General features: G+C 39.8%; 4 protein-coding genes and 1 long non-coding RNA gene across 7 annotated transcripts; 4 read left to right on the top strand and 1 right to left on the bottom strand.

The window, feature by feature from the left end:
- Positions 1-31672: 31672 nt before the first annotated feature.
- On the bottom strand, positions 31673-41536 carry LOC106098328 (uncharacterized). 3 transcript variants are annotated; one of them, XR_002062007.2, is made up of 4 exons: positions 41481-41536; positions 34636-34730; positions 33449-33851; positions 31673-33339 (listed from the first exon to the last, which is right to left on the bottom strand). It is a non-coding gene; the product is annotated as an uncharacterized LOC106098328 (long non-coding RNA). The 3 variants fall into 3 exon arrangements; XR_002062006.2 differs by having other exon boundaries at positions 31673-33851; XR_002062008.1 differs by lacking the exon at positions 41481-41536 and adding an exon at positions 41389-41422 and having other exon boundaries at positions 31673-33851.
- A 2884-nt stretch (positions 41537-44420) lies between these two features.
- LOC102080878 (deleted in malignant brain tumors 1 protein-like) lies at positions 44421-53541 on the top strand. The gene is made up of 10 exons (XM_019358308.2): positions 44421-45192; positions 45358-45396; positions 45497-45808; positions 46094-46408; positions 46513-46815; positions 48451-48738; positions 48868-49155; positions 50910-51227; positions 51936-52070; positions 52155-53541. Exons 1-10 carry the CDS (start codon positions 45150-45152, stop codon positions 52466-52468), a joined length of 2355 nt encoding a protein of 784 aa, XP_019213853.1. The 5' UTR covers positions 44421-45149; the 3' UTR covers positions 52469-53541.
- An 8832-nt stretch (positions 53542-62373) lies between these two features.
- Positions 62374-63977, top strand: hspb9 (heat shock protein, alpha-crystallin-related, 9). Its single transcript, XM_003446445.5, has 2 exons — positions 62374-62726; positions 63269-63977. Exons 1-2 carry the CDS (start codon positions 62506-62508, stop codon positions 63729-63731), a joined length of 684 nt encoding a protein of 227 aa, XP_003446493.1. The 5' UTR covers positions 62374-62505; the 3' UTR covers positions 63732-63977.
- A 19586-nt stretch (positions 63978-83563) lies between these two features.
- pyya (peptide YYa) lies at positions 83564-93175 on the top strand. The gene is made up of 4 exons (XM_003446396.5): positions 83564-83717; positions 86267-86454; positions 92570-92650; positions 92755-93175. Exons 2-4 carry the CDS (start codon positions 86267-86269, stop codon positions 92777-92779), a joined length of 294 nt encoding a protein of 97 aa, XP_003446444.1. The 5' UTR covers positions 83564-83717; the 3' UTR covers positions 92780-93175.
- A 2240-nt stretch (positions 93176-95415) lies between these two features.
- mpp2a (MAGUK p55 scaffold protein 2a) lies at positions 95416-124204 on the top strand. The gene is made up of 14 exons (XM_005468597.4): positions 95416-95524; positions 110246-110294; positions 111560-111660; positions 111799-111954; positions 112101-112268; positions 112445-112552; positions 114741-114860; positions 116811-116942; positions 117042-117144; positions 118495-118563; positions 118656-118817; positions 119567-119769; positions 122845-122973; positions 123105-124204. The coding sequence occupies exons 2-14, from the start codon at positions 110264-110266 to the stop codon at positions 123279-123281; spliced, it is 1659 nt and encodes a 552-aa protein (XP_005468654.1). The 5' UTR covers positions 95416-95524; positions 110246-110263; the 3' UTR covers positions 123282-124204.
- The last annotated feature ends 627 nt before the right edge of the window (positions 124205-124831 follow it).

Below are 124831 nucleotides of genomic sequence, written 5' to 3'. Positions count from 1 at the left end.
CCCTCACGTTTTTGCAAATATTTTGTTATGTCTTTTCATGGGACAGCATTGAAGATGACACAGTGTACAGCTTGTATAACTGTAAATTTGGTGTCCCCTCTAAATAACTTAACACACAGCCATTATTGCCTAAAATGCTGGCAACAAAAGTGAGTATACCTCTAAGTGAAAATGTCCAAATTGTGCCCAATTAGCCATTTTCCCTCCCTGGTGTCATGTGACTCAGTAGTGTTACAAGGTCTCAGGTGCAAATGGGGAACACTTGTGTTGAATTTGGTGTTATTGCTCTCACACTCTCTCACAATGTTCACTGGAAGTCTAACATGGCACATCATGGCAAAGTATTCTCTGAGGATCTGAAAAAAACAATTATTGCTCTACATAAAGAAGGCCTAGGTCAGGGGTCTGCAACCTTTAACACCCAGAGAGCCATTTGGACCCGGTTTCCACGCAAAAGAAAACACTGGGAGCTGCAAATACTTTTTGAAATCTAAAATGAAGATAACACTGTATATATTGTTTTTTTTTTTTTTTTTTTTTTACCTTTATGCTTTGTGTGAACAACTAAAGTAAGTAAGTAAAGTTTATTTATTAAGCACTTTTCACAGACAGGCAGTCACAAAGCGCTGTACACAAATATTAAAATAAACAATACAATCAATAGACATTATACACAATGTAAAAGATCAAATGTAAATAGTGTAAAGAATATAAAATACGTAGATCAACAAAAGGCTTGTTTGAACAGAAAAGTTTTTAACTGCTTTTTAAAAGAATCCACAGAGCAACTAAGGTGTGTTCCTTATGAAATCCATGAAGTGCTACGGAGAAAATTACATTTTATTTATGCAATTAACGCATTTTGATCTCTTAAAGAAATATAACAAAAGGAAAGACACCCAGCTGAACTAAAATGATCCATGTAGCAAACAAAAACTGTTGTGAGCCGCCACCCTTATATCGCCTTTGGGCTTTTGGAGCCTTGACCTGAGTTTTAAAAAATAATTGGAAAAAAAGCACTATGCTGCTGAAAGATGAAAAATAGATATTTGCAAAATTCTGCCTAAATATATATATTTTACCACGTTAATGTGTGTGGCGGGGCGTGGTCTGCAGTGCCGCTGCAGGGGAGGCGGACGCACCTGAGCGGCACCTGCAATCACGCCTCGCCGCCTTAAAGTCTGTGCTCTCTCTGCTGTTGTGTTGTCGGGCTGTGAGCTGAAAAGTTACAGCCGGCTGTATGCGTACAGCAACCGTGTGTGAAAAGCGGTCAATAAAGAGATGCTGAAAAGCATGTTCATGCAAACATCGTCGGGTCTGCCGTGATATGTTTACAATAAGACTTCTGGTCCCGAACTTTTCCACACAGCGTCTGCAAATCGGGGCTTTCATCTTCATGCAGGACTGTAAGCTGTCATCTGTGAGGCGTGAGCGGTGTTTGTTTTTAACATAGTTCACGGTGGAGAACAGCTGCCGACATAATGTGGATCTGAAGATCCATAATTGGCCTACCTGGGGTTGAAAGTCTCGATAAATGCATCGCGTTTCGGCGGGTACACCGGCTTCCCCGAGTGTGACGCTTATTGTGAGCGATGAAAAAAATAATAGAATAGGGGAGACCGGGGATAGTTGTAACATTTTTGACATTTCTGTCTGTACCTTGGAGCTCTTTTAAGGTAGTGGATTCAAAATGTAATGCAAAGTATTTACATGTCTCTGCTATTAAATAGTGCAGCTATTTTCTCTGCAGCACAATTACCCATTGGATGGTATGGTCTCTGTCAGGAGAATTATTCTAAAACACTTCTTCAGTTGAGAATCACAGAGGGGAAACACACACTGCAGTTAGTTACTTGCAAGCAAGGTCAGCTACAGCACTCGCACAGAAGTGCGGGCTCTGAGACTCGCGCCGTGCCACTGCCCTGGTCTTTATTTATACATCAGTGGGTGTTTGTTCCTTACATTGGAGTGTGTGTGTGTGTGTGTGTGGGGTCAAAGCATGACCCCATATATGACTTCCCTAAACCTGCTGGCCTGGAAGTCCAGCAGTTCATCTAAACAAAAGGCACTTAGCCTAAAACAGATATAGATACGTTTATCCTATCATAAAACAATAAAAGAAGGTACGACCTCTCCCATGCTCCCAGAGTGTGGGTGTGAAAACCAGAACACCCTGGAAATGCACACAAAGCTCCTAGGATGAGACATTCTTTCAATATACTTCTAAACACAAATGATTACATGCAGCATTCTACCATAAGTAAACCTATATAATTAAAAGATTATACTGACATTATATTGACATTCTCAAACACAAAGAGTGAAATGTTACAATTAACCCCATAGTCTGGGTTAGTTGTAACATATCCTGGGGTGAAATGTAACACAATGAAATAAGGGTACTGACAAAACATTAACATGTAATCTTTTTTATTCAACACATGAATGCACATAGAGCCATTTATGTTGCTATGTGTGTGTGTGTGACAGAATGCAGAAATCTAGCTTTTGAACATATTCCAACCCCCCAAAAATACAAATTATGGAATTTTCTGCAACTGAATATTTCATTAATTTTGGTTGGTCTTCCTTGAGTTTGGCCTCATTGGCTCAGTGGGCATTATAACCTACAACTCTTGCACCAACTTTTGAACATAACAATGAAGCTGAAAAAATGTAGTTGTGCACCAGCATTGCAATTCCATTACTTTTTATCATGGCTTACCTTGGTGTGGTTTGCAAAGTGCTTCAGAAAGATGAGGAAATCTGTTTCTTGCACCCATCCTGATTTATTTCCACTACCAATACTTCCTACTGGTCCATCTTTGACACAGTGGTCTGCATAATGTATGTGTGGGAACACAAACAGTGGAGGAATTGTGTTGCCAATGGCATTAACCACATATACAAAGGCGACCAGTGAACCTCTCTCTGCTGATGTTGTTGTCCCAACTTATTTAATATAAGTTAAAGTAAATGTGTGGTAAGTTGTAACATCTGCATTATTGTTACAACTAACCCAGACTGTTGCTGTTACAACTGACCCAGACTCCTATAGCCATGAACTAGCTAAGATTACAGCCAACGGCTAAAACATTAGCACTAAAGACCTACACAGAATATATCCCCATAAATTATGTTATTTGTATGTCTAAGTTTGATGAGTTTAACTGCAAAGCAGATAATGCTATTAGAAATTGAAATAAAGTAGAAAAACTTACTTTTTGACATACAAATTTGGGCATGCACAGGATGAATCACATCATTTGAAACTTAGCCCTGATTGGAGAAATTGGAAGTGTTACAAATGACCCACGTTACAACTATCCGCGGTCTCCCCAATAATTTTATTTTTATATTTCAAAATCACAATAATCTTCCAATTTAGAAGTACAAGTTAAAAAAAGAACTAAACACAAATAAAATACACTTCAGCTAAATACTTCTAATTTATTTTCCCAAACCACCCGGAGCCGCAAAATAAGGACTAAAGAGCCGCATGCGGCTCCGGAGCCGCGGGTTGCCGACCCCTGGCCTAGGCTATAAGAAGGGTGCCAACACCCTGAAACTGAGCTGCAGCACATTGGAAAAGACTATACAGCAGTTTAACAGGGCAGATTTAACTCAGAACAAAAAATAATCTTTGCCACACAAAATATTGACACCTTGGGCACAGCTTGGACATTTTCACCTACGGGTGTACTCACTTTTGTTGCCAGCAGTTTAGACGTTAATGGCTGTATGTTGAGCTATTTTGAGGTGACAGCAAATTTACAATGTTATACAAGCTGTACACTGACTACTTTACATTCTATCAAAGTGTCATATCTTCAATGTTGTCCCATGAAAAGATACAACATTTTTTCAATAATGTGCAGGGTGTACTCACTTATGTGAGATACTGTACATTTTCTCCAACATTAAAACCAGATCAGAATTTAAATTAGTCAAATATTATCTATGTACTGTAAAAATATTAGCTGGCTAACCTAAGTTTGTTGTAAGAAGCCTTTTAGATATGGTAGTCAACAGTGAAGAGCTCAACTTCAACAAACTGTTTGCAAACTGTTTTCTAATCTATGATGTCACTGAAGCATCAGCGAGGGTATTCACATTAATTATTAATAATATTTCCAGGATATGTGTTTAAAAGAGTGCATCAGTAATGAAGGCAAATGTTCTTTGAAACAAACTTCCCTTATAACTTTTAGATTTTTGATGCTTTATATTTTAATGCTTATTCTTGATGTTGGACTTGGGTCTGGGATGGCTCTATTTTGAATTGATATTGCAATTAATTTTAGATGCATAAATCATATTTTATATTTTCTAGTATTATGACTTTTTCCATATAAAAAACATACTGTAAATATACTGTATACATGCAAACTATTATACGCTGTCCCTTGATACTCAAATACGTTTCAAAAGCAAACTATAAATTTCATATTGTTATTTATGTAAAACTATAGATAGCGAGTAAACACTTTTTCTAATAAATTTCCTACAGAATATGTAATTTCACCTGGATGTTATTGCACATTCTCACACATTTAAAACCCTGGGCAATCTTAATATGGATGTTTTGATAAACTTGTGAATAATAACCTGGTTGAGCTTGATGGTGTAATCATATCTTAGTCATTTAGAGATGCAGACACAGCAGCTATCTGGAGTCTCTGTTTCCTGGCATCCTCTGCTTAACTGACACACTTCTTTATTTATGCAGCAGTGCTGATGACTCAGAGCTGACTTAGGTTATTTCATATGTGTTGCTGTTCCTTGTAAACTTTTTTTCTTTAGTCCTGATTTGGTGGCTTCACCATGAATCACCAGTGCAGTCCAGTTCATCCAAACCATAATGCTTAAAGTAAAACCAGTCAGCTGAATGGAAATAATATTTATTTGCTGAGACGTTGAGGTGCATTAAACTTTTCACAGCAATAATAGACATCAAGATAAGCTTCTGGTGTTTTGTATCAGCTAACTGTTCCAAGAGGATGTGGGAAATACCACAATGAGCCAGCTGTTTTCAACCAATCACATTCATTCTTGTTTCCTGTTTGAGCCAATCACATGAAGGCATTACAGTCCTAAAAAGCCACAATTACATATGACACACGCTCTTTGTTGTGTTCACAAACAGCGCTCACATACACACAGAGTGGAAATGTTAGAGTGTGTCTTGTCTCGGGTTACAGGGCCTCATCACTCCCTAAAGGATGATCTCAGATTGCTGTTTGAAATATGTGCTTGGTCCAGAGTCGCTGCTGAGATCAATTCTTGGTAGTCAGTCTGACAAATGAAAATTCACAGAGCATACAGATGCATAAATAATAAGAAAAAAGCCATTCCATGCCAAAACTGTACTTGCTTCAGAAATGAAGGTAATGTTAATGCTAAGAACACAATGGCATGTGCCACCATTTTGGGGGTACCTTGGCTGTTCATGCACCTCTTGAGTTTTGTAACTTGGCACAATTGTCACTATGGACGAATTCGAGGGAAAACTGCACCGGACCATGGTCCGTCTGTACAGGCATCTGTATGACACAAAAATGCGAGAGCACAAGGACTCCCAAATGTCAGTGAATTCACAGAGAGATTTCAGCGACACTGGAAAAGAAAAAATCAGTGGTCACAGACTGTGGAAGAATCTCCGTGATCACTTTGTAAACACACAGAGATTGATAATTTACTAATTGATATTTTTTTTTTAAGTCTTTTGTGTTAATGTACTTTTGCAGAATTGACTCTTTGGTGGTTGGAATTTTTTTTTTCTTCAGCCATGACTCACTTGTGTCCGTACAACCGTGGATACATTTTGTTCAGCAAAATGCTTGTATCTAGACACATACGTAATTTTTTGTTGTTTAAGACAGTCGTTACTTGCAACTATACCATACAGCACATGTTTGCTTCCAAAATGAATTCTAATCTACTGTTTCTACTGTCAGGACTTCTAGAGACACATTAATAGTTTTGTACTATTACAGTAATACAAAGGTTTAATGAAAAAGTTATTAGAAGCAAAAGAGAACTGTGGTTAATAAAGGATTAGAAATCGGTCAGATGAAGAAGTAAGACAGTTATAAATTTAAAATAGCTGTCCTGACTACACACTATTCTATTAACAGCCATTATAATCAGAGTATTCCACAGTTTTGTTTCTACAGGAGCATGTATGTCTGGTTAACTGTGTCTCTTAAGTCTTGAGTTTTTCATTCTGCAAGTATCCTTTTTTTCCCCACGACAACCTGTAAATAAAATGTATGAATAAAATTTAATTAAATTGCATTGAATTAATGGTGGGTGTGTGTGTGTGTGTGTGTGTGTATTAATATCAAAAAAATGGGAAGTTTACTGTACTCGTGGGGACCAACAGCCCTCATGGGGACCAAAATCCAGGTCCCCATAAGTTTGAAGGCATTTTTGAGACTCAAAATGTGGTTTTAGTGTCAGGGTTACAGTTAGGTTAGGTTATGGTTAGGTTTAGGCTGAGGGTTAGGTTTAGGCTTTTATGTTTGATGGTTAGGGTTAGGGTGAGCGGCTAGGGAAAGCATTATGTCAATGAGATGTCCCCAAAAGGATATGAATACACACACACGTGTGTGTGTGTGTGTGCGTGTGTGTGTGTGTATGATAATCATAAATGCCAACCCTCCCGATTTTTCCAGGAGAATCACAAATTTCAGTCCCCGTCCCGAAAATCTCCGGGAGCCACCATTCTACCGAATTTCTCATGATTTTCCACCCAGACAACAAAATTGAAAAACCATAATCCAGATCGGCCCAACTAAATCCAGTTTTCAACAATGGCTACTACTACTGCAGCTACTTAGTTTTAATATTACTCTTATTACTCTTTCTGGGTCGCAAAATAAATTTTTAACATATTTTCAGGCGAGAATGTAGCTGTGTAAACTGTGCTGAGCAAACTCCTGGCACATCATTTTCAAACCACCCCAGTCTTTCGCTACTCAGGTTAAACATGATATATAAGTCACTTAGATAACTTAAAAATGTTATTGTTTGGCTTTTTTCAGAGTTTTATTTGTTCGTGAGTAAATTGGTTTGGCTGAGATTAAAATATTATATTAGATTATATTAAATAAAACTTTATTAATCCCTCAGGAGGGTTCCTCATCATCCTCTTCATCTGCATTCATATAATTATTCCTGACTCTGACAGACACTGAAACACAAGTAAGGGAAAACAATGCAAATTTGTAATATGTATGAACATGTAAACAATGTGATGAATAATTATTTATAATTGTGTGTCCTGTGAGCACACACTTTGACTTTGGATGAGGACTACAGGCTGCTTGGTCGCTCGTGATCTTCTGCACAGCAGCCACACCAGTAACGGCAGTAGCAGGATTCCAACAGATACCGAAGACACCAGCATCATCAAAGACACTAGGAAGAGAAAATTTGAACAGTTTATCCATCAAAACTACTTCTCCTTTATGTTTCAGTCTAGTGCATGTAGTTTTCACCCACATCTTATGTCATTCACACCAGTCTAGTTTCAAGAGGCTACAGAACACTGTGCCCACTGTGAAAGGGCACTGTGCTCAGCAGAAACAGATACACAGTCAACAGTTCTCATGACGGTATCTAAATGTTGGACATAACCAATGTGACGCCACACAGCGGTTAGTGAAGTCCTGTGGTGAAGTCTTGAGGTCAGTGTTTTTGGCCTCTTTATCAAACTTCCCCAACTTGGGGAACTTTTCAAAAGAGAAGTGACAAACAAGGCGGGGATTTGACAGACAGAAGGAACACTACACGTCTAACTTAAAAACCTACTTACTTACTAAAAGTAGTTGTAAAAATATGACAGCATCCCCAGCACCAAAAGAAAGAAAGGCTATATTAATTCAATTAGATGAAGCTAGTAAAAAACATTTTCATCAATTTAATGTAAGCAGTTATTTACAGTTTAAACAATCTTAACAGAGTGGCTCAAAACTTTATTGTGAATCACTACTGATTGCTGAGAATTCTGCTGATGACAGACAGTACAGGGAGTGCAGAATTATTAGGCAAATGAGTATTTTGTCCACATCATCCTCTTCATGCATGTTGTCTTACTCCAAGCTGTATAGGCTCGAAAGCCTACTACCAATTAAGCATATTAGGTGATGTGCATCTCTGTAATGAGAAGGGGTGTGGTCTAATGACATCAACACCCTATATCAGGTGTGCATAATTATTAGGCAACTTCCTTTCCTTTGGCAAAATGGGTCAAAAGAAGGACTTGACAGGCTCAGAAAAGTCAAAAATAGTGAGATATCTTGCAGAGGGATGCAGCAGTCTTAAAATTGCAAAGCTTCTGAAGCGTGATCATCGAACAATCAAGCGTTTCATTCAAAATAGTCAACAGGGTCGCAAGAAGCGTGTGGAAAAACCAAGGCGCAAAATAACTGCCCATGAACTGAGAAAAGTCAAGCGTGCAGCTGCCAAGATGCCACTTGCCACCAGTTTGGCCATATTTCAGAGCTGCAACATCACTGGAGTGTCCAAAAGCACAAGGTGTGCAATACTCAGAGACATGGCCAAGGTAAGAAAGGCTGAAAGACGACCACCACTGAACAAGACACACAAGCTGAAACGTCAAGACTGGGCCAAGAAATATCTCAAGACTGATTTTTCTAAGGTTTTATGGACTGATGAAATGAGAGTGAGTCTTGATGGGCCAGATGGATGGGCCCGTGGCTGGATTGGTAAAGGGCAGAGAGCTCCAGTCCGACTCAGACGCCAGCAAGGTGGAGGTGGAGTACTGGTTTGGGCTGGTATCATCAAAGATGAGCTTGTGGGGCCTTTTCGGGTTGAGGATGGGGTCAAGCTCAACTCCCAGTCCTACTGCCAGTTTCTGGAAGACACCTTCTTCAAGCAGTGGTACAGGAAGAAGTCTGCATCCTTCAAGAAAAACACGATTTTCATGCAGGACAATGCTCCATCACACGCGTCCAAGTACTCCACAGCGTGGCTGGCAAGAAAGGGTATAAAAGAAGAAAAACTAATGACATGGCCTCCTTGTTCACCTGATCTGAACCCCATTGAGAACCTGTGGTCCATCATCAAATGTGAGATTTACAAGGAGGGAAAACAGTACACCTCTCTGAACAGTGTCTGGGAGGCTGTGGTTGCTGCTGCACGCAATGTTGATGGTGAACAGATCAAAACACTGACAGAATCCATGGATGGCAGGCTTTTGAGTGTCCTTGCAAAGAAAGGTGGCTATATTGGTCGCTGATTTCTTTTTGTTTTGTTTTTGAATGTCAGAAATGTATATTTGTGAATGTGGAGATGTTATATTGGTTTCACTGGTAAAAATAAATAATTGAAATGGGTATATATTTGTTTTTTGTTAAGTTGCCTAATAATTATGCACAGTAATAGTCACCTGCACACACAGATATCCCCCTAAAATAGCTAAAACTAAAAACAAACTAAAAACTACTTCCAAAAACATTCAGCTTTGATATTAATGAGTTTTTTGGGTTCATTGAGAACATGGTTGTTGTTCAATAATAAAATTATTCCTCAAAAATACAACTTGCCTAATAATTCTGCACTCCCTGTATAATGTATAATGAGTTAAAAGAAGAAATAAAGGTCAGTAGTGATATAAACCAGTTTAAAATAAAACTCAAAAAAGAAATTTTAAATAAGTATAAGAATGAAGAAAATGCAATTAACCCAAGACAGCAGTCAAACTGATGTTTATTTTCTTGATTTTCTTGTTGAACATGACAATTTTTTTTTTTTATTTTATTTTTTTGTTTTTTTTGTGATGTTATTATGTTCTAAGTTGAAGGCATTGTAAACGTTTTGTTGTTCAAATTTAGATGATGAGGATGTAAACCTGAGGGGGTAGGGCTAAATAAGTATATACTTCAGCCTACTCCTTTTCAAACAACTGCATGGAATGATTTTATGAAATGTTGGTGAATGTATATGTTTGAAATAAAAATGAACTGAACTGAACTGAATGTCCAGACTGAGCGAAAGCAAAAACAGGAAAGTTAAGAAATTATGTTTATTCTATTTTTAATCTATTGTATTATTGCTCACAGAATTGCTCTGAAAAGACTGATTACTGCATTTATTTTGTTTTTTTGAAACTTCAGACTCATATCTTCCTGTTTCTGTTCACGTTTGTTTCTATACTGGAACAGTCTCCTCCCTTACGTCTGCTTCTTCTCTTTCTGGTTTTAAATGTAAACATTTAGAAATGAACAGAATGAACAGAGAAGCTTGAGAAAAGTTACGAAATGCAGATACACAGTGTGCACAGAAGATTTGTCACAGTCACATTTCTTATTATTTGTTTGTAATTAAAACATAAACTGTGTAATTTATTTATGTGTAAATGCTTAATGATGACAGTAATCGGTGCAGTTTCAGCAGATCTGAATGTCTGTGTGGACACTGTGACCTCATACACACAGCTGTAATTGCCCTGATGTTCATACTCAGCTACAGGGAAACTAAAGGAGGCTGAGTTGTTGACTGCTGGCTCTGTGAGGTTGGAGCCAGAGAAGCTCACAATAAAATGTCCACTGGAAAATGTGGAGTTAATGGAACAGGTCAAGACAAAGCTGTAACCCCTGGTGATCTGTGCACCTTCAGGACCCCAGACAAGTCCTGCATTAGGAGATGTCAAGGAAATGCTGGGCCTCTGCAGTCTCACTGTGTGAAAGTGACATTAGGATAAAGAATGAACGTCCAGTATTCACTGTTTTAGGCCTCAACTTAACATTTAGTTCTTTAGCTGCTAAATGCTCCACAATGTGTAATAGTTTGTTTCCAGTAGTCTGTTTAGTCCTCAGTACTGTGGGTTTTGAGAGCATTTTGTCAGCCACCCAGACATTTTATGAAAAAGGAGCTGCTGTTATCAATACAAGAAAGAACTGCTGCAGTATCTTCTTATACATTGCTATTGATTATTAATGATCATACTTGTATTTGTTTTCTTACCTGTAACAGAGAGCCTAACGGAGTCACTTAGTGGGGATTAAAATTCATGACTTGGGCCGCTTTCCTGATACTGACACGGCACGATCCCTCATCAAAGTCTACTTCAGGAATATTAAAGGTAGCAGAGTTTGTGTTTGAGTTTTGGGTATTTTTACATGAATCTGATGTTTTCATCAGAATGAACGTTCCACCTAAAGTCTGAGTTGAGATTGAACAAGTGATTCCAATGTTCTGACCCCAGGTCACCTCACCAGCAGGATTCATAGAGATATGGGGTTTTGGAAAGATTACTGAAAAAAAGACCAAAAAAAGCAGCACAATAATGCATTTACAGGGAGTGCAGAATTATTAGGCAAGTTGTATTTTTGAGGAATAATTTTATTATTGAACAACAACCATGTTCTCAATGAACCCAAAAAACTCATTAATATCAAAGCTGAATGTTTTTGGAAGTAGTTTTTAGTTTGTTTCTAGTTTTAGCTATTTTAGGGGGATATCTGTGTGTGCAGGTGACTATTACTGTGCATAATTATTAGGCAACTTAACAAAAAACAAATATATACCCATTTCAATTATTTATTTTTACCAGTGAAACCAATATAACATCTCCACATTCACAAATATACATTTCTGACATTCAAAAACAAAACAAAAACAAATCAGTGACCAATATAGCCACCTTTCTTTGCAAGGACACTCAAAAGCCTGCCATCCATGGATCCTGTCAGTGTTTTGATCTGTTCACCATCAACATTGCGTGCAGCAGCAACCACAGCCTCCCAGACACTGTTCAGAGAGGTGTACTGTTTTCCCTCCTTGTAAATCTCACATTTGATGATGGACCACAGGTTCTCAATGGGGTTCAGATCAGGTGAACAAGGAGGCCATGTCATTAGTTTTTCTTCTTTTATACCCTTTCTTGCCAGCCACGCTGTGGAGTACTTGGACGCGTGTGATGGAGCATTGTCCTGCATGAAAATCATGTTTTTCTTGAAGGATGCAGACTTCTTCCTGTACCACTGCTTGAAGAAGGTGTCTTCCAGAAACTGGCAGTAGGACTGGGAGTTGAGCTTGACCCCATCCTCAACCCGAAAAGGCCCCACAAGCTCATCTTTGATGATACCAGCCCAAACCAGTACTCCACCTCCACCTTGCTGGCGTCTGAGTCGGACTGGAGCTCTCTGCCCTTTACCAATCCAGCCACGGGCCCATCCATCTGGCCCATCAAGACTCACTCTCATTTCATCAGTCCATAAAACCTTAGAAAAATCAGTCTTGAGATATTTCTTGGCCCAGTCTTGACGTTTCAGCTTGTGTGTCTTGTTCAGTGGTGGTCGTCTTTCAGCCTTTCTTACCTTGGCCATGTCTCTGAGTATTGCACACCTTGTGCTTTTGGGCACTCCAGTGATGCTGCAGCTCTGAAATATGGCCAAACTGGTGGCAAGTGGCATCTTGGCAGCTGCACGCTTGACTTTTCTCAGTTCATGGGCAGTTATTTTGCGCCTTGGTTTTTCCACACGCTTCTTGCGACCCCGTTGACTATTTTGAATGAAACGCTTGATTGTTCGATGATCACGCTTCAGAAGCTTTGCAATTTTAAGACTGCTGCATCCCTCTGCAAGATATCTCACTATTTTTGACTTTTCTGAGCCTGTCAAGTCCTTCTTTTGACCCATTTTGCCAAAGGAAAGGAAGTTGCCTAATAATTATGCACACCTGATATAGGGTGTTGATGTCATTAGACCACACCCCTTCTCATTACAGAGATGCACATCACCTAATATGCTTAATTGGTAGTAGGCTTTCGAGCCTATACAGCTTGGAGTAAGACAACATGCATGAAGAGGATGATGTAGACAAAATACTCATTTGCCTAATAATTCTGCACTCCCTGTATTGTAGCTCACTGATCACCCTAGTTATATAAAACAAATGAAACATGATGTTCAGGAAAGTGTATTTCTTCTTACCAGTAACAGAGATTCTGACAGAGTCACTGAGGGGGGAGCTGAATGTGTTACTTGAAATGTGTTTCTCATACTGACACTGGTACAGTCCATCATGACTGAAATCCACTCTGTGGATATTGAAGGTAGCAGATCTGGATCCTGTTTCAGTCTGACTGAAACTGCTTGAGGTTTTCTTGAGGGTGAAAGTTCTATCTAAGAACTTCGATAAGATGGAACAAGTGATGCTGATGTTCTGACCCCAGCTAACCTGACCTTCATTTACAGAGATGCTGGGTTTTGGGAGACTCAGTAAAAAAAACAACAAAAAACCCCAAAAAGCATAGTGTTAGTTTTAACAGATCACAAAGTCAAGATACACCGATGTCCTTTCCAAACTGGATTTCATTGCCAGAAGACATGGTATAGATTCATGTACAGCTTGAGAAGGGAAAGTGGAGGTGATAGTGGCTTGCAAAGTGGCTTGCAGTGAGAATGTCACTAAAGAGAATTGCCAGTTGGATACGTAATCAGTTGAGCCATGGGGTGATATGGATTGTTAATGGGATTAGCTGAGGACATCGGTGTATCTTGTCCTCAGCTAATCAGATACCTCAAGTACAGATACCAATTTTCAGGTATCTCTACTTCAGTACTTTTTTTCTGACTACTTTTTACTTTTACTCCCTACACACAAATATCTGTACTTTCTACTAACATTTTCAAAACTTGCTCTTTGGGGGGGGACATTTGTTACTGCTAGCCTTCATGAAACCAATTTAAACCTAGACAGTAACACTTGAAAGGATGTCCTGTTCATTTATTAATCACCGGCGATGGCAAGAGAGGTAAAGAGAGAGAAAGAGAGATGGCATGGCCCAAGGTTTACGGGTTAAAAGTGGGACGGTGGGATGGTGGTTTATTTTTTGTGTATTTTTTGGGGGTTTTTTGCACAACACTTGAACGACTGCAGGTGTCTGTAAGTTGCAGTTGCAGTATCTAGCTAGCCCTACTGAAGATAAATAAAAGTAAGGGGTTGACTTTTAAGTGTGAGGTGATTTCAAATGCAACATTTTTATCAACTCAACAAACATCAGCAACACACAAACTGTTTGTGTGCAGTTTGTCTCACAGTGTTTTGCTAGCTAAAGGTCCAGCTGCTGTATTTCACAGGGAGAGAAATAAATCTCACCCAGAGATGGAGAAAGATCAGAAAGACAGGACAAGACGAAGAGAGGTTAGATTTAATGGTAAGGACTGCTCAGTGGGATTTGATAAACTGGAAATGTAAAGCTTACATGTAAGTCCTCATGTTTTTAAAACAGATATTGAGCCTGTACATATGACATTGTATTTTGCAGGAAAAACAGATTAATTTGCTGTAACGTGGTGGATTTAAAGTAAAGAACAGTGTATGACTGGTGCTGTGGTTTCATGGTCAGAGTTAGATTACATCTGCGGTTTAATTGCATTTCACAGCAGGATGTTAACCAGGGGTCCCCAACTCCAGGCCTCGAGGGCTGGTGTCCTGCAGGTTTTAGATCTCACCCTGGGTCTATATACCTGAATCAAATGATTAGTTCATTAACAGGCCTCTGGAGAACTGCAAGACATGTTGAAGAGGTCATTTAGCCATTTGAATCAGCTGTGTTGAATCACGGACACATCTAAAAACTGAAGGACACCGGCCCTCGAGGCCTGGAGTTGGGGACCCCTGATGTTAACAGAACCAATCAGTGTAATTAGTTGGGATGGCAACTAGGGGGCGAGACCGGTGGTGCCGGCGGGGCCGGGCACGACATTCAGCATCCAGCCACTGGAGTCCTTTGACTTTTCAAAGCCGCAAGAATAGTCTAAATGGATACCGAGTTTCAAAAGATTTCGTCTTGCAAGTAATTTGAACGTGATGAGATGATACGCTCAGGCTTATTGTCGCTCTCATGGACGAACGGCTGTCAGAATGCATGCAGCTTGACCCAGATTTGACCCTGCAGAAAGCTATCAACATATTAGCATAAAGCCAGTTAAAAAGCACAGCTGGACCATCAGGCATACTGGGCATTTGCCCGGTGGGCCGTTGGTGATTTTTCGTTTTCATGTGCCGATGTTTTGGGCTTTTTTGTTTTGTTTTGTTTTTTTGTAACAGTATAAACAATGAAAGGTGGTGGATTGGCCAAAGTGTCATGATCGACTCTGGGCTGGACCATTTACAGCCGAGGAGGTTGAATACACCCACACCCTTGCTTGGGCAGCGGCTGTGAAACCAATCTTATCACAGACAAAGAGAAGAAAATGGTTTTGCGGTACACATATTGAGGTGAAAAAGAACATGATTTGTTCCGTTCTTCAGCTAGAATGAAAAAAAGACACAAAGTTGGAGTTATTCTGTGTCTTTGCTGCACAACTACCTCTTCTTCTCTCTTTCTCTCCCCCTCCTGTTGCTACTTTAATCATGAAACTGATCAATGATCAGCTGACCGGCTTTTCTGTTGCAAGTCCTGTCTCTCTTGTTTGTTTATCGTGCAGTTTGCGCCAGAAAGAGGAAACCAGCGGATGTCACGCTAAACAACAGCAGCACATTTAAGCTTGATAAGCTGTTTTTAGAATTTATTTAATATTACTTTCTAGTGTCAGCTGATGTTTGCTGGAGCCGCAGCCATAAAAGCTGCTGGTCATGATATCGGTTTGGATATGTGGTGAGAGGGAAACATGCAGATGAAACCAGGAGATGTCCTTACTGAATCATCAGAGCTGAACAGGTGATGGAGAAACAGGTTTACCGTTTAGTTGACATGAATGAGTTGAAGGGAAGTTATGAACTGTTTCAGAGAAACAAATAACGCCAGGATCCTTTTCTATGTAGTTGACAGCTGGTAACTGTGCAGGGGCGGGTCTAGCAAAGTTATGCCAGGGGGCCAGGTAGGGCATTACCACGGAAAGGGGGGCACAAAGAAATACTTTTATTTCTTATTGTCATTTAAATTCTCTAGTTTTTAATAAATAATTATCAGAATCTTACAACCAAAGTGGTCATCTGATGTAAAATGTATAGAAATTGTCGTGGTTTATGGGGTAAGCCGTGTGGAATTTTATTAAGGACCCAAGATGCAGACACTGCTGTGAAGTGAGTGAGCTTTATTGATGGAGGATGACAACAAACGAAAGGCGGTGATGGCACGAACAGAACCAAGCAAACCTATACTGGGAAAAGCTAAGACCCAACCTACAACCCAGAAACATGAGGTAATGGAAAGCTGAGGTGACATGACAAGCAGGGAGAACTGTACGGAGAAAACACAGGCGTACAATTAACCCGCACAAGAGGACACACATTATAAATACACACAGGAAAATGCAAAGTGTCATAAATGTAGTGGCACTTCATCCTGTTCAAAGCAAGATTGTCCAGCAAATGAAGTAAAATGCCAAGCATGTGGGAAAAAGGGACATTACAAGCATGTATGCAGGGCACGTAAAACCGTGCATGAAGTCGAAGATGGCAAACATGCTTTGTTCCTAGGCAGTGTTATGTGTGATGGATCGTGGACTTGAGCATAAATAACAAAAAGTTGTCATTTAAAATTGACACTGGTGCTGATGTTACAGTCCTACCCATTAAAGTGTTTAATGAACCGCTCCCAGTCTACACAAAACAACCAAGGCTCTGCTGGAACACGGGAGGAATTGTTTGGACATTGTTGGTGTTAGCGAGCTTGCACTGAGGAAGAAAGAAAAAGAAATACTGGAGGATGCAAAGCATTGCTGAGGAGACCTGCCATTAGCATGATGGAACTTGTGGCCCGGCTGCAGAGCATAACTATAGAGATGCTCAAAACTTGCTATCCAAAGCTATGCAGCGATCTCAGAGAAGTATGTCAGCCGTACGACATCAAACGGTAACCTGGAGCTCAACCTTTTTCCTTTAAGACTCCACATACTCCCATTACCTCTGAAGGACAAAGTAGCTGGTCCGTAAGGAACAACTGGGGGTGATCAGCAGAATCGAGGAGCAAACTGATTGGTGCTCAGGGATGGTGGTGGTACCAAAGAAGACAGGAGCCGTGCACGTATGTGTTGACTTTACACACCTAAATGAGTCTGAGTGTTGAGAGAAGTACATACTGCTATCGGTGGAGGAAATTTTGGGCAAATTGGCTGGTGCCAGCATATTCAGCAAGCTGGAGGTTAACATGGGGTTTCTGACAGAAGATTCAGTCAAATTTACCACTTTCATCAAACTGTTTGGGCATTACTACTTCAAGACACTGCCCTTTGTGGTTGGTTCAGCACCAGAACATTTCCAGAACATGATGGTCACAGAGGTCACAGGTCAGAGGTCGCAAGGAAGGTGTGGTTTGCCACATGGACGACGTGCTGGTCTGGGGCAGAGCACAAGAGGAGCATGACTCTCGCCTACACTCTGTGCTAGGCAGGATCTAAAAAGCTGGCATCACCTTGAACATTGACAAGTGTGACATCGCAAAACAGCAGGTGACATTTTTAGGTCATGTTCAGCCAGCAGTATCAGCTCTGACCCAAGCAAAACCCAGGCAGTGCAGGAGATGAAGAAGCCACAAAGCATGAGTTAAGAAGCTTTTTGGGAATGATTAACTAGCTTGGGAAATTTGTCCCACAGCTGGCTAAGAGAGACAAACTAACATAGACTTGCTGTCTAAGAGAAACTGCTGGAGTTGGGACATTGACAAAGTTAGAGTGTTTCTTGACCTGGAACACAAGCTGACATCACCAGTGTTAGCCATGTATAACCCAAGCCATGAATGCAAGGTGTCAGCGGATGCATGATGCATGCAGGTCTGCTGTGTCAAAGATATTAAAAAACGCTGTAGATCCATACTTGGCTTCACTCGCTTACAGAGCCACCTCGCTAGAGAATGGCTACAATCCAGCCCAATTGTTGATGGGTAGACGACTTCGCACCACAGTGCCAACACTGCCATCCCTGCTTGATCCAGCACTTCTTGATAGTATGGTTGTGGTCCAGAGGGAGAAGGAGAGGCGGACTAAAGATGCACAGACATACAACCGTGGCCTTCGCGTACAACTCCTCGACAGGCTCACTCCAGGACAAGAAGCGTGGATCACAGATCAGAGAGCCAGTGGAGCAGTTATCGGTAGCCATACCACACCTTGATCATACATCATAGAAGGATCTCATGGAACAGCAACTGGTTCCCATGAAATGTCCTCCAGAGCAGACAGAGTGATGCTGTGGAGTCGAAACTTGCTGGAGCCGGGAAGCAGTGCACTATGGACATTCCAGAGACAATTTCCCCAGAACTTCCATCTACACCCAGAACCAGATCTGGGAGAGCAGTCACATTAAAGCACATGTCCTGATAAGAGCATCCCTCTTTCACAGTATTCTTTGCATAGTAAGGGATAATGTTAAAAGCGAAAGTTTGTTATATTCAAATATATATTCAGAAATTTAGAAACACAAGATATGGGACAAGGTGAACTGTAATAAATTTGTTTTACTTAACAGGTTAATTAGAGTTAAGGCTCTTGTTATATAATATTTCTTACAGGTAAGAGTAGGAATGGACCTTCCAGCCAAGGTCTGTTGAGTCAATGATGGTTTACCCACTGATTCTAGAAAGGGGAGGTGTGGTGTAATTGCATTTAACAACAGGATGTTACTGGAACTCAGAGGCGGAGCCAGACATTTGAAACACCCGGGGCTTAGCCCTAAAGGGTAGTACGCATGTGGGATTTTTTTTTTGGGGGGGGGGGGGGTTAGAAATGACTGAAACATTAATTGGCTCGGTTTTGAGTTTTGTTCAAAAAAGAATGACTTCATATAGGGAAAAATATATATCACATATGCAGGACACCTTAAACTATTTTTTTAATTAAGCAGCAAGGCAGAACAAAATCAGGGCTGTATCAAGACACAGGGACTAAACCCCAATTCAACCAGACCCAGAACTGATCCGGAATTAAAACAGGACTACAACAGTTCAAAATCAGGACTACTTAGAACTTAACCAAGACAGAACCAGAATCAGAAATAGATGATAGTAGCACTAAAAATCATCACAGACCTGCACTACACTTATTTTTTAATTCTACCAAAGTACACTATTTAGAAAAGTTTATATAATTATTTAGCCTTGTTGTGCAAACAAGCCTGCATAACTTATGTTACGTTCTTAGTCTAGGCGAGTATTGAACGCAACAAGAAGTTGGCCCACACACACACCACCCAAGCAAGTACACAAACAACAATATCTTTTCAAAGTGCTAAGCAGCCATTTATTTGCTTCAGCAGTGAGCAGTGCAAAAAATAACAAACAAAACTCCCTAATGGTCCCTATGCTTTCCTACACAAAATAAAACCAACCAAAAGACAATTCACTTACGTAACTTTCTAACGAAAAACAGGAGAAAACTTAATCAACAAAAATGGCTTCTCACGCCTACTAGGCTGCTGCAGTGAAAAATATGAACAAGGTGAACAAAATACACGATTGCTACTTGACAAAACTATTTACAAAATTGAGGTACTAACGCCAGACACACACACGAGGTTATACTTGCAAATCAATTTGGCAAAGACACTCTACACAGCAACGAATCACAAACACAGGTTCTTTGTTGGATGGTGGAGGTTAGGAGAGAGAGGGGGCCAGGTGGCTGTCATCTGGTGGTTAAATACTGGAGGTGATCAACCAATTATCCAATCCGAGGATAGGCAGAGACTCCACCCAACTACTCAGAAGGCACGCCCAGGTGTCCAACTCCTAAAAGAGAAAGGGGAAAAAACCCACAGCCATCCTCTGGTGGGAGGAGTCACGCATAAAACAAAACACTGACAACATTGGATCATAACACTTAATAAATATATAACTTGAAAAATAACAAACCTAAAGAGAAACACTAGCTATGAGATACATGAGTACCTATGATACGGTGATACTTTTGGTGAACAACCATTTGACTAACATGTGTCTCACCTGCTTTTGTTCCATCTCTGTAATAATGTAATAATGTAATAATCTTTGTGCTGACAATCATCAAATATACAGTTGAAACCAGATATTTACGTACTCTTCAGATCAAAACACAAACACTTTTTTAATTGTAACATCAAATCAGACTAAATGTTTATTTTTTTAGATTGATAAATATAAAAAACATATTTGTTAACTTTAAGAGTAAAGAGAGAAACTATCTGTATTTCTTAATTGCAAATGGCACCAAATTGTATTCAAAATTGAGCCACACTTATGGAGGTCCACAATTCTTTTCCTGGTGTTTTGGTTGACATCTCTTGATTTTCCCATTTCAAAGAAACAGGCTCTGTGTTTTGCCTTATATGCATCCACAGGTGTGCCACCAATTTACTCACATGGACTCTACTAACCTATCAGAAGCTTCTTCAGCTCAGAATCGTCTGGAGTTTTCTTATTAATTAACAATAAACTTAGTGTATATGTACTCCTACATTTGATGAAAGTGATAAAAAAATAGACAGTTCTCTCTTTTTATTCTGACATTTAACTAATTCAAAAGATATTTCAATATTTATTTATCCAAAACAAAACAAGTTTACTCTAAATTGATGTTGTACAGTAAAAAATGTTCTTGTGTTTTCCATAAAGTGTATGTAAATATGTGGTTTCAACTGTGAATATACTGCTGTGTATTGAAATTCCTCTTGTTTTGCATAGAAATATACTGAACAACATACAAAGCATAATATATAAAATAACATCTACCAGAGTTTTTTCTTTGAAGGAAGCCCCTTATGTCCATTCTTGTACATCAGTACATTACTGAAACCGATTTATTTAGCCGTGGAGGGTAACAACTGAAAATATGAAATAAACACACATGTAAGCTAAGACTCTCTAAAGAAACAGCATTGTTGTTGTTCGGCTTTTCATTTCGCCATTTGTTGATTCACTTGAAGAGCAAGTATCGTAATATGGGTCAAGTGATCAGTTTGATATCAATCTTTCGTGATACACCCTCATATTTACATTATTTGTACAGTACGAATGATTTGCTTTGGTACCTGGTTGAACTTCAGTTCTTGTCTGTCTGCCTAGCTCCGTTTCTCCAACAGCGCACTCGCAGGCAGCAGCTGCCCCGCCCCGCTTAGTGCCTGAGCTCGGATCATACCAATATTAGGGGGGATTTACGCACAGTCGTAAATTCCCACAGTGTGCACTATGTGCACACTGTGTACAGTTGTTAGTCAGGCATCTAACTATGAAAAAATTACACTCCAAAAGACCCCGGGCTTCTGAAAAAAAAAATAAGAAACTAAGAAAATTTACTGGAGCTTTCAATAGAAATTATTTTGAGTTATGATTCTTTTCCCCACACTGAGCCATTACAACCAATTTTAGGGTTCCCCCATTGAATTGGATGCGGGTCTTTACAAACTGCCGATTCAATTAAAAAACAAACTGTGCAAATGAAGGTCAGGACCTGCTTTCTGGCTTGTTAATTGATGCATTTTTGTTGAAAAATGCACAGTTATGCATATGTTTGTAAGGGGAAGAAATTCTTATCAACTGTGTTTTCATACTCTAAACCAGGGGTTGGGAACCTTTTTGGCTGAGAGAGCCATGAACGCCACATATTTAAAAATGTAATTCCATGAGAGCCATATAATATGTTTAAAACTAAATACCAACACTTTTAAAGTACAATAAGTCTCTGAATTCTTTTAAATAACGTTGTTATACTGTTGCTAACCAATGTTGAATAAAGTACTTTATTCATCCATTAATGCGACTTCTGGGCCTGCATGGTTTTGCTGATGGCTTTGTAGTCTGGTTGATATGTGGTGAGGTTAAGCTTCATGCAGGTGTTGGACTTCCATCCGTTAAATGTGTTTGTAGGTTGGTCTTAATGTTCTTTAGATGTGAGAAAGACTGCTCACATGCATACGTAGAGCCAAACATTGTCAGTACAGCAATACTCACACGCTGCAGTGCGTGGTATGGGACAGGAAGCGTGTTCCAAGTTTTGACAATCAGTTGGTCCGCAGGTTGAAGTTTTCTCATTTCTCCCCACTTGTGTTTGCTCGCCAACTCTGCTTGCTATCATGCAAGTCTTTCCAAATCTTCTACCCAAATCCTCCACCATCTCCTCATTGAACGACTGGTGACCCGTAGCCCTGACCCCCATCGTGAGCAAATGCTTCGAGAAGCTGGTCAGGGACTTCGTTTGCTCTTCACTACCCGACTCACTGGACCCTCTACAGTTCGCATACCGCCACAACAGGTCCACTGATGATGCCATAGCCCTGACACTACATACTGCCCTGTCACACCTGGAGAAGAGAGACACGTATGTGAGAATGCTGTTTGTAGATTACAGCTCAGCATTCAATACCATCGTTCCCTCGAAGCTGGACAGGAAACTGCAGGATCTAGGACTGAGCAGCTCCCTCTGCAGCTGGATCCTTAGCTTCCTGTCTGACAGATGCCAAGTGGTCAGACTGGGCAGCACCACCTCATCCCCCATCACACTGAACACTGGTGCTCCACAGGGGTGTGTACTGAGCCCTCTCCTGTACTCACTCTACACCTATGACTGCACGGCCACTAACAACTCCAACATCATTGTGAAGTTTGCAGATGACACTACAGTGGTGGGTCTTATCACCAACGGTGATGAGACGGCCTACAGGGAGGAGGTCAGCGCCCTGACCCACTGGTGTCAAGACAACCATCTCACCCTCAACGTCGCAAAGACAAAGGAGTTGATAGTGGACTTCCGGAGGTGCAGAGAAGTACACACCCCCATCACCATCAACGGCGCTGCTGTGGAGAGAGTGAGCAGCTTCCGGTTCCTTGGTGTACATCTCGCTGAGGATCTTACGTGGTCAGGACACATAAACAAAACAGTGAAGAAGGCGCAGCAGCGCCTCTTCTTTCTCAGGAGACTGAAAAGATTTGGCATGAGCCCCCACATCCTCAGGACCTTCTATCGCTGTGCCATTGAGAGCATCCTCACTGGATGCATCACCACCTGGTATGGCAACAGCACCGCTTACAACCGCAAAGCTCTCCAGAGAGTAGTGCGGTGTGCTGAACGGATAATTGGAGGTGAGCTTCCCTCCGTCCAAGACATCTACAGGAAGCGGTGCCTGAGGAAAGCGGGAAGGATCATCAAGGACTCCAGTCACCCCAGCCATAAACTGTTCAGACTACTTCCATCGGGAAGGAGGTTCTGCAGCATCCGGTCCCGTACCAGCAGACTGAGAGACAGCTTTTTCCATCAGGCCATCAGACTGCTGAACACGTCATAGACACCTCACCTTCACTACTGGAACTTCAACATTATGCACTCCACACTGTATATAAATGCCACTTGTTTTGCACATGTCCGACTACCAACCTCTGTATATTTTATATATTTTATTTTATTGTTTACTCTATTTAATTTGTAAAATATATATATACACACAAACACACACACACACACACACACATGTGGAAAAACATATTTAGTGTACACATCCAGTAATGCATACACTCTTATATTGTACATATATTTATTACTCTCAGATTTCGCCATTCTTATATTTTGCTTGTTTTATGTTATTGTATTTTTGCACAACTCTGTTGCTTGTGAAGCTCGCACACAAGAATTTCACTCGCATGTACTGTACCAGTGTACCTGCACATGTGATGTGACAATAAAAGTGATTTGATTTGATTTGATTTGATTTGATTTGAAATGGCTGAATAATTACGCACACCCCACTTTTCAGTTATTTATTTTTTTAAAAATGTTTGGAATAATGTATGATTTTCGTTCCACTTCTCACGTGTACACCACTTTGTATTGGTCTTTCACGTGGAATTCCAATAAAGTTGATTCATGTTTGTGGCTGTAATGTGACAAAATGTGGAAAAGTTTAAGGGGGCCGAATACTTTTGCAAGCCACTGTATGTTAACAGATTTCTCCAACTAATGTGACCACTAGATGGAGACAAAGAAGTTCTGGTCTCATGGATAACAGGTTGTAGACCTGGTGCAGGTTTGTTCTGCTCCTCAGTTTGAATGCTCTGTTGATGCATGTGGGAGAAAAAAGAAACATCACAAATCATATGGGGAAGTTCATTTTACTGTCCACTGGCTCTCATAAATGACAGCTTTTTTTAGTCAGTCATGGGTGACACACAGCAGAAAGTACTTCACTTTTTATGCTTGGTAAGCAATAATTTCTATAATGTATAATGATTTTCTTTATGAGACAGTATGCATAGATCTTTAAGAGTCAGTTTTCAATGCAAATATTCATCGCTATATATAAAGATTTGTTTTAGTATTTTTGTACTTTTTGTATTTTTAACTTAATGCCATGTGAAATCTCATGTGTTTTTCTTTAATAGTTTCTTTGCTCTTTACCTTCCTCGCACCTGCTTCACGTCAGTCTCGTCTTAAGTACTTATTTACATATTTATGTTTTTTTGTATCCAATTATAGTTTATATTATATGCCTGATAGGTCAGATCAGACTAGCTGGGTCTGGATCATCTCTGTGCTCTGGAAGGGTGGAAATCTACCACAGAGGCTCCTGGGGAACAGTCTGTGATGATGACTGGGACTTAAATGATGCCAAAGTGGTCTGTAGACAGCTGGGTTGTGGGACAGCAGTGGAGGCCACTTTATCTGTTCACTTTGGTGAAGGAAGTGGGCTAATCTGGCTTGATAATGTGGCCTGTTCAGGAAGTGAAAGTTCTCTACCTGAGTGTGGACACGGTGGATTTGGGACACACAGCTGTGTACGTGGCGAGGACGCTGGTGTCGTCTGTTCAGGTGAGACGAAACACTGAAATTATAATATTTGGTTCCTTTGTTATTACTCATCGAACATTCTTAGTGTTGATGGAAAGTAAGTGAACTCTTGGATTCTATACAGAGTAAAGTTTTTAAGCATATATGTTCATATAGCAACAGCTTTTAGACAAGTCTTCTTCACAGCGCTCTTCTCACAGGTGAGAAGAAACACTGATATTATATCAGAATATTTGGTTTCTTTTTTGTTTATCATTGGACATTCTCAGTGTTTATGAAAAGTAAGTGAACTGTTGCATTCAGTAGGGATTAAAACCTCAAGCAAGTATGTTCACATAGAAACAGATTTTTAGACGAGTCGTCCTCACTGAACTACTTTAGCTCAACCATACAGTCAAGAGGTGTCATCAGTTAATGCATCACCACATTTGTTAACTTTAAGTCTTTTGCCCCTAATTGGTCCACACTTTGTTTCAGGTCCTTCTGTTGTAGATTTGCATTGATGTTCATGGGTTATTGTCCTGCTTCCTGACTTGTACAGAGCTTCAGCTGGACACACTCCTTTAATTTATCCTGTAGCCTCCATTTCACAATGTTCTACAGTTTACCTTCATCATGTCCAGAAAATAGTCTGCTGCACATGTTTCTGTACATCTGGAAAAGCTTCAGATGGTTTATGTGAGGAAGCTAGGTGAATGATTGAATGTGACAAATGAGAAGATTATCTTAGTTATCGAGTAATCCATTGATTATTCCATCAATTAATTGAATAATTGGATAAGAAATACTTTTGAGCAATAATAAATAATCAAAAGAGAAACAGAATGAACTGCTCATTGGTTTCTTGGAAGGCTTTCTGATGTTAATAGGAGGCAAAAAGAGTTCTGACAGGGTTTTATCTCCTGGATCAGGAAGATTTGGTGTGTGTTCATGTTTATGAGTTTTTGTACGTGTGTTTGTGTGTGTCTGTGTCTTTATGTGTGAATGAGTTTGTGTCTGTAAGCCTTTAAAGGAGAATGCATCAAATTGCAGGGTAAACTTCAGAATGCTGATATGCTCACTTTTCTTCATCGCAGCCACCTCAAAGTATTTGTGCTGCTGAAAACAAGATGTTATGATGGTGTAGATGTTTTGGATGCTGGAGAAAAAAGTTTTCTTTCACACCACCTCAGCTCACTGTCTCTTTGCTCTTCACGGTGTGTAAACAGTCTCCCACTCCAGCGTTGTCATCACTGCTCTTGTTGTGTTATCAGTGTTTTTGTTTAACACTTCGGGCCATGTTGGCCTAATGTGATCAGACTTTTTTTTCACTCTGCTTTATAAAAACGTTTGTCTAACAGGTCTGTTTTTAGTCTCAAATGTGTGTAAAACACTCGCGTTTACATCGCTTAACATATCGGCAGGCTACAGACCCGTTTGTTAAACAAAGCACTGAAGCAAAAAGGTTTGTGGCGAGAATTTTCTATAGTTGAATTATTCAAATTATTCGATGAATCCTTGCAGCCTTAGTGACAGAGGATGCACACATCAAGCCCACTTCTGGTCACTTGCTGTTAATGCACCATTTTATTAGCAGTGTTATTCACTCACTGACACACTCTCACATCTGTACAAGAAGTCCAAACCAACGTCTGCCATCGGATATATCACACATCAGAAATGTGCATTCTTACATGCACTTCTGATATGATGTAAACTAAAAACGTTCTCTGCTTGTTTGAAAAGGACTATAACAGCTTGATAAACTTAATTTGTTCCTTCATGTGAGCTATATGGGCCTAAATGCAGCAAAGCAACCTAAATCATGATCTTTCTCCCTCTGTACGGCGCTTGATATCTTTCTGACAGTTTGTAGTGTGCTGTTGTGTATACTGTGTGCCTGTTTTTCTTTAACACTCGTCAATCAACAATCAGTGATTTCTTGGAATGGACACTATCCCTGTCTAGATCTGTATTTGTGGTTGGCAGATGCATAAATAGTAATGTTTAAAAAAAACTTTTTATCCTTTTAACTTTCCTCTAACTGATATACTGTTGACATCCCTTCATTTACAGACAGTTAGTGTATCAGATCAATGTTGAACCTCTTTCAGATTATATTGCAATGATTCAAAGTCATTAGATACTTCTCAAGTGTGCCACCATAATAAATGTGTTCAGTGTCACATGATAAGATCCTATCCCTGACATACAGTATTTGGCAAGTTACTTTGAAAAAGTAATTAGTTATAGTTACTAGTTACGTCTTCAAAAAGTAATAGAGTTAATAACTGAGTTACACTATCATAAAAGTAACTAATTACTAGGAAAAATAAACTATTGCGTTATTTTTAAAAAATGCTTAACCCTTTGGGTCCAGGGTATAATTGGTTGTTTTTGTTGCATCTTATTGCTATCATCTTAAATTGGTCATGTGATTGGTTTACCATGACTACTTTATTCTTCCTCAGCCAATCAGCAGCACTTGTGCAATTGTTTCCCCCTAGCTCCTGGATGACTAATTACTGAAAAATGTATGTTACTTTTAACGCCGTTATTCCCATCCCTGCTGACGTGTAAGCCAAATGTGGTTCGCCAAACACATGACATGTACTTGAAAGTATATTTAAATGCACCACAGCTGATTTATACAAACCTGTACTGTGTAATGGTAAAGCTACTTTTTTTATGCAAACAACTTGGATATCACCATAATTGATCAAGCATATTCACAGACATACACTGGCAGAAACATGCTCAGTGAAGTTAAAAATGGCTCATAGTTCACTATGGTCCTGGGTCATTTTGACCCAGCGTTCTTTGTTTGCTTGTGTTTCTGTATCGTGTTAAGTTCATTTGTTATTCTTGGAGTTTTTCTATCGGTCCTATGTTGTTCGGTTTAGTTTATTGGGTTTCCCCTCGTGTTTTATTCCATGTTTCCCCAGCCCGTCATGTCTGTGCTCTCCCTCGTGCTCCTCGTGTTTTTCTCTCCCTCTCCAGTCTGTGTCTCTGTGAATTTCCTGTTTTATTGTGAAGGTCTGTGTCTTAGGTCAGTATGTTCAATTTATGTTTACCCTTTCTCATCTGCACTAATTTCTTCCACCTGTGTTGCCCTCCTGTTGCCTATTCCCTGATTGCCCCTGTGAGTATATAAGCCCTGTGTTTTCTCCTGCTTGTTGCTGGTCTGTCTATGTTGTCTCCCTGAGTTTGTTTCAATGTTTCCTACACATACACCATGTATATATACACTGCTTTTTTATTTTATTTATTTATTTATTTTCCACCTTCGATGTATATTGGTTTCTCTTTTTCTTACTTTAGCACCTTTGTGGTCCAGCTACCCAATTTCGCTGTGCAAGAAACTGCACAATGACAATAAAAAGCTCTAAGTCTAAGTCTCTAAGTTTCTTCCACTGTGTGGTCAGGTTTCAGGTCTGTTTTGTTAGTTTCCTAGTATAGGTAATCCTTAGGTTCTGTTCATACCCTCTACTTTTTTGTTTGTACCACCACCATGGGGCGATCGTGGCTCAAGAGTTGGGAGTTTGCCTTGTAATCAGAAGGTTCCCGGTTCGAGCCCCGGCTTGGACAGTCTCGGTCGTTGTGTCCTTGGTCAAGACACTTCACCCGTTGCCTACTGGTGGTGGTCAGAGGGCCCAGTGGCGCCAGTGTCCGGCAGCCTCGCCTCTGTCAGTACGCCCCAGGGTGGCTGTGGCTACAATGTAGCTTGCCATCACCAGTGTGTGAATGTGTGTGTGAATGGGTGGATGACTGGACGTGTAAAGCGCTATACAAATACAGACCATTTACCATCCTTATTAATAAAGCTCACTCACATCCAAGCTAGTGCCAGTGTTTGGGTCCTCTTTCACAGCCTCCACACGTCTGCCACCGCAGCCATGATAGTAAGTTATCTTACTGTTCAACATTACAGCAGGAGGTGAGTGTTGAAAGAGCTTGAGCGGTGCTGCTTTTCTGAGTAGGGTGATGAGTCAAAGCAGTGACTCCTAACCTTGCACCTGTAAGCAAAAACAACATGTTCTAGATTAACAAACTAAACGAGTAACGCTGCATCAATATAATGGAATCTGGTATCTGCTATTCTCTTCTGGTGTCTTTGTGGAGGTAATGGTGAGTTACAAAGTAGCTTGCAGCAAGTATGTCACTAAAGAGAATTGCCAGTTGGATACGTAAACTGGTATCAGCTGAGCCATGAGGTGATGTTGGCTGGCGCTGTGGTTAGTGGAGGATGTCAGTGTAGCTTGACTTTGTGATTTGTTGAAACCATCATCATCATCTCCATCTCCCAAAACCCAGCATCTCTGTAAATGAAGGTCAGGTGACCTGGGGTCAGGACATCAGCATCACTTGTTCCATCTCATCTGAGTTCTTAGATGGAACTTTCACCCTCAAGAAAACCTCAAGCAATTTCAGTCAGACTGAAACAGGATCCATCAGTCCTGCTGATAAGGTGACCTGGGGTCAGAACATTGGAATCACTTGTTCATTCTCATGTCAGACTTTAGGTGGAACGTTCATTCTGATGAAAACATCAGATTCATTCAACAGGACCCAAAACTCAAACACAAACTCTGCTACCTTTAATATTCCTGAAGTAGACTTTGATGAGGGATTGTGCCGTGTCAGTATCAGAAAAGCGGCCCAAGTCATGAATTGAATGAACCAAGTGACTCTGTTAGGCTCTCTGTGACAGGTAAGAAGACAAATACAAGTATGAACATTAATAATCAATAGCAGTGCATATAAGAGGATACTGCAGTAGTTCTTGTATTTATAACAGCAGCTTTTTTAACAAAATTTCTGGGTGGCTGACAAAATGCCACCCAGTACTGAGGAATAAACACAGACTATTGGAAATGTATTAATTGGAAATATTACACATTGTGGAGCATTAAGCAATGTAAGAGCTAAATGTTAAGTTGAGGCCTAAAACAGTGAATGCTGGACGTTCATCCTTTATCCTAATGTCACTTTCACACAGTGAGACTGCAGAGGCCCAGCATTTCTCTGACATCCCCTAATGCAGGACTTGTCTGGGGTCCTGAAGGTGCACAGATCACCAGGGGTTACAGCTTCATCCTCACCTGTTCCATTAACTCCACATTTTCCATTGGACATTTTATTCTGAGCTTCTCTGGCTCCAACCTCACAGAGCCAGCAGTCAACAACTCAGCCTCCTTTAGTTTCCCTGTAGCTGAGTATGAACATCAGGGCAACTACAGCTGTGTGTATGAGGTCACAGTGTCCACACAGACATTCAGATCTGCTGAAACTGCACCGATTACTGTCATCATTAAATGTAAGTACAGCAATTACACATAAATAAATTAGTTTTTGTTTTACTTACAAATAAGAAATGTGACTGTGACAAATCTTCTGTGCACACTGTATCTGTATTTCTTAACTTTCCTCAGGCTTCTCTGTTCATTCGTAAATGTTTACATTTAAAACCAGAAAGAGAAGAAGCAGACGTAAGGGAGGAGACTGTTCCAGTATAGAAACAAACGTGAAGAGAAACAGGAAGATATGAGTTTGAGGTTTAAAAAAAAAATGCAGTAATATTTGTCAGCAAAGCAATGCTTCCCTAGGATGTATCTCTACATTTTTTTTTTTTTTGCATCATACTGTTTGTCATTAGCAGAATTCTCAGTAATCAGCAGTGATTCACAGTAAGTTTCTGAACTCTGTTAAGATTGTTTAAACTATAAATAACTGCTTATATCGAATTGGCGACAAAGATTTCATCATGGCTGGATAAAACTGGGTGAATAATTTAGCCTTTTGGGGGATTTTTTTTTTTTTTGGTCCTGGGGACGCTGTCATATTTTCACAACCACTTTTTGGAAGTAAGTAGGGTGTTGAGCGTGTGGTGTTCCTACAGTTTGTCAGATCCCCACCTTGTTTGTCACTAAGAGGCCAAAAATGCTGAGCTCAAGACTTCACCACAGGACTTCACTAACCGCTGTGTGGTGTCACATTGGTTATGTCCAACATTTAGATACTGTCATGAGAACTGTTGACTGTATCTGTTCCTGCTGAGCACAGTGCCCTTTCACAGTGGGCACAGTGTTCTGTAGCCAAACTCTTGAAACTAGACTGGTGTGAATGACATAAGATGTGGGTGAAAACTACATGCACTAGACTGAAACATAAAGGAGAAGTAGTTTTGATGAAACTGATCAAAATTTCTCTTCCTAGTGTCTTTGATGATGCTGCTGTCTTCGGTATCTGTTGGAATCCTGCTACTGCCATTAGTGGTGTGGCTGCTGTGCAGAAGATCACGAGCGACCAAGCAGCCTGTAGTCCTCATCCAAAGTCAAAGTGTGTGCTCACAGGACACACAATTATAAATAATTAATATTTGACTACATGCACAAAGCGCCTTGAGGCGACTGTTGTTGTGATTTGGTGCTATATAAAAAACATTGAATTGAATGTCCATTTTGTTTGTCCTTATTTGTGCTTCAGTGGCTCTCCAAGTCATGCATGATTACATGTACGCATATGCTGATAAGGAAAACTATGTGATTGTAGTGGACGCTAATGAAGAATTCAAAGGTAGAGCTGCAGAGGTGGATGAAGATAACTCTGAGTCCTGGTGACCATGATTATATGAGAAAGTGGGCCCAAATGACAATTACAAAAAGCCCAAGGCGGCCTGTGTGAGTGTAGACGGTCACAGAGAAGGTGAAGATGGATAGTAATATTATGTTAAAAAAAGAAAATGTGTAACCTTAGGCTGACACTTCTCTGACAATATGGTGGAAAAGCACCTTTTTTTTTTCTTTACTCAGTGGTGTTGTAAAGTATAGAGCAGGCAAAGGAGAGAGGGTCTGTGAAGCCACAGTTTGTGACCAAACACAAGTGAAATAAAATGCTCCCATTTATCCATTATATTTGTAACATTTTTTTTTCTAGGTTTAAGTAAACATCTTTAAAAAATACACAGGACTCAAAAGATTTATTCTTCCACATCACACTGAAAGCAGAACACAGTCCTGCTCAGTACGAGCAACAAAAATGCTTCAAGAGTATGAGTATTGTTCTATATGCATTCTTCTTCTCTTTGTTCTTGTGAACTTGTCTTTTCTTCTGTCTGGTGATGACTTGGACTTCAGTCCAGATCTCTTCCGTTCACCATAAACAGGCAATCCAATCCATCCAAAGCATAATGCCTAAAATTACCATCAGATTAATTTAAATCTGTTTATGGAGCTATTTGCTGACAAAATGCTGAGCTGCATAAAACACATTTCACAGACATCAAGAATAACAAACATCAAGATAAACTGCTGGTGTTTTGTATTAGCAAACTGTTCCAAGAGGATGTGGTAAATACCATGATGAGCCAGCTGTTTTCAACCAATCACATTCAAGCTTGCTCCCTGTTTGAACCAATGGCATGAATGCCGTTTCACAATCTGATTCTTAGAAAGTCACAAATACAAATGACACAAGTTCCTTGTAATGTTCGCAAACAATTCTCACATACACACAGTGTGGAAATGTTAGCAATGAGCTCAGATTGCAGTGGTGAGGCCCTCTAACCTGAGACAAGACAGACTTTAATATGTGCTCAGTTCACTGGTTGTTGATTAATGTCTGATAAATGAAAATGTGCACAGAGCATACAGCTGGGTGCATAAACAATATGAAAAAACATATCCAGGATACTCATGCATATGCTGCTTAGCTTGCATTACTATTCAATTCAATTCAGTTTTATTTATATAGCACATATATATACTACTGCCAGTATGAGAAAACAGTTAACCTCTATCTATTGAAAAGTAATAAAGCCTTGCCCACTAGTAATTACAGTCTACAATAATTAACGTATTGAACCTTATTTGTTAAAACAACAACATTTAACAGCACAGTAGTGCCGTGGTCAGCATTGTTGTCTCACATGAAGAAGGTCCTGGGTTTGAATCCTTCAGCTAGCTGGTGGAGTTTGCATGTGTGCTCACTGAGTGCTCCATCATCCCCACTGTCTAAAAACATACATTGGGTTTGGGAAACTAATGATTCTATATCAGGTGCAGATGTGGATAGTTTTCTGTGTCTCTGTGATAGACTGGTGAGAGGTCCAGGGTGTCCCCCACCTCTCATAACATTTTCTGCAGTTGAAACCTTATTGAATAAAAGTTTTACATTTTGCTGCTGATTCATAAAATGAGGTGACCTGAAGATACAGCAACAACATTGATCAGAGTAACAGGGATTATCACTGGAATGAATTGTATACCTCAAGTCACTAGGAGATAAATAAATAACTAAATAAATAAATAAATCAGATCTATTGGTAATTAATAAACATAAAGCTATTTCTAATCTAGCTTTTCTCAGCTAAATAACTTAAAAATTATTTATGAACAACTGAATAAATATCTTGTAACTCTCAGTATTTCTTATCAGGTACCAATCATAGCACAGAACAAGTTGATAATAAAGTTATGAGTGACTTAAAGAAGATTCACGGAGAGTTTTTGCTCTACTAGAACTCACTGCTGCCTTTGACAGAGTTGATCTCAACATTTAAGTTCAAAGGCTTCATGATTCAGTTGGCTTAACAGGTCAGGTTGATGATTGGTTGTCATCACAACTGAAGGATAGTCTGCACAAATAAAAAAAAAAGGTTCAATTCTGACACTGAAGTTGAATAAGCTTTTTAGGAGCCATGAAAACAGAACAAAGGCGGCCAAAGACCACTGCACTCTCCTTACCCTTAACTTTTCTTTAGTTTTGTTTTTTGCTAGTGTTCTTATTACACTAAGCATAAGGCAGCACATGAAGCCCATTCAGGGGCCCAAGTAGACCAACTGCTCCAAGGTCCCACTCCAGAAAGCAGGTTTAGCTAACAACTCTGAGTTTGCTAACCCTAAAATGATAGAAAACTCATGTTTTCGGTTTCAAAAGGATTTACTTTGAACATTGAATCAGTTACCATGGTAACAGACTGTGAACCTAACCTGCATAAATAAGAATGCTACTTTGGGGAACTTGACTAACACACCAATGTCCCCCATTAGTCCCCTATAAGTCTCACAGTGTGACACAGAAAATGATTGATGATGATGATGATGATGATGATGTCACAGGGTTGGAACGGATTCAGGCGCAGACCAGCTGAATTTCGAATGAAAGGAAGGGGAGATGTTATCAGGAAGAGTGTTTAATCGAGTGTGTAATAACACATTTTTCATGAAATAATGCAGAAATGAACTGAAATGAGCTTTTTCTCAGTGCACACAGCAAGTGACCTCTCTGCTGAATCTGTAAGATAAAAAAGGTTCTACTGTGTGTGTTGCCTGATTGTTGCACTGTGCTATTAAAAATAAAAAGCGATGTGCACATATATGCACATAGCACAGTAACATAATAACTGGGATGGCTGATCTGACGGTAAATAATGTTTGTGTTCTTCTGATCATCATACAGATCAGCTATTCCACACAGATCTCAGGTTTATGGTGGAACAGTTGATGCAGCTCTCCCCTGGATCAGTCCTGCACTGCACCTAAATCCTAATCCTCAAAACCCTTTGCACAGAGCGCAGCGATTTCTATCAGAAGAGTTATTTCTTATGTCAAAAGCATATTAATTTTCATTCATCCTCCTCTTTTATCTGAATTGTCTTGCTGTTTTCAGAGAGATCACTTGTGTGAAAGCTGCGCTTACACTGAGCTGGTTAGTAGGCCTGCAGTACTCTCGCTCACGCTCCCTCTTTTGGATTATTGAGCCATTTATTTGCACTGCTCTTTGCAAAATGTTGCATTTTACTGAGTGAACTCTAATTTATTTACAAAAATTTCAAAAGTGCATTGTTAGTAGATCACTGTGTGATTGCTACATCACAATAATTTCCCTCACTTAAATCTGTCCCATAACATATAAAAATTCTTAGATTTACCTGCGGTGTAATTCCTGTCTGCAGTACAAAATTTCCCCATCCATCACTTATCCCAGCTGATGTGTACCAAAAAGTAATTTTTGATACTTCTCAAACTGCAATACAAAAAAGACATAACTAATGAACACTGACTATACAGAATCTTTAGCACATTTTTATCAGTTAATAATCTTGAGCTTATATAGTTCCGCATTCTGCATGCAGCAGCAACTCAACGAGAAGTCATTTTTGTTCCACTAGTGTTACGTTTAGAGTTCAGCTTTGCATTTAACAAACTCTAAATATATCAGCAGGTTATGGCACAAAACAGAAAATACAGCAGAGAGGATGGCCCAGTGTGTCCAATGCTAAAGGAAGCATTAGTTTGGAGAAATGCCACACAGATAATTCCAGATCTTCCTGAGCAAAATTGATAACTGGAATGCACCTACTGTGTAACACAAAAACACACACCCACACATAGTTTATGGACATCTATGGTTTGATTTCTTTGCATGTGCGGATTGGATGGCTTGTTACCGACATCTGATGAGAATTTTCATGTCACTAGCACCTGTAGAAATATATTTACTTAGAAAACTGGTGGCGCCTGCAATACTTATTTTACCTGCTGTATTATAAACTACTGTATAGTGACTGTAACTGGTAAATCTATGTTTTATAGGGATGGTGAGCTTTTCTGTTTATTTAGAAGAAGAAACTATCGTTTAATTTGAAAAAAAAAAAAAATACAAAGAATACAAAGGAAGCCCAGATGTCCCAGTTTTCCATTTGGGACTTGAACAAATCTAATATTTGTGAATTTGGGCTAAGCATGAAATTTGTCTGGAAACCCCACGTGGGCATGCGACGTGATCTGTGTTTATCAGGTGAGTTTGCACATGGTTCTGTAAATGAGCCAAAGTCACAAATATTTTTAGTCATTGGTGTGAACAGGAAGCCTTTTGAAAGAGTTCATGATCAGATTTCGCATTTGTAAAATGCTTTTACATGTGGAAATTGTTTTGCATTTGTGGATTGGAGCACACATTTGTGAGTCCTCAAAGGTAACACACCCATAACTGTACACATTTGTAAATCTTAGTTCACGCCTGTAGGTCAGTAACACTTTTGAGGCAAATCCCTCTCCACAGGTCTTCCTCCACGGCTTACAGGCTTCCAAAATCCAAACTATTGGCTGGGAGTGGGTGACGTATGCTGACTGGTAGACGCGTGGACCGGTGTTCCAAGTTAACTGTTGTCTGCGACAAGTCGCTCCGCCTGTCAGTATATCACACGATTTGGCCAGAGTTATAGAAAAAGAAGGTTGTTATCACACGCACTAACTGGTGACAGTCACAGTTTAACATGAGCTGCCTGCTTAACTTAGTATCAACAACAAAACACTGTTGCATTATTTTGTGCCTCAGCTTCGTATGATGCACTGACAGGCAGAGGACACGACTCCCAGAAAACTACAAATATGCGGATGTAACGTGGAACATGTAAACAAATCTAGTCAGTTAACGTAAAAAAAAACCAATGTTGTGCCAAAAATGACCCACTGCTTTTTGTTTTGTTTTTTTTATGTCCAAAATCTTTACTTACATTAATAAATAAACTTTAGTGAAATGAATGTATGAAGGGATTATATAAAATAAAGAAACGACCTGTTCTGTGAGTATCTTTATGACTCCGTACATTCTAATCACATTTTGGTCAATTATGGTATTTTTAGACAACTATGATGTTTTGATTTGTTACAAATTTGATTTGTCTCTTGAAACAGACATTTTTTAATGTCCGTGATGCTTTTTACCCGCAAGCAGATACAGATATAAAAGGGTTATGTTACACACTGAAGGAAGACAAGGTTCATCCAGGTGCACATGAAGCTTTATTGCGCTGAAACACAGCAAAACAGTTCAGTGTTCCTGACGGCTTCCATTGCAATAACTGGCCTGCCTTACTTCTGTAGCATTACGTGTAATGGCCCTGTATTAATCAGCCCTTAGCACACAGAGAAAATGACCAGTAAACAATAGACAGCATAACATGTACTGGCTGGTCTATTTCCTATAACTTTAACTGAAACCAGCTAACAGTTTTCTTTCACATTATTGATAGAACAAAATGACTCCGGACAGGTGTTGTGCCCAAAAATGATTGTCTGCCAGAAACTGATTGCCGTCCGCGGGAGCGCGCGCAGCTGCTTAAAGCTGCAGCGCCCGGATTACTTGCGTTGCCAGCTACTTCCGTGCAACTGATATAACGTGGGGGGGGAAAAAAAACCCAAACACATTTATGCCTTTATTATTAGGCAAAGGTATGCATTTATGGAACTTTAACGTTTCTTGTAACCGAATTATGACGCTTACCAGAAGATTGCTTTCAGTGTGTAGCGCAGTCATGAATGACTACACACATCACGATGGAATAATTAATGCCTACAGGTTTAGTATGTCTACTCTCGTTGTTCATATTTGTTATAAGACTGTCGAATAGTAGTTAAAAAAAATAAAGACCTATTGTGCCAGTATCACCATGACTCTTTCTTGTTTGTTCAGAATAACGACTGAGAACATGGCATTTTAGCGCTACCAAAAAGTGATTGTGGCCTATAACTTGTCACTGAAACAATATTTCGGTTTCAAACTTGTTGGATATATTCCAGAAGGGTTACATGTGACATATTATATCTCAAACAGTCCATTAGAACTGCTGAATAACTTGTACAGGAACAATAAAACTGACAATATGCAATTTCCAACCGGCCAAAAAGTGATTGTGGTCTATAACTTGTCACTGAAATACTATTTCTGCTTCAAACTTGGTGGATGTCATTCAGAAGGGTCCTATGTGACATATTATATCTCAAACAGTCCATTAGAAATGCTGAAAAACTTTTAAAATAACATTAATACCAATAATATGTCATTTTCAACCTGCCAAAAAGTGATTGCTGCCTATATCTTGTCACTGAAACAATATTTCTGCTTCAAACTTGTTGGGTATCATTCAAAAGGGTTATATGTGACACATTATATCTCAAACAGTCTCTAAGGACTAGGGCTGGGCGATATGGCCTAAAATCAATATCACGATAAATTGAGCAGTTAACCTCGATAACGATAAATGGACGATAACCACCCCAAGTGCCAAAAAAACAAACGTTGAAACAAACGAATCACATGGTTGTGCTGCAGGTGGTGGAAGAGGTTGGTTGTGTTACCTTGACTTGACGCAACAGTCTTTTTGCAGAGTTTACATTTAACAATTTTTTGATCAATATCATCCTTGTTGAATCCAAAATGTTGCCAAACGATTGATGATACATTTTTTTTGTTAACAAGCGTCTCCTCTTCCTCCTCCACCAGCTCTACCTCCGTCGCTGCTGCTTCAACATTTAAATCGTCCTCCATTTGTTCACCCGTGTCTCGTCTTGTTACAGGTAGCAGTGTTGCCAACTCCTCAGTAAGGAAAATCGCTATTGGCTGTCCTAAAAGTCGCCAGAAGTCGCTAAATGACATCATCGCCTAATTTGCATAATTGGTCATGCTAATATAATTGTAACCTACGTTGTTGGAGAGAGAAATAACATTGTGGAAGAGACATAAAGTGAGTAAAAAACGTCCTAAATGCATTTAGAATTTATTTAGAACTACAAATTAAATTTATTTTAGCAATTATTGTTTTTTTTAAAGTCAGAATTCCAACCCTGCTCCTTTATCCGGTCTTGGACCGGCAAAAAAGACCCGAAATAGGCACTCTGGTGGAGTTACTTTGTGTGTGTGTTTATAAGTAGTTTTAAACCTCGTGATCCACAAAACAGCATAACAGTAAAAGAAGAACTGACTGCGTTACAGTCAGTGCGGGAGCAGCGGCTTCGCTCATGCGCGATTCATTTGCAGTTCGGACGCATAGGTGTGAACATCTCCTGCCCTGATAGCAGCTGGGGGAGGACTATCCTCCGCCTGTGAGCGCTTTGGTACGGGCGAGGTGCCCACGGCAGCACCCGCTGCTTGTTGAGAGTAAAAGCGATACCCACTTTCACGTCAAAAAGTCGTCATAAATAAATCTCCAATAATACCAGAAAAAGTCGCCAGATTTGTCGCTAGTCGCTTTTTAGAAAAAAAGTCGGTAAGGGGTCTGAAAACTCGCTAAATATAGCGACAATGTCGCTAAGTTGGCAACACTGACAGGTAGTAGAGTCATGTGACTCCACCCTGTCAAGTCTGTAACGTAGCACAGCGTCTTAAAGGGACATGAACATCGCCAACCTGCACATGCCTTTTCTTTTTTTTTTTAAATACCGAATTTACCGACATGGGCAAAATGACGTCGATGAGAGTCATAAATTTCGGTAACGATAAATTTTTGATATATCGCCCAGCCCTACTAAGGACTGTTGAATAACTTTTAAAGGACCATTAATACCCATAATATGCCATTTTCGACCTGCCAAAAAGTGATTGTGGACTATAACTTGCCACTGAAATACTATTTCTGCTTCAAACTTGCTGGAAGTCATTCAGAAGGGTCATACGTGACATATTATATCTCAAACAGTCCCTTAGAATTGCTAGATAACCTTTAAGAGAACAATAAAACTGATAAAATGACATTTTCAGCCTGCCAAAAAGTGATTGCCGCCTATATCTTGTCACTGAAACAATATTTCTGCTTCAAACTTGACTGATATCATTCAGAAGGATCATATGTGACACATCATATCCCAAACAGTCTCTAAGAAATGCTGAATAACTTTTAAAGGAACATTAACATTGATTACATGCCATTTTCAGCCTGCCAAAAAGTGACTGCCGCCTATATCTTGTCACTGAAATACTATTTCTGCTTCAAACTTGGTGGATGTCATTCAGAAGGGTCATATGTCAAATATTACATCTCAAACAGTCCCTCAGAACTGCTAAATAACCATTAAGGGAACAATAAAACTGACAATATGCAATTTTCAACCTGCCAAAAAGTGACTGCCGCCTATATCTTGTCACTGAAATACTATTTTTGCTTCAAACTTGCTGCATGTCATTCTGAAGGGTCATATGTGACATATTAGATCTGAAATAGCCCCTTAGAACTGCTGAATAACTTTTAAAAGAACATTAATACCGATAATATGTCATTTTCAACCTGTGCATAAAAGGTCAAATTTCAAAAATGTTGTAATTCAAAAATAATACAAAAAAAGGATAATGGCCAAATGGAAACAGGTGGGAGGAGAGCTGCTTAAACACATTAGGAACACCAAGTAATACAAAAGAGAAAACAAACCGTAATAAACAAACAAATAAACAACCAATAAGTATTATAGGAGACAACGATACAAAACAAGAAACATTTCAAAAACATAACTTAACATTCTACCACTACTGTTCTTATGAAGTAATACATATCTATACGTATAGATATGTACATGAACACACATATGTACACACTAAATATACATACATATACAGTATACCTGCACGTCCATAAACATAGAAGGTGCATTGTGCATGAAGGATAACCATGAATGTCCACAAAGTCCAGTGAATTATGACATCGTGATTGACATTTACCCACGGTGGTACCACAGGAGCTGTGCCAAGAAGCCCCGCAAGAGCAAAAAACCCCTATTTGTTTGTGAAGCATGCTGGTCAGAAAGTTAGGGTCGCTGTCAATTTTTCTAGGGATTTGAAATGTTTCTTGTTTTGTATCGTTGTCTCCTATAATACTTATTGGTTGTTTATTTGTTTGTTTATTACGGTTTGTTTTCTCTTTTGTATTACTTGGTGTTCCTAATGTGTTTAAGCAGATCTCCTCCCACCTGTTTCCATTTGGCCATTATCCTTTTTTTGTATTATTTTTGAATTACAACATTTTTGAAATTTGACCTTTTATGCACAGGTTGAAAATGACATATTATCGGTATTAATGTTCTTTTAAAAGTTATTCAGCAGTTCTTGGAGAGTGTTTGGGATATAATGTGTCACATGTAACCCTTCTGGATGATATCCAACAAATTTGAAGCAGAAACATTTTTTCAGTGACAAGTTATAGGTGGCAATCACTTTTTGGCAGGTCGAAAATGGCATATTATAGGTATTATTGTTCCTTTAAAAAGTTATTCAGCAGTTCTAAGGGGCTATTTCAGATCTAATATGTCACATATGACCCTTCAGAATGACATGCAGCAAGTTTGAAGCAAAAATAGTATTTCAGTGACAAGATAGAGACCACAATCACTTTTTGGCAGGTTGAAAATTGCATATTGTCAGTTTTATTGTTCCCTTAATGGTTATTTAGCAGTTCTGAGGGACTGTTTGAGATGTAATATTTGACATATGACCCTTCTGAATAGGGATGCAACGATACCAATTTTTTCAAACCGATACAATACCGATACTTGGATCTGAGTACTTGCCGATACCGAGTACAAAATCCGATACTTCTACCACACACAAGTTAAACTTAACCAGTAGTAAAGAAACGACCCCAGACAACTCTTTAACACAAATGAAACGTTTACTGAACGTAAGGGCAGAGACAAATACTGTACAACACATCCCTTTTTTAAACTCAAATGATATTCCAATTCCTTAACCAAATGAAATACACTGTATAAATGAAATAATTCCCTTTCAAATTATATTAAACAACCCAACTATGTTATCACCTTTTGGTAAGTTACTCACTAATATACACTCCAAAACACGTTATATAACTCCACTAAACATACAATATTCACACATGGGCCCCACACACACTCACATTCACACTTGTTGCAGGCCTGTTTGCTGCTCACGCTGGACGATGGAGAAAAATCCTCTTCTCCCCAGTAAGAGCACAAAAGTCTGACTTACAGTTCCGTTGCTCGGTAGGTCGCCGTTCACCAGTCCCACACTAAATCCACTCCCTGCGGACCCGATGCTGTCTCTGCTACAGCACGTTAGCCCGTCACTGTCCAGCTCTCCGACAGTCCATAGCGGCTGCCTCCGTGGTGCAGCCAAGCAGTCCGGGCTAGCCTTTAGCCTCGGCAATCGTAGCTGGAAACACAGTTTTCCACGGTGGTGCGACCGTTGAAACAAAAAGTCACTGCTCCCACACGGTTAGCTTTCTAGTTACACACTCTTTTGTGCTAGTTAACCTCAGTAAAACTAGCCGAGTCTCTCACTTTGGTTCAGCTAACCTCGTGCATCTCTCCATGCCGTTCTCTTCTCCTCCTCCATTGCAACAGATACACAGGTCCCGTTTTATGCTACCTTCACGGGCCTCCAGAAAATTAGAACTCTGAACAATATTTTAACTCCCTTCAGAGTTACATACCATAAAATAATACTTTATGATTAACATAACAGTTTGATTGCTCTAATTACCTGTATTTACCTTGTGACATATTACAGGGCAAATTAAATTCAGGGTACAGTTACATCACATAACTGTGAACACCTTATGTTACCGTGGCGTTCAAGTCCATGGGAATTATGAGTATCTACTCCCAAATTCCCATCCGGGCTACATTAGTATCGGTTCATGGTATCGGTTAACTTTTACGAGTACGAGTACGCACACATTTTACAGTATCGGCCCCGATACCCGATACCAGTATCGGTATCGGTGCATCCCTACTTCTGAATGACATCCACCAAGTTTGAAGCAGAAATAGTATTTCAGTGACAAGATATAGGCGGCAGTCACTTTTTGGCAGGCTGAAAATGGCATGTAATCAATGTTAATGTTCCTTTAAAAGTTATTCAGCATTTCTTAGAGACTGTTTGGGATATGATGTGTCACATATGATCCTTCTGAATGATATCAGTCAAGTTTGAAGCAGAAATATTGTTTCAGTAACAAGATATAGGCGGCAATCACTTTTTGGCAGGTCGAAAATGGCACATTATGGGTATTATTGTTTCTTTAACAGTTATTCAGCATTTCTTAGCGACTGATTGGGATATAATGTGTCACATATGATCCTTCTGAATGATATCAGTCAAGTTTGAAGCAGAAATATTGTTTCAGTGACAAGATATAGGCGGCAATCACTTTTTGGCAGGCTGAAAATGTCATTTTATCAGTTTTATTGTTCTCTTAAAGGTTATCTAGCAATTCTAAGGGACTGTTTGAGATATATTATGTCACGTATGACCCTTCTGAATGACTTCCAGCAAGTTTGAAGCAGAAATATTGTTTCAGTGACAAGTTAGAGACCACAATCACTTTTTGGCAGGTTGAAAATTGCATATTGTCAGTTTTATTGTTCCCTTAATGGTTATTTAGCAGTTCTGAGGGACTGTTTGAGATGTAATATTTGACATATGACCCTTCTGAATGACATCCACCAAGTTTGAAGCAGAAATAGTATTTCAGTGGCAAGTTATAGTCCACAATCACTTTTTGGCAGGTCGAAAATGGCATATTATGGGTATTAATGGTCCTTTAAAAGTTATTCAACAGTCCTTAGAGACTGTTTGAGATATAATGTGTCACATATAACCCTTTTGAATGATACCCAACAAGTTTGAAGCAGAAATATTGTTTCAGTGACAAGATATAGGCAGCAATCACTTTTTGGCAGGTTGAAAATGACATATTATTGGTATTAATGTTATTTTAAAAGTTTTTCAGCAGTTCTAATGGACTGTTTGAGATATAATATGTCACATAGGACCCTTCTGAATGACATCCACCAAGTTTGAAGCAGAAACATTGTTTCAGTGACAAGATATAGGCAGCAATCACTTTTTGGCAGGCTGAAAATGGCATATTATCAATGTTAATGTTCCTTTAAAGGTTATCCAGAAGTTCTAAGGGACTGTTTGAGATATAATATGTCACATAGGACCCTTCTGAATGACATCCGCCAAGTTTGAAGCAGAAATAGTATTTCAGTGACAAGTTATAGACCACAATCACTTTTTGGCCGGTTGGAAATTGCATATTGTCAGTTTTATTGTTCCTGTACAAGTTATTCAGCAGTTCTAATGGACTGTTTGAGATATAATATGTCACATGTAACCCTTCTGGAATATATCCAACAAGTTTGAAACCGAAATATTGTTTCAGTGACAAGTTATAGGCCACAATCACTTTTTGGTAGCGCTAAAATGCCATGTTCTCAGTCGTTATTCTGAACAAACAAGAAAGAGTCATGGTGATACTGGCACAATAGGTCTTTACTTTTTTAACTACTATTCGACAGTCTTATAACAAATATGAACAACGAGAGTAGACATACTAAACCTGTAGGCATTAATTATTCCATCGTGATGCGTGTAGTCATTCGTGACTGCGCTACACACTGAAAGCAATCTTCTGGTAAGCGTCATAATTCGGTTACAAGAAACGTTAAAGTTCCATAAATGCATACCTTTGCCTAATAATAAAGGCATAAATGTGTTTGGGTTCCCCCCCCCCACGTTATATCAATTGCACGGAAGTAGCTGGCAACGCAAGTAATCCGGGCGCTGCAGCTTTAAGCAGCTGCGCGCGCTCCCGCGGACGGCAATCAGTTTCTGGCAGACAATCACTTTTGGGCACAACACCGGACCCGCCCTGGGGTGTGGTGCTGAGTATCTTCAGAATATTCTTTCTGGCTCAGAATGACTTCATATGATTCATTAGATTTATGTTTGGCAGGCTTTTGACAGATTATAGGCCAACACGTCATTCATAACAGTTTAAATTCCCGGAATTCACTTTTTGCCACAACAGCAGTTTGAGTGTGTCGTGGCAAGGTAGGTATCAGCCACAGAATTTGTTTCCCCTGCGTCGGGAGCACGTCTGGTTGATCCTGCCTGCATTAAAACCAACTAGACGAAGTAGTGATGTTTACTTTAGTGAAAAATTGAAAGATGAGTGTCGATACATTACCGTTCACTTTGAGTTACAATCAGAAAATGATACATTTATTGTTCTCACTTATCGGACGGGATTATTTTTAACAAATCAACGAAATTTTGCCCGATAATTATTTTTATCCTCCTGTAACTTCACAGAGCTAAAACGCCAAAATTTCAGGAGTAATAAGTCATTATAAGAAGTGTTTTTGAACTAAAAATTAAGAATGAGTGATACTGTTTGTCAGTGATTTTGAAAGCCCAGTGCTTGCGATGCAGGGGAAACAAATTCTGTCGCGTATACCAACCTTGGCACGATGCTCGCAATAAATAAAAGCGCTACCCCTGCTGAACTTTACATTACACACTTGAGAAAACACAGTCTGGTGTGAGGAAAATCAAAGCGATCGAGGAAACTTGTAATCTAGGTTAATACTACAGTGTGACCACTAGATGGAGACAGTGTCTGTTCTCATGGATAATGGATTGAAGACCTGTTGCAAATTTGTTCCCAGTCCTATTCAAACTGTGATGAGTTGAAACACTTAAGAGACACTAAATTAGAAATTAGGATTATGTTTGCTATTGGTATTCAGCAATACACAAGAAAAACACAGGAAATCTGAAGGGGAAGTTCGTTTTACTGTCGCCTGGCTCTCATAAATGACATGAAGCAGCTTTTTGTGGTCAGTCATGGGAGGCACACAGCAGAATGTCCTTCACTTTTTGATGCTTGGTAAGCAGTAATTTCTATAATGTATAATGCTTTTCTTTATGTTGTACGGAGATAGCATGAGACAGTCTTTAAGTCTCAGTTTTCAATGCAAACATTAATCATTACATTTGTTTTAGTATTTTTTTGCCAACCTTTGTCTTTGTAATCTCACGTTTTTTTCTTCAGTAGTTTCTTGTATCTTTGCCTTCCTCGCACCTGCTGCAGGTCAGTGTCTTCTTATGTGTTATACATACATACTTAAATATATAGTTTTTATATTTTTAAAGGAAAATATTAAATATAGTTTACATTATGTGCCTGATAGGTCAGATCAGACTAGCTGGGTCTGGGTCCACTTGGTGCTCTGGAAGGGTTGAAATCTATCACAGTGGCTCCTGGGGAACAGTCTGTGATGATGACTGGGACTTAAACGATGCCAACGTGGTCTGTAGAAGACTTGGCTGTGGGACACCAGTGAGTGCCACTGCATCTGCTCACTTTGGTCAAGGCAGTGGAGAAATCTGGCTTGATAATGTGGCCTGTTCAGGAAGTGAAAGTTCTATAACTGAGTGTGGACACAATGGATTTGGGAAACACAACTGTGGACATGGCGAGGACGCTGGTGTTGTCTGTTTAGGTAAGATAATGTTCTGATAAATTGTTTTGAATAAATGTATCCTTCTCTGTTTAGATGAACAACTCTGTGACCCAGTCACTATAACTGAGCCAAACTGAATGACAAGAAGGAAAGTTTGGCTGGGTTATGCTGATTGGGTTTCTTTTGGTTTCTTCAGAAATTAAATGATACAAAGTATGATATCTTTCATACTCATTATTGTTCGTAAATGTGTTTTATGTTTCCATGGCCAAATAACAAAAAATAAAACACTAACACTCTTTAAGCAAATGTACCTGTGACTAGGTGCTCATACCAGATTATCTGGGCCTGGGTCCACTCGGTGCTCTGGAAGAGTAGAAATCTACCACAGCAGTGCGTGGGGAACAGTCTGTGATGATGACTGGGACTTAAATGATGCAAAAGTGGTCTGTCGACAGCTGGGCTGTGGGACAGCAGTGGAGGCCACTTCATCTGCTCGCTTTGGTCAAGGGACTGGACAAATCTGGCTTGATAATGTGGCCTGTTCAGGAAGTGAAAGTTCTCTACCTGAGTGTGGACACAATGGATTTGGGAAACACAACTGTAACCATGGTGAAGATGCTGGTGTTGTCTGTTCAGGTAAGAAAAGGTATCACAGGGCATTGTGTTCTTATATAAGATACATTTAGTCTGGTTTCAGTTTCAAGGAAAATTAAAATATAATGATGTCTTGTGCCTGATAGGTTTGATCAGATTATCTGGGTCCACTCAGTGCTCTGGAAGAGTAGAAATCTACCACAGTAGTGACTGGGGAACAATCTGTGATGATGGCTGGGACTTAAATGATGCTGAAGTGGTCTGCAGATACTTAGACTGTGGAACAGCCCTGAGGGCTATATCTGCTGTTTTTGGTGAAGGAAGTGGACAGATCTGGCTTGATGATGTGGCCTGTTCAGGGAATGAAAGTTCTCTAATTGAGTGTGGACACAATGGATTTGGGAAACACAACTGTAACCATGGTGAAGATGCTGGTGTCATCTGTTCAGGTAAGCAGAAACACTTAAGAAATTATAGTATTTGGTTTCTTTGTTATTACTCATTAAACATTCTCAGTGTTGATTAAAAAAATGAACTCTTGGATTCTATACAGAGTAAAGCTTTAAAGCAACTATGTTCAAATAGCAACAGCTTTTACACAAGTCTTCTTCACAGCTTCACCATAATCTGGTGGAGCTGGACCAGTCAAGTGGTCAGCATCAGATCTCATCAGCTCATCCATCACCATGTTTGTTAACTTAAAGTCTTGGCCCTGATTTTTGCACACTTGGTTTCAATTCCTTCTATAGATTTGTGTTGATGTTCATGGGTTGCTGTTCACTTGTGCAGATCTTCCACTCGACAAACTCCTTTAATTAATTCCATTATTACACATGAACTGACATGCAGTTGTCCCTTACTTGTGCTTTATTTCTAGTCTTTTAACTTTCCTCTAACTAGTATAATGTTGACATCCCTTTATTTAAAGACAGTTATTATAGCAGACGAATGTCTAACATCTATCAGATTACTTTTCCAGCTTTATACTAACTCACGATGGTATGGCTGAGATCTCTTTTTGAGGCAAGATTTGCATCACCAGATGCTTCTTGTAGATGATAAACTCAAAATTAATTTTATTTGATAGATAAGCGTAGTACAGCCTCACTCCTTCCGTTTTCATTTATGAATTAGCTAAGGCTTGAATCAAAAAATCAAAAAAACTTGAATCAAGTTTCATTCCATACATTCAGACTTTTATTGTAATATATATAATATTTTCCTAAACAGGATTCCATATAGCAACATTGCCCAATATTGCCCAAGTTCATCATTGCTGCAAATTTTTGGTGATAAGAGAGACCGAAGGGTTTTGACATACTGCAAAAGAGGAACTAAAGTTGATTTGGGTGAACTACATGTTATAGACTTACAAATTAAACAAGTAGCAATACATCACACTGATGGTCAGACATTTTTAAGGAAAAATGGAATGTGTTCATTCTCTTTTAATGTCCTTGCTGCTGCTGTTCTCCTCAGTTACACTGGAATCCTCCTGCTGCTCTAGTAGAAAAAAAACACCATCTCGAAATCATTTTAAAGACTGTGTAATCATTAGTGACATAGTTTTTTTGCATTTAACTGTTTTTTTATATATACATATAACATAACAAAACATAAGGTCCAAAGTATAAAGTAAATAGTCAAGTACAATTACATATAGGTTTTGATGAAGCACAAACAGCTTTTATTTATTTGATTGCTGGTGCAAATTCTGTTATTTAATCCTGCAATAATTTGTTAATTTGGCTCATTTCCAGCAATGGACACCTTCCCTGCACACTTTAAAAACTAGATGTGGGAAAAGCAGCAATATCAGCCCATTGTAGAACAAAACAGAACAGCCCACATTGCCAACAGACATGGTATTGATTCAGGTTCCCTTAAGAAAGGAAAGTGGAGGTGACAGTGGGTTCCAAAGTGGCAGTGAGAATGTCACTAAAGAGAATTGCCAGTTGGATATGTAAACTGGTATCAGTTGAGCCATGAGGTAATGTTGACTGGTGGTTAGCGGAGGATGTCAGTGTAGCTTGACTTTGTGATCTGTTAAAACTCGCACTATTCTTTTTGTTTTGATTTTTCAGTGAGTCTCCCAAAACCCAGCATCTCTGTAAATGAAGATCAGTTCACCTGGGGTCAGGACATCAGCATCACTTGTTCCATCTCATCTGAGTTCTTAGATGGAACTTTCACCCTCAAGAAAACCTCAAGCAATTTCAGTCAGACTGAAACAGGATCCAGATCTGCTACCTTCAATATCCACAGAGTGGACTTCAGTCATGATGGACTGTACCAGTGTCAGTATGAGAAACACATTTCAAGTAACACATTCAGCTCCCCCCTCAGTGACTCTGTCAGAATCTCTGTTACTGGTAAGAAGAAATACACTTTCCTGAACATCATGTTTCATTTGTTTTCTATAAATAATCAAATTATAGTCAGTCAACTACCAATATATTTAATATTGTTTGTTTGTTCGTTTGTTTGTTTTTTCTTTTCAGTAAGCAAACCCAATATCTCCATCAGTCCTGCTGGTGAGGTGACCTGGGGTCAGAACATTGGAATCACTTGTTCAATCTCAACTCAGACTTTAGGTGGAACGTTCATTCTGATGAAAACATCAGATTCATTCAACAGGACCCAAAACTCAAACACAAACTCTGCTACCTTTAATATTCCTGAAGTAGACTTTGATGATGAGGGATCGTACCGGTGTCAGTATCAGGAAAGTGGACCCAGTCATGAGTTTTACTCCCCACCAAGTGACTCTGTTAGGCTCTCTGTTACAGGTAAGAAAACAAATACAAGTATGAACATTAATAATTCATCGCAATGTATATAAGAGGATACTGCAGTAGTTCTTTCTAGTGTTTATAACAGCAGCTGCTGTTTTATAACGTTTTCGACTGCCTGACAAAATGCTCTCAAAACCCAGTGTTTAATTCATCATTTATAAAGCACTACTCCTCATTAGTATATAATTTATAAATACAGATCTACATTTTTATTCATGATTAATAAGCTCATATATGATCTGTTCATGGCATCATTCATAAATTGTAAGTATTATTATTATTTAGAAACACACACACACACACACACACACACACACATATGATTAAGATTTTTTGTGAGATTATTTTATTTTTTTGGTAAATTCAGGTAGTTACTAGTTGTTAGTTTTGTGTGTATTTTAAGTATTTTGTGTGGCCTTCTCTAAAGCAAGTATAGTGGTGCAGTGGTTAGCACTGTTGCCTCACAGTGGGAAGGTTCTGAGTTTGACCCCAACATCTAGCACACCTTTCTTTGTGGAGTTTGCATGTTCTCCCAGTGTTTATTTGTGGTTTCTCCTGGTTTTCTGGTTTTCTCCTACAGTCCAAAGGTATGCAATGAATGGAGTTAGGTTAAGTGGGGGTGAGTGTGAATGGTTATCTTGGAAGGGAATAGATGGATAGATATTATCAGCAGCGATAGTCCATCGTAAGGCAGCCCCTGTAGCTGTACGTAACACTGACACACGAATGAAGGAATCCGGCATCAAAAACAAACAAAGGGAGAAATAAACTACATTACTTAAAAGTTTAAAACAACCATAACAACAGGAAATCTAACATAAAATCAAGTTCGCCCTGCAGCATATGAAAATAGAGACTGTGATGCTGATATATCAACAATTAACATTGCTAAAAGGCCAGTTAGCTACACTAGCTCAGCTTAGCTAAAATGACCAAGAAATAGTCCCAAGACATTTACTCCTGATATACATGTTCCTGAATCTCCTCTTTTAATCTGCACAAGTGTTGTCTCACACTACCATTATCCCCACAAGTTGTTTTAACTATTATTCAGTTAAAACAACTTGTTTTAACTGAATAAGCTTCTAATTCATTTCTAATTTACTAAAGAACTCTTAAACATCTCAGAGATGTTCTCCTGCAGTATCAGTGTATTATGATGGATACTTTGTTTATGGTGTTCATACTTATTTGTGAAGCTCTTTGAAATATTCACTATTGCCTTGTGATCACCTCACTTACTAGTCTTAGTATAACGAGGCAAAGCTACCCTGTGGCTCCAGCTGCCCTGTGTATCTCTTATTCCTAAACCCACCTTATAAACTATGGTTCAGACTCTGGTCCTATCTACATGTCAGTATTTTGCAAACCTCAGGGGGATTATGTTTGTAACTGGCAATAAATATGTGCATATCCTGTATCTCTTTGTGCTTTGTCTGTGTCATTTTTCTGTTGTGACGATAGCTGAGACTTGTTTGAGTCTTTGGGTACTTTCATTTTTTTTTTAATGCTTCATAAGTCAAGTCATCCTTTCAGATAAGGTCACAAAAATACTTAACAAATAGTAACTGTCTGAATTAACCATGAATTACAGTATGATAATAAAGTATCTGTTAGCAGACTCACAAACAATTCAGTTCATATTTAAAAGCACTGAGTAATATGTTACTAATGCTGCACTTAAATGTCTAAAACATTACAAACTAAAGAAAATGATATGTTCTTAATCTCAATCTGCTTTCACACAGTGAGACTGCAGAGGCCCAGCATTTCTCTGACATCCCCTAATGCAGGACTTGTCTGGGGTCCTGAAGGTGCACAGATCACCGGGGGTTACAGCTTCGTCATCACCTGTTCCATTAACTCCACATTTTCCAGTGGACATTTTATTCTGAGCTTCTCTGGCTCCAACCTCACAGAGTCAGCAGTCAACAACTCAGCCTCCTTTAGTTTCCCTGTAGCTGAGTATGAACATCAGGGCAACTACAGCTGTGTGTATGAGGTCACAGTGTCCACACGGACATTCAGATCTGCTGAAACTGCACCGATTACTGTCATCATTAAATGTAAGTACAGTGTTAAATTTATGTATTTTATGTTTTACTAAGAAAGAAGAAGAAGAAATATCACTGGCAATTCTACTGGGCAGTATTTTCTAATTCCCCTCAGACTTCTCTCATTCTGTTCATTTCTAAATGTGTATACATTTAAAAAGAAAGAGAAGAAGAAGCAGACATAAGTGAGAAGGCTGTTCCGATATAGAAACAAAACTGAACAGAAACAGGAACAAACAGAACTGATAATATATCCTAGCAAAGCAATCCTTTGCTAGGATATATTTGTATTTGCTCATACATGCTCTGGACCAGAGGTGTCAAACAAATCGACCTGGGAAAGACTCCAATCCGGCATTTGCAGCTTGTTCAACTGATGAAGATCTCATCCACAGTCATTCATTACAAAGTAATTAAGTAACAGATAAGCAATTAATTAAAAGTTTGTGTTTTGTCATCGTAAACTACAGAAAAACTGAGACATATTGTTTAACTTGCTTTTCCTTTTATTATATTGAAATATTGCAGGTATTAAATGTCCTATAACTTTTGTACACTGACAGAGTTTCATTGTTTCGACCCACTTAAGATAAGTGTGTGCTGTATTTGGCCCCCGCTGTAAAATGGGTTTGACATCCCTCTGCATTGACAACCTAAATGAGAAGCAGTTCATTTCAGTGGGACAGAATGTGTTCTAATAGACAAATGCTGTCCTCCTAGTGTCTTTGATGCCGCTGGTGTCCTCTGTATCTGTTGTAATCCTGCTGCTGCTCCTGCTGCTGCTCTTAGCGGTGTGGCTGATCCTCAGAAGAAGACAACAACACAAGCAGCCTGCAGCTCTCATCCAAACTCAAAGTATGTACTCACCAAGAGACACAATTTTAAATGATTACAAGTTTGACGACATATTCACATTGTTTTCCTTTACGTGTGTTTCAGTGGTTGTCCAAGTTGGGAATGATTACACGTGGGGAGACAATGAAGGCGATGAGGACGTCTATGTGAATGTTGATCTACATCAAAAAATAAAAGGTGAAGCTGCAGGAGTGGATGGAGACTGGAGTGATGACTATGAGGAGCCAGTGAACGATGACGACCGTGATTTTAAGGAAACAGATCCCGGTGACTATTACAGATGCCCAAAAGAGGCCTGTATGTTTGTAGACAATCACAGGGAAGATGATGATGAAGAGAAAACTAGTGATGCAGAAGACATCTTTGAGAATGTATCCCCTCTATCACCAGTTTATTAACATTCAAAATGACCCGAATTGCATAAACATCCAAAATACAGTCACACTGAAAAAATCTGCAGGCCAATAAATTTTCACCAGTGTCGTATGGGTTCTATTTCTTCAATATACCATTCTTTGTAACATAATACAATATTTCCCTGATATAATGAAGTCATTTAGCAATTATCTTGTATTATGTGGTCAAAACTGAAGTACATTAAGTACTTTAAAATTACAGTTATTTTCGATTCCTTGTGGCATACCTTCAAGTTAAAGGAATCATCTTCGGCCTAATGCCTTTCGTGGTCACCTGACTTCACAATATCCTGATCTGTGAGTTTGATATTGGTTCTTATTTAAAGGTTCCCCTTCTGGATCTCTGCAGGCTGCATGTCAAAGGTAAATGTGAAGGGTGTGCGGGGTGGCTCTAATGATTGCAAAACAATGTCCTGTTTATGGAAGTGTATACTTAAAATGGGGCTTTGTGTCCTGAGGTTGTCGTCAGATCTGGTCCTTGTTCATGATGCCTAGTTTCAAAATATCAGGAGAAAATTGGCAAAATTGCTCATCCTGAAGTTTCACAGTGGGACTAAAACCAATGGGTGATGTCAACCGTTCTGTTATCCTTTCCTCTAACATTAAAACATCATCAGAATTTCAACAAATTAAACATTTTCTTTGACAAACTTTTCAAACACCACTGAACAATTTAACTTCAAAAAACTGTTTGACTTTTTCCCCCCTTGATAATCTTACAAAGAGTGCATCCGTAATGGATGGAAACATTCTTTTAAACAACCTTTTCTTTGAACCTTTACATTTTTTTTTTCCATTTTATTGATTCGTACTGTATTTTATATTTGATCTTGGACATGAATCTGGGTTGGCTCTATTTTAAAATGTTACAAGTCTGAGTCTGAATTGTTTTTCAATGCTTTTTGTTTTTATCTTCATATATGATTATATTTTCTTGTATTATATCTAAAAAACTTTTTATGTTGCATGCTACTGTACATGTCAACATTACATTATACTCTGTGCATGATACTCAAATACTTTTCCAAGGCAAACTTTATTTTGGTAAAGTTATAAACACCCTGCAAATACTTTGAATAAATTTCTTTAAAAATATTTTGTTTTATTAGGATGTTACTGCACACACTCACATAAATATAACCTTGACTGGTCTTGTAGAGCCATGAATAATAACCAGGCTGAGCTGGGTAGTGTAATAATATCTTAGTCATTTCGAGATGCAGATACAGCAGCTATCTAGAGTCTCAGCTTCTATTTCTGGCATTGGCATCGTTTGGTTTACTGACACACTTCTTTATTTATGCAGCAGCCCCGATGATTCAAAGCTGACTTGAACATTATTCCATATGTGTTCGTCTGTATATCTTTGTTCTTGTGAACAGATCTTTTGGCTTCACTATAAACAGGCATTCCAATCCAACACATCCAAGGCATAACGGCTAAAGTTACCAGAGAGCTGAATTTAAATAACTTTTTTTTAATGACAAAATACTAAACTCCATAAAAACCTTTCACAGCCATTACAGACATCAAGATAATCAGTTGGCATTTTGTATCAGCAGACTGTACCAAGAGTACCAACCAATCACGTTCAAGCTTGTTTCTGGTTTGAACTAATGATCTGACAGTCTGATACCACGAATACATATGACACAGGCTCCTTGTAATGTTCACAAGCAGCGCTCACATACACACAGTGTGGAAATGTTAGCACTCTGAGCTCATCCTCAGTGATGAGGCCCTGTAACCTGAGACAAGACAGACTCTGTTTATAATACAAGCTCAGCTCTGAGCAACTGCTGAGGTCACTTGTTGGTTTTCATTTAATGTCTGATAAATGAAAATGTACACAGAGCATACAGCCTGACACATAAAAAGATATTTAGGAAGAAAAATTCCAAGATACTCATGTAGTATATGCTAGTTAGCTTAGCATAGCATAAAGGAAACAGTTACGCTGGATCTATTGAAAAGTAGTCAAACTTTACCCACCAGTTACTACAGAGAAAGATGATTCAAAAAAATAGGATTCAATATATTAAACTATAACAGTTTAAAATGGCAGCACACTGGTACATTGATTAGCACTGCTGTCTCATATCAGGAAGGTTTGAATCCACCAGCAGGCTGCGGTCTTTGTGTGTGGACTCTGCATGGTGTGCTTGTATGGGTTAAGATAAGATAAGACTTTATTGATCCCACGGCGGGTAAATTTGTGCGTTACCTCAGCTCAGGGACAGATAGCAGAAGAAAAATAAACAAACAAATACAAACAAATACATCTTTAAGTTGCTTGAAATTCAAGCTTGTTTCTGGTGTTTCTTGTTTCTGGCAAAGAAAAGTCCAGACGCTTTTCTTTGAAAACTCCTTTGACTACGATGACCTGGATGACTGAGAACCTTCACAGACACAAACAAATACAAAATAAATAAGATAATACACTAGTTTCTAAAAATGACAGAGTCTTCATTAATCCCATGCAAACATACACCTATCTGGAATAACCCTGACATATTACAAAACAATAATATGATTAATTTTCCAGAATGGAGTTGTAAAGGAATTAAATACTTAGAACATATATTAGAGGGAACAGAATTTATTCCATTTGACAGACTAGTTATACAATATGGGATCAACAAGAAAAGATTTTTAGAATATCAACAAATTAAATCCATAGTAAAAAAGAAATTTTACCTCAGTCAAGCTGAATTACAAACACCACCAAGTGCGGTACACTTTCTTATTCTTAAATCCCCCAAATTATTATCTGAAATATACAGAACACTTTCTAAAATAGATGAATCAATATCCCTTCCTATTGCAAAGTGGGAAGCAGATTTATCAGTAAGCTTAGACCAAAACTTCTGGTCTCAGGTATGCTTAAAAACCTTTAAATTGATTAAAAATCCCAGTCTGCAATTAATACAATACAAATTACTACATAGAGTGCACTATACTGGTCATCGGATGTTCAAGATGGGCTTTACATCTTCCAACAACTGCTCACACTGTCAAGGCAATACACCAGACAATTACATCCACGCCCTTTGGTTCTGTCCACCAGTGCAGAAGTTTTGGCGTGAGATATGTGAAGACTTATCAAAGTGTCTGAAATGTAACATTCCAGCCTCCCCTTTAGTGTGCTTGCTGAGCAACTTGGATGAGGTCACTGCAGAAATAAACACAGCCCACATTGTTTTTACAGCCCTATGCATTGCCAAGAAAATGGTCCTCCTTAACTGGAAAAATAAAACGAATCTTAATTCTAATCAATATAAAAACCATCTAATAGATCACATTAGTCTTGATACAGCCTCTGCCACCACATTTGATCAATCCCTTTGGGCTCCTTTGATCGGCTTCATCACCTAGTGGGGGTGGGGGGTCATGGTTTGGTCCTGCCTTCGCTATTGTGGTTGATGTGGAGGTTGGGACGGGCTTAGGGCGCCAGGAGAACCCCTGGAGACGTTATCCCTGGAGGGCTCAACCTGGGGGGTTGTGGTCATAACCTGGTTAGTGGCTCTGGTCGCTCTTAGAGGGTGTTCTCCTCGTGGCTGCGTGCAGCGGGGCTGGGGGATGGTCTGTACTGGCGGACGTAGGTTACTGGCCTGGTAGCCTGGCTGCCCCTGAGTGGATCCGGGGCAGGCGTGGGGGCTTGGGGTTCGGGGGTGCTTCGTCTCCGTGATGGGGCTCTGGCTGGGCCTTGGGGGCTTCGGTCCTCGTCGGTGTGTCGCCGAGGTTGTGGGCGGGTGGGTGCACGGGGGCTCAGCCCTGGCGCAGGGGGCCTCTGGTGCATCGGCCTAATTGGGGGGCTCTTCAACTGGCAGGGAGGTTGTTCCATCCTTGCAGAAGTCCACTCTGCAGGTGGGGGAGAGACATAGGAGAGGTGGAGAATAAACCTAACCTGGGTGTCTGTTGTCTTGTGTAGTCTGGAGATGATTGAATGTTGGGGTGGGTACAGTTTCCTCTGCGGTGGGGTAGGGTGGGCTTCCCCAGGTCCTGTGGTGCTGCTGCCGTAGGCCCCAGTCTGGATGGGCCGGGGCTCCCTTGCCTTGGTGGGTACCAGAGGACGGGGGTGCCTACTGGGGTCAGCGGGGGAGCTGGCCCTAAGGAGGGGCATCTTGCCCCTCCCTTCTTTTCCTCCCCATCCCCGGCTGCCTCCCTCTTCCCGCTCCACCACACCCACCCACACAGGTAGGGCCTTGGGGTGCGGGTGTGTCACCAGGGTGCAGGGGAGGCATTCCCCCCCCCTCTGTCCCCTTCTGGCCACCTGTGCCTCAATTTTATTCCACAACTTAGACATCCACATTATTCACACTCTCATAACACACACATACATATAGGGCCTTGAGGGTGACCACGTTAACGGCGTCCAGTGGACGGTCTGTGTTTTCAACCCTACCTCTGGCGCCGGTGCCCACCTGTCAATTTTAAATCCATGTAGACATTGAGGGTTCTCGGGAGGGGCCGTGCTAACACCTGCTGCTCTCTGGCAGCAGCACCATGCCCTCCCTTGTTTTAAATGCACTTTAGAACAACACGCAGCAACACTACACATGAGCGGGAGGAGGGAGGTATGGGGTCTTCACACACCCCCGTTCTCTACTAGCCATCGGGGCGAGGGACTGGGAGGAGGTGTTGGCTGTCCGATTGGCCTCCCTTCTGCTGCGGAGCCTGGGGTGGTCTGCTTGCCTCCACCCCGGGGGAAAGGGTCACATCTCTTGGGTCTGGGTGCCGTTTCCCCCTGTGGGGGCGAGGGTACCTGGACCCGGGGTATAGAGTATGTTTGGGGAGTATGATTGTGTGTACATGTCCATGTATGTCTATCCCTACGTTGGGTGAGTGCTGAGTGTTTGTATATGTGTGCATGAGGGTGGGAAAGCATGTTTGTGTCTGTGTGTGCCTGTTTGTCTGTGTCTACATGTCAGGTCGGGTCTTAGACTCCGACCTGAGGCCTATCTCCCCTCACCACACTCCCTGCCGGTAACTGATGCCCTCAGGGGTTGGTGCATTGGTGGTTCTTGGTGTCCGGGGCTGGGCGCTCAGGTATGCACCAGCTCACTCCCGGTGGCTACTTGGCGGGGCCTGGTGCCTGTCGCTCGGTCAGGCCTCTTCCGGGGCAAAGGGGCCCTCGGGCCTCCGGCCTCGGGGCCTGCAACTCGGTTCACTCTGGCAGAGCCGGCGGGCACGCCGGTGCAGCCCCCTCTGGCTTCTGCTCCGTGGCTACTGGGTGACCCCTCGTCTGGGGATCTCCTCAGCCCTTCCCAGGAGGGTGGCACGGATGCCCCTCCGGTGGTACTCCTTGGGCTCTCGCACTCTGGGGCCTCTGGATGTCTGGACCCTGGATCTCCTCCATGCCTGCTTCATGCCCTGGGGGACGGGGCTATGGCCCTCCACACCCTCTAGCAGACCGTTACATGGGGAAACCTTTTGTATACAAGCGCGCTGATCCACACAGGTATGCACACGGGTGTTCACTGTTCATAGACATAAACTACACCTTTCTTAGCTGCTACTTCAAAGCACATTGTGCGCTGTCTGTCCTGCGTGCTGCACAACAACATTCAATATTTAGTATTTACTGCTGTTCACACTTAGCTAGATTAACGTGATGGTGTTGTGTTTAGTATGTTTCTTTGTTTTTTTGGTTTTTTTGCTTGTTTTCTCTCCTTTTTCTCTCAACAGGTGATCCAGGAGATTTTTTTTTCTCTTTGTCTTTGTAAGTGCCCTTTCTCACTGTCCCTTTTCCCTTCTGTTTTTCTTTTCCTTCCTCTCTTTCTTTCTCCCTTTCCTATCCCCCAGTCATGTCTGTCCCATCTGTAACAACTGAAAATAAAGTAAATAATAACAACAAAGTTTGATCAAATGGACCAATACGGCAATGCCATGATGATCCATTTGGCAAAATAAATCCATTTGCTATCCTTGTTGGTCTTCAGACAACAATTCTGACGGCTAAAGAACCAAATGGGACAGGCAAAAAAAAAAAAAACCCCATTTTGGAGCATGACCTTTGCTGTCTTTACCTACATTTAGAGAGATGTCAAGAAAACAGTCAAAATAAAAATCTCTATGGGCTTAAATCTGAGCTTGTTATTGCCTCTTTTTTTCTTGCATGCTGCTGTGGTACTTAATTTAGTAAAATGTGATGATTCCTCCCCATCCCCGGCTGCCTCCCTCTTCCCGCTCCACCACACCCACCCACACAGGTAGGGCCTTGGGGTGCGGGTGTGTCACCAGGGTGCATCATGTGATGATGATTTTGGCTTAAACCTGATCCAACCTTTGTCAAGTAAAACAACTTAACTCAATAAGATAATGTTTTATTTGCTTTAGTGATCATTTATTTCCTCACTAGTTAATACTGGCCTTTTCATTCCAGTCAAGTTTCATTTTGTATCTAATAGAAAGAAGTTGAACGCTGCTAAAAGGAGTTTACATTTTTGTACTAGAAGATTTGTGGCTTCCTTTTGCAACTGAATTCTACTGATAAATCATTGAATAGAATTTGGCTGCATGCAGGCCGTCTGTCTGTGTTTAGATGATTTAGCATTCCAGTTGCAGCACGATGGTGCGGTGACTGTCACTGTTGCCTCACAGCAAGTAGGTCCTGGGTTCAATTCCACCATCTATCTGGAGTTTGCATGTTCTCCTTGTATCTACGTGGGTACTCTAGCTTCCTCCCACAGTCCAAAGACACACAGTTAGTGAGATTAGGTTAACTGGTGATTCTAAATTACCCATAGGTGTGTATGTGAATGGTTATCTGTCTCTCTGCGTTGAACCCTGCAACCTGACCAGGATCATACTAATCATTCTTTTGTCACAGTAAATTGTTCACGTCTTCTTATCCCTATTCAATTTAAAAGAGCACTGAGCACAGAGTGTAGGGTTCTTCTTCACCATGTGTTGTAAAATGAGATGAACACTATAAACTCCTAAAAAATCGTCAAAGATTCATAAAGATCAAATGAAGAAGCAAATAAAAACATGTGATCTTATATTAGACTGACTATGTACAAAATAAAAATAACAGGATTTTTTCCCATTATTTTACATGGTATTAATGAAGTAAATCATGACCTTCATTTTTTATTTACAGTAAATAAAGAGGAAATGAGAAATTGCTAACAAGCTGCTATTTTCCCAGAGAGGAAGAAGAAGAAGAAAACTAGCAGGACAGCAAACGAGGTGATTAAAGCTCAGTCAGCTCAGCTGGCGGAGCACACATCAGACTGATTCTCTGTTATTTAATATTCTATTACTTATATTAAAGGAATTTATTTTAAACTAATAGCTATGATTGGACCATGATCACGGTATATTGTAAAAGAAGAGATTGTATAATGTGTTAAAAGGGAAACATTAGGCTAAACCTCTTTTGAGTCATACTGGGACTGGGTGCAGCCCTTCATTCTGAAACAAACCACTTTAGCTCCTGTCCTGTTAAACCAGCTTTCTTCTGATGAGCTACTTCTCCCAAACAGCAGGTGGGTGGGCCTTCTGTGCACAGAAGTCCACAGACTGCTACAAGAATATTGCAGATTTTTAAATATTTACATTTTTGCTAAAATATTTCAGCAAGACTATTTCATAGGAAAAGTATGTATAGATATACTTTGCATGACTTGTTTGGCATGTTTTGGTTTTGTTTGTTTAAGTCATTACAGTGGTAATTAACCTTCCTGTAAAGTGCATCACCCACATGAGAAGTGACACTGTGGGAAATGTGACCTCTCCTTATTTAGAGAACATTTTAATGCCAAAAAGCTAAAAGCTTTAAGCTCTTACTGTGTTGCCAGGTTTAACCACTTTTCACAGTGGCTGTGCTGTGAAGCAGACATGCAGTTTCACTTCCATGTCCCACAAACCTTTCTTTAGTGATCAGGAGAGAACCATATTACCAAAATATATATCACTAAAAATCTTTCATTTCTTTATCAGTTCAATTTCAACCACAATGAAATTGGGTTGGAAGGATTAAAATTGTTTTTTCAGCATGAAATAAGAAAACAGGACAACCACTGAAACAGCTCATTAAAAGTTGGCATTAAAACTGAAAATATTCTGGAGATGAAAATACTCTTCAGGATATGTTCAGATAACCTCGAGTCCGCATTCTAGTTATGGCCAGTTTGATCAATCAAGACAGATTCTTCAAGATTAGGCAGTCCATCGAAGTAACAAATGATCTCTAGGTGGGAGAAGAATAAATCTATGTGGAAGGTGAGAACTCTCTTAAACAAAACTTAACAGGCTGCCTCAGTCTGCTGTGACCGTGGACAGAGGATTACTCTAACTGGTGGGTGTTATGTTTTGCAGTTGAGAAACCAAATCCCACAGCTTCAGAGACCTAGCTTACACAATACTTCTTATCCATAACGAACTTTTGTTGTCAACACAGCTTTAGATTTAGGTGAACATTGGGTACAGAGAATGGAGTTAAAGTTTTGCTTTTTTGATATTCAGGAACAATTTAGAAAATGTTTATGCTGGAATAGTTTCTGTCAGCCACAATACATGAATCCAAAAAAAGGTTCCTATGGTGTCTGTTCACTGATCACCTCTGCCAGCCAAGCCACGTGAAGGTCTTTGTTTGTGTCATTGGCCACATTCAAACATTAACTGTTTGAATGTGTGACTGTGTTATGATCTGGGTGAGTCTGAGTAATTTTCCACAGCATCGGCTCTCCTCACCTGGGTGGAGCCTTCCTCGCATCTCCCTGCTCCTCACCTGTTGGCAATTCCTCCAGCAGTATTTATGACCAACACTCACAATAAACCTTGGCCAGATTGTCTGCCTACCATATCAGTTCACTGCCTCTCATGTTTGTCTTGTGTTCCTCAGCATGTTTTGCCTAACTATCTTTTCCTGTTCTCTAGTCGGTGCCTGGATACATCTTGCCAACTCTCCCCATAATCACGCATCAGGATTCTGGTCTACTGCTGCTGGTAAAGCTCACTCACGCAAACCGCCATCCATACCTGCCTGCATCCCTGCGCACCCACATCGCACTCTGTACTCACCCGATCCAGTTTACCTCCTCCTCCAGCTAATCTCCACCTGCAACCATTGTTCCTGTTCGCCATAGCTTTCATTGCCCTGTTCCTGTCCCTGCTATTCCTGTGACCAGATTCAGCTTGTGCTCAGGCCCTTCTCACAAAGCCTTGTCATTGCTCACTGTTACATTTAGCTTTTGTTCAGTCCTCTCTGTTTAAGACTCCTGTAAAATAAAACTCTGTTAAAAGTCGTTCAGCTTCCGGTTTTGGTTCTGCGCTTGAGCCCAATCCCTATTCTCGGGCCATTGAGCCTTGACAGACTGTGGAGTTATTCTACAAATAAATATACTTTTTTATCTAAGGGTAACTGTAATTTACAAGCTAAGTCAGTTAAACGCAGCTGATGACACATGCTATTCAGTTTACTCTGAAGTCCTTAACAAGTGTTAAATTCAGCACACTGTAGTGCTTTTAGAAAATAGTAACTTTAAGTTAATTTAGTTACTAGGCAGAAATTTATTTTGGTCATAGTAAAAAAGAAATATTAGAATTTTGTGTTTGCTTTCAACATAGAGTTGAATAAAGTCTTTTAAAAAGTGTGGTGTCATTATTTACTTCAGCCCACATACTCTCAGAGAGACAGCACACTTTCAAAGTCTCAGTCTGGGTCACTTATGAGGAATGACAAATCAGCATATTTTCCCCAGCAGTATCATGGCCTTTTGCATACAAACCCAAACAGGCTATGACCATGTGTTGTCTTTAGCTTTTTGATTAATAGCAGAGCATTCCTGACTTCACTGGCACATGTTAGCAAGCAGCACTGAGCTCATAGAGCTTAAATAGCACGGTGGGAGGGCCGGGACAGAGCAGCTGGGGTATATAAAGGACTGCCGTGTAGATTCCCAAACTAAGAGAAGAGTCAATACAGAAAAACTGAGGAAGCTTTCAGTTCTCACTGGACCCTGAAGATCAAGTCAGAGGCAGGAACCTGCAATCAGAACAACATTGACATCATGTCCCAGCACGCAGCCTTGACCAGCTTGTTTGGCGATGACCCTTTCTTCAGTCATGAGCAGCTGCTGTGGCCGCTCAATATTGAAGCCCTGTCTTCTCTCCAGCGAGACTTCTTCAACCGGAGAGCCAAAATAGCCAACAGCCTCCTGAGCCAGCTCTATGATGGGCCCCAGCTGCTCAACTTCAGCCAGATGCCCCTAATGTCTAACACATTGAAGCGGTATGTGCAGTAGCCCAATTTTACTAGTGGATATACCTGATTTGGTGTTTGTTCAAACCTACAGATTTGATTTTAACTTAGCATCCATAAGATCACCACTGATCTGCCTAGAGTTATGGTTTGTTTTAGCCACATGCTAAGTGCTAAAATGCTTAAAGTGGTAATGAAGTCTCATGTGTTTTTAGCATCAGATTTTCTACTAAAATATATTTTATTTGACTTTTCTAAACAGGTAAAGAATCTATTAAAAGGGTAGAATGCTACCTAAGATCTACTCCTATCCTAGGCTTAAGCTTAGTTGGATTGTCAATGATCAGTTTAGACATTCAAACATTTTATGTGTTCAAAAAAAATGGAAATTTCTGTTAAAAAAAGAAAAAAGAAAAACAAAGACATGATGATGATGATGATGATAATAATAAATAAGGCAAGTGTTAACAGAACCCAAACCCTACCCCAAACACAACTATTAAGAGGTTAACAGCCTTTGTGGGTCAGGAGCAATGATGGAGAAATGATTTCTAATACTGATTCACTTTCAGGCTGAGTGATGATGAAGAGCAGCAGAGAGAGCTTTCCACTACAGAGACCCACAAGGAAGTACAGCCAGCTAATGAAAACAACGGTGACCTCCTGGTGACACTAGATGCTCGCGGTTATGCCCCCAGTGACATCACTGTCAAGCTGGAAGGCCGGCGTCTGGCGGTCGTTGCCATGAAGGAGGCCGGAGCAGAAGAGAGCCAGTCCTGCTCCTCCTCATCCTCCTGTGCCTCCTCCTGCTCCTCTGCATCTTCTCAGGCAGGGTTCGCCCAGAAGATCGACCTGCCTCCTCACCTGGATCTGTCCGGCCTCTCCTGTTCCCTGATGGATAACGGACAGCTGCGTATCCATGCCCCTGTGGCTAAGGAGGCAGCTGGAGAGGAACGCCAGGTACCCATTCGTTTCAGGACATCGCTGGAGTTTCCCATCAAAAAGGACAACACAGAGGAAGAGCAAAGAGACTAGTGCATATGTGCCCCCCAACACACACACACACACACACACACACACACGCGCACACACACACACACACACACACACACACACACACACACATTTTTAATGAATGTATTTATATACACCCTTCCACAACAAAAAGACTCTACGATGAGTAATGTTTACAATTATTAGATAAAGACAACTTTTTATTTTATAACAATGTGCAATTTGTATCAACTGTAAAAATGAAATAAAGTGTCAAATGGAAAATAATTTCATATAAAATTTGCTTTTGCTGAGGACTCATGTGACCACATGATGGTGCCAACAGCCTACTCACATGAGGAGAATGAAGGAGTAAAAAGAAGTCAGGAGACACAGATGGAGGAAGAGAACAAGAAGAATCAAGCTGGCATTAACTCCCCTAAGGTGGCTGAATTAGTACCCTTAAAAGGTTCAAGTGACATTTGGTTTCCTGGGGCGAAGTTATTTGCCGGCGTGCTGGAGCTGGTGACAAACAAAAGGAGCAGTTTAACATTTTATGAGTCCTACCCTGAGGGTGTCATGATAGAGAAGAGAAGAAATAAAGGCATTATTAGGAAAGGCGAACAGAATAGAATGAAAGGGAACAGAAACACTGGCAGTTTCTGAGGGATTAGTTCAACCAAATCCTAACCATACTTTTTCTTTTCTATGACAATACCTTTAATTTGATTTTTTATAAGATCTGCTGCCAATGCAAATAAGGTAGCTAAATTTACTTTATGATACTAAGTTGGGCTTTAGAAAAACTGCATAAAAGGTCATATCTTAGCCAAGACCCTACCGAACATAACCAAAATAAGAAGATAACATTATTAGATTACTGTTATTAACAATTGTAGCACACAAATCAATGAGATTTTATCAGAAATGTTGCTAATTTATAAAAAAAAAAAAATCAGGAAATCTTTAAGAAAAGTTTCTTTATGCTTCGATGTGCTATTCTAAAATTTGGTCAACTGCTCAGTCTTCTTTGGTTTAATTATTCTTGTAGTTGTTGACATTGTCAACAAAGACACACACTTGTGTATGGAAAGTCAAACAATTGCACTGCATGCCAGGATGAAAATCAATCCACAAAGTCCAAGGCACTCCCTGAAGACTTCTGCAATTATCTGTAGTGAGGAATAGATCAGGATGAGGGTTAAGATCTATTTCTACACCCTTAAGTGTTTCTTGAAGCACGGCGCTCCTGATAATTGTAAAATAAAAAATATTAGTGGTCTGTAGAGCTACGTTTAACCTTGATAGAAGAAATAACCAAGAACTCAATGGTCACCTTAGCAAAGCTTTAGAAGTCCATTGAGGAGACAGAAAAAGTGACCAGATGGATGACTATGAGGAGTAAATCAAGCCTTTATAGGACTTGGCAGAAAAACAGAATTCAGAATTTACTATGTCCTTTACCAAACCATATGGAATTCTGTGAAAAGAGCTGCAAATGACGATTCACAAATGGTGCCTTTTTACTCTGATTTAATAATAATAAATAGAAATACATTTTATTTAAAACACTCAAGGACACTTTACAGAACAAATAAGACAAGCATAAAAACAGGAAATGAACACAATGATAAAACAAAGTTTAAGAGCATCAAGTAGTTATACTCCATGCTGTAAAAATGGAGTATACATGAGTAATATATAAGGTCACAAAATGGGGAAAACTGTTCAAATCTTGGCAGAAAGAGGCTGTAGAGACCAACCCAACATATTTAAAAGCTTGCTGATGCTAGCTAGTAAAGCTACATTTTAAATTTATGTTTTTCTGAGGAGTCCTGCATTCTGGGTCTGCTCTCCACCACCCGCACAGCACATCGTAAATAACTGTGTCTCTTCCACTAACCTCTGACAGCAGACCTAGCAAATATCCCCCCTTAGGTCTCATTTGGGGTTACTATGGACATACCCATATGGTCCAGTGGGCAGCCCACTCCCACAAGATGGCAGTACATTACAAGATTGATGAATACGCTCTTTAAATAACATAAAACTGGTTTAAGAAGTCTTTCTGATCTGTATTTTGATGTTTATTTTTTTGTTTATTAATTTTTTGCAGTTAGGAAGTTCTGTGAAACATTTCATTGCACAGGACAATAACATTCACAGGAGGAAATAACTGAGCAGATCATGTGATAATTGTAACGTCCTTTGTGTAAAATTAACAGGTATCTGCTTTTTTGTTCGTACATATTTCGACTTGTTGCTGTAGCAGAGATGGGTTTTTACATTTTGTGGGAAGAACTGCAAGCAAATTCACACATGCACAAAGCAGATTATTGAGATGACTTGTGCATAGAGAGAAGTGTCTGCTAGTTTTAACAGCATCCTCCAGTGAGGGAGTCCTTCTCCAGGAGAAACTGAGTTTGCCGCCTTATTGGACTGGAAAATCCATCATTATTATGACCTTATAACTGTCTGCAAGGAAAATGTGCAGCCATTTCCTGCAAAAGTATATATGGGAGGGCAAAGTCTTGGGATTCATTGCAACCCTCATTGCATTGCAGTCATTTGCAACCCTTTGATTCTTTTCTTCTCCCCCCCCCAACAGAAAAACACACACACAAATGTTTTTTATATCGTAGTGAGGACATCTTATTGACATAATGGTTTCCCCAGTCACTTACCCTAACCCTAGCATGAAAAAGAACGCTAATCCTAACCATAACCTAACTGTAACCCTGACACTAAAACCACATTTTGAGCCTCAAAAATGTCAAAATAGTGGGGATGGGCATTTTGTCCCCATTACGGACTGTTGGTCCCCACAAGTATAGTGGCATGCCAATTTCTGTCCTCACAAAGATGCCTAAACATGTGCGCACGCACGCACACACACACACACACACACACACACACACACACACACACACACACACACACATCTGTATTACTCCGATGGCAGTGAACAGCCCTCATTCTGGATGACATCATTCTACATGCGTGAGCACGTTTAGTTTTAGAAAGGCAAGAACTTACGCACATACAAACACTTAGACACAAATCTATGCATAGTCACAATCACGCACACCTACACACTATAAACCCCTGCAGGTCCTGTGAAGACATTTCTGGGAGGCCAGTTATGAAAAATTAGAGGGAGAGAGACAAGTTTGTCACAACTGTTTGAAATCATTGATACAAGAAGAATGCAGAAGTTGTGACATGAGCAATCTCATATATGTATTATTTTTCTGTTTTTATGTACCTCTTCCACACCTGTAAACATATTACAGAAACAGTGTTATGAACCTTTCAATGTACGGAGTGCAAGTCACACTAACATGAAATGCTGATATTTTTGTCTTTGGCTGAAAACAACAAAATGCTACAGTTAACTGATTTTAGCAAAATAAAATTTCAAGAAAGAAAAGAAAAGGAAATATATTTTGACCCCTCATCTTTGTCAACATGGCCTAAATGGGGGAAAGTACTGATGAGGATGACCACTCTTCTTATTCAGTTTTGGTTAAATTGGCTTTGTATGAATTGGAACTGAATTGGGTGACTTATTCCCTTTGTCACCTTTCACATCTTTTCTCTTTTCCTTCTGCACTCAGCATTATGCTGTGCCTCAATGCTGCTGTTTACCACATAAACATACAGCACAGTCACAGCCATACCAACCACACACACACTAACATACAGCCATACAAGACAGACAGATAAACACACAGTTTTGGTGAAAATTCAACACTCTACCATGACCACACCGAGGTTTGTCACATGGACTGTACGTGGAATTGGTTTCAGGGGAAAGAGGCTCAAAATGACTAATCGCTTTAATGGCTTAGGCAGACATGGTCTTTCTACAGAGACTCATATGTCCAAAGCATCTTTACAGGCACTCACCTCTCCTCATTTCCTTCCCACATTCTCACCCTGCTACAACTCAAAACAAAGAGGTGTAGCCATATTATTTAGCAGGAAAATGAACTGCACTGTTAGCAACACTATTGCAGATCCAGAAGGCAGATTACTAATACTTTATCTATGTGTTCAAAATATGGATCTATGTATCACTAGTATAAATGGACCAAATGCTGATGACCCCTCCTTTTTTTATATCTTCTTTTTTTCACTCTCAATCCCATCCAACTTTATTTATAAAGCACTTTATAACAGTCAGCACAGGAAATAAGTTAAGAACAACAGATAAAACAAAACAGAAAAAATAAAAAATAAAAACAGTATAAAAACAGCATACAATGAACTACAAAAATACAATTATCTTTAAAAAAAAAAAACCCCAACAGCTCACAAGGTGTCAAAGGGCGGGGTTTTCCTTCAGATCACTCTAACACTAAAACTTCTAATAGGAGGAAACTTACACCTGTCTCAGTACAGCAGTGAGTCAAAGGATGTGGCGGTGATTTTGGTCTTTGTGATGCTTGGCATCACCCCACTCTCAGGTATTACACCTTCTTTTCACCAGTACATCACTCGCACTGTCGCTCAGACTACTTTTCAGTTCACAGCTCCATTATGAGGGATATTAAAAACACTCATTCTATCTCTATCAGTGATCATACGCTGGTATTTATCTGTCTGACACAGAAAAGAGTCACACCACTACTACCTTTCACATAAGAAAAAGAAGGAAAAAACACTTTCTAAACTTATTAAAACTAGAACCAAAAATGAAATCATTAGAATCTGCCTATGCTGCCTCACCACAAGAACATATAATTACCAACCCGAGAAAACTAAAACTGGAACTAAATGAAATAATTAAGACAAACGCTGGGTTTGAAAAAACTTACTAACCAGTTAAGCTAAATAAAGAAAACAACTATTTATTCCATAAAGGATTCCACTGGGATTGTTGCTCCTGACCAACAATACATTAAATGAGGTGAAGCTTATAAATAAATATTTCAAATATTTTTTATGAAGCTTTATACTTCATGTCAGCATCAGATGGGGAGTTAATCCTTCTGATGCTGACATTGCAGAATTTCTTAACAAGATAAATCTACTGAAACTAAATGATGAACAGATTCTGGCTATGGCTTCACCTCATTCAATGTCTGAATTCCATTAAGCCTTACAGCAAACAAACAATAAAGACTGAGGACCAGATGGGTTTTACAAAGAGTTTTGGTCTATGCTAGTGCCTACTTTTTTCAGAATGGCCACTCAAATTCAGAACGATCATTCTCTATCCCCAAACATGAACTCAGCCCTCTTCTGGGTGGATCTGTGAGTGGGGCATAAGGCTCTGGTGCCAGAGTTCACCTGGTCTCTGGCTGGGTGCCTCCTTACAGTGGGCTGATCTGCGCCTTTCGGCTACCTCGCTGTGTAGCGTGGTTTGGCCCATGCTGGGAAGTCCAGTCTGCCTATAGAGAATTTATAGAGCTGATCTTGGAAAAGCAAAATGCGTTTGGCACAAAAGCACAATCAGATCTTAATACCGATTACAAAAGCTGCCAGAGAGGAGAGGATTAAAAAAAGAAATAAAGAATTGGAACTGTGGAAATTCAAATGTCAAATTTCACGTCTTCTGACATTCTGTCATTACACGTCTCTGTTTGACCTGTTGTTGCCTGTTTGTAAGTAAATATGAAATAAACAAAATATCTAGTATATTGTTTAATTCTTTTTTAATAGAGATTTATAGGTTTTTCTTCATTGACACTTATAACTGTACTATAGCAAATATAAATGTTTGTTCTGTTTATTTTGTTATACACTAAGCACACTGTGTTTGAATTAGATGTCAAGTGGTCTTTTACAAGTATCAAATATGTGAAGAGCTGGAGGGATGGATCCATCTCACTATTGGCATAACCTGGTGCATATCTGTCAGCTTTGATAAAACAGAGAACAAGCTGTTTTTATACTCAGTAATCCATTAGTCTATGTAAGACCCTTCATCCACTCTGAAGAACACAACAACCTTAAAAACCAGCAGCATTAACTGGAGCAGACTGATAGACGGGCAAGCACCCAACATGAAGGGATATGACTACAACATGACAAAGAACAGAGTGAAACTGAGGATTTAAATACGCAAAGAGGTAAGAGGTCATTTATCATTTAACATTTACCTGGAGTCTCAAGCACCACCTCATCTACAGATAGCTTCAGTATGTAGCTTTGTCAGACATTAGCTTGGTGGACTCAGGTGATAAAATCTCATCAAAGAGAGAAGAGCATGGCATTTAATATCCTGAGGTAAATAATTGACTTATTTCTGATTCTGAAACAAAAAAAATATAAATAAAATTGTATTTGAAATCAAATCCTAAGTGGGGTGACAAAATGTGTAGCTTTGGGCTGTTACATTTTAATGTCTCAGCACTGTTCAAAGGTAGATCCTCTCTGATTAATCTACTAGCACTGGTGTAAGCAGCACCAGCCAGAGTTTTATCCTGCAGGCTCAATTTTGCACTCAAGCCAGCTCTGGCATCAGTGCGCTTCTCTACAAACTGCCAAAATGTGATTGATGTCTTAAATAAAAATTAGATGTGCATAACCTGGAGGAAACACTTCATGACTTGCTCACTCATAATAGGCTATAAGCAGACATAATGTTGGCTACATTTTATATTATAGAGCTTGGGATTTTCTGTCATAATACTTCCTGAAGTTTGTAATTTTGTAAACACAAGCAGCAAAGCTATTCTTCCTAAACAATTATAATTACAATTTAAAATTAAATTAGTTTACATTTCATAGTATTTCATGTTTCTGACCCTTACTTAGGCTCTTTTAAAATGTCCAAATACTGCTTTGGTTTTGCTTTTGATTCCCATGCTAAAAGTGGATGGACTCTTATCAGCTATTGTGAGTCATGTTGGCTCAAGATGTGCACCAAATGGTATTACTGTTATGACATGTGGCCAACTGATTCATCATACTTGACAAATGTGGAATTATCATGTACTGACACTTTTTCCACAGTAGTAGAAGGAATGTAAACAAACACCTCTGGTGACTACAAAGCTGCATTTCATATGTTGTGTTCAGTATCGGGTTCATTTTATTCAGTAGGAAAAAACAACTTTTTAAATGTATCTTTTTTGTACTGTAAGTCTGGACCACTCTGCTATCCAGATATTACAGTTAGTCTGAAATGTCACTGCGAGAGCACATCAACCCATGTTTCATCCTCTTCCACTGCCTTCTTGTTCCTTTCACATTTTAAGATTGTGTTGCTTGTTTTTAGGCTTTAGATGAACTCGCCCCTCCTTATTTATCTGGGCTTTTAAGTATCCACAACTCATCAAGGACACTGAGGTCTTCAGATGATTCTGAATGTTCTAAGGACAAGGCTAAAACATACATGGAACTGGTCTTTTTCCAGCTTTAGGCCCTGACCTGTGGAAACACCTGCCTAACCCTTTTCACGCATAGTGGTCACTACAGTGGACCGCTATTCAAAGGCTGTTTTCTTGTATTTGTCTCAGTGTTGACGGTACACTTGAACATAAACCATTACATTGGACACTGATGTGTCACTCCATACCCTGTCACCCACTCCAAAGGTGATGTTGTCCACATAAGTGGACATGTACTATTTGAAAAATACATGTTTAAAAAATGAAGTTCAAAAATAGGTTGTCATAATTCATGCTGAAAGGGCTAATCAAATCTTCATAATAATTAACAGACCTTCAAGTCCTGCCTCAAATCTCACCTGCTTTCCCTGACTTTTAATATGTGCCCAGACATCTAAGTCTCAGCATGCTTTATTGTATTTTATATTATTTTATTTTAGTGTATTCTATTGTTTTTATTGTACTTTATCATTGTTTTATTGTTAACGTAACCTATAAAGCACTTCGGTCAGCTATAGTAGGTTTAATTGTGCAATACAAATAAAGTTGAAGAAGTTGAAGTCTCTTCTAAAAAAGCAGAAAACAAAAACAACAAAAACTTTTTAGTATTAGCACATGCTAGCAAATGCTTACTATTCTTACTATACTATTTTTATTAGCACGTTCAGATAGCTTTAATATAAATGATTTATTCACACCAGACAGACATGCTTTACTGTGCAGCACCTTACAGTGATGTGATTAATGACGCATCTATGAGAAGAGTTTCTTTTTCCTCTTTTAGAGGAAGAGCATTTTAGTTCTGAACACAAATTTGCATATCCCCATAAAATGGTTGTGAAACAGTGACAGTGTTTGCAATCTATATAGAAAAAACTTACATGACATATATTATCCTGTCTCCCTGATGCACAAAGTTACACTTTGCTAGATTAATATGTCTGATTGAGAATAACATACAGAGGGTGCAAGAAATGCTCAGCAATGAAATGTGATGACCTTTAGCATCGCGTTTCAATGCACGCTGTATTTTTCGACATGTTACAGCATAAATGTTTAATGTTTGAGGGAGCATGTTTTATCTCTTTAACTATATGTAATCAAATTAATTTTAGCACCTAAATCTGACCAAGTGAGTTTTGTGATTACATCAACAAGTAAAACTGAAATATACAAATCATAAAAAGGGAAACAAATTAGCGAGTAAAAAAGAGCTAATGAGCCTGCAAAATACAAAGGTCTCTTGGCTGATATTACAATTACAGTGACTTACATCACTGCCTTGCCTCGAGCCTCCTACGGCAGACTTGGCAGCTTAAGTGGGGTGTTATATCTAAGAGTGCAATATTGCTATGCCTGCCTCCAAGGGACACCTCATAAGGGGGAATGGGAGTTTTTGATGCACTAGGATGAGGATGTGAAATGCTTGTGTTTTTTGCTAAATAAAGACGAATAATAGTCATTATTTTTAGTAACACATAGTTGGTTCATAATGGTAACTAAGTGAAATGATGAATTTAATTTCAGCAGATGGATGAAGGGAGGCTGAAGTTATTTATTATACAATATGAAGTGAACCTGGTCATTGAGAAAGACCCACACTAACCCACACTAACTGCTGGGGTTGCTGGCACTCTAATTGTGCTTAGCTAAGTTGAAGTTGAAGGCAAGCATCTTCTCCTATACCTGATCATTGGACCACAGTTATAACTGTACATCTGTGGCTCTGGTGTGGTTTAATCATTGATTTTAGTGCCACGTATGAAAATGATTGAACCTGATCTAAACACTTTAAAAGTACTGTTCTCCTCATCAGGGAACCATGTAATAATTTTTTTATTTAATGAGACAAGATTCACAAAGGGTCTCCTAGACAGAACACGCAACAACTAAAATCTATTAATCTATTCCATTACCAACTCTTCTTGGTTCCAATTGTGAGAGTAAAAAGGATCAGCATACTTATTTAAGAATAAGACCAATGCCCAATATTTTCATCTCACTATCTCTGTCCCAGCACAGAGATATCCCTTTTTCTTTCTTCTACTAAATCTGTTTTTTTCTGCCTCTTCTCTCATAGAGGGTAACAGGTGTGTGTGCAGGAAATAGGGGGATCAATGGCTCAAATGAGCTTTATTGATTGAAGGAAAGGCTACCAAAAGCCCTGAGGCTTTGGACCACTTCTTTAACCTTCTCTTTCTTGTTTGGTTTCTTTCTCTTTCCAGTGTTTTCTTTTTTTAATCCATATGCCTTTCTTAACCTATTTTCTCCTTTCTATTTTTGTATGTACAGATACTTCTGACCATCCCGCTGACAACATCCCCCCTCACAACCTGTAAGGACGCTTGGGACTTTTCAATCCAGCACTAAGTGTAAGGAGTTACATGAGATCGTCCATCAAGCTGTTTCTGGCACATCATAAAAAAGTACCCTGCATTATACTGGGGTGAAACCCAATACCCATGACAAAAACAAGGCCTTACATTTGCAAATCAAATCAAATAAATAATTATTTCTGGAGGTTTTATTGCAGCACTTTCTTTGCAATGAATTAGGGGCTAGGAATATTTGTTCTTTGTGACCAGAGGGTGACCAGCTAGGCCTGTAAGACCGAGACTGAAGGGACTAAGTGCTCAAAAAGAACACAAAGTTAATAAATCTCATGCAACAACAAAAGAAGCAAAAATAATAATTGTTTATTAGATTGATCTCAAAATACCATTTCCTTTTTTGTTAATTCACCCAGTGTGAGATATGCCTCAGATGAAGCAGTCTCGCCTAGATTAGCACAAGTCATAGCCACCTGCTGGAATCAACCATGAACCATGAGTTTCGACATGCGTCTCCAGTGGCTGGGACACATATCCATGGCAACATGTTGGACTTAGACCGGAGAAATAAAATGCAATTGCCACATTGTGGTCCTACCACCCACTGGGGAGGAAAATTGGTGGGTGTTCTAAAAACTGGAAAGCGAGCGAAACTCTGGCATTAGTGTGCCAAACACTGTCTGCTGCATAAATAAAGGTGAAATAATCTTTTATTACAACCAACGTGAATATTAATCACATATCTGCATTCATTCTCAAAAAAGCAGTATATAGCTTGTCTAAAATCATTTATTAGACAGGATTTAAACAAATCATAGGAAATTTGAATTTTTTTAAAGATATGAATTGTTAGGTCTTTGAAATGTAATTACTGGCCAAAAAAAGAAAAATACATGTATACAGGCCCCTTCTAAAGATTTCAACAAGCACAAGTTTGAAACAACTATTTGAATAAATCACAAATAACCTCTTTCAGTTTAACGTCTAATGAAAACCTTGACTGAGTGAAATGAATGTGTATTGTATTAAAAACAGTTAATGCTTTCTTTTGGTTTTATTATATATACTTTATAGTTCATTTCATCATGACAATGTGTTGCTTATTGTTCAGACGTTGATATTAAAAGTTGGTATGAGATAGTGATCGTATCATGTTTTTAATGAACAGCAACAGATGATGAAGTTAGCAGCGGAATGAAATACATTTGCTGCATGGTGAGAAGAAAAACAAAACGGCCATAATAAGATTGCTATGAAACTTGAGCTCATTACTCTCCATGATCATATTATCTTTAGTTATATTAAATAAAGAGGTAGAAGTGTTTCCAACACAGCATTAAGATTTATAATTTGAATACACTCTAATGGCCGTGAAACAGCTTTGTAGAGGATGAAGCAGTGCGAGGCACATATACACGTCAGACAATCACATTCACTTAAAATTAGACAAGCAGCTAAGGCCCACACTGTGCTGGCCCCAAACCTGTTTTTGACTTTTAGTGCTATTGTAGGATCTTTGCTGTACAATCTAAAGTGCTTTGAGGCGGCTGTTGTTGTTATTTGGAATATAAATAAAACTGAACTGAGCTGAAAATTCATAAACCTACTGTCATGCTTTAATAAAGAGGTGCAGCATCAATTTTGCAGATGAAAGATTGTTGTTTTTGCAGCTAGCCTCATCGTATATTTTAGGAGAACACAACATGCAAAGGTTTCACTGAAGAGTATTTAAATAAATGATACATACTGCAAATTGCACCTGTTATCAGAAGCACATGCAGAGCTTGCTATTTTCAGATCTGTTACATATACCACATTGAAATATCTGTCAAAATGTAGAAATTTACAGAGCGCATGTGAAGCAATTAATGCCTGAATCTAACAATTATTTTTTATTTATTGACTGTCATGAATAACTGCTGCCTCACATGTCATGCTGAAAAAGTCATCAAGTGGGTTCATTTTTCACCTGCTAATCTGCACTGCTCTTGGTAGCATGTTGGCCATTATCTAAAGTGAACTGGCTGCTTCTGTATTTACTTTACTGCACTGTTAGCAGATTACACTCAGAACTTCCCATCACTTCTATCAGTGTTTTTGGGAATACAGCCTCATACTTGTTTGCCCCACTTAGTAAATCTGTCCCTAAGTGTGAAACAGACACACATACAAGCTCATCACAGCAGTTGCGTTAGACTGATGCGTTGTTCCTGGTGCTGATACAGCTGCTTATCAGTAAAGTCTGCCTGTCATCGTCTCGACAGAGCAGAGATACAGGCTTAAATAAACACAGAAAGGCTCCTGAATATCAATCAGACTCACTTTAAATGCAATTCTGTATCTGTGTAGGTTTCTTTGTGTGTGTCTGTATGTGTCTATCTGTGTGTGTGTGCTTCACAACAATCCTAAAACATCTGTATTTGTAGCACCTATTAGCTTGATACACTAGAAAAGGCTGTAAATTTAAAAGAAAAAAAATATTTGGAAATTTCAATTTCAATTTGTGTGTGTGTGTGTGTGTGTGTGTGTGTGTGTGTGTGTGTGTTGGGGGGCTGAGTTATGTGCATCAACATGGGCAGCCCTGCGTGTTTTATCAGTGCTGTTTAAATGTTTCCTGCCACTCATCTCCCTCGTTTATAGCGATTCTAACCTTTAGAAGGCTGTTATTGATACAATCAGACAGAAATACACAGATGCGCACACTGACGCAGACAGACTGACATGCTCTTTGTTCAGCTTTTTGTTCCTTATGAATAGATTTTATATGCTTCCATTAGCTTCCATTATATGGTTATCCCACATGATTAGCAGGGCGTCTTACAGTCATGGTAACAAATAAGTAGGTCCCTGTAAAATTACTAATAAAGCCTCTTGAATAGAAGTGTGTGAAGCTGTATTGCCAAGTTTTACAACTGATGAAGTATATAATCAAAGCTCCAAATGATGTGAAATACAAAATTTTATTGGACCAAAAAAATGTGTTTTCTAAATCGAAAGGCTACCAGCACCCGAAGGGTCAAAAGAAGTTAACAAACCTAAATTTGATCAATTTCAACAGGTAATTCTGTCATTGAAGTGCATGTATCTAATTTCAGAATGACTGCGTGAATATATTATTTGTTGGAAAGATCTTTTAAAAAGAACATTAGAGCAAAACAACAGTTTGCCAATGAAAATACAAGGAAAGGGCTTCTGGAGCTTCACACAGCGCAATTCCTCATATGTGTACATGTACTTGGTCTAGAAAACTGATTCTGATTCTGAAGACCAGACCTTTTGGAATGATATTCTCTTGATAGATGAATCAAAATCAAAATTGTTTGGAAAAAAGTAATACTACACATTTTCAAACATATGAATACCAGATGTAAAAGGTCATAAGTACTTGAGGTAAAACAGGTAGTATGTCCTAGTTGACCTTCAAACATCGTGAAACCAATGAATATTTTAGCATTTTTAAATCATTAATAATTTATAATTGAAACAAACAGGAACAAAACTGCAATCTTAAATCTTCATGATTGGTCGAACTTTCATCAAGTCATGATGTCAAGACAGTTGCAAAAGAAGGCAATACTGTCTTCTGATGGCAAAGCTGCTATCATGTTTTTTGCAAAGAATTATTTTTGTTGAAAAAGGTTTTCCTTAGTTCACATGCTTTTTGTTAACATATATCCATGGAAGGGCAGGATGGTCCCAGGACAGAGCCATACTATTAAATTTAAGTTAATACAGGTCAAAATAAACAATAATGAAAGCGTATACATGCATTACAAGTGACTAAAGAGATCTATAATTATTAGTCACCAGGGGTCTATTAGAGGTTTGTGAAAGCAACATGTGTGTATGTGCTTGCATGTCAGGGCATTGTGACTGACTTATGTAGAGCAGGTGCTGCCTCACTAGACAGACACATTAAAGTATTGCTACACTGTGTCGGGATTTACAAGGACTGCCTCATCTTCTGCTGTGAGAATCAGCGCAAGTGATCACACAGTGACGTTGGTCAGGAACTTAAGTCTACGCGCTGTGACTCACACGACTCCTCTGGTGTCATTTGTTTTAACATCGATGGTAAGCTGAGGTTTTTCCCCTAAGTCTTTGCTGTCTCTTGTCTTCTGGTTAAAAAGAGAAAACATCATGTGATTATGCTCAAGATGATGCACCTGATCACACCAATGTTAGACTATTTTCATTTCCAAGTTGTTCAGAACTCTGTGTCATCATATTTAAACTCTGGTTTTCCGTAAGTGTATTTTTTTTTAATTTGCAAAGTTAATATTATGAAAAGAAAAATTTCCCCTCCAGCCAGTCTTTATTGTTTATTATGTTAAAAAATTGTTTATTGTCTTTTTGTATCTTTTAATTGTTTCATTAGTCCTTGTTTTCTTTGGACATTTTAAATTATCTTGTCTTTGGATTTTATCAATAAACTTGGTCAGTCTGCTTCCTGCCTTTCAGCATCTTTCTTGCTTTTTCCATACGTCATTGTCTCAACACTTGGGTCTACTGAAGAAATAATCAGCAACAAAGCACAAAACTCCCCACAATGTTCTTTGGCTGTTAAACTTAGAGGCACTTTTTTAAGTTAATCACTGCCATAGACTGTGTTATTGGACCTTATGTTTATGCTTGTTGCTCTGGGATACATTTCTTATTTTAGTGAGACCTGTACAATTTTAACAAGCTATTCCGTGCTCTGGTGTAGTTGGGCAAAAAATGTATCCAACCATCTATGTAAACAACAGCAGTAAGCTGAGAAAAATCTGCAGCACTGTAAAGAGAAAAGTGGAGTTTTCTAGAAGTAGTGACAAACTCTGCTTGTTATTGTAAGAGAATGAATTTTAACATATTGTGGCAAGAATGATGGACACAATCATATATTTGCACTCTTTCAGCACTTTTTATTCCCGGTTGCTGCTCCTTCAACTCTCAGCTGCAGCTTTTGGTAAATGGACTGATTCTTATATAGCGCTTTTCTACTCAAAGCACTTCAGCTGCCAGCCACACATATACAACAACAACAACAACAACAACAACAACAACAACACTCCTCAGGTCCCAGCACATTTAATAGGGGAGGCGTGATGAGCTGATTGAGCTCAGGTGTGTCCATCTTCCCCGCAGCCGCGCCACAAACCACGCCCCTCCACACATATCGTTCTAATCCACTAGTAATATAAAATATTCATTATAGACTCTTCAATTAGGATTGATTAGCTAACCCCACACCTTTAATGTTAACTTGCTAATCAATACTGGCCAAAGATATTATATGGTAGCTCAATATCACACCCACCATACAATGGGCACTTTCTGTTTGTGTCAATATCTTGAAGTCTGCCTGTACATTCTTTCAGGACAATGTAATTTTCCAGGTCATTTCAGTTTCATTCTTTGTCTTTAATGCTGTCATAAAATCAGCTTCTATCCTTTTTTCCCATATGTCTCATTTCTTAGATTAAGTTGGAACTTAGTGATGAGGGTCACTGGCAGTGTAAACATATCCTCCTGGGTAGACACCTGCACACACGCGCACACACACTCTGTGGTCAGTAATTGCCTTGTCCTTTTAGCAATGCATTATCACAGGTAATATTTGTGGAAGGAACTAAGGTATGTTAGCTTCCCCAAACAAACTTACATTCTCCATCAAGTACACACAGAGTAAGCTATTGGCTACTGTGTTTGCTCAGTGAACAGAGAAGGGTTGAGTGCAAAGATGTTTATACAGCTTTCATTGACTCTGTGTGAATGATAAAGAGACAACAGAGAGACAGGGCGAGTAAGCTGGAGAAATGAGTTCCAGTCACTCAGTGACTGGAATGACACACACACACGCACACCTTCATATACGTCACTACCAAGAACTTATCTGTAGTATCTCACACACACACACCTTCAGACACCAAGCTACTTTTTGCACAATACTCAGTGTTTTGCACATTTCCATTGCACTGTCTTGTGTCTGTATCGTCCTGTTCTGTCTAGTGTTGCACCGTCTTGTCTTGTTTTTTTTGCAATTTTTCCACACTGCACAGTATTGATAGGATTTTGTTAAGGATTTTTTACAAACCAAACACAAATGTGCTTGATTTATGTGTAAAGTTTATTTACACATATAGAGATTTATATTTGAGAGGTGACTGAGAAATTAATTGGCGCACATTACAATCAACTACATTCCAATTCCTACACCTAGAAAAAAACAAACATACTTTAAGATTAATTTCTTACCTTCCAGGTAGCCGTTTGTTTCACTTCAAGCAAAGAAAAAATTAAAATTAATTAAAAACCTGCATAAAGTGTTACATCTTTATTTATTTATTATATTGTTTCAAAGCTGTGTCATAATGCAGCAGACTCATTACATTTGATTTAATGGAATTCATACTTTGCGCTGACAACTAATGTTTGATTGCATTTTTCATTCTTTATGTTTCAGTGGCATTGTGTTACATTTATCTTACCTCAGTGTGAGTTCAACAGAGTAATTCAAGCTAGACGCAAAAGGCACACGGCGTAAATAAGTGGTGGGGTCTGACAACTGATATCTGTCAAATTAGTTATATTTAGTTATATTACTGAAATATTACATATTTCAGTAATATGTAATATCTCTCTGCTTTCACGAAATCCTCCTTAATATCAAAATGTGAAATGTGGGTTGTTTATTTTATTTCTGTGGAACATTATCCACAATGAGCCTTATTAGAAAAAAACTCTACCCAAAGCCAAGAGTCCTTCATCAATGCTAGTCTACATCTAGGCTCTTTTTGGCACATTGTTGTTTTACAAATCAAGTTCAAAGTATTAGGTGTTTATAAAAGTGAAATTCCACAATGAAGTTGCTCTGATCAGTGAACAAACTTGAAGATCTTAGTCCACCCAATCTTCATTGTCACCAAAAGATCCTGAACCACAAGCTACTGGCAGTTCCCTATGTGGGACAACGTCTTTAAGAGGAAATCCTTTTGAGTTCCATCTCTGCTGAATTGAAAAATCTGTGGACTGGATTTCTCCCCTAGCCTGTCACAGAGTGACGCTGAAAAACTAGTTCAGGCATTTATTAATGCTAGGTTGGACCACTGTAATTCATTATTATGCAAATGTCCTGAAAACTCCCTGAAAAGCCTTAAATTACACCCAAAATGCTGCAGTGAGAATGCTGACAGACTGGAAAGAGAGAGCATATTTCTCCCATAGTGGTTTCTCTTCACTGGTTCTCTGTTAAATCAAGAATAAAATTTAAAATCCCTCAGAGCCTTCAGCTTTCAGGCCCCTCTTCTGTGGTACCAATTTGGTTTTAAGAGACAGACACCTTCTCTACTTTTCACGATAAAAAGCTTTGCTTTTTGCTAAAACATATAGTTCAGGCTGGATCAGGTGACACTAACCCATCCTAAAGCTGCAATAGGTTGCTGGGGGGTTTCCCATGATGCAGTGAGTGTTTCTTCTTCACTTGCCTCTTTCTTTTCCTTGACAAGAAAGCTCATTTTTCCCTCCTAAACATTACTTCATATTCCCCTTTGTCTTTACAGATGCAACCAGCGGGATCAGTCAGGCCTGAAAGTCTCTCTTAAGCATGCTGGTAATGTTCTTGTCAGAAAGCTCATTTAGCCCAGTAGGTCCACAACGTGTGAAAGTGCTACAAGCATTTGAGCCCGACTCCATGTCTCATCCATGACATTTTTGACTTAATTCTCTTCACTCCCATGTGCATGGCCTCTTAATTGGTAAGATAATGACTGCAAACCAACTGCTCTGTAGAGAGGACGATCAATATGTGCTATAGATCCATATGAGGAAGTTCTCCACTCAAGCTTATCTATTAAATTTAAACCCTCTCTTGCTTTCAGTAAATCCAGTCCACTCTGTTCTGGACAAGTAACAAGGCTCATAGAAACCTTTTTAAAGCACTTTGAGTGGTTAGGAAGAACGTAAATACAAGTCTAGTCCACATTTCCACTAGAAGATCATTTTATTTAAGAATAAAATAATTATGAGGGTAAAGGCACATTATTTGCTTGTGCTGATATTAGGAAAGAAATAAGAGTGACCAAAGCAATATCTTTATAAAAATATAAATATATATAAATGTTTTTATTTGGGTATCTACCTTAAAAGTTAAGTTGATCAGTTGTACTGAGAACTGAGAATTAATTTATAAAATTACTATTAATATTCACTAAAATCTATTATTGAAAAATCCGTTGAATCTAGTTTTCAGGTCCATATTTAACCCTTGAAGTCTCTGGCATTATTTTTTCTTTTTTACCTGGCAAAACATCCTGACATTTGGTCAGTAAAAGTTCCACAATCCAAACCAGATGGTACAGAGAAAGTATTACCACGAAACACAGAATCAGTGACACCAATGTCAGTAAATCTGGCCTAAAAATTGATAACTCAACTAAACTGATTATTATGTGTCACATTCTGCAAATGGCAGAAATACCACCTATAGCCGTTACCTTGGGTGGCTGTGGATCAGGAGGTAGAGCAGGTCATTTACTCATTAGATGTTTGGTTGTTCAATTCTTGGCTGCTTCGGTCTGCCTGCTAAAGTGCAGGCAAGATACTGATCCCTGAATTTTTCCATATGTGGCTTTTGTGAATGTATGTGTGTAAATATAAAGCGTGTTCCATAATTTTACCTCTGTTGATTCAACACTCAAATTAATTGTCTGGGGAAAAAGTACTTTTTTTTTTTCTTTAAATAGACGGTTTCACTGAATTAGCCACAGGTAACAAAACAAACTGAAGGCTCATGCATTGTGTTTGTCATTACAGTTTTTCTGTTAAATGTTTTTGTGCTTTGTTGTTAGAAATAGAAACCTCTAAGCCAGAATGCTTGTTATCACTTGTTGGATATTAAGAGATTTAATACACATCTATAAGAATATTTAAGCATATTTCACAACACGTGCAGTGAAATGAGACAGGTGACTGTGAACTTCACCTGTTTTACACAGAAATAAAATGCCTCTAGCATTCTACTAAAATCTGCTACAGAGAATTTCTTTCTAATCTAAATCTTCAAACTACACTGGTGAAGGCCTAACCTCACTACTGCCTGTGCAGCTTATTCCATGTTTGAATATTTCTTTTTGTTTTTGCCTCTCAATGGTTATTGCAACGGTCTCAAATAAATGAATTCAAATGTTAAAAAGGTACAGAAATGATGGATTGACCAGTGAGGAGACAATGATAAACTGTTTAATGAACTATATGTAAACATGTCAGATGTAAAGATGAAGCCTCGGCAGGTCTTCAACCAGGAAAGAAAACAAAGCAGCAACTCAGGCCTGCAGCAAAACACGGATTTCATCAATAAAACGGGAAAAATTCACAGGGGAGTGAATAAGATGGGGGAGAGGGCTGTGGGTATGCATAACACGTAAAGCCATATTGTTCAGGTGCTCATACGTCACAGCTTTGGACTACTGGGAACCTGCGTCATCACGCTTCTTTATTGACGCTGGCACAACTACTTTACGGTGAAATGGCTTTTTGTCTGTCTGTCTGTCTGTCAGCCTCACGGTTGCTCACGTGGCTCCGCCTGGTGGCAGAAATCGCAACAGTTTGGCTCACAGAGTGAAAGCATTCCGAACAGACTGACATGCAACGAAACACAATAAACGCTTTTAGCTAAACTTCAGACACAGTGGTGTGCACGTTGTTAATCTCCACATATCAGCCAAAACACAAATATTTCAGTTTGACTGTAAATAAGTATTCCATAACCCAGAATTGATTCACTGCTGCCCCGAACACACTGAAACCTCAGCCAACAAGAATGAATCACTTTGTTTGGACAACTACTGGTTTCCATTTGGACATGTTGGATCATATTTGACTGATTTCTCGTGAGATACTTATCGAATGTAACAGGCTTGCTTTACAGGATAGTTGAGCTAGGACTTTTGGTGGCAAGATAAGCCCAGTCTGGGTTATGCAGAGCTTTGAGTAAACAGATGGAAACTCACTAAACATTTTTTTTTTTTTTTGCACTGATGCAGCTTTTGAGTGTCATGGCCCAAAATGTCATCAGAAACACAAGACTGACTGCGTGACCGGCTCCTTAGTAATGTCTCATCATCATCATCACCATCGCTATCTGACTCATTCGGCCTCTACACCCACCCGTCTCCCTCACACACACACGCGGTGTAACCCCTCCCTTCTCCGCTGCTGCTAAACTGTATAAATAACCTCTGTCGGAGTTTGGAACCAAGGTACAGCGACCTGCAGAGTGAAAACAAGACACCGAGGAGGAGAGAGAGTAAACCCTCTGCTGCTGCGAGAGACCACCTGTGGCTGCCACGTCTACCTGTAACCTCCAAAGTCTTCTCAAAGTAAGTCTCCACACTTCTCACACAACCCGTGCTTTAACTTTCTTTGACTCCAATAGGAATTTGTTGATTTGTTGATACCAGTAAACAAATAAATAAATCAAAATAATCGCAACTTTACTGAGCAAAACGTACTTAAAATAAAAGGCTTCTTCTGCTGGCTTGCCTTTAAGTGTTAATTGGTGTCCAGTAGCTTGGCTGAGGTGACGTTTGGAGCGCGTTCAGTGCCACGGACAGCTCAGCCTAGTTTTACCGCACAACACATGCCATCGCTTTGCCTCAGGATCCACATCTGTTTCGTATAAAAAGTATTTTTTTAAAAGCAGAATTTCAATATAACCGATTACAGCAGAAAGGTGCGCAAAGGTCACTGTAGCTGAACTTGATCAGATCTGCTCTAAATTCTGAAGATCAGCTTTATAAGACCTGCTGAAGGAAGGGAAAGGACTTGGAACAAAATCTAGTAGCCTCAGTTGCTGATTTTGAAAAATAATATTTTATATATTTCAAATAAATAAATACATAAAAGGAGGATACAAGTTTTTCTTATTTATTTATTAATATTGCACTGGATTTATATAGCGCTTTTCAAGGCACCCAAAGCGCTTTACAATGACATTATTCATTCACGCACTGGTGGAGGCAAGCTACGGTTGTAGCCACAGCTGCCCTGGGGCAGACTGACAGAAGCGAGGCTGCCATATCGCACCATCGGCCCCTCTGGCCAACACCAGTAGGCGGTAGGGTAAAGTGTCTTGCCCAAGGACACAACGACCAGGAATCGAACCGGCGACCTTCCGGTTACAGGTGCCCTTCCCAACCCCCTGAGCCACAGTCGCCCTATTTATTGAAGCAACTCCGACTTGAATCTATAATTCACCCCATGCAATTATTTAGAAAAGGACGGGAAAATACGGCAAATAAGCAAATAAATAAATAGCCGGGCTGCAGGGTGCAAGTAGGGGTAGAGAGCAGAGGTTTCTGGCACAGCTTCACCTGCTCCCACTATGCACCCAGAATAGGAAACGTTCTGGAGAGGTTCACACTCCAGCAACATAGTAGGTGAAGGCCACATTCACATAATACAGTTATTCTACCATGAGTGTTGGTGGAGATTTACTGCTGCAAAAGGAAAATGTGCAAAACGTCGCAAAACGCAAATAAATATACAAATGAAATGCTGCAATAATATTTTATTTTAATGATTTCACAAAATATTGGCGTCCTTTTTTTGTTTTTTAGTTGTTGGTTAGACAAGATTTAGATACAGAGTTTTAAAGTTTAGACAATTAGATTGTAGACTGCTAGTTCATTAGTATTATCTGGCCTGATTATATAGTGTGAGTGTGTGATCCCCTGCTGACTGTGACACAGTATATAAACCAAAACACCCAGAAGGTAAATCCTGAAGCAGCTGGTGTAGCTTGTCAGACGTGAGCGTCTGTTAGTTTCATGGTTTTCTGTAAGTCTGAATGGAAAAACTAAAAAAAGAAATATACAATTTAGATCTTTTGTTTTATTCAATTAATTGTGAAACAAATTAAACTGTGAAATGGCCAAACTGATGCATGTGATAAGTAAGCTCCTTACTGCCATTTTTAACAGCCTCTGGACATTTCCGCCACAGACTCCACAGCCAGACAGAGGACAGAGGTTTTTGTTTTTTTTAATGCTTTATGTTAGTGGTGCAAATTTACGAGTTTGCAGTTTTTTAATCTGTGCACACCTGATATGGAGCAAACCAGTGACTTCTGGGGAAAATGGACATGCAGTTACTTTATCTGGCTGTTAATCCAGACATACGCAGATTTATAGTATGTTGTTGTAAAAAAAATACTTTGAGGTCTGTTTAGTTATCAACAAGAAGTTACAGCAAGATTTCTCTCTTTGTTGAAAGGCTTTAATCCAGGATTTTAATTAATAATTGTAACAGCAGGAGCAGATTTGGTAATGGTATGATGTGATAATGAAATAATCGTCATAAAGCTGATACACTTCAGTGGAAATCCAGTTCCTCAAACAGCATGCTAGTTATTATTATTAATGCAAATTAAACCTTTCTGTAAACTCCATTAAACCCACAGCCTCCCTGAAGATGCGTGAAATCAGTTTCCTCCTCTAGAGACAAATCCATTTTCTTCATCTTCTTTCAGAAGACAACAACTTTCAGGGAAGGGCTGACAAAAAATCAATCACAGCCCAAAGCCCTAAAAAAATTAAAGCTATATATTGACTTGTTTAACCGCTTCACACACCTCTGTTTACTCATCAGCCTGAGCAGATATTACAGATGAAAACAGATGATATTTTCTTCCTAATGCACCCCTCAGGAGAGTTATGGTACGGGTCGAAGGTTTTGTTATTAGACAGGAAAGGGCAATAGCCTTTATTAGACTCAAAGCATCTTTTTTAATGTATTTATTTATTTGTAAGATTTCATGTAGGATTTATTTATTATTTCCTTCTTTTTTGTCATTTTTCATTATGAATCAATGGGAAATTAAACTTTAACAGTGGTTAGATTTCTGTAATATTTATGTGCCTTGTTACAGATGGTCGTGATACTGAAACCTTGGACAGTGCTGGTGGCCTTAGTGCTGTGTGTGCTGGTCTGTCTGGGAACACTGGCTGATGCCTACCCCCCCAAACCCGAGAACCCAGGAGAGGACGCTCCTCCTGAAGAGCTGGCCAAATACTACACTGCCCTGAGACACTACATCAATCTGATCACCAGGCAGAGGTATGACCACACGCACATACACGAGTGTGTGCCCAACAGGCACCGATCTTCAGGACAGCCTTGAAATGAATGTGGTCCTCAAATGACATTTAGATTTGGGACCATGAGAAAATGACTGAACTTGAGGGGAAATGGTGATTTCCAGACAAATAAAGAAACCATTTTTCATCTCCTGCATTAAATTTCAATAAGGATATCAAGGTAAATTTAACAAGGTAAAAAACAAGAAAAAAAAGATACAGGACAATCTGCTTCATCGCCAATGAAATAGTGGCCATGTGCCATATTTGAAAATGTGGAACGAAAAAACAAAAAAGCTTGAATTAATTCATTTGTTCACTTTTCCTGCAAGGCAGGGAACCAATATGACAATTTAATGGTCCCATACTAATAACCTTTCCTAAGTCTTTAAGTATTGTTTTTACTGTTAAAAACAGTAAAAAACACATGAAGCTGGGCATGAAGAAAGTATGTGAGTTAAATCACTCATAAACAGCCCTTGAAAAGTCCCCTCAAAATTAATGACCCTGAGCCAACTGTAGGTGTTAAGCTAAATGTGTTAGTGTGGAACTTGAGCCTTTTCTTGCTTCTTTCCTGCCGATCTTACTTTAGTCCAGACTTCATTTTATCTTCCTTGAGTCATTAAAGCAAGCTGGTTCATACATAAGCCTGGAGCTCTGTCAATGTGTGATGTACACCCTCTTCCTCCCCAACACTTCACACAATGACAGCTCCCTAGATTAGATTACTGTCCACTCTCCGAAACCTCCAGGCCTCCAAATGAACGGGACCAGAGCAATAAAATCGGCACAGACCGACCCAAGAAAGAAGCCCAAATTCAGTTAGCAGGGCCCGAGCTAAAGCCTGCTGCTCTCAGGTATAAAGATCACCAGTATGGAATTGTCAGAGGGTGTTTCATCATTTGAAACAGTCACACTCGTGAGCTATTGGTTCTTATTCATGAAAGTCAAATAGGCCATTGGTATTTAAATACATCCAGTGCTATAGAAAGTTTTTGCATTTCACTAGAGAGGTGCACATTATGGTTTTCACAGTGGGTGTGGGTGTTTGTCAGGTTTAGACACACTAGATACAACTGATAGATCTATGAGGTGTAACCACAAATGAACAAAAGAAAACAAAAGTAAAATCTGCATAGTTATTATATCATCAGCTATATTGTGACAATGTTTATATTTAAATATTGCACTTATCAGTTACCATCACATGTAGCACCCTTGTCAGTGTAAATGGCATTTCTTACTACTCCAAATTATAGGCACAATTATGCACAAATACATCAAAAATAACAAAATAACAAAGACACATTCATCCCTAACTGGCTCAAACATTTCACAGAAAGCTGTTTTAACACATGAAGGACTGTGAAGATGTTAAAGAAGATGGATTTTAATTCTGATGACTTTTAATTTCTCCCAGTTGTCTTTTCTTTTTTTTTTCTTTTTTTTTTTTTACAAATATCCATACAACTGATCAATTAAAAATTAATTCAAAAGAACACTCAATCCTTAAAAACAGCATTAGACAATTAGAAATTATAGCCAATGCAGAGCAGTTCAACAAACCTCCAAATAATCTAACGGTAAAATAAAGAGACAGTCATGCAAAAACAGTTTCTGTATTGCCCAGTTCTCAGCATCTGTTTCTGATTTTAACATATCTGAATTCAGTTCAGCTTTATATGGCTAGTATCAGTTCACAACAGCAGTTGTCTAAAGGTGCTTTAGATTTAAATTAAGGTCCCACAATTGTAGGAATAGAACATCAATGGTCAGGCGGTCCCCTGTGAGCCCGCTTAATCATTTCAGTGCAGCACTAACGGAAAGTGTTGAAAGTATAATATTGTTACATTTTCTTAAGTAAGAAATCCGAGCATTTCTTTCACCACTGGGGAGAAGAAGACACAAAAGGACACAATAAGGCTAAAGAAAAAAATATTGGTAGATTGGTAGGAAGATTGAGGTATCAACCAGGGTGACTGTGAGAGATATGTGCACAGGCACACCATTATCAGCGGGGAAAACATTTTATATCCTGATATGTCGCCAGCTGTGTGACAGCTGAAACAGTATGTGTGCGCTTCTTGATTGCTTACCTGCAGCGAAGCACACACTGAGGAAGTAACGGAGCATAAGATTGGGTGCTGAGGTCATAGGGGAGGTGGAACAGATGTTTGATGGGAAAACAGAAGAACTGCATCCCGCTCTGCGGGACCTGAGATGATTGTTTCACACACATAAACACACACACACATTACCAAGAAAATTTTCAGTTAAACGGCTCTGTGATTTTACATTTGCAGGCTCTCTTGGAACCCTGGTTTCTCATCAAGGGAATGATAAAAACCCAGCCAGACTTGGAAATGACAGCCTCGTACACACATTAAAACAAACGCACACTCTTGAATTTGAATCTGACTGTGACATTAAAGCATTAGCAGCAAACAAAAGGGAACAGCTTGGAAAGGTAGAGGTAAGAGAAGACAGGTGACAGACTGACAGACAAGTGTGACGCACCAGAACCAAAACCCCAAAAGTGACGTGTTTGTTGTGAGAGGAATAAATGTGGTCACTGGTTTGAATCAGGATGCTGCACACTGCTGATTATTTTGAAAGGAAGGACATAATCACAGACAAAAACTATAAAAATAACAACAAAAAACTGATTAACACAAAGTGTTTAAAGTAACGGCATGACAAGCACATCTCAATTCAATTCAATTCAATTTTATTTATACAGCACCAGATCACAACAAAAGTCGCCTCAAGGCGCTTTATATTGTACAGTAGATCCTACAATAATACATACAGAGAAAAACCCAACAATCATATGACCCCCTATGAGCAAGCACTTTGGCGACAGTGGGAAGGAAAAACTCCCTTTTAACAGGAAGAAACCTCCAGCAGAACCAGGCTCAGGGAGGTGCGGGGCCATCTGCTGCGACCGGTTGGGGTGAGAGAAGGAAAACAGGATAAAGACATGCTGTGGAAGAGAGACAGAGATTAATAACAGATATGATTCAATGCAGAGAGGTCTATTAACACATAGTGAGTGAGAAAGGTGACTGGAAAGGAAAAACTCAATGCATCATGGGAATCTCCTGGCAGCCTACACCTATTGCAGCATAACTAATATAATATATAAAATATAGTACCAACAAAAGCAAACAAGATACAAACAACCTAACAAAGTCTTAGGGAACAGACACTTAATACACACCAGGGAACAGGATAAGAAACCCCAGCAAAATGAATCAAACACTAACAAGGGTGAGGAAAAAAAGGAATTAACTTTCAAAATAAAACAGGAAATTGTAAGGTTGACCAAGAATAAACTCTAAACTGTAAGCGGTGAAGAAAATCACAAAGCAAACTTTCAAAAGCACCATGGAAGAGAAAATTTAGAGACAGACATTTGAAACCGTGTTATCATAAAGACAATGGTGTCAAGCTGTGCAAAAGTCTTGACTACTCATTTTTAAAAAGTATTTTTCTACACAAATGGAAAATAGGTGCTGTGTTTTATTAAAATGTGTACATATATACATTGGAATGCTGTGTATAAAGCTAAATTTTAACAAGCTTGAAAGTCAAAATTTGGTATGGCCAACTTTATTCTATAACACAGAATGCTGTAGACATTCACTGTTTTACCTCTCGTGAGCTCCTCTGTGCATACTCATACAGAACTTTCGAATTTGATTAATCACTCTGGAAGATCTACTGGCACTGGTTGATAATTTGGGCTACCTTTGTCCCCATTTCCCTTCCTTAAGCATGGTTTCCTGACAGCCGTTTCATTGAGACCATTTCTAATGCTTCAGCAAACAGTAGATGGATCATGCATCTCGCAGGTCTTCGTTGGATGTTTTTCTGTTTCTTAAGATCATGAAAGCACACTTTCATGTTTAGCTGTCTGTATTTTTTTAGGCCTGTCACTGCTTTGTTTTTTTCTCCTTCATTTGTCCAGTTTCCAAAGACTTTTTAAGCATGTGGGGCACATTATATCCAGGTTTCAGTTAATAGCTCTTTCGGAATCGCTTTTTTGGTGCAGCTATTGGTGAAACAATGTTATCTTTGGCATTTTTCATAGATTCAACTAAAGAAATGGAAACATATATGTTTATGCAACAGAATGCTAGTAACAAAGTACCTAAAGATACCATTTAAACTGTTTTTTGATAAGTTGACAAAACTAGTCCAATCCTTGAATTATGTGCCTTGAATCATCCTTGAATCATTGATAGGTCAGTGTTGACTGTCTTCACAAGACAAGAAAGAAAGAAACAAAAAACTCTGTAAACATTCACTTACACATAAATGAATGAAAAGCAGTCAATGGCCAAAGGAAAACTTCAGAAATATCTTCAGAAAGCCTGGAGAACTCTTATTCATGACCACATATATAGAAATGTGGGGTGACTCGAGACCTTTGGGCCACCTACAATATTACATATACCATATAACAGTTACAGGAGCTGCATGGCCATGAAAACTGACGCTATGAAGTTCCCAGTACTCATATATTCTGCTGATGTTTATGTCAGAGGATTGTTGGTACTTTGGTGTACTTCAGACTTTTACACATTATGCACCTCAGGATTTGACAGCTCCAATCTAACTTATGGGTGCTGTGATGTCTAAATGCATACACTTTGCAATGATACCGCTTACAGTTGACTGTGGAATAACTATGAGGGAAGAAATTTCATGAGCTGACTTGTTGCAATGGTGACATCCTATCACAGTAACAGCAGAATGACTCATTAGTTGTTTGTGAAGGCAAACTGCATGGCTACAGGCTTGATTTTATAAACCGGTGGCAAGGGGACTAAAAACACAGTGTGGCACAATGTATTAGTTCACACAGTGTATATCTCAACCAAAGACTTGTGTGTTTTATCAGTAGCCAAATGAGTTTAAACTTATTATGGTTTCTAAGTCATGAGTAAATGGACTGATTCTTATAGAGCGCTTTTCTACTCTCCCGGAGTACTCAAAGTGCTCTATACAACATACCTCATTCACACCCACTCATACAAGCACTTCTAAACTCAAGTGCAAACTGACCAACATTCACACACATTCACACTCCGATGAATGCATTGGAGGGCAACTTGGGGTTAGTATCTTGCCCAAGATATTTGGCATGCAGACTGGGGAAGCCAAGGATCGAGCCACGAACCCTCCATTTAGTACCTGATCTTCTCTACCACCTGAGCCACAGCCACCTCAGTGATTTTTAGCCTGTACAAACAGCTGTATATTTTTTCCTGTGGCTCTAGAGATTAAATTCTAGCTTATGTCAGATAAATAATCCCTACAATAATATAGAGGTAATATAATATATATATATATATATATATATATATATATATATATATATATATATATATATATATATATATAGTGTGTGTGTGTGTGTGTGTGTGTGTGTGTGTGTGTGTATATATATATAATATAATATATAGCAGTGATGAAAGATGAAAAGTGCAATCATGTGCCACAAAAGGCAGGAGAAAAGACTAAACACCTTATCTGCAGATCTCATTTCATATCAAGCTTTGACAGGGCATGTGTTTTCATATTTGAAACTAAGTTCTCTAAAATCTGTTAAAAAATGTGGATTATTATGGATTATATAGAGACCTCTGTAGCAACCACGAATGTGGCATTCATGGTTGTATCATGGGTAATTTAGGATCCAGTCTTATAGAAGGATTAAAGGTCAGTGTATAAGGGATACGTGCTGCTTCTATTTTGACTCTATACCAATGAGCTGCACTTTGTGTGACTTATTTACAATAAAAGCTAATCTGTTTTTGTAAAGGAGAGTGAAGCAGCAGCATTAGGAAGTGTTTGGATCAGTAGTCGTTTGGAGAACAGGAAATGCACTGTGATGGTCTGAATCGAGGGGGAGAATGGCAAAGCTTTCCACTAACAATGATTATTAAACAACAGAAACATTTACAGAGGCAAACTGTCTATTATTCCAAAATAATGCCAACATTAAAGCATAAAGACTGAGCTTTAACTTCATGAAAATGATCACAATTGCAATTTACAATAAAAAAAAATGTCTTCTTCATTCTCAGGTATGGAAAGCGTTCAGCTCAGGAGGACGTGGTCGCAGAGCTGCTGTTTGGTGGCGATAACAACAGAGACCAGAGATCAAGGTAAAGATTCTCAAATGTAGAAACTGAAGATGTCACATGAACTTAAAGAATTTACACTCTTCTCTCACTGGCATATTATTTCCTCTGTCTGTGTCTTTCAACAGATATGATGACTCTTACATGTGGTGAGTCTTCTCCCTCCTCATCGGACATTCCCTCTGGGTACATCCCAGAATGCACCTGGAGGGGCCGACATGTGCCTCTTCCCCCTGTCCTCTAAACCCAAGAAAAGAGCATCTCTGACGGATCACAACCTCCCTCTGTTTCTCCTGTTGTTGCTTCACATCTCTGTCACTCCAACAAAACTGTACATAATTTATTATTAAAATAAAATATATATGTATATGAAATCACAGAAGGTGGAACTGTGTCTGTCTGTGTGTGTGTGTGTGAGCTTTGGTGTCCTTCGACTGTCCATCACAGACTGGAGGAGATTCTTGTTTTGTTGTTTGTATTGTGAAAAGTAACATCATAATATGTGAATCGAAATGTTTTCTGTGAGATTAAAAGTTCTCAAGGACTCATGATCTTTTCTTTTGTGGCCTTTTATGTTCATTTATAACTCCATATTTTAATTCTACCCTCTACTAGAGTAGCTTTGCATGATTCAGAATTCAACAGACTTCTTATTGATCTTACAGTGGGACTTGCCTCTCAACTGATCCTTTGTCTCCAATAAGGTGTTTTAACTTCCTCCCCACAAACATTTCTAAACTTAACTAAAATTAAGAGACTGCCAAAAATAATGGCCATGTATTGTGTTGAAGAGATATATTTAAAAGATAGTAGTAAGTCAGTATAGTGTCCATTCTGCACAGGCTCCAGGCTCCAACATTAATGGCAAGGGAAATGCTGCTGAACACTTAGATATGGAGGAATAGGTGCTCTGCTGAATGAAACAGCAAAGAAGTCCTGAGGCACCAGCGCCAACTTTGGGAAAGAAACCACAAATTGAGAATGTGCACTGAAGTCCGACTCCACATGGGTAGACAGCTCTTGGAGAGTAAAGGATGATGCTGGTGGTAAACTGACATTGTTTCTTCTACATCGATAAGATCAAAGCTTTTAGTGTTTGCTGTGTAGTGAAAGGTTTTAGAAGCTGCTAACAGTGCAGGATTTCTGCCAGAAAAGCCCAAAGACTGTTTAACTCCAGAACCTCCAGAACAGTAAGATGACAACCTTAGCCACGGCATCACCCTGATCTCAGGACAGATATTGTATTATTTGTTTTTTAAAGGAGTTGGCAACTACACTAACACTTTCTAGTAAAACACTGCCTCCTGGTGGTGAAACTTCGGGTTACGTTTTGCGATATGTGAATGCAAAAAGTACCTTTCAACCAATTTTCTTCTGACATTTCTAAAAAATGGCAAGGATGGAGTAGCAAAATCAGGAAAATTCTTAAACAAAGAGCTTTAATCTTTAAACTGTGATTTGCACATTACTCTGAACTCTGAAAATGTGAAACAATATTTAATATAAAATAATAATATAAATAATAATAATACAGTATAAATATAAATAATCCACAGCAACAGCAGACACAGCTCAGAAAATTAGGTTTAGCTTTAGACCGAAATATTTTAAAAGGAAAATAATTAATACACCCCCACCCCCCGCGCTTTATTTTTTTTTTTAAGTTTTTCTTAGTGTTAAAAAGAAGAGTTATTGATATTAACACAATCTATATCTCTCTTCCTATTGTGTCACTTGCTCTGGGTGAGAAGAGACAATGCACTGAAAATGCTTAACAACTATATAATGTTGTATTTAAATAAAGACTGGGGTGCTTTCTGAGACATTTATAGCTGGTTTATACTGTAATGTTTTGTAATCTGTAATACTAAAATGTTTCTGGCAATTGAAGATTCCTTGTGGAGCTGAGTCAAACTACAATGTGTGTGTGGGTTTATTTGTTCTTGGACAACAATAGATCATTATGGTGCAGATGAATAAGATGCATCAGTGTGTCACAGGGTATGCTGACAGTAACAAAATACCAAGCTTAAATGAAAGTTATCAGGTTATATGCTTAGGGAAACATACAGGGTTAACATGCAGTGCACAAAAGAAAGAGAGTTTACTGTGGGGACAGAAGATTTAGGAGTATTGAGCTAAAACACACAAACAAAAACAGCTGCAGTAATGGTAATTTCCTCAGAGACCAGATCTTATTTTATTGTCGAATTTCGGGGGCATGGACCAAAAGGAAGGAAGAATTAATCACAGAGCACAGAAGTTATGCTGGAGGCAAAGATGGCTTAATAATACCAGGGAGAAAACCAACATCACATTGTCAAAGGTATCATTCTCACTGGTATCCCACTCAAATAAAATACTCACATACAAAGAAACATAATAATATTATTATGTTTCTTTGTATGTGAGTATTTTATTTGAGTATTTCTAGGACAAACTGTGATGGACAATACAAAAGCTCTCACATTTACACATTCTTCTTATAGCTCATGTATTAATCATAACAATAGAAAAAAAATGTGAAAGCAAAACAAGCACTGGCCCTTTAATACAACTCTACGTAAAGCACCGGGAATATGGTCAATTCAACCGGAAGTTTCTTGATTCTAAGCGTTAAAGTATTACATTCCCATCCCGCTTCTTGTTTACTTGCATGCTTTATAATTTTTATTGCAGTGGCAACGCTTACTTTTATATAAATATAAAAATATAGTGCTTTAATAATTCAATTTTATTGTAGCTTTAGTCGCTAAATGCCCTTTATTCTGAAGTTTTCTCGGAAGTTGTGTATTTTTCTGCCTCCTCCAGTCACAGAGGGAACCGAGAAACCAGACGACAACAAAAAGCGCACGAGACATCACAGACGGCAGGAAGCTTCTCTTGTTGTGTTTAAAGGTGGGTGAATCTCTTTTTATGTGTCGCAAATATCATTTTATTAACAGACGATGTCTTATCATTAAAGTATCCTAATAACAAGGGTCGTTTATTATAAGGGAGCAGATACACTAAAGCTAGGTTGACAAAGGTGCGCGCGTGTGCGCGCGGTTCTGTCAGTGTATTTTAAATAACCGCGCGCCACTAGCGCTACATTTCATTTGTGATGTTTGGTTACCATCTTCCTTTGTCAGACAGGCTCTCTGCATGTCTCTCTGTCGCTCTCTCCTTTTGTGTTTGTGTGTGTGGTGCTTTGTTATGTATGACTCCTGAGATTAATTAGTAGACTTCTCTGCTTGCACTGGTGTATTTGCGCCTGTGTCGTTTATTGTGTGTTTGCTGAGGGATTCACTGGTTATGTTAATGGTAGTGTAGTTAGGCTACCAGTTAAACGGCTTTAAGACTTAGAGTCACACACACCCTGACAATTTTATGACAGTTTATCAAGCTAGACTCATCTGTCTTAATACTTGCCAAATATAGCTTTTTTAAATTGCTTAATAAAGCCTTTGTCATAATATTAAATACCACAAACCTCTTAAAGTTGTTTCTTTTCTATTATTTATTCTAACAATTCAATAACAATTCTAAGTAATGTTCTTGCTGTTTAAGTTTAGTAACTGACATGATTTGTGTGTTTGTTATGATCTCAGAGACTCAAAATAATAATAATGATTAGAAACAATAATCACACTACATTTGTCATCAGTTAAGTTGTAGTCCAGCTATTATATTTGCTTGATTGGGATTTTCCTTTTGAAATAGTAAAACAGTACAAAAGAAAATGAGGATAAAACAGCACTTTAGCTCAAGTCCAAGGAAGAAATCGTTTGAAATAACCAGCTTTACTAAATACAGGATAACGACACAGTTTAAACCATGTTGGCATGTTGTACAGCACACAGACAAACAGCTTTTGCCAGCATGTGCTTTCTACAATTGTTTCTTTACATACAGCAGGCCTGTCCTGGTGCAGCTGAGCAGATGGATGATGGTGGGAGGTGGATGGAGGAGGGGCAGGGATGTTGCATAAATAAGGGATTAATAGAGAGGAGAGGATGGGAGGAAGGTAAGAAGGAGGGGAACATCATTAAGGGGATCTTCAAGCAAGAAAAAAGGATTAAAAAGGAGAGGGGACTGAGACAGCAGGACAGTGTGCAGAGCTGAGGAAGCTGTGAGGGAAAGAAGTGTTAAAAAAAGTGAGGATGGAGTAGGAGGACGAAGGGTGTTTGTTGGAACGTGTGAGAAAGCGGAAAGCAAATGGACTTCACAGCATTTTAAACACAGTCATTAATGTGTCTGTGTTGGGCTGTTATTGTAGTTGACATGTACAGTAGCTGAGCAGCCTACTTCATCCACATAGAATGAGTCCACTTCCTCATCAGATGCGCAGTAATATCAACAAAACAGCAAAAATATTGTACTCCCATACTCATTGTCATACTGCTCAGTGAAGTTAGGCTGCTACTCATGATGTGCATTTATTTGATGAGTCATACATACACAGTTTAGTTCAGCCGTACCGTCAGTGGTTCTACCCTAGATTTGCAACATCTGTGTTTTGTTTTTTTTCACACTGAATACATACACACACATATACATACACACACATACACATACATATACATACATACATATACATACATACATACATATACATACATACATACATCTACACACACACACACATATATATAAACACCCAGCACGCCCCTGCGGGCGGTTTGTCCTTCAAGCTCGGGTCCTCTACCAGAGGCCTGGGAGCTTAAGGGTCCTGCGCAGTATCTTAGCTGTTCCCAGGACTGCGCTCTTCTGGACAGGGATGTCCGATGTTGTTCCCGGGATCTGCTGGAGCCACTCGCCTAGCTTGGGAGTCACTGCACCTAGTGCTCCGATTACCACGAGGACCACCGTTACCTTCACCCTCCACATCCTCTCGAGCTCTTCTCTGAGCCCTTGGTATTTCTCCAGCTTCTCGTGTTCCTTCTTCCTGATATTACTGTCATTCGGAACCGCTACATCGATCACTACGGCCGTCTTCTTCTGTTTGTCTACCACCACTATGTCCGGTTGGTTAGCCACCACCATTTTGTCCGTCTGTATCTGGAAGTCCCACAGGATCTTAGCTCGGTCATTCTCCACCACCCTTGGGGGCATCTCCCATTTTGACCTCAGGACTTCCAGGTTATACTCAGCACAGATGTTCCTGTACACTATGCTGGCCACTTGGTTATGGCGTTCCATGTATGCCTTGCCTGCTAGCATCTTGCACCCTGCTGGATTGTCTCTGGGGCATCTTTACACAGCCTGCACCTGGGGTCTTGCCTGGTGTGATAGTCCCCAGGCTCTATGGATCTTGTACTCAGAGCTTGTTCTTGTGCTGCCATGATTAGTGCCTCTGTGCTGTCTTTCAGTCCAGCTTTGTCCAGCCACTGGTAGGATTTCTGGATATCAGCCACCTCCTCTATCTGCCGGTGGTACATACCGTGCAGGGGCCTGTCCTTCCATGATGGTTCCTCGTCTCCCTCCTCTTTCTTGGGTTTCTGCTGCCTGAGATATTCACTGAGTACTCGGTCAGTTGGGGCCATCTTCCCAATGTATTCTTGGATGTTCGTTGTCTCATCCTGGACTGTGGTGCTGACACTCACCAGTCCCCGGCCCCCTTCCTTCCGCTTAGCGTACAGCCTCAGGGTGCTGGACTTGGGGTGAAACCCTCCATGCATGGTAAGGAGCTTTCTTGTCTTGATGTCAGTGGCTTCTAGCTCCTCCTTTGGCCAGCCTATTACCCCAGCAGGGTACCTGATCACGGGCAGGGCGTAGGTGTTGATGGCCCGGATCTTGTTCTTACCGTTCAGCTGACTCCTCAGGACTTGCCTGACCCTCTGCAGGTATTTGGTGGTTGCAGCCTTTCTAGCGGCCTCTTCATGGTTCCCATTCGCCTGCGGGATCCCCAGGTACTTGTAACCAGTGTTGGGTAAGTTACTTTAAATTAGTAACTTAGTTACATTACTAGTTACTTCTCTAAAAAAGTAACTCAGTTACTTCAAGTTACTCGTTACTTTCAAAGTAACTAGTTACTAGGGAAAGTAACTTTGGTTTTACTCAGAATTCTCTTGTTAATGTGTTGCTTCCGTAACTGGATACCCAGCCAGATTGCCAGTCTTCTAGCTTGCTTACTTGCCACAAGTGCACTGTGCCACCTACCAATAGAAAGGAAAAAATAATGTGCACATTTCCACGAGAGAAATCCCACGCCTGGACCGTCATTGACCGCCGCCATGATTCTAGCCTGCTTTTTACATCCAACACAAAAACTGCAGTCGTGTTGCTTTTGATTGTACTCAGAACTTGGAAATTCTGCCTTCTGAATAGGAAGATGTAGGTAACACCAGACTGCAGATGAGCTGCATACAGAGCTGGACTGGGACAAAACAATCGTCCCGGGCATTATAGGAAAAATCATAAAGCCTTTGAATGAAAATAAACACTGTTGTGACAGTGATGTACACTGTTCTGATGGTATATATGTATCAATCTATCAATTGTTTGTTGTAAGACTCAGATAATTATTTTTTTTAAAAGCGAGACATTTTAAATGAGAATAATAAAGAAAAGTATTTCCTTGTCCCCCCCTTTCCCTGTTAATGCCCTACCTGGCCCCCTGGCAGAACTTTGCTAGACCCGCCCCTGCACAGTTACCAGCTGTCAGCTACGTAGAAAAGGATCCTGGTGTTATTTGTCTCTCAGAAACAGTTCATAACTTCCCTTCAACTCATTCATGTCACCTAAAAGGTAAACCTGTTTCTACATCACCTGTTCAGCTCTGATGATTCAGTAAGGACATCTCCTGGTTTCATCTGCATGTTTCCCTCTCACCACATATCCAAACCGATATCATGACCAGCAGCTTTACAGCTGTGGCTCCAGCAAACATCAGCTGATACTAGAAATTAATATTAAATAAATTCTAACAACAGCTGATCAAGCTTAAACGTGCTGCTGTTGTTTAACGCGACATCTAGGGCTGTGCGATATGACCAAAATCTCATATCCCGATATTAAAACATCTATCGTCGATATAACGATATAAATTACAAAAATGTAACAGTTCCTGTAAATTCTGTGAATGTCGGGCATCTCGACTTGCGTGAAGTGTTTCCAGCTGGGCGTCGCGTACCTGGAGTCGAGTGTTTTAACTGATGCATGAAACGATATATTTTTAGACGTAAGTTGTAACAGCCGCCGTTTTCTTTGTGAGTATTTATTACACGGCGTGCTGCGGGGAAAAGCCTGTTCTAACGTTTGAGTCTAAGGTTTATTTTTTAGCACCTGGCGGCTCTTTTTTGCTTCTCATCCGTTAATACTCTGCATCTTTCACGTGACTCGTTTTATTTTGAAAAGCCTCAACAGGATCTTGAGCTTTATTGTGAAAGGTTTATGTGGAAAATAAACAAGCGGACACGCCGTGGTTTTACTGTCGTTGTTGCTAACGAAAACGCATAAAAAACAAGCGCTTGTCCTTCCGTAGTGTGGTTATATTAAATATAAGAGAAAGAGAGAACTTTAGGAAATTAATATAGCCACTACAGTGACCATCAAAATGATGAAAAAATATTGCCGTAAACAGTTTATTTTGCGACACCACGAAACAAACGATAGCGTAAAATGAAACGATAGACGTTTTTCTATCGTCATCCGATATATATCGTTATATCGAACAGCCCTAGCGACATCCGCTGGTTTCCTCTTTCTGGGGCAAAGTGGGCGATAAACAAACAAGAGAGAAAAGCCGATCAGCTGATCACTGATCAGTTTCGTGATTGAAGTAGGAACGGGAGGGGGAGAGAATGAGAGAAGAAGAGGCAGCTGTGCAGCTTCAGCTTTGTGTCTTTTTCATTGTAGCTGAAGTCCGGGACAAACTGTGTTCCTTTTCACCTCAATACGAAACGCGTAATATTTTCTCTGAATACCAGACGATTCTGTTTTTTACGGGACGGTTGGCAACTCTAATAATTAACCTTATGAACAAAATAAAGTTCAACATCAGTAACATAGCACCCACCCAGCTGTATACAGTAGAAAACTGCGGTCAAGTGAGCCCTCACTTGCGAAGTCACAGTCAAGCTAGCCGCCCCGCCAGCCGCATCTAAAATGTGGTTGCACTATTCTTACGCATATTACGGTATGGATGCCGACTGGCTTAGAAACGCAGTCTTTTGTGTCCTGACACTATTTAACTTCACAATCCACTCCGTTTTGGTTCATCTCCACTTTTCCCCTTGTGATCCACAGACAAGATTACTGTACGAATCAGAGAAAATTAACAATAAAATTTGCCTAATATACAGTACTGTACTTTTAATATCTTCATCTTTGACCTCAGATTACAGGAAAACTGTAAGAGGTGCCGCAGATATTTCACTGGATTCTGACTCTAGGCCGTCTCCACTCTTCACCCTGTGATCCACAGACAAATTTACTGTACGGTTTTTTAGAAAATTGATATTAAACTTTGCTCAACTTACTCTACTGTACTCTATATATTCCCAACTTTGAGCTCAGATTACAGGAAAACTGTACGAGGTGCCGCAGATGTTTCACTGGATTCTGACTCTAGGCCGTCTCCACTCTTCACCCTGTGATCCACAGACAAATTTACTGTACGGTTTTTGAGAAAATTGATATTAAACTTTGCTCAATTTACTCTACTGTACTCTATATATTCCCAACTTTGACCTCAGATTACAGGAAAACTGTACGAGGTGCCGCAGATATCTCACTGGATTCTGACTCTAGGCCGTCTCCACTCTTCACCCTGTCATCCACAGACAAATTTACTGTACGGTTTTTGAGAAAATTAATAGTGAAATTTTTCCGTCTTGCTTTACTGTACTCTATTTATTCCCAACTTTGACCTCAGATTACAGGAAAACTGTACGAGGTGCCGCAGATATCTCACTGGATTCTGACTCTAGGCCGTCTCCACTCTTCACCCTGTCATCCACAGACAAATTTACTGTACGGTTTTTGAGAAAATTGATATTAAACTTTGCTCAATTTACTCTACTGTACTCTATATATTCCCAACTTTGACCTCAGATTACAGGAAAACTGTACGAGGTGCCGCAGATATTTCACTGGATTCTGACTCTAGGCCGTCTCCACTCTTCACCCTGTCATCCACAGACAAATTTACTGTACGGTTTTTGAGAAAATTAATAGTGAAATTTTTCCGTCTTGCTTTACTGTACTCTATTTATTCCCAACTTTGACCTCAGATTACAGGAAAACTGTAAGAGGTGCCGCAGATATCTCACTGGATTCTGACTCTAGGCCGTCTCCACTCTTCACCCTGTGATCCACAGACAAATTTACTGTACGGTTTTTGAGAAAATTGATATTAAACTTTGCTCAATTTACTGTACTGTACTCTATATATTCCCAACTTTGAGCTCAGATTACAGGAAAACTGTACGAGGTGCCGCAGATATTTCACTGGATTCTGACTCTAGGCCGTCTCCACTCTTCACCCTGTCATCCACAGACAAATTTACTGTACGGTTTCTGAGATTGCTGTGTTAACAGAGTATGACAGAGGCTAAGAAAATATACTGCCTAAAATATTATCAAATTTAAACAAGAAATTACAAAATTTCCACATTTGTTGTCATTGCCGTGTGTTCAGTAGAGCATTATTTAGTCATAAAAAATACATATCATTGAAATATCATCAGTAAAAGAAATACTCTCACTATGTAAGACATGTTAGCAAATTCAGTTAATAAATATTGTATCAAATCTATACAGATGTTTAAAGGCATAATGCAAAGCATGTTTGTTTCTTATGGTTTACAAATGTGTTTGCCTTTAACATAATTTACATTTCATTTATACAGTTTCACAGACGAAACAATAAAATAAGTTTCCTGAACTGTTCTTCATGGCCAAGATTTTGAATCCTTTTGAGGGTGATGCATTATCCATGAAGGTGAGCAATTTGTTCATTGACCTCTGACCCTCGCTGACTCTGACGCCTCCTAATTCTGCTTCCAGCCTTGATGATTAATTTGTTCTTCCTTTTGGCATCCCTGTCACTGATGCTGTCACCAGTTGTCCACCAGTCTAATCTGCAATTCCGGTGAACCCAGAATTACCTGTATCTTTGTAGTGTTTCCAAAAATATACACTATATGTTGATGGGCATTGTCCCACTTTTTTTCCTTTACAAGTAATAATCTCTATGGTTTTAATGACAATTCATATACAGATTGTGGAGGACTTTTTATTCAACACTAAAAATAGTTCCTCATCAGCAGACTGTAGTACAATTTCAGCCTACCGTTAATAAACCCATCCAATGCAGCGTTATCAGAGAAATTATGCAAATGATATGTTTTTATGTACTGGTAATCTATTTATCATGATTCCTGCTCTGATGATTATTTTCTTACCCTTCTGTAATTTTAATAGATAAAGGATGTTGAACATTAAGCTCCAAACAGGATGAATGAGGAAGACCACAGAGGAGAATCATGGATGTAGTGAAAGAATACATGCAGATGGTCTTTTTTCATGGTCGAGGAGCAACTTCTGATACTATTTTAGAGAAAAACACATAAAATTGAAGACTAAAAATAATGACAAAATATGTCTACATTTTTTTATTAATTTCTTAAAGCAAATGCAGTCTTGTCATGGTCTGAGTTGCCCACTCATATTTAACTGATTCAAATACAATTACTCCATTTAAATGCTTATGTTCACTACATCCATGATTCTCCTCTGTGGTCTTCCTCATTTATCCTGTTTGGAGCTTAATGTTCAACATCCTTTATCTATTAAAATTACAGAAGGGTAAGAAAATAATCATCAGAGCAGGAATCATGATAAATAGATTACCAGTACATAAAAACATATCATTTGCATAATTTCTCTGATAACGCTGCATTGGATGGGTTTATTAACGGTAGGCTGAAATTGTACTACAGTCTGCTGATGAGTAACTATTTTTAGTGTTGAATAAAAAGTCCTCCACAATCTGTATATGAATTGTCATTAAAACCATAGAGATTATTACTTGTAAAGGAAAAAAAGTGGGACAATGCCCATCAACATATAGTGTATATTTTTGGAAACACTACAAAGATACAGGTAATTCTGGGTTCACCGGAATTGCAGATTAGACTGGTGGACAACTGGTGACAGCATCAGTGACAGGGATGCCAAAAGGAAGAACAAATTAATCATCAAGGCTGGAAGCAGAATTAGGAGGCGTCAGAGTCAGCGAGGGTCAGAGGTCAATGAACAAATTGCTCACCTTCATGGATAATGCATCACCCTCAAAAGGATTCAAAATCTTGGCCATGAAGAACAGTTCAGGAAACTTATTTTATTGTTTCGTCTGTGAAACTGTATAAATGAAATGTAAATTATGTTAAAGGCAAACACATTTGTAAGCCATAAGAAACAAACATGCTTTGCATTATGCCTTTAAACATCTGTATAGATTTGATACAATATTTATTAACTGAATTTGCTAACATGTCTTACATAGTGAGAGTATTTCTTTTACTGATGATATTTCAATGATATGTATTTTTTATGACTAAATAATGCTCTACTGAACACACGGCAATGACAACAAATGTGGAAATTTTGTAATTTCTTGTTTAAATTTGATAATATTTTAGGCAGTATATTTTCTTAGCCTCTGTCATACTCTGTTAACACAGCAATCTCAGAAACCGTACAGTAAATTTGTCTGTGGATCACAGGGTGAAGAGTGGAGACGGCCTAGAGTCAGAATCCAGTGAAACATCTGCGGCACCTCGTACAGTTTTCCTGTAATCTGAGCTCAAAGTTGGGAATATATAGAGTACAGTACAGTAAATTGAGCAAAGTTTAATATCAATTTTCTCAAAAACCGTACAGTAAATTTGTCTGTGGATGACAGGGTGAAGAGTGGAGACGGCCTAGAGTCAGAATCCAGTGAAATATCTGCGGCACCTCTTACAGTTTTCCTGTAATCTGAGGTCAAAGTTGGGAATATGTAGAGTACAGTAGAGTAAATTGTGCAAAGTTTACTATCAATTTTCTGGAAAACCGTACAGTAAATTTGTCTGTGGATGACAGGGAGAAGAGTGGAGATGGCCTAGAGTCAGAATCCAGTGAGATATCTGCGTCACCTCTTACAGTTTTCCTGTAATCTGAGGTCAAAGATGAGAATATGTAGAGTACAGTAGAGTAAATTGTGCAAAGTTTACTATCAATTTTCTGGAAAACCGTACAGTAAATTTGTCTGTGGATGACAGGGAGAAGAGTGGAGATGGCCTAGAGTCAGAATCCAGTGAGATATCTGCGTCACCTCTTACAGTTTTCCTGTAATCTGAGGTCAAAGTTGGGAATAAATAGAGTACAGTAAAGCAAGACGGAAAAATTTCACTATTAATTTTCTCAAAAACCGTACAGTAAATTTGTCTGTGGATCACAGGGTGAAGAGTGGAGACGGCCTAGAGTCAGAATCCAGTGAAACATCTGCGGCACCTCGTACAGTTTTCCTGTAATCTGAGCTCAAAGTTGGGAATATATAGAGTACAGTACAGTAAATTGAGCAAAGTTTAATATCAATTTTCTCAAAAACCGTACAGTAAATTTGTCTGTGGATGACAGGGTGAAGAGTGGAGACGGCCTAGAGTCAGAATCCAGTGAAATATCTGCGGCACCTCTTACAGTTTTCCTGTAATCTGAGGTCAAAGATGAGAATATGTAGAGTACAGTAGAGTAAATTGTGCAAAGTTTACTATCAATTTTCTGGAAAACCGTACAGTAAATTTGTCTGTGGATGACAGGGAGAAGAGTGGAGATGGCCTAGAGTCAGAATCCAGTGAGATATCTGCGTCACCTCTTACAGTTTTCCTGTAATCTGAGGTCAAAGTTGGGAATATATAGAGTACAGTACAGTAAATTGAGCAAAGTTTAATATCAATTTTCTCAAAAACCGTACAGTAATCTTGTCTGTGGATCACAAGGGGAAAAGTGGAGATGAACCAAAACGGAGTGGATTGTGAAGTTAAATAGTGTCAGGACACAAAAGACTGCGTTTCTAAGCCAGTCGGCATCCATACCGTAATATGCGTAAGAATAGTGCAACCACATTTTAGATGCGGCTGGCGGGGCGGCTAGCTTGACTGTGACTTCGCAAGTGAGGGCTCACTTGACCGCAGTCAGTAGAAACTCCGTCATGCTAGCTAGCACGCAGTACAAAAATGTCAGCATAACGAAAATAAACTCCACCTAAACTTGGTTTATATCTGACCCAGACAGACTGCAGCTCATCACTTCTTACCTGAAGTTCAGTTCACCTGACACGCGGACCGGCGGCCGCTTCAGGTCTCTCCTCTTGCCTCCCTTTTCCTTCATCCACCTGCTGGCCTCCACCACTTGCTAATGTTATTGAATCTGTGGAAGCTCCACGATATCCACCACACGAAGTAACGAGTAACGAGCCTATCTAAATCCCAGTAACGAGTAACGCGTTCCTGGTTTTGGCATAATAACTAGTTACCGTGCTCGTTACCACAATAATAACGTAGTTACTGTAACGCGTTACTTAATAACGCGTTAGTCCCAACACTGCTTGTAACTGTCCTCTATGTCTGCAATGTTGCCTTCTGGTAGTTCAATCCCCTCAGTTCTGACTACCTTCCCTCTCTTTGTTACCATCCGACTACACTTCTCCAGTCCGAACGACATTCCAATGTCATTGCTGTATAGCCTGGTAGTGTGGATCAGTGAATCGATGTCTCGTTCACTCTTGGCATACAGCTTGATGTCATCCATGTACAGGAGGTGGCTGACAGCTGCTCCGTTCCGTAGTCGGTATCCGTAGCCAGTCTTGTTAATGATCTCACTGAGGGGGTTCAGGCCTATGCAGAACAGCAGTGGGGACAGAGCATCTCCTTGGTAGATCCCGCACTTGATGGTGACTTGTGCTATGGGCTTGGAGTTGGCCTCTAGTGTTGTACGCCACATCCTCATTGAGTTCCTGATGAAGGCTCTTAGGGTCCTGTTGATCTTGTACAATTCTAGGCATTCCAGTATCCAGCTGTGGGGCATTGAGTCATAGGCCTTCTTGTAATCAATCCAGGCAGTGCACAGGTTGGTCAGTCTGGTCTTGCAGTCTCGGCTGACTGTTCTGTCTACCAGTAGCTGGTGTTTTGCGCCTCTGGTATTCCTGCCAATCCCTTTCTGTGCCCATGTGCTCATGTATTGACCCATGTGCCTGTTCATCTTAGCCGATATGATGCCTGACAGGAGCTTCCATGTAGTACTGAGGCAGGTAATTGGTCGGTAGTTGGATGGGACCGGTCCCTTCTTGGGGTCCTTGGGGATCAGGACTGTCCGACCTTCGGTTAGCCATTCCGGGTGTCTCTCGTTAACTAGCATTTGTGCTGCCAGACGCTCGTGGAGTGCAGTCAGCTTCTTCAGCCAGTAGGCGTGAACCATGTCGGGCCCTGGTGCTATCCAATTCTTCATACTGGAGACCCTTTCTTGGATGTCTGCCACTGTGATGGTTACCGGACCCTGTTCAGGGAGGTCGCCATGGTCTGCCCTCAGATCCACTAGCCACTGAGCATTGCCATTATGGGTTGCGTCCTTCTCCCATATGCTCTTCCAGTATTGCTCCGTCTCCAGCCTTGGTGGTGCTGTTCTCTTATTGTTCCCTTGCCACTGAGAGTACACCTTTGCTGGTTCTGTGGAGAACAGCTGGTTTATTCTCCCGCCTTCTATCTCTCTGGTGTACCTCCTCAAGCGGCTGGCCAAGGCTGTGAGTCTTTGCTTGGCAGTTTCCAAGGCCTCAGGTATGGACAACTTGCTGTATTTCTTATGCACCTTCTTTGTCGCACCTTTCTGCAACTCCGTTAGTTGGCTAACCTCCCTCCGTGCTACTTTGATCTTGCCCTCTAGCCTCCTTCTCCATGGAGGGTACTGCCCCTTGTGGCTGTTCAACTTGTAGCCAAGCATCTCACTGATCACTGCTGCCGTATTGTAGATCAGCTTGTTAGTGTCGGTAATCGTGGTTGTAGGTATCGTCCGTAGTGCTGCATTAACATCATCTAGTAGATCTTCTGAGGGTACTTCACGTAATCTTGGTAACCGGCTACGGGGGATACAGGATCCTATTTTTCAGGTCAGTTCCTCTCGCACTCAACGATCCTTCTATCGCACTTGGGGCTGTGTACCCAATCTCGGGTGGGGGTGATGATATCTCCCCCCTGACCTGGCGTCCTGACTCCTCCTTGCCGTAGCATTTATGTTGTACCTCGTCAATCTCTAGACATAGAGGACAGTTACAAGTACCTGGGGATCCCGCAGGCGAATGGGAACCATGAAGAGGCCGCTAGGAAAGCTGCAACCACCAAGTACCTGCAGAGGGTCAGGCAAGTCCTGAGGAGTCAGCTGAATGGTAAGAACAAGATCCGGGCCATCAACACCTACGCCCTGCCCGTGATCAGGTACCCTGCTGGGGTAATAGGCTGGCCAAAGGAGGAGATAGAAGCCACTGACATAAAGACAAGAAAGCTCCTGACCATGCATGGAGGGTTTCACCCCAAGTCCAGCACCCTGAGGCTGTACGCTAAGCGGAAGGAAGGGGGCCGGGGACTGGTGAGTGTCAGCACCACGGTCCAGGATGAGACAAGAACCATCCACGAATACATCACGAAGATGGCCCCAACTGACAGCGTGCTCAGTGAATACCTCAGGCAGCAGAAACCCAAGAAAGAGGAGGGAGACGAGGAACCTGGATAAATGGTACTACAGACTGGAGTAAAATGTAAACATGATTTGGGGGTGCCCCTTTTAAGAGCACTGGGCAGCCACCACATGGGTGTAGGCTAGTGCCTTGGTCAGCGGAATTAACCTGACGTGTTTTCAGTTTGGGAAGAAACTGGAACTACTGGAGGAAACTGGAAGAACAGATTGAAAAAAGAAGGCCTGGGTTTGAACTTTAAGAAGTTGCACTGTGAAACAACAGTGCTAAGCACTGAAACATCTTATGCTCAGTCAGTTTCTCTCTTTTATGATTTTCATTATCATTCATGGAGTTTTGCTGTCACCAGTCTAGACCCAAACAGGTCTGGGTAGTATCCAAGATTAAAATTTTGTAATGTTTTCTTTCACATTTGTTGTCATCAGCTTGGATAAAATGTGCATCAAAGCTGGATGACGGTGTGAATCTCATCTTTCAGACATTATACTTTACATCCAGTCCATCCCGTTCCACACGTTTCACTCTTACAGCTTCTCCTTTTACGTCATCCACTTTTGCCTGAGGTGTTGTGTAATGCCTACTCTAGTATAAACAGCAGGGTGTGTGTGAAGGCAAAACTGAGGGAAGATGGGTTTCCATGGCAGCCACAAACTGCAACAGCAGCTTGTCATAGCAACAAGCATAGATATCTGCATAGATAGATAGAAAGCATTAAAGGGGATGTGTGCCTCTTTGTTCCCTTCTCATTTTCCCCGTATTGGCATTGTATTGTGTGTGTTGTCTTGGCAGTGTATAGATTAGTCACACCCACATGCCCCCCCGTCCCCTTTTGCCATGCATGTTCAATTCCAGAACAATCAGTGGAGCTCCACCCTCAGTCGCTGACATCACTGCATCCTGTGTGTGTTTGTCGTGCTGTGTTATGGCGGGGAGGGGGTTCAAAAACACGAGCATACCGTCTACACCCGCAAACATTCCCACGTGCAGCAATTGAGCAGTGCAGTTTCATCTCATGCTAATTTATAGCACACACTGAATCCAGTCATCAGTTATTATCAGGCGGTTGTTACTCTCAGTCAGCAGGATGGCAGCATAAGTCTCAACAGAAAAGGTTAATTAAAATGTTTAACATGTATATTTTAGACTGGTGAATCTGCTTTTTTAAATCATGCTATAAAAATAATTACTAAAATGTCAGAACTGCCAGAAAAACATGTTACAAGCCCAGATTTGGTTCTTCGTATATCTATGATAACTGACAACTCTCCAATTTTTTGGTCTCATATCCACCTCTGTCAGAGGATCACTAAAAAAACTCAGAGCTGCAGTGCATGTGTGATATATCAGCTCAGCTATTTAGCTTCTGGCCTAAATGGATAAATAGCTACCCTGGCTCTAGTGTTTATGTTTCTATGCCAGTACATTACTTGCAATTGTGCTCTCCCCTTTTTTCTTCTTCCTGCAGCAATTTATAGGAATAAAAAAGCCTGGTAAAATCATTTAAGCTTAAAAGCTGTTTTTAAAAAAATGTGTATTACTGAGGCTGTAGTGGTGTATTGCACTGCGTGTAAAAGTGTTGCAGTGGCCTATATATTAAGAGTGTCAACTTATCCAATTGGTTCCAATCTTGAGGCTTTTATTCATGTGAAAGTGTTTATCTTTGTATTGCAAGTTGCCCAGTGAGTTTAAAAGCAGGTGGTTTGCATGGCATGAATAGAGTACATCATTCATTTGTACTAAATCAGCCCCATCTGAATGTAGCAGCAAAGGGAACAAGCTTTTTTTTTTTTTTAAAAATGTCGGTGTTCATTGAACGGCTTTATCATTATTGCCGGTGTCTTATTTTCAGATCTGCACTTACATTCTTTTTGTTGCTCATTCTTTCCTTTTTTTCTTTCTGTCCTTCTCAGATTTACTGCAGCTCTACCATGCCCGTGGCCTCCACCAGGACAGAGCCTGGTGAGACCAAACACTATACTCCACATCAGCTTAGCATCGCCACATGATTTTTCTGTTTTCTTTATTCACAGCTCTCTCCTAAAATCCAGTTTCACAAAAGCTTAAAAAACAGGAATATGAGAATGTGTTACTAATCTGAAAAATGGTGGTATTTGCTCTTTGTAAGCTAATTAATGATAACAGATGTTTTAGAGTTACAGCTACACTGTAGAATATCTTCCAGGAAACGACTGATCCCCCAAAATACCAATATTTATGATAGCACTGTAGTATATATAGCTTATATGGTGCTGGTTTGCTTACACCTGTGGCCTTTAAAAATAGACATCTGGTAATATCAAATTCAATATTATGAAAATACTAAAATAAATACAAATGAAATAATTACATAATTGCAGCTTGTTACATTGTAGCATACTTCCCTTGAATATGACTAAATATAGAAAATCTTAAATTCACTGCAGTTTTGTACATAACAGCACTGCTGTAGGCTGTATTTATGAGTCATAATCTAGTTTTCGTTAATTTTAAATTTCAATTTTAAACTTTAATCTTTAGGCAGCATTCCGGCTAACAAGCTGTGCTGGCAAGTTGAAATTTTCTCAAACTTCCAAAGCAAAGCAAAGCAATACATGTACAGTTCATTTCTCTAGCACATGATTTTAGCCAATTTTTCTGCAGCTTTTTGTTTTCTTCTCTTTGTTCAATGTTGTCGTTCCTAAACCCAAAAATGTGTCCAAACAACCACACTCGGTAGTATGTTTTAAAGGAGACAGTACACACTGGGGGGAGTATTAACAGAATTTAAAGACAAAAAATGTCAATTTGAGGTCCTGAATGTCGGTTTTGATTGATTTGTCAGTCCTACCATATCCCCTACCTGACACAACACACAGTCTGCAGCTTTTTTAACCCATGCCATTAGATTAATATGGAGTTATAAACTCATACTCACGTAAGTATCTGTAACTAAAACGATGTTTAATTCCAATGAGGAATTTCCCTATAATGAGCAGAATTCAGACAGCCACATCACAGCTTTGTTAAAACCAGGAAGCCAGATGCTTGTTTAAAGCAGAGCTACAACTGTAGACACAAGCTCTGTGTCATTTGTCACTGTCTCATTTACCATGTTTCCCTTACTTAATGTTGTTCTTCCCTTCACTGTATGTGTGTGTGTGTGTGTGTGTGTGTGTGTGTGTGTGTGTGTGTGTATATGTGTGTGTGTGTGTGTGTGTGTGTGTGTGTGTGTGTGTGTCTCACAGTGCCCCAAGTGTTGGACGCAATGAGCGACAGCACGGCCAGCTCCACCACAGCCAATGACCTGGACCTCATTTACCTCAAAGGCATCATGGAAAGCCCTCTGGTACGCTTCACACAGATGCACTCGTGCACACACATATTTTAAATGCAATAAATTTTGCTGCGATTCTGTCATTCATACTTGTAAAGGCACTTGCAGCATGCTCTCGTCTTTGTAACCGTGTTTGTATTTGTGTGTAAGGAGCAAGAGGAGAGCCTGAAGGAGCCACGGTTGTCACCTGTGAGGGAGAATAATGTGGAGCTCCTGCAGGAGATCCTGAGAGACCTGGACCCATTTACCAATCGTTCTGACACCGCAGCCGAGCTTGCTCGCATTCTCACGCAGCCTCACTTCCAGGTGTGGAACACACAAAGACACACACACACACACACACACACACACACACACAGTGTCTCCCACTTTGTGTTTTCACTGTATTCCAGTCACAGAGGTGGTTAATTGAACGAAAACGAATATTTCATGCATGATATTTTGTGCTTCAGTCTCTGCTGGAGACACATGATTCAGTGGCAGCTCAAGCGTGTGAAAGTCCACCTCCCAGCCCATGTGACTTTGTGGATCATGAACCAGAAGACAGCCAAGCACACAACCACCTTCCACCTGATGCCATCCGCATGGTGGGCATACGCAAAATAGCCGGGGAGCATCTGGTAGGTTATTAGAATTTGGACTGTTTGCACCTTTTGTGTTTCCGATTTAAAAACATTCATTTTGTGAAATAATAAATGCTTGTGTGGGGTTGTATACTGGTGCCATTTGGGATTTGGATGCAGATTTTTATTAGTGTTAATGATGGAGATAATAGCCAGTAATAACTGTATTCCAGGGTGTGACATTCAAGGTGGAGGGTGGGGAGCTTGTGATAGCGCGTATTCTTCATGGTGGGATGATAGACCAACAAGGACTGCTGCACGTCGGCGATATCATCAAAGAGGTGTGTTGCTTTTTTCTTTTTTGTTTTCCTCTGTTTAATTTTCAATGATCCTCTAATTTATTGGTTTATGGTGGAACCTTGCATTTTTAGCTCTATAGGATAGTTGTTTACTTTTTTCAGTAAGTTAGTATTTTTTGAAGAATATACTTTTTGGTTTCCTGCTAAGACTATCTGTCCTATGAATGTAAGAGCCGACATCTGCTTCCTTTCATAGTTTAGAAACATGTAGAGCTACTGCAGACTGTTCAGTGGTAACGCCTCCGAAGCTCACATTATATTTCCATTGTTTCATCCACAATAAAATGGGTCTCACTGTGAGGTTACCAGGAGACCAGCTGAGACTCCAGGAAATCAGTGCACCTGGCCCACTGTCACTGTGATTCTTGGGAGGGAAGCTATTTTTACAGCAATAGCTGTTTCACATGTGTCCAGTTTTATTTTATGCTGTTCTGAGTTCCCACCTGATTTACATATGAAGCTTACTAATATTACCGTATTACCGTATCAATTGTCTCATTAAGCATTTACTTATCGACTCTTGTTCTCTTGTGTTTATTTCTTATGGCAGTGAGCGTCAACTTGTTAACCGCTATGACTCAAGGTCAGGCTCAAGCATGACATGATTACTTGCGTACCTCCACAACTATGATAAGAAAAAACCTAAAATGAGAAAAACGGTTACACATATTTTGGCACATTAAGGTGTCACTGAAATTTCTCTGGACCTTTTTTACTTTCTCATAATTGTTTTGTGAAACAATATAAAATGTCTTTCATATCATCCTAACATGATGTCATTGTCTAAAGTGGTCATTGTCACCCCGCTGTTTATTGATCACGGCGTTCTGAAATTCTGAAGTCTAAATGCATAAATCTGTGTCCATATTGTTGTTTAACCACTAGATGGCGAGGTAAACTATGTGTTCTTATGGAAGCATGGGACAGAAACCCACAGAAGTTCAATCCCAATACTGTGCAAATGAATAGATCAGAAAAAAAATAGCAAAAGTAAGGATCATTTGCTAGTGAAAGTTTGGTTTTTTTGACATTTTATTCAGGGGTTTTTGGTGCTGCAGTTATTGGAGTTTCACTGCTGGAATCTGTGGAACTTTATTCATTTGAGTGGATGTTTGAGCAGATACTATGAATGTAAGATATCAGAAGCTCAGTCAGTTACTTGGTGTTTGAGTTGTGTTTCACTCAGGTAGACATAATTGTGCTAGGTTACTAGCTGAGCTTCTTCCAGTCAAAACAGTATGTCAAATACCTGTGTTTAAATGCTCTTGTCGTGAGCACAGGAGGGACTCAGACGCAGACTAGAATCACAGAAATCAGTTAGTTTATTTTCTTCACACCGAGTGCCACTATGTACAGGTGAAGGAAAGGGATTTGGGGTCTCCAGGGGTCACGAGGGCAGTGAGGGGAAAACACACACGGGTAATTCACACACAGGACTTGTCCTCCCGGGGATTCCTCTTCGCGCTCACACCGCACCAACACACCACACTCACAACACATCAGGTCCTCGGGCGGGGCATGCAGAGTCTGGCATGAAAAGAGGAGATTGGTATTAGAATAGCGCTTCAAAGAGAAACTTGAAGAAAGCTGATGACTACAGGAAACACTGACAAGGGTTACACAGTAATCCAGCGGCGAGGCATTCCCAGCAGCTGCCTTAAGTAGTGAGCCCGTGAGAGTGTTGATCAGATGATTGTTTGCAGGTGCGGGAGCCAGGGGCAGGCATCACAATGAACTCCGCCCCAGTAGAGCGCAGGGCGCGAGAGGGGAGCGAGAAGGGACAAAATAAACAAAAACACTTGAAAAACTAGCCATACTGAGTCAGCTGAACAGGCACAGGGACCATGACAGTTCTGTGGTGTAGATGCTTGCACTGGGCATGTCTATCCCTCCTGACAGGGCTATTGGGCCCTGTTCTGGTGCTCTGTTGTCGACTAACACCTTAAGAGTACATTTTCAGTTGTTCAATTTGTCCGTCATCTGCATAGTCCACAAGAGGCTTTTAATTTTTACATGCTTCAAAATTCTGTAAATATTTAAGCCAACTGATCGAATTTGCAAATTTAAATGTAAAACTCTAGTCAGCTGTTTAAAACCCTTAATAGCTTAACCTTTAATATATGTAAGGAATCTTTTTTGTCATTACTCTTGTTGTCTACTTTACTGACAGGTGAATGGACGAGAAGTGGGCAGGGACCCCAGGGTTTTACAGGAAGAGCTGCAAGCAGCTAGTGGAATTGTGGTTCTGAAGATACTGCCAAGTTATCATGAATCCATACCACCTGTACAGGTAACACATAAACACACACAGAAAAGACACATGGGGCCAAATCTATTCTCATTATTTGTCATGGTTTCTATTTTCTTTTTTGTTATTAACTGAATTTAATTCTTAGAAACTTATTTTCATTAACACTAGAACCTTATTTTGACCTCTGTTAAATTAAAACCACGTGATCTCATATTTCATGCCGTTTTAAAAATGGTTTTCTTCATCAAATACTGAATTTTGGGGTGTTTGGGTTTAAAAGAGAAAAGAAAGTATAACCATTTTTACATAGAACCGCCAAGGATGTTATTTCGACCACACAGAAACTAATGTAAAATCACTGTTGTGGCACATTGAGTTGCCTAGCAGTACGATTGTTCACACACATTTTGACGTAAATGCTGTTGTTACATGAGCCAGAGCTATCTATATGTGATTGATAAATAAATATGTAGGGGAAAGTAGTTAGGTGAAACATGAGTAATTGCTGCTGGGCTCAGGATGGGATTTTGAGCCGGGCAGACTGTGGGACTGAAGGCATGGAGAACCAGGTATGTAGCTTACTGTGTAGGGCAGCGTAGGGAACTGAAATGAACAGAGACTCCAGATTGTGGGAAACTAATCCAAATAACTAAAGAGTGAAATCCAGAGATCCAGTTTCAGGCCTGAGCATCACCTCAGCAGGTGAAGCTGCGGACTGAGGCAGGGTAGTGTGCAGGTTTGGTCTTAATTATATTTTTTAAATGTAAATGGTAAAATGGACTGATTCTTATATAGCGCTTTTCTACTCTCACGGAGTACTCAAAGCGCTCTATACAACATGCCTCATTCACCCAATCACACCCATTCTCACAAGCACTTTATCTACACGTAGTGCTTACTAAGTACATTCACACACATTCATACTCCGATGGACGCATCGGAGAGCAAGTTGGGGTTAGTATCTTGCCCAAGGATACTTGACATGCAGACTGGAGGAGCCAGGGATCGAACCACCAACCTTCCGATCAGTAGGTGACCTGCTCTACCTCCTGAGCTACAGCGTAAGCTGTTGTGCTAGTTTTGTCCAGTCTTTGTTTGCTAAAGTTATTCTAATGTGTGTTTTAACTTTACAACCTGCAATTAAATTTTAAAACTCATTGAAACCATTCAAATCCCTCAAAATTCACCTTAAATCCTTGTTTTGCCAAATGTGACTTAAAATTAGAAAAATTTGATGAAATAAACAACTTAAGTGAACTTAAAAAATGGCATCTTTGCCATTACTGCAAGCAGTTAGGGCTGCTCAATTAATCGAATTTTAATCTAGATTACGATCTGGGCTTTCAACGATCATTAAAAATGACTGAGCCGATTATTAGCACCTCCCTCGTGCTTTACTCTCACGCTGCTCCGTGTGGCAAATCGAGCGCACCTCTCTGCGTTTCGAACACGCGTCACAACAATTAAGAGGACCCGAGGGAAGCTCGGAAAGCTCGGAAAGCTAAGCAGAAGTTATTTGGAGAGGAGAGGATAATGGCTGCTGAAGAAAGAATGCCGTTGGTTGAAAAGAGAGGTAAAACGACTTCAGTGGTGTGGAAACATTATGGGTTCGCGGAGTCAGACGTGGATCAAATATTGTGCAGTATTTTGAAGTTCACTAAACATAGATGTTTACATTTTTCATTTATTTTTTATATTGCAAACATTTCCACTGTTATCAGTATTTGCACACTATTTTATGACAATCTTTAAAGCCATTATTCAATACATTGCTATTGTTAAATAAATATCATCAAATAATCGAGATCTCAATTTCAGTGAAAATAATCGTGATTATCATTTTTGCCATAATCGAGCAGCCCTACAAGCAGTACCTCAGTAATGGCACCTGTGGTAACATGAACCCTCCTGGCAGTTCTAGTGTTAAAGAGATTTTAACTTGGGATACACCACTGAAATAAAGATGTGTACCTCTATGTATTTCTCCAGGTATTCTTTAAGTGTCACTATGATTATGACCCAGCCAACGACAACCTGATTCCTTGCAAGGAGGCGGGGTTAAGGTTTGAGACCGGGGATATCCTGCAAATAGTCAATCAGGATGATGTCAACTGGTGGCAGGTGACAGAATAGTATTTATGTGAACATGTTACAGTTTCCTGTGTGCACATTTTCATATCTTTGGATTGCTTTGCTAATTTTTCTTCATTTATGGTGCAGGCACGTCATGTGGAAGGTGGGAGTGCTGGGTTGATCCCTAGTCAGATGCTTGAGGAAAAAAGGAAAGCTTTTGTCAAGAGAGATGTGGAGCTGGCACCTGCAGGTAATATGAAAGAACGAATAAGGTTGTGATGATGGTCACTTTATTTTAACAGAGGGCCTGAATTCTAATCAAAGCATGGATGCAGTGTGTGTTTTGGGCCTTAATGAAATCATCTCACTATGGATGTAAAATATTATTAAAATACTGGTGGCTGCCAGTGTTGCTCTGCAGCCTCCTAGTAGATGGTATCAGTTAGATAATCCTAGGTGACTTCCTCCTTGGATTATTGCATCACAAGATTTTCAGGAAACTTGAAGAAACCTTGAGGTCAGTGTCGCTGAGATTCAAACTCATCTGAAATTTTTAGGAGATGCACCTTCAAAATCCAAAACATTTCAAAATCCCACATTGGCACATTTTGGAGTTATAGCATTCACAAACTTGAGTGTCCAAGCTGTTGCCCTGCAGGGTGACGACAGTACCCCATCAGCCTTTTACAGCTTTGGAGTAAAAGCCAAAAATGTTTCATGAACACAACAGAATATGACCCATTTGTATTGAACTATATTAGCATATTATACTGTGAACAGAAATATAAATAGTTAATAAACATATGGCAGCCAAAAAAAAGACTTCTGAAAGAGTGTTAAGTATTAAGTAGGTGTTCATTAAGGAAGGGCAGTATGTTCACATGTCTGGTGTGTGTTGCTGCAGCCCATGGTTTATTGATTATTTGTCACTGTCGTGTGGTGGTGGAAATCCAGGTCTACACAAACACGTCAGGTACATGAAGTTTGCTCAGATGTTTAAATTTTACAATGTGACAGTGCACTGGTCTACAATGTTTTAAGAATCTTTAGACTTAACTTTTTATAAGAAAGATTTTTAACATAACATTGAGCATTATAGCATGAACCTGTATTAGATTACCAGAAAAAAGTTTGAACATACTCCCACTTTCATATGTGGGAGTTACCCCAGTTATTATGGCATATAAGAGCCATCCCTCTCTGATGTCCAACCTTTGCTTTCTTTGCTAAACGTTACCAGTCAATGATCTGTCATTTTTACACTTCTGTAAATGTGAGATTTGCATAAGCATTCGAACAACTGCTAGTTCACAGAAAGGGTTTTGTTCTGTAAGGGAGCTCTTGTCAGTAGATCTAATTCCCCTTTTAGAAGCACAAACATGAATATTAGAACTTAAAGAGGAAAAATGAAATGTGTATGAGACATAATATCTGGCAGAGACACCTTCATGAACATGACTGATCATTACAAGCCAGCTTGTGGGCAAATGAGTACAAGTTAGTAGTTGTGAAACATGACTGATGCTCATAAATGACTGTAGTTTGAAGATTGACTTCAGTTATCTGCCTACACTAATGCTGTGCTCCAACAATGCAACAGGAAATCTTTGTACTGGTGTTGGAGGAAAGAAGAAGAAGAAGATGATGTATGTGACCACCAAAAATGCAGGTAATAAAACAGGGCCAGGATCAGTTTAGCTCTGCTGGGGTAAAATATTTCTACTGCTTCGTCCTTACTTTCTGCTCTCTGTTCACCCTCAGAGTTTGACAGACATGAGATACTGCTCTATGAGGAAGTGGCCAAGGTCCCACCTTTCAAGAGGAAAACTCTGATTCTGATTGGTGCTCAAGGTGTGGGGAGGCGGAGACTAAAGAATAAGCTTCTACTGAGGGATCCACAGCTCTTTGGGACCATAATTCCATGTATGAAGTCTGATATATCCCATTGCCAGTAGCTAGAATTGTTTTTTTGTTATATTGTGTCGATTGGTAGGCCCACAAACCCATATACAGGAAGTTGATTTCGGCTCTCTGATTACAAAAACGTCTTAATCCCTGATCCTGCGAGTCTTAGCCAGTAGATGATGCAGAGGGGACTCGCTCAGCCTGACTGCCTTCATGTCCACGTGTCTTCCCTGCTTCCCCTGATAGGAAAAAAGCTGACTAGCTTTGCAGGTCAAATCTTTTTGATTACACCTGTTGTGGCACTTGTTATCCTGGGATGGTTTTAGAGGCCTGTACAATAGGCCCCAGGTGAAGATATTACTGGGAAAGGCTAGAGCAACCTATTTGGACTAATATAGTTAATACTCACCTTTAATGTTTCTCAAAGGGTTGAAAAAGCAATGGCCAGAGTTTAGACTTTAATAGCAGAAGATTTTATTAAAGCAACTTGGCAGGAGCAAAACAAAAGATAAAATTAAAATTATTTAAAAAAATAATCAACTCACATCAATTCCATTTATTTAATTAACCCACACTGATTTTTTTCTTATCTTTTCAGGGCGGGGTCTGCTACTAAACGTGGCAGACAAACTGACTAAAATGTCCACCATCCATCTAAAAATTTTACATTTTGGGTTGGAGGGCTATGTTAGCTGGCTTGAGCTAATAAATTGATCATAGTAATTTCCTTCTATTCTATTCTATTCTATTCTATTGTATCTGTGCAGACACCTCCAGAAAACCCAAAAAGGGAGAGCGAGAGAGTCGGATGTTTGCTTTCATTACCCGCAGCAAAATGGAAACAGACATCAAGAACGGACGCTATCTAGAACATGGAGAGTATGAGGGCAACCTGTACGGCTTGAAGATCGACTCCATACATGAGGTGGTGGAGGCAGGGCGGGTCTGCATACTGGACGCCAACCCTCAGGTGTGCACATATATATTCTTGCTCAAGACTTTTCTGATTTAGCAGTAATCATAAGCAGCATCATCTTTACTGCCGTTGTGTGAAAATTAGGGGCTAATTTGACAGAATCCTGTATACATTACACACGTGCTTCTAATAGTTTCTATTGCCTATTAAGTGAAATGCTCTAACTTACATTGTGCTAGTGGAGTCATAGACTGGGTGCTTTCTATTGAGATGCTGAATCAATGTCGTTGTGCTATTGTGGTAAGCTGATTCAGTTTTACCATGAACACACTGTACAGCATTTTTGTTTTTCCTTTGTTTGAAATGGTCCCAAACTTTAGATCGTTTTCATCTTTTTCTATGACTTTGCTTTTCGCTTCTTCTTCGTCTTCTCTGCTTTTCTGATCCCACCATCAAGTCGAGGCTGCTCCGTCCACATAAAACATGGTGATCACTAACCAGTACATGGACTTATAGTAGAAAAAAAATTGCACTTGGTATTGCACATAAGTATTGCGCATAATATTGCATACAAGGGAGACTGGGCGAAGGGTATCACGGTGTATTGGATGTGTGTGTGTCATCTGAAGAGACCATGTTGTAGAGTCTGACAGCAGTTGGAAGGAAAGACCTGTGAAATCTCTCCGTCCCACATCGTGGGTGCTGCAGCTGCCACTGAAGGAGCTGCTCAGTGCTGTCAGAGCCTACGTCCACACGTACCCGGGTATTTTTGAAAACGCAGATTTTTCTATGCGTTTGCACCTTTCGTCCACACGTAAACGGCGTTTTCGGTCACTGAAAACGGAGATTTTTAAAAACTCCTGCCAGGGTGGAGATTTTCGAAAACTCCGTTTTTGTGTTTACGTGTGGACGAGGAAAACGGAGAAAACGTAGCATCAAAGGTGTGCGCCTTTTTTTACGTCACACTGTGCACTAGGTTATTGTTTCAGTGAAATGAATTTCTACAATGGCGGACTTAGACAAAATACCGTTACTGTTAATTTTACTCTCTGCAGTATTTAAATGCTTACATATACACACACAGTTACTCACTGGATGCATCACCACCTGGTATGGCAACACCACCGCTTACAACCGCAAAGCTCTCCAGAGAGTAGTGCGGTGTGCTGAACGGATAATTGGAGGTGAGCTTCCCTCCCTCCAAGACATCTACAGGAAGCGGTGCCTGAGGAAAGCGGGGAGGATCATCAAGGACTCCAGTCACCCCAGCCATAAACTCTTCAGACTACTTCCATCAGGAAGGAGGTTCTGCAGCATCCGGTCCCGTACCAGCAGACTGAGAGACAGCTTTTTCCACCAGGCCATCAGACTGCTGAACACGTCATAGACACCTCACCCTCACTACTGGAACTTCAACATTATGCACTCCATACTGTACATTAATGCCACTGTTTTGCACATACCTACCTCTGTATATTTTATATTTTATATATCTTATTTTATTGTTTACTCTATTTCATTTGTAAAACATGTATATACACACTCACACACACACACACACACACACACACGTAGAAAAACATATTTAGTACACACATTCAGTAATGTATATACCTTTATATATGGTACATATATTTATTACTTTTAGATTAACCATTTTTATATTTTGCTTGTTGCACGTTATTGTATTTTGCACAACTCTGTTGCTTGTGAAGCTTGCACACAAGAATTTCACTCGCATGTACTGTACCAGTGTACCTGCACATGTGATGTGACAATAAAGGTGATTTGATTTGATTTGATTTGATTTGTCCCTCCACACATAGGACTCAGTTCTGCTTCTATGTGCCATCTTTGTTTACTCTTTCCCACCCAGGCTTCTAGACTTCTGATTGGCCAACATTTCTACACTGTTAGGAATATATTGCCACCTGCTGCTTTGGCATGTTCCTAGCAGCGTTTTCCTTCATTTTGGCTTTTACGTGTGGACGGAATTTCTTTTTAAAACGAAAACGGAAAATCTCAGTTTTCAAAAATACCTGTGTACGTGTGGAAGTAGCCAGAGTCTCCTGCATGGGGTGGGAGATGTTGTCCAACAGGGATGACAGCTTAGCCACCATTCTCCTGTCACTCACCACCTCCACTGGGTCCAGAAGGCATCTTAGAGATCTGGCCCTCTGGATCAGCCTGGTCAGTCTCTTCCTGTCCCCAGCAGAGAGGCTGCTGCCCCAGCAGACCACACCATAAAAGATGGCTGAGGCCACCACAGAGTCATAGAAGGTCTTCAGTAGTGGGCCCTTCACTCCAAAAGACCTGAGTCTCTGCAGCAGATGCAGCCTGCTCTGCACTTTTCTGTCAAGGGCGTCTGAATTGTGAGTCCAGTCCAGTTTATTCTTCAGATGAACACCAAGGTACCTGCAGCTGTCCACAGCTTCGATGTGCCAGCCATGCCTTCGATGTTAGGTGTTGCAGTGGAGGATGTTTGTGTCTGCGGAGGTCTACCACTAGCTCCTTGGCTCCCTGCCTTTCCCTTTTCTCCTCCTGTGTAGCTCTTCTGTGTTGTGCCATCCGCTTTGCCAGATGTTGTTTGGTTTTCCAAATGTATAAATCACGGCAATCCTCCTGGCACTTAACAGCATACACTATATTACTCTGTTTGTGTCGGGGGACCGTCCACTAGCTTTGTTTTCCCTGTGGTTCCTGGATTTGTATTCCGGGTTTTCTATTCCCTTTGTTAATCCTTCAGTTTTGAGCCTTGTTTATCTCTGGACTTATCGGTATTAAATGCTGGCTTGATTTTTGACTTTGATCTCCTGCGTCCTCTATTTGGGTCCACAAAATAAAACCCTCCACATTCCGCACGTCGTAATCCCCTGACAACTTCTCTACTTTATCTTAAATCTGTTTGACACAGTCAGTCCCATTCAGTCAGCATAGTGTCATGTGCCTCACTCAAGGGCATCTTATTAAGAACACTGATAGAGAAAACAAAGTCGTTCACTGTCTTCAGTCAGTAACTTTCATCCCAGTGGGTGGATTAGCCCAATGGGTCAAAAAGTTTACAGCCTTCAAGAGACTCTTTCAGTCTAATGTACTTGTGTTGATTTTGCTTGCGTGTCTTCTTTTTAGTCTCTCAAAGTTCTGCGGACCTCTGAGTTCTTGCCCTACATCGTGTTCCTTCAAGCTCCAGAGTTCGAGGTGCTCAAGGCAATAAATCAGTCAGCTGTAGAGGCAGGGGTGGTCACCAAGACGCTGATGGTACGAAGTGCTTACAATACAACCATATACACATAAAGAAGATGAATAACTCAGGAAGCAGCAAATAATGAGAAATCAGTCAAAGCAGAAGTCCTGTGATTAACAGCCCTGTTATCTGTTTTCCTTCACAGGATGAAGAGCTGCAGAGGACGTGCGACGAGAGTGCTAAAATCCAGACAGCTTATGGTCACTACTTTGACCTCAGCATTGTCAACGACAACCTAGATGAGACATACCGCACCGTCAAAGCAGCGCTGGAAACGGTTTCTAAAAACCCCCAGTGGGTCCCGGTCACCTGGGTGTTCTAGAAAGAGACATGTGCTGGACTGAGGAGGGAGGGAACAAGAAAGGAAGCAGGCACTGAAAATATTCCACTGAGTATAAGTGATGGGTAATAACTTTACAGGATAAATTCTCAAATTTCCATAATTTAAACAGGATATATTTTCAGTGCTGCAAAGAAAGCATGGAATTGAAGAAGGAAAGAGATGAACAAGGAGGTGGAAAAAACCCTTCATTTCAAAAAGTGTGCATATGTATGTGTGTTCCTGTTTACATAGAGACTTCAGAGCAAAGACTTTGTGCCATTACTGATGATTATCATCAGACATTGTCATTGTTTACATTTTTTGCATTTAATCAGAGCCATCTCAGTGCAACTCAGTGCCATCAGGAACAAGCAAGCTCCATCTGTCACTTTTGTAAGTGTACAGTTTCTCATCATTAATTTAAAAATAGTTTCCCACTGCCTTCTACAGTAAATGTGGATGTTTTGCATAAAGGTTAAGTTGTATAAGGCTTCCTATCAATCCCCTCATACCCATGGGTAAAGCTTTTTTTTAGGTTAAGTCTGGTGAGGCCGTCATAATCTTTAAAAAATGTCTCTTGTTCTGGAGTTGGTTGAAAAGTGAAAGGACATCTCTTTCAGGCTTTTAAAAAGATTTGATTTGAACCTTTATTGGTTAGAGACACTAATCACTGAGCAATAGCATCTAAATGGTACATGACCATCAGTGGCAATAATTGATTAAATTTGTTTGAAAAGTCAAAGTTAACATGACATCTAGACCAGGGGTCTCAAACCCAAGTCCTGAGGGCCGGTGTTCTGAAACTTTTCCATGTGTACCTGTTGCAACACAACTGAATACAATTAGTAGGTCATTAGCAAGAGTGTAGAACTTGACTGCATGCAACCCCTAACCCTACTAAATTTGAGTAAATGTAAGTGTTTGGAAAAATGTACTTCTGAAAGTACTGTTATTGCACCATGTTCATTCACTCATGAGCCGCTGTAACATGAATCAAATGGCTGAATTGCCACCTCAGTCCTCAAGGACTGGAGTTTGAGAGCCCTGATATCGATCAAAACCTAGCATGAAACCTCTCAGCCAGGTTTAAACATAAAGAAACATTTTTTCTAGATATCTTCACCTATCATAAAAAAAAACAGCTTGTCACATTTCACTATAATTTCATCTTAACATTGTTTCAGTGTGCGGCAAAGTCGCCTCTTTAACAGTTTTTCAACAAGTAGCATACTGGGTGGGTCACATGGATTAAACTATGATTTAGAGAACAAAAAAGAAGCAACAAATATCCTCCTTCTCCTATGGAGCAGGTGCTGAAAAAATACGACAAAGAAACAAATGAGAAATCTGGAGCTCTGGATTCAGCGAACTGTTAACTCTTTTTCTTAAACCATAATGCTGGCCTCTTCTCGTGGTTCTGTTATTAAACTTGAACCCTCTTTAATTCAGTTCCATGTGTAAAATGTGAATGTGGCCACTATTAAGAGCAAATCATAGAATGAGTCTTAGGAGATACACTGTTCATTTAAAACAGAACTCCAAGCCTCGAG

This window comes from Oreochromis niloticus, linkage group LG4 (assembly GCF_001858045.2).
Source record: "Oreochromis niloticus isolate F11D_XX linkage group LG4, O_niloticus_UMD_NMBU, whole genome shotgun sequence".
In the NCBI taxonomy this organism is placed as follows: domain Eukaryota; kingdom Metazoa; phylum Chordata; class Actinopteri; order Cichliformes; family Cichlidae; genus Oreochromis; species Oreochromis niloticus.
This window is presented reverse-complemented; position numbering and strand designations above follow the sequence as displayed.

Excerpts from the sequence above, each read along its gene's own strand:
- mpp2a (XM_005468597.4), top strand. The coding sequence starts at position 110,264 with ATGCCCGTGGCCTCCACCAGGACAGAGCCTG. Across the intron at positions 111,955-112,100 it reads TCACGCAGCCTCACTTCCAG|TCTCTGCTGGAGACACATGA; the intron begins GTGTGGAACACA and ends TTTGTGCTTCAG. Across the intron at positions 116,943-117,041 it reads ATGATGTCAACTGGTGGCAG|GCACGTCATGTGGAAGGTGG; the intron begins GTGACAGAATAG and ends TTTATGGTGCAG.
- LOC102080878 (XM_019358308.2), top strand. The coding sequence starts at position 45,150 with ATGGGAGGCACACAGCAGAATGTCCTTCACTTTTTGATGCTTG. Across the intron at positions 46,409-46,512 it reads TGCTGGTGTTGTCTGTTCAG|GTTTGATCAGATTATCTGGG; the intron begins GTAAGAAAAGGT and ends TGTGCCTGATAG. Across the intron at positions 48,739-48,867 it reads TGTCAGAATCTCTGTTACTG|TAAGCAAACCCAATATCTCC; the intron begins GTAAGAAGAAAT and ends TTTTCTTTTCAG.
- hspb9 (XM_003446445.5), top strand. The coding sequence starts at position 62,506 with ATGTCCCAGCACGCAGCCTTGACCAGCTTGTTTGGCGATGACCCTTTC. Across the intron at positions 62,727-63,268 it reads ATGTCTAACACATTGAAGCG|GCTGAGTGATGATGAAGAGC; the intron begins GTATGTGCAGTA and ends ATTCACTTTCAG.
- pyya (XM_003446396.5), top strand. The coding sequence starts at position 86,267 with ATGGTCGTGATACTGAAACCTTGGACAGTGCTGGTGGCCTTAGTGCTG. Across the intron at positions 86,455-92,569 it reads AATCTGATCACCAGGCAGAG|GTATGGAAAGCGTTCAGCTC; the intron begins GTATGACCACAC and ends CTTCATTCTCAG. Across the intron at positions 92,651-92,754 it reads AACAGAGACCAGAGATCAAG|ATATGATGACTCTTACATGT; the intron begins GTAAAGATTCTC and ends GTCTTTCAACAG.